We start from the raw sequence: 144,179 nt of genomic DNA, 5'->3' as shown, positions 1-144,179 counted from the left end.
CATGAACCAACTTCTGACGTTAAACTTCCAACTGAGAATCTTGAATACCATTACGATCTCGGAGCGGATATCTTCTTCTCGTCACTGGAACTGCAGAGTAGTTCGAAAAGGAATCCAACAAAGACACCCCATGATCCTAGGGTTTTAACGAGGAAAGCTACAGCTGCTATCATGTCTAGTCATCATGAAGATGACTGGATACCAGAGCAGCATCACAGTGAATCGGAGAAGCTGATGAAGGCTGTATCAGAGATTGGGGATATGAAGAAGGATCTTCCAATTTTCCATCGTGTAGACTTCCCGCAGGAATCTGCAGAATCGAGTTCCGAAGATGAGGATATCGATGACTTCGGAGCTCCTCCGAGGAATCACACAGGGGGAAAGTGGAAGCCTCCTGAACCTGGCATCCCTGCTAGTTCTCCTTGGAGGGCGGACAATCATTGGGATGAGGAATCCCTGGCTGAGAAGTGGAGCAAACTCGACAAGAGTCATGAGGCTGATGATCCAGATGACGATTTCTTCTCCCCTCCTTCAAACCACACGAAAGGAAAATGGGTTCCTGGATCTAAGATCACCAAACTAGACTATAAGAACACTTCGTCAAGCAGCAAATCAGTTGATAAGGTCCCAAAGTGGTGCTACACATGCAACAGGAAACTTGCATCTCAGCAAATGTATGACCGACATCTTAAATCCAATCTTCACAAAAGGAAGTCCCTGCCTGAAATTGAGCTGGGTCAGTCTTTTCTGAACCAACAATCCAGGATGAGTTACTATGCGCAACAGATGCTGGGAAACCCGGTAAAGGAAGAAGAGGAAGCGAAGACAACGAAAAAAGTGAAGAAGGAGAAGAAACTCAAAAGGATTCGGAGGAAGATCTATTCCCGATGCGATGTCTGCAGGATGAAGATGCGCCATCATCTTCTCGGGAAGCATTTGATTTCTCACTATCACTACCGGAGGATGCATTTGCAGCCGCAGAGAAGTCTAACGACGGTTCTGAACAACATCCATAGGATTGTGTTGCAGTCTCCGTTCCAGTGTCAACCGTGTAGGTTCTATGCCAATACTGAGGAGTCATTTATGTCTCACTGGAATACAACTGGTCATCAGGAGAAGGTGTCTGGAGTTTCAAGGCTCTACTGTCACTTTTGTAAGTTCGAGTGTCCGGACAACGCTTCGATGACGCTTCACTTGATCGGTAAGTTTGAGCGGTTTGAGCGGTTTGAGCAAGCTTAGTGAGAACTAGTAGTTCTTAAGTTCTCTTCATCCTTCAGGCGTGGATCATCAAGAAGTCATCTGGGCAATTAATCGTTCAGTTCCCATAATAATCAGGGAGAAGATTGTAATCAAGTGCGATTCCTGCAATCGAGAGTTCCGCTACAACATCGAACTGCGTCGTCACTCAGCTTCCTGCAAACCTCTGAAAAAGGAAAGCAGTGGATCGGATACGTATCAATCGAAGTTCTTCTGTTCAGAGTGTCATATCTTCTTCACGGCCAGAAAGTCTCTTCAGAGGCATGATCGTGACGTCCATTCCAAAAACGTTTACTTCTGTTCTCCTTGCGAGGCGACCTTTGATACAGCCGAAGCAGCTAAGGCTCATAGGACAACTCTTGAGCACAAACTGTGCTCGGCTAAGAAGAGGGACAAGAAAGATCTGAGTAGAACCTGCTCAGTCTGCCAAGAAAAGCTTGAAGACATTCTCAAGCTGAAGGAACACATCTTGAAGGTGCATCCTGAGAAGATGTATAGCTGTTCAGGATGCGGAGAAGGCTTTGTCCTTTCTCAGGAACTATCAAGACACAAAAGGGATAAGAAGTGCATAAAGCTGGAGAAGATTCTGGAGGAAGCAGAGCCGGAAGAGGACTATTTCGAAATGCTCGAACCCGACTTGAAGGACAATGTTAAGGATTTCGTCAAGGAAGAGTACGTCATCCAGGTACTGGAGGCAGATGAGGAAGAACTCGAAGGGTATGGACCAGAAGATGCTTTTGTTTGCAAAATCTGCAACAAGGAATTTAAGACGAGGTTAGTGAACTTATTTTTAGCAAAAATGTCATTTTGACGTTAATTGGTCAAGGCGGCATTTGATATCCAAATAATGTATGTCTCAAATGTAACCAACATATTATCAACGTAATCGAGCTATTTCTTAAAAATATAATGTATGAACACAATGAATGTATATTATCTGAAAATTATGTGCGTTGAATGCCAGTATAATAATTTGACTAAAAAATGTAAAGAAAATATCGGTTATTTTCTATTAATACATGTAATACATTTCGTTTGATAAATTCCAGTTAATATTTTGTTATTTTCCCTTAAAATTACGACCAAACATTTTTAGATCTATAAACAAGTCATAATCTATTTTTGAGTGAAAATGTATAAAACTATGTCAAAAATTTCTAAAGTATATTTATCTTACATATTTATGCTATTATGTTCACATAATGTCGTGAAATTGTATGAACTTCATGTTGTGGTATATTTTAGTTACATTTGCTCCATAAAAGACACAAGTTATATACAACTTGTCTTCTTTTTGTATGATGCTGTCAGATTGTCAATATCTGCTTTGTTTACTAAGCAGAGGTTCATTTCTGAGTAAAAAGTTGTGATAAAAAGTGATGTTTATTATAAATTAAAGTATTGAAGTGTACCAGCGTGTACAGTAAAGTCGAGCACACACATCGAAGAGATCAAATTTGACAAAGTAAGGATTACTGATAGAAAAATAGTGAATTAATATTGTATTTGTGAGAGCTAACATTTTGTTTCTTTAATTGCAATGTAGCGAAAGTACAAGCATTAAAACAAGTTCCTGATCTTCTGTCGTGAAACTAAATTGCAGAAAGAGTGTCCGGAGTGCAGAAAAAGTCTATCAAATGCACAAAATTTCAGTGTTTTGACATTGTTTATTCTGAAGTGATATTATTGATACAAGGAGTCTCTAATGTAAACATATTGTACGACATAATGTAAATATAATCACAAAAATATGTAAAAACGTGTTTTCTTCTATATTTCTTATTTATTCAGGTTATAATATCTTGATTTTATTTTATCGGAATAAAATGAAAATTATGACGTGGAAAATTATAGAAAATTGGCGACACTAAACAAACCCAATTTAATTGAGAAATTGTGCAAAAAATATTTGTGTGTACAAATATTTGTCCACAATTGTGTTTAAAGTGATGTTCTATCAATACACGCAGTAAAAATCTGACATCCATAAGTTTTTTCAATGATACAATGGAAAAAGCAATGAATTTATTCAATTTTCTTTTCTTTAATTTCTTAGCTTTCCCTTGAGAATTTCAGTTCGGGAATGAAATTTTGTTCACTAATATTGTGTCCCTTAACACAAAACAGTCGTTGCATTAAATCTTCACACGCAATAAAAGTGCACGAGTCACAGGAAATCTGACTGAATCGTTGATGATAAATAAATTATTCATTTGAGGAAAATGTTTAAGCAAGTCTTAAATGAAAATGGAAAAGAAATAACAATTCCACGATCAGTAGTTATAAAATTGATATTGTATAGTGATTATATTTTATTTAGTCATAATAGATACATTTTACCGTACAAGATGACGTGATTATATCTAAAATAAATAATTGTTATATTTTGTATGCAAAAATTCCCCATTCACTCAAATATGGACCTCTTTTATGCAGTTATATAGAAGAAATTTGTAAAGTCTTCGCCATCGTTTTCGTATAGATGTCAGACATCTCTACTCATTTATAGCGATAAATGCTCCTTGGGAAAATTCAAATTTTTAAAATTATAACCGTCAACGGCAAAATCAATTATCCATAAATAACAGCAATTTTATCTCTGTTCATTTCATATTTTTGGTTGATTGAACTCAAAAAATGCATGTTCGAAAAATTATAATTAGTTCTTCAAAAAAAATTGTACCCAATGTCATACATTATCTCTGTCAGTGGGATCTCTGGCAGAGATTTAATCAAAAAAAATATGTACATCAATGAATGGTACAGTCACACGAAAAAATTCAATAGCAAAAGTATTGAATTTCAATCTTGCTGAAGAAGTTTTGAAGGGATTATTTACGAGGTAAATTAAAGTGCAATAAAATATTAATTTTTCTGCACGATGTAAACCCTCTGTGAGTGGAATACTCTGCAAGTCTGGAAATTCAAAATTCATTCGCCAGATTCCTCTCCATCATCATCCGTGATTCTCCAAACAGTTTTTGGCCATCAATTTCTCTCGTGCAACTAAATCGAATTGAGATTGGCGTGTTGAAAAACGGCTAAAAGAGTCTTTTTCATATATAATTTCTTCAGTTTTCTGCCACTTTTTTGTTTTCTCTGGCTCCAAACGACGCATCATGCCCTCCCACTGAGACATGCTTTTCAGACAAGACTAATACAATGTAATTAATGAGAATTTATTGACACTCTTCGCGAATAGGTCAGATTTTTGTGGACAAGTCAGACTAATAAGTAGATGTCATCTTCCAGGAGAAGAATGAATAAAGTTTGACTTTTTAAAGGGTGGATTCTGCAATATTTCATCGATTTATTTATCGAGAGAGAATTAAAAGTGTTTTTTCTTCTTCCATCTGCCCAAGATATATCTCAATCTCTCGGTCAGGCTTATTTATCACTCATATTAATTAATTAGAGACACACTCAGGTGGTGGATAAAAATATTCCGAATTTCTGGCTTCTTTCTCGAAAAACACAGCAAGAAGAGAAAATTATGGAATTTCTTTGCTGAAGTTGGATTTTTGGTTTACTTATTGGAATTCCTGAGAGATCCCCCAGATCTTATGATAAGATTAAAGGATTTTTAGAGTTAAGAAATATTGTCAACTCATTTAAAACATAAAATACCATCCAGACCTTTTCCTTTGCATAAGAAAGGTTATGTTTTCTATTTGAGGTTATGCTATAACCTCAATATTTCCCACTGGATGTTAACTCTTTCGTCTCCTTTGGGACCCTGGGTACCCATGGAAACAACAATTTTTTTAGACTATCTAGAATCGATAAAAATCCGATTCTTCTGGATAATTACAAACTATAAGGATGTCCAAATCTAGGATATTTTTTGCAGGATCCCAATTAACTCCTGAGCTAAGATATTTTTGGTCAAAAATCGTGAATTTTCGATTTTCTGCTTACTTGAAGATATTGTGACTTTTTTGATATTTCTAGACCCGAATAAGGAAAAACCTCTCGGGGCCAATAAGTATGATAACTAACAATTACAAATTGCATAAATTCGAAAAACTATTTTTTCTTAAATTTAAAAAAAAACTTGTTCAAACTTTATGGGTACACTCGTCCCCAAAAATCTAAAGGTCAAATATAAGGTTATCCCGCCAATGCCCGCCATTTGCTTTTTGACACCAACCTTGTAAGAAAATTCCAAGCGAGAACGACATTTTTGCCAATATGGCCGATAATTTTGACATTTGACAGCGTGGGAAATTGCTTTCAGGGAAGTTTTTCCTATTCTTCCTGATTTTGGTGAATTCTGATTGTCCAGGAAGTGTCTTTTATGCTTTTGAGAAAGCTTAATGTGGCTACAATAACATCGTGTTGAGAGAAATGTGTTTCAAAGTGTTTTTGTGTGAAATATTATGAGGAATCTATTGGCAAGCAGGAGTTGGGTGTCTTTTTTAGCACTTTCTGGACATCCCACAAGATACTGGTCAATAATTCACCTTGTTTTAGTTATCAACATTGTAAAGGAGTCATTTGACACGCAAAAATAATTCCCAAAATTGATATTATTAGCTTTTGGAAAATTGAAGTTTCTCTCCTTTTCGTTCTTTTGGGGACGAGAGTACCCATGAGTTTTCCAATTTATCAGAGGCGGAGAAAATTCTTTATCTACAAAAGTATCATATTTGGCCACTAAAAGTTACAATAAAGTGAGTTTTACTGAAATTCGTTCGCTGGATATATTGTGGTCCGGAAAGAGTTAATCAGGGTAATTAACTCCCTAGGGCACTCAATAGGTCAAATGGCAGAGCACTCGCTCTATGATGCAAGTGTCCCGGGTTCGAATCCCCTTTAGGTCACCAGGAATTTTTCTGACGGTAAAGCTGTTCGCATTGCATCCAGTGAGCTTCACTGCACTTGATTCCACGGGCATGGGGCTGACAATCTCATTCCGTACAAGAAAAAATAATAATGCATGTCTAGAAATCCCCTTGCGGGAAGGCCTTGTTCCATCATGGAATGTCGTGCCAGCATTATTATTATTATTATTATTATTAACTCCCTCCTTTTACATTAAGTTATTGTCTGCCTGACATAAACTTTTTTTCACAAATTAAACACAAAGAAAAATTTCTTTTGATGGCTAAATCTGCCCCGTTTCCCGTATATATGAGCTGATTAAGAGTAATTTTCTCTGACAAGGGAAGTACTCGAGTCATCAATTCCAGATTCGTCTGGGGCTTTGCTCAACTACGCATAAAAGCATCAAATTAAACGTGGTATATTCAAAAAGTGCGAAATCGGGTTAATTTTTTTTTTTAATCTCTAAAGTTGAAAATGACACCTTACGCAGCACATAATAAAGAAAATTCGTATGGGACTGCATGCAGCGCTGGCTCAGCGGTACAGTACAGGACGTTCAACGGGAGTGCCGCGGGTTCGATCCCTGGCTCCGTCTGTTTTTTTTTTCCTTTTGATATCAATTATAAAAAAATATATAAAATTTCAATAAAAACTTTAAATAATATTTACAACGATCCTCAGATAGCTGATTGTAAGTACATACAGGTTTTTTTCTATTTTTCTACTAGTAAATTGATTATTTGATAAATTATGGGATGCACTTTCATCGCTTTTAAAAATTTGAGGGGATTTTAATTCAGCACTCTAGATAAGCAATTTACACTGCAATAATACTACTTAATAAAGAATAGAATGTTTAATTGAAAAAAAAAGATATTAAAAAGAAAAAAAAGGCAGAAGGAGCCAGGGATCGAACCCGAGGCACTCCCGTTGAACGTCCTGTGCTGTACCGCTGAGCCAGCGCTGCATGCAGTCCCATACGAATTTTCTTTATTATGTGCTGCGTAAGGTGTCATTTTCAACTTTGGGGAATTTAAAAAAAAAAAAAAATTAACCCGATTTCGCACTTTTTGAATATACCACGTTTAATTTGATGCCTTTCTGCGTAGTTGAGCAAAGCCCCAGACGAATCTGGAATTGATGACTCGAGTACTTCCCTTGTGAGAGTGCAAAAATACGTAAATGAGAGAAACAAGATGAAACTTTGACGGTAATACGGGCTTTAGATTTTTTTTTAAATTTTTGCAGCTATTAAAAGGTAGCTCAATGGACAAATCCGGTGATCGTCGGATGGGAGGAGGTTCAGCCCAGAATAAAAATTCTTTTCTTCCCACTATGGGAAGAAAAGAATTTTTATTCTGGGCTGAACCTCCTCCCATCCGACGATCACCGGATTTGTCCATTGATCTAATATCAACGTCGGTTCCCTACATTGTTAAAAGGTAGCCGGACTTTCCGGCTCATTTCATATATTCAATATTCATTTTCGTAGGGAACGGCTGGGGATTCTGAGGTTTATCCCTTAAGTTCAACTACCGTAGAAATCAAATCAAATTTTAAGGATGATCTTTAGAGACCATCTTTAGAGCTCAAACAGACTCAGGCTGCTTCCAGAAAATATTCTCGAGCTTGTAAAATTTGTCAATGAAAATTTATCCTAAACTCTGATACACTAAAGCCTTAGGTTGTTCGATTGGAGGTTCTTTGCATAAAACTCCTTTACCTAATCCTTAGCTTCCTAATTTTACGAGATAAGTATTCTTGAGGATTAGCCTGAGTGTAATTGGGTCCTTAAGTGTCCTCATGGCCTCTGGCTAGACCATCCTTAACCCTTAAAGGACGATTGGGACACCGGTGTCCCATAAAGAAAATAATTTTCCCTGACTACCTAAAGTTTATTTTTTTCTTATGTCTCTACATAATTGCAAAGTAGAAGTTTGAAGAAAACTAGGATATTTTTTGCAAGTCTTCAGCTATTTGTTATATAAATTTTTAAGCTAAAAAAGGACGACTTTTTAAATTCTCATATTGAGAATTGATTTTAATTATTTTTTTTACTTCTAGATTTAAAAAAAAACCGTTTTGGAAAAAGAAACTAAAATACTTAAGTATAATATTTTTCATTGGAGTGAAAATTGTCAGTCATTGGTATCGTCAGAAAAAACACTTAATTTTTTGGGCTATTTTTGTCCGTATCGTTCATAGAGACAAAAAATACACCAAATGAGACTTTGTTTGCTTTTCAAAGGTTAGATGTAAGACGTGTTACAAATTTTGTTTATCGGTTTCATTTTTATTGCTGATTTTCGGTCATCGGAAACTGTCTCGTCGTTAAAGGGTTAAATGCTAGAATTAAAGATAAATTTACGAAAAGCAGAAGTGCTAAGGGATACTCGCATTATAGCAACTGGCTTAATATATATTTTGGAAAATCACTGAAATGTTTAATGTTTGGAAAATCAAAAGCTTCTGGGACTGAACTAACTCTAGTCCAAAGATGGCTTAAGGATTGATGTTTAATGTGATTCTGCCTTTAACCTTTAACCCCTTTGCTCGGGTTGTTTGAAGAAGGTATCGATCAAAGTTATTGATTTGAAAAATCACAAAAATTATCAATAACATGACTCAGTTTCATGGCAGTCACAACAGTTGATGCACTACATGCGCTGTCCGGCAACACTCTCCCATGTGATCATATATCTGGCATGTGCTGCATAGATAATTAAGAGTCTATCAGCGTCACCCCATCAATATCTTCTTTCCTTTGACCTTCTAAAAATTCTTCAGCAACTCTTTCCTAAGGAAAACCCCTTTGAAATTTCCCTCGCAACCCCTTGAAATCTCCGAGAAGTGTATGGAGCAGAGAGAGAGAAAATCGTTGGTGTAAAGTGAATTTAGATGACACCCCACTAAATATTTAAATTGGTCTTTATGTGTGTCACATACATTTTTCTCCAGAGGACACATGGAATGCTCCCGGGGAGCTGGGGGCGAATGTCTGAAGAAGATGAGGTGGAAATTCTTCGACACTTGCGTGTGTGCGATTTTTTTTCCGGGCGCCAATTGGGAGGAGGTTGTTGGGGGAGGTGAAAGACTGTGGGTGGCGGGATAATTTACTGTAGACAGTTGACACTTCGATGTTGGTGGTTTATGGCAGGACGCCTTTCAAGATAGGGGTGATTTGCGTCCGTTTTTTTCTCGCCTCGACATTTGGGGGCTGGATGAATGGACAAAGATGTCCATTGTGCGATTGTGGGTGGATTGGTTAAGGTGCGACTGGGGGACAGTATCTCACTCTCACCAGGAATCATCCTGTTCGATCGGCGTGTGACAATAATTTTTAGTTCATCGGAAAAAAGCCCGCCAAAGAGGCGAAAGCCACCCCCCCCCCCAGTGGAGCTTTTTTTTTCCTTGTGGGAAGGGAAAATGAAGAAAAAGCGAGAAAAGAGAGGAATGATATGAGATTGAGGATGATGTTCGCTTTGGAATTTCATGTTTTGTTGCGCTTTTCTTCAATTCACTCCTGATCGAATTTCTCTTGTAGATTTATGGCATTTGAAATTAATTGTTTGTGAAGAAATTTATTATTTATCGCTTCAACTTTTTTTTCATTTTGTTCCTTCCACAAAAATGCTTCCTTTCCCCAATGATACACACAAAGATTTTCTATCCCATTCTTCAAAACCGAAAAGCTTCGACTTCTTCTGACAAGGAGATATTGTGAATTTTTGCATTGGTAAGCAAAGTAACAAAACAAATGGACAAGAAAGCAAAAGAATTAATGATTGCAGAGGAAAAAAAAAGTATCCCGAGAAAACAGAGAGAGAGAGTTAAATTATAGTGAATCACAGTTCTGTGGGCAAAATTTTCCTCTAGCACGAGGTGTGAGCTTTTCCCATACTTTCATATAACCCAGCAGTTGGAAAATACCAAATAAAACTTATTTATTGCTTGAAAATGTAATTATAGAGGAATTTTTGTTGTTTCAAACCACGAGAAGCGCCCAGACTCTGATTTATTCTTCAATCAGTTCCTGGACGCTCATTCTCTTTCTCTCAATGCCTTTTTTCTCTTTCACCGCCATTTCCGGGACAAAATGGGCTTTTCCTAGCGTTCCTTTCCACTCTGGGGATTGCAGGGAAATTAATCTAAAAAGCCCAACATATTAAAAAATAAGTCTCCCGCCAAAAAAATCAATAAACCTTTTTGAGGTTAGTTCGGAAATTAATAAACATGTTGACTCTTAAAAAGCTTACAAGCAATTTCCAGGAAAATCATTTTAAATTATACTAAAATATTTTATATGAATAAATATTTTATGAAGAAAGAACATTATTTACAAGTAATGAAATATTTAATCTCAAGAAAGAATTCAAAGCTTTCAAAGCTTTATTCAAGCATAGAATGCACAGAATAAACTGTAATACTGCAATTATGTAGCATTGATGAATTTTACTCCGATATCAGTATAATTTGCATAAGAAATAAAATTAATAAGAAAAAAAATGCCATTTAACCATTTTTTATGAGGATATAATAAGGCCTCTAATTGTATTTTTGACAGAATTTTGACGTTACCACGCAGTGCAGATGATTTCCTTCAAAGATGCAATTTTTTACGAGAATTGCTCTAAATATCGCTCCTTGGAAATTACAAGGGGCCAACTCAATCTGAGCCATTTTTCAGGAGACAGCATGAAAGATTCAACTTTGTATAAATAATTATCTCAATTAAGTATGTTAATAAAAATAATTTAATTCTTTTCTATTTGTATGAGCATTATTATAAACATCGAAACATACATATTTTTACCTTTCAAAATATGTTTTTTTTTATGAGTTAGCTCTTTGTCATTCTAAATGATGCGCAAATTTTCATGAAATTAGAATGACACGGGATCAACTTGCTTGAGTTAGTCCCTTGTTTCACAAAAATTTGAACGATAAATCTATTTTGTGCCCCTTGACTTCAAACAAAACCGCACAAGCAATCATAAAGAGTAAAATTTTGAAAAATTTTTGTAATTACGAAATTTATTGACTCATATTATCTGAAATTTTATTAAATTCTCTGTCTGAGTGCATTAAAATCTCAAAATCGCCAAAAAGTGAGTTGGCCCCTTGTAATTTCCAAGGAGCGATATGTACACTGAAAGAAATCCGAAAAAGTTAAAATAACATTCCGGAAATGTTAATTTTACCCTGCAGTATTGATCCAAAATCGGTGTAAATATTACCCTTTTTAGATGTATTAGGGGTTAAAGGCACCCTTCTTCATGTTAATTTTACCCTTCATAAGATGTAAAATTAACATTAAAAAAATGTTGATATATTTTTACACCTAAAAAATGTTACATTTCTGAGGAAAATATGTTAATCGCATCCTCTTTTTTCCTCAGTGTAGAAGCTTTTACCCCTATAATGGCCTCTACGCATTGGGAACAATTCTCGTCAAAAAATACTTTTTTGAAGGAAATACCCAGCAGTATTATAGGCGGAAACGTCAAATGTCTGTCAAAAACGCATTTTTGACGGAAATGGCTTGCAATGTATAGGTATAGATGCTTTAATACATCTAAAAAAGGTCATACTTACACTGATTTAGGATTTTCAGGGTTAAACTAATAATATCGGAATGATAGTAGGGGAAAGCGCGCTACCTTCGGACGATTTATGCTTCGCACAAATCTTTTTTTTTTTCAATATGTTAAGCTGCCTACACACTAGGCAAATTATTGCAATAATAACATTTCAAAGTGACATTGAAATAAAACTTCAATATTGAAGCGAATATTGAAATCAATATTTCAATATTTGCCTGCACACTGAACAAATTAACTTCAATATTACAACGTATTAACCCTTTAACCACGAGACATTTTTTAGACACATTAAGCTGTTGTAGACACATTAAGCTTTCTCAAGAGCCAAAAAAATACTTCCTGGACAATCAGAATTCACCAAAATCAGGAAAAATAGGGAAAACTTCCCTGAAAGCAATCTCCCTCGCTGCCAAATGTCAAAATTATCGGCCATATTGGCAAAAATGTCGCTCCCACTTGGAATTTTGTTACAAGGTTGGCGTCAAAGCAAATGGCGGGCATTGGCGCGATAACCTTACATTTGACCTTTAGATTTTTGGGGACGAGAGTACCCATAAAGTTTGAACAAGTTTTTTGAAAATTTAAGAAAAAAATGTTTTTTCGAATTTATGCAATCTGTAATTGTTAGTTATCATACTTATTGGCCCCGAGAGGTTTTTCCTTATTCTGGTCTAGAAATATCAAAAAAACTCACAATATCTCCAAGGAAGCAGAAAATCGAAAATTCACGATTTTTTACCAAAAATATCTAAGCTCAGGAGTTAATTGGGATCACGCAAAAAATATCCTAGATTTGGACATCCTTATAGTTAGTTTGTAATCATCCACAAGAATCGGATTTTTATCGATTCTAAATAGTCCAAAAAAAAATCTTTTCCCATGGGTACCCAGTGTCCCAAAGGAGACGAAAGAGATAAACTAGAGATTTTTTCGAGGTAATAAAAATTGGGATGCATTTCCGATTTTCCCAGAAAAAAATTCAACAAGTTTGAACTTCATATTTCTGGTCCAACCTAGAGTACTTTCCCCTACACACAGAGGAAATGGTCATAAAGTGTCAAAAGGAGACAAAAGTTAGTTAGCCCTGTTGGAGTTTAATTTGAAGTCAACAAACTTTTTGACAGAGTTCGATTTTACCTCCTTTTTGTCAATTTAACCCTTTTACGACGATCAAACAGATTCTGATTTCATGCATTTTTTACCTCTACGAGCGATAGGGACAAAAATAACCCAAAAATTTTAGTAATTTTTCTAACAATAGCCGTACTCACTATGGCGTTGTTATCTCGTAATCTCCGTAATCTGTTATCTTGTTATAATTTTTCATTTATAAAATACATTACGAGAACATAATGAGATAACGAGATAACGATATTACAAGATAACAGCGCCATAGTGAGTACGGCTAATATCTTAATTTAATTCTTAATTTAATTTTAAAATAATTCTTCAATATGAAAATTTAAAAATTCGTAATTTTTAAGCTTGAATATTTACTATTATAGCAAATAGCTGGAGACTTGCAAAAAATATCCTAGATTCCTTCGACCTTCTATTTTGCAATTACGTACAAACATAATAAAAAAATAACTTTAAGTAGTCAGGATAAATTATTAGGTGAGATTCTTAACAATCTCACCTACTATAATCCTAACAAAATTTCATGTCGTCCGATCGCGCTCAAACTTGGCCAAAATGTGTTTCGCCACTTCCTGATCACGAATATATGGGGGGCTAAGTTACGTTCCCGGCCGGCCGGCCGGCCGTCCGGCCGGCCGTCCGGCCGCTCTTTGGAGCTTAATAGCTCCTAAACTAAAAAAGATATCGACTTGCGGTTTTCGGCAAAGGTTAAATATCGTATGAAAATTGCAACATGGTGCATTGACCCCCCACCCCCCACCCCTCCTTCCGCCATTTTGAAGACCCCCCTTTTTTTGTTTTCTCAATAGCTCCGCCCCTATGGCATCGAGCGGGCTCAAATTTTAGTATGTTATAGCTGGGCCTTAGAGCTTTCCATCAGTACCAAACTTAAGGTCCCCCGACCCCCCTGACCCGAGCTATAAGGGTCCAAAAAAAATTTCTTAAAATGGCCATAACTCCGGTTCTAATTGTCAGAATTTAAAAAATGAGGGCTTTTTGGAAAGCTCTCATGAAATGCCACTTCCCCTTCTAACATCGCAAGTTCATAAAACCACCGCTAGGGGCGCTATTATTAAAAAGAAAATTTTTAAATCTTTAAAGTTAAATAACTCAAAAATTCCTTATGCAATCGGGCTGAAATTTTAGTATGTTGTAGCCGTTGATTATACCTATCAAACAAAAAAAACCTTAAGTCGATCCATAACCCCTGACCCGAGCTATAAGGGGTCAAAGTTCGAACATTGACCGGCCTCTATCTCCGGTTCTAACTAACATAGCGACATAAATTTTACCTTTTTGGTTTCGTCTCGATGAGCACTTTCAGATGGAAGTTCAAAAAGTCACCACAGGTGGCGCTGTGATAGCGTCAAAATTCATCGAAATTCAAAGACATTTTTCTCAAAAACGGCATTGTGCAAGTTAATGAAATTTTAGTATGTTGTAGTCCAGTCTAGGACGTTTCCAAAATGGTGCGTATGCGCGCTGTGGTTAAAACAGAACCGGAGATATGAGGGGTCAAAGTTCACGAAATTCAAAAAATCATATCTCCGGTTTTATGTGACCGATTTTGATGAATGAGGGCTTAAACGAAAGATCTCACCAAATGCTACAACTTTCTAGAATATTTGAACTTCGTGGGACCAACACCAGGGGCGCCACAGTCGAAAAACCAATTTCAATATCACATAACCTCAATTATCTCGACTGTCGCTGAACCGATTTTGATGATTACTTCAACATAATTGTAGAGCACATTTTTCTCTACATTTCGTCCATACATCATTTTCCACTCAGACCACGCTATCACTCCGATTTTGCCGTTTAAGTGTGAAAAAATTGATTTTTCCCATAATAACGCTTTGAAATCACACAGATGCCAATTTGACTGCCTCTACTCCACCAAGACACTTAAAATAGGGTTTTAAATGGAAAGTCCAACAAAATACAACAATTCTTTGATATAGTTGAAGTTCAACAAATGATTACTTGGGGAACTCTGGATGAAAAAACGAGTTAAGAAACAAAAAAACCTCGCTTATCTTGGCTTCTGAGTAATCGATGAGATCATGTTCTATGGGAAAATTATAGAGAACATTCTGGTCTACATTTCACCCATATATCACTTTTCTGTCAGTTCATCCAAATCCTTGATATTTTGGTTTAAATACAAAATTTGTATAATTTCACGAATTTTATTCAAGATAACTGAATGGCGTCTCCCAACTTCAGCTCTAAATCGAATTTGCATGCACTCCGAGTTAGCTCACGTTAAGAATCTCACCTACATAAGCCGGTTAGGATTATCTGTCCCTTTTCTTTATGGGACACCGGTGTTCCAATCGTCCTTAAAGGGTTAAGACAAAAATTTGTGCATAAATTTGTGCAAATGGACATCTTTGATCAAAAGACTCTCAAATGCCAAGATCAATCAACTTTTTGTCGCTTGTCCATTGCGAGTTTTCTGCTTTTGACCATCAAAATTCTTTTGGTATGTGTGGTAATCAATCACATCATGGTAAAGCGTAAGGGCTAATTCCAGGACAATGAATGCCCTAATTCATATGCGCCCCAATTTAAAGATAACCTACTTCCCCCTGCATTTACAAAGTCCGGAAATCCAAAGTGATTTGTCCGATATTTCGCGCTGTCCGGCTTTCCAAGTTTTCCGGCTTTCCTGTCTAACCTTCTAGATTTTATCTACAATTTTCATTTTTCTTTCAATTTTTTATTGTGTAACTGTGTTATCACACTTGCACATTAAAATTTTAATATGATTCACATTAATTGTCGCTGGTGAGACTCCAAATGTGTAATTTGTGTGTTTGAATCATTTTATATTCAAAATTTGATCTATTTGTTGATAAAAAGGTAGACTTGTCCCGCAAAATTTGATATAAATTGATTTATAGCATTAATGCGAAAAATTAATGCGATTTTCTCTTTAATTTTTTAATGTGAAAAATATTTATGATTTAGGTAAATTTAAACTTATTTTTGCAGGCCAAGTCCACTTCTTTACCAATAAATAGAAAAACCCCAAATATTAAGTGACTCAAAGACACAAATAACATATTTGGACGCTCACAAGTGATAATTAATGTGAATTACATTAAAATTTTAATGTGCAAGTGTGATAACGCCGTTAGGCTTCTAAATTTTATCTAGGGGAAAGCGCGCTACCTTCGGACGATTTATGCTTCGCACAAATCATTTCTTTCATGTTTTATAAATGAATTTGGCCCATTGTAATAATATATTTTAATGACCAGTCTAATGCCTCAAATTTTCAGAAAGAACCATGGATGAAATCTATAAGGAATATAAAGAAAAAATTGAATTGTGCGATGCTTGAGTCGTCCGATGGTAGCGCGCTTTCCCCTACAATTTTCATTTTTTTTCAATTTTTTTTATATAAGATTTTCAACGCTGAAAAGCAATGGATGATCTCTCAAATTTCTTTAGGATTACCATATAAATCTAAATTTTCTCGCTCCAATTTTTCTCGTCCACCATCAATCTCCTGGAGGAAGAATTTGAAAATGCAGAGGAAAAGTTGGAAGCTCTCCCTCAGATGCACGTGGCCGTGGACTTTAAAATTTCCGTCACGTAGCATTGTTCCTCCTGTTCCTTGCCTCTCAACTTGACCCACAGAAAATTTAATTAAACATTGTTAAATTAATCAAAATGCACCGTACATCACTGGCCACTTTTCCTCCAGGAAAAGTCTCTCTCTCTCTCTCCCTCATCGTCCAAAAAGTGACACGGGTCAGGCAATTGTCTTACAGATGGGTAAATTCAATTTGAACTCTTCCTGCAGATCCCTGCTGAAGCAGCACCTCCATGTCCATCGCGAGAAGGTGCCCTGCAGACGCTTCATGTGCTCCCAGGAGGGCTGTCAGTTCACAGGACGCAGTGCCGGGGAGGTCAAGAGGCACTTTGGGACGCACAGCACTGAGAAGAAGCATCACTGCAGCAGTTGCAGCTACCAAGGAAAAACATGGGAATCTCTCAAGAGGCACCAGAAGATCCACGCCAAGGAGGCCAGGAAGGAACTGAAATGCCCAAATTGCGAATACACCACGTCCAATTCCTCCCACATGACTCGCCATTCACGCATCCACAGCGGAATCAAACCCTTCAAGTGCCCCCACTGCCCGTACTCCACCTACACCTCCGACAATCTCTCCAAGCATCTCCTCAAGACCAAACTCCATCGCCAGGAAGACAAATAAAAAGCAAAAAAAAGAGGATTTCTGTGTATTCATTTTTTTTTTGTCCAATTAAAAAATCTTTTCAAGTACAGGGGAGAAAATAGAGTGAATCTGATGGATGAGAGTGCGGGAATCACTTGAAGACCACCGTATCCAGCATCGCTCCTAGACACTGGACAATGTTGTTCTGCATGAGGACCTCTACTTTCTCCTCCAGATGCCTCTTGGGATCCTGCTTGCCCACATTCTTAATCGCCAGTTGCTCGGGAGTCATCTTCTCTTCATCCTCCAGCGCCTGGAAAATCAAAGAAAAAATCCCGGTAAGAGATCAAGGATATTTCTTTAAAGGTTTTGGAAAATTTTCGTGAAAATTGAAAACAGTCATCAGCGCCACTTGCGGAGGAATACAGTGCCCTCAGGCGGAGAAAAATATTGCTAATCAACTTTCTGGTAAGAAGTCCAAGACCTTTCTAATGACTCCGAACCCTCCGAACATACTTCAATCGATCAAGAAATACGCTTTTTAAAGGCTTTTTTTTAAATTTCAACATTGAAGATCTTCCGGTAACCTGTAAAGTTCCGGTTTCCAGCCAGTTTAGAGTAATCCAGAAATCCAAGACCTTTCTAATAAACCCAAACTTGGTCAAATCGGTTGAGAAATACCCTTTTTTAGAGGCTTTTTAAACTTTAACCTTGAAGATTTTATGGTAACCGGTTAATTACCGATTCACAGCCGGTTCCAACATATCCCGAATTCCAAGACCTTTCTAATGAACCCAAACTTGATCAAATCGGTTGGAAAATGCGCTCTTTAGATACTTTTTAAACTTTCACCTTGAAGATTTTCTCGTAACCGGTAGATTACCGATTCACAGCCGGTTCAGAGTTATCCTGAATTCCAAGACCTTTCTAATGAACCCAAACTTGATCAAATCGGTTGGGAAATGCGCTCTTTAGATACTTTTCAAACTTTAACTTTGAAGATTTTCTCGTAACCGGTAGATTACCGATTCACAGCCGGTTCAGAGTTATCCTGAATTCCAAGACCTTTCTAATGAACCCAAACTTGATCAAATCGGTTAGAAAAAGTGCTCTCAAGAAGGTTTTTAACCTTTACCGATAAATATTATCTGGTAACCGGAAGATTACCGATTTACAGCCGATTCAGTGTTATCTAGAAATCCAAGATCTTTCTAATTAACCCAAACTTGATCAAATCAATTGGAAAATGCGCTCTTTAGATACTTTTTAAACAACCTTGAAGATTTTCTAGTAACCGGTTAATTACCGATTCACAGCGGGTTCAGAATTATCCTGAATTTCAAGACCTTTCTAAAGAACCCAAACTTGATCAAATCGGTTGGAAAATGCGCTCTTTAGATAACTTTTTAAACTCTAATCTGGAAGATTTTCTAGTAACCGGTTGATTACCGATTCACAGTCAGGCTCAGAGTTATCCTTAATTCCAAGACCTTTCTACTGAACCCAAACTTGATCAAATCGATTGGGAAATGTGCTCTTTAGAGGCTTTTTAAATTTTAACCTTGAAGATTTCCTTGCGAACCGGTAATTTACCGGTTCACAGCTAGTTCGGACTAATCCATAACTAAAGATTATTTCAAAAATATTAATTCTTCTGAAAAATTATTATAATTGAAAGAATAAATTTTCTATTTTATCCAAGACACATTAAATGAGTGATGAAATATATCACCTTGGACACGCACCACTTGGGGTGATTTACAGGGACTCATCAATACGACAGTGGGAATTTTGAAATAAACTTTTTCAATTTAATTATACAACATTAAGATTTAAAACTATCGGAATGTTCCGTATTAATCAGTAATGCCAGAAAAGTTTTTTTAAGAAAAATATGTTTTCTAGCAGTTTTATTACAATAAAAAATAATATTACAAATAAATTCTAGTGAGGACTTTCATTGAGAATAAAAGCATTTTTAGGATCTACATGAAAACAGAAACAAGTTTTTACACATTTCTAGTACATTTAAACCGAAAGAATTTTGCTAGAAACATTGTATAATAAATTTCTAGACTGTGCTAGAATTCTTAGAAAAGATATTACAAATATTAAATTAGTAAACAAAAAACAAAGATTTATAAATTATCTTGGAGAAGAATAGCTATTTTTCCATATTCCATTTTTTATGAACTCAAAATCATTTCATTATTGATGTTTTGTAAAAATAATAAATAATTAAACTACTAGAAAGTCTTTTTTCAAAACATTTTTTAGCAATAATTCTCTGAATTTAAAAAATGAATTTCTTCTCCCAGTTCAGCAATAAAAGCTATTTTTAAGACAAATTATAGTTTATTGAATGAATCTAGCAATAGACGATTAAACTACTAGAAAATTACCTTTTCAAAAATCTACATATACGCAAATTGCAAAAGGAGATTTACTGCGGTTTTCCAGCAATGGAAAGCCGTTTAACGTGATAAAATTTAAGTTGATAATGGTTTTCTAGCAATAGATGATTAAACTACTGGAAAATTAAATTAAAATAAATCTAAATAATACGTAAAGTTCAAAATAAGAAGATCTACTGTAGTTTTCTAGCAATAGAAAACCATTTAACGCGATAAAATTTAATTTGATAATGGTTTTCAGGCAATATACAATTAAACTACTAGAAAATTAACTTTTCAAAAATCTAAATATACGCAAAATGCCAAAGGAGAAGATCCAATGCAGTTTTTCATATATACAAAGCTGTTTAACAGAATAATAATTAGGTATATAACCGTTTTCTAACAATACATAATAAAGCTACTAGAAAAGCTTTTTTTTTTAAAGATCTTGAAAAAAATCGCTGTCTTCAGAAGGAAAACAAATTTACTCCAGTCTTTCAAAAATGTAGAACTTTTTTTGCAGTTTTCTAGCAGTGGATTATTAAGCCACTTTAAAACCTTTCTTAAGAAAAATCTTACAACACGTCAAATTTGAAAGTAAAATAAATCCTATGCAGTAGTTTAACAATTGAACGCTGTATACTGCTATAAAATTTACGCTTGTATTAATTTTCTAGCAAAAATGGATTAAGGTCGTAAGAAACATTCTTTTTAAAAATGTTCTTGCACAAGCTGACTTTTATAAGAGAAAATTTGATGCTGTATTTTGAACATAAAAATCTTTAGTTGACAGAAAGTTTCTGTTTATAGTAGTTTTCTAGCAAAAATAGGCTGAAAATATAGAAAAGTATTATTGCAACAATTAAACGAGGTCAGAGAAAAAGTTCGCAGTATTTCAGAAATAGCACAGCCGCACAGTGAGAAAACTGAAATTATTGTAGTTTGCATTGATAAATATAGAACTGCTAGAAATGCACTTCTTAAACTGTTTTACGACAAATCTTTAAATTTAGAAAAATAAAGATTTTTTTAAATCTTTCAATGAAAACGAAAATTCTTGATTAGAATTTTATTGCAATTTTGCAAAAACTTAAATATTAAATTACGTGTGATTTAATGATAATCTCCTGTAATTTAAGTATAATTATTTTTTATAAATTTATTTGTAACAATTCACCGTATTTGGAAAATGAATTTGTTTTCTCAATAATCCACCAATAAAAATCTTTTATTAAAACCAACTTTTATTAAACTACTAGAAAACTCAGAAAAGTATTTTCAAAAACTTTTCGTCTTTTCAAACACAAAGTTTGAAAAGACGAAATTCACTGCATGTAAAAAATTATTTAATGCGAAAATTTTTAAATGTATTGCAGTTTTCTAGCATTATATGATTAAACTACTAGAAAAGAAGCTTTTCACAGATCTTCTTATAAAAATTCACCAATTTCAGAAAGAAAATAAATGGAATTTATTCCAGTATTACTGCAACAAAAATCTATTTACAGAGAAAAATTGCATGTAATGAACATTTCTAGCAGTTGATAATAAAGCTACTAGAAAGTTTACTTTAAAGAAGTCTTAAAAGACGACAAGTTTAAAAATAAAATCTGTGAGTTGTAGTACTACAGTAATTAAAAGTTGTATACTTCTATTAATAAAGTTTAGTGTAATTTTCTAGCAATAATTGATTAAAGTACTAAAATTTTGTAGTTATTTTATATAATATATATTTTTTAAATATTCTTTCATAATTTAACCTGAAAATGATTTAAGTATTGTACTTTGAAAATAGAACTCTAGCAGTGAGAAATTTTAAATTATTGTAGTTTTCTAGCAAGAGCTGATTCAAGAACTAAAAAAAAACTTTCTAAATTTATCGCAGGCAAGATTTAAATGATTTTCACATATAAAAACATAACATTTTATATATTGTTAATAAGTAAAATAGAATTTATTGCACTTTTCCTCAATAAATCCTCAACTGCTAGTAATTTTTTCCTAGAATTTTATCCTAAGATGAATTATTAAAAAAATCTCGAAGAAAATATTTATTACTGGTTTATATTATAAATTGAATTGAGGGAAATTTTAATTTATTGCAGTTTTCTAGCAATAATTGATTCCAGAACTAGAAGAAACCCTATTTAAATATTTATTGCAAAGACAATGATCTTAGGAAACAAAACATTAAATGATTTTAAAACGCTATTAAGAAAAAAAAGGAATTTATTGTAGTTTGTCGATAAAAAAATCAATTGCTAGAAAAGCGTTTCTTGGATTTTACATTACGCCGAATTATAAAATCTTGAAGAAAAATATCTGTTAGAGGTTTCTAAGCAAAAGATATTAATTTTTGGCTTTTATTGCAGTTTTGCAAAAAAAAAACTGAAGAAATAAATTACGCGTAATTTAATGAAAGTCTCCTGTAATTTAAATATTTCAAAGCCTACTCACTTTGTTGTAGTTCTTGGCGAGTTCCAGCATCTCGGATACTGTACTCTCATTGATGGAGCAGTGATCGTGATAGTTGGCCAGCGTCAAGCCATCCATCCAGGACTTCTTGTGCAGATTCAGGAGCATCTTCTGCTCCAGCTCGTTCTTCCTGTAGTTTATGCTGATGGAGTAGTAGTGGCGATTGAGCCCGTGGATCAGAGCCTGCACCGAAGGCTTCTGCAGGTGGCCCAGATTGCTGGTGGTCTGCCTGGGTTCCTGACCCAGAACCAACATATTCGGATTGATCAGCCTGAAAGCGTCAATGACAACCTTTCCCTTAACCGACTGAATGGGATCCACAACAACGGCCACAGCTCGTTCGCTTAGGGCCTCAAAGGACTGCTGGGTATTGATGTCGACTCCTGAGAGCCAGCATCCGAAGCCAGGATGCGAATGGTACCACCCAACAACCATTTCCGGACGCCCCGTTTGCTTCAGCATATCCAACATTTTGGCCTGAAAGACGGGATCCACAGCCTCCACGGAGACTCCTGTTCCAGTCTGGGGCATTGCGAACACATCAATCACCTGCACAGTGTAGTCATCCACGAATTCGCCTGGCCAGAAGACAAAGAAAATTCCCAATTTCCTGCAACTTCACAGAGAATTTTTTCAACTCACCCAGCATCAGGCCCATCACTTCCATGGGAACTCCGGCTCTTCCGTGCTTGAGCATCTTCAGGAGGGCCAGGGAGGAGATGTACACTTGCTCAGCCGTGTCCACAACAGGAGCATCTGTCGGAGGAGCTGCCTGAGTCAATCCTGGCATTGCACCGCCCAAACGAAGCAAGCGATCCATGATTTTCTGTTCCTTGCAGTCTTATCGAACACTTTCAATTAATTTAATAATATTTCTCAGAGGAAAATCACAGAAAATCAGAGAAAATGCAGAGCTTGATTGTTCTAACCTCGAAAACACTGAGAGTTTGTCAAGTCATGTGTGGAACGTGGCAAAAACAAACAATTTCCACAATCACTTCCCCTCCGGACGCCACTGGAATTCCAGTTTCCACAGGAAGAGGGGTACATCCCAGTGGACATAGCATGCAGAACAGAATATAAATACAAGTAAGGAAATAATATAAAAATAAATATACTTTTATTCGGAAAAAAATTAAATTGCCTAATTTACTAAACATTTTATTAAATAATAAAATTTTTGATTTATAAACATGCTCCTTGAGAGCAGCTTGTTGGACTTATTATCGTCAAATTAAATTGAAAAGACATTAAGAATTTACATATTTCACGAAGTAAATTACGATTTATGTGGTCTTATCGGTCTTATACAGTTTTACAGGTGATCACCTTGAAATCTAGTAAATCCGTTTTAATGAGAAACTAAGAAATTTTCATTTTTTTTTTGATAATTCAGTAAAAATAACCTCAGACTGTGAGGCAAAGGCGGCAAAGACAATTAATTCTACATCTTCCAAAGAGTTTTTGATTTTAACATTTTTTTTAAGATTTAGAGAACACATAAACTGCATTTAACAAATAATGGTCACATTTCTTCTTATAAATATATTATATTTACTTAAATAAATTTTCGCCTCTATTTTTTTCATTTTTTTTTTTTAACATTAAGCAGTGATTTTTATCTATCCAAAGATTTAACAATTCTTTCAATTAATTTATCAATATTTTTAAGTTCTGCATTTATTTTGATATTGCTTTATAATATACTCTGACTTTTCTGACTATTCATTACTTTCTTTTTGTCAAATAATACTGTAGAAAATTCCAAAGGGGTCACGTGTTATAAAAAGAAAACGAACACACATTTTCTTCTACAGATTAGTAACATTTTCTTTGCTAAATCCTCTAATGAATAATCATCTAATAAATGAGCACCACTTGCTCACAGTCCACTCTTATTAATTCGCAAAAGAGAAAAATCTGGAAAGTGAACTAAATGCCTCGATTCAAAGTTTTCCAGAATTTGAGCAGATTTTTTAATGGTACAGAATGAAAATTGCGGAATGCAAGACGAAATTAAGCAAGATTTTTTCGATCAAGTTACAGAAACGTCGTTGGTTATGCAAATATTTTTAGATGCCGATTTTCGAGTACATTTTCGGCATAAGAAATGCTTCCAAATACGGAGAAATGCGTCAAAAACATTTGCATATATTTAGGGTGATTTCAAGGAAGTATTCACAAATTAGATTTATTTCTTAATTCTTTATTGTATTTGACCCATAAAGCCATTTTATACAAATACAATATGTATATTGAGTCCACCCAACATTTAACCCATAAACTAATTGACATCATTGCCCTACTTAGGTCTGACGAGCAGAACTCTTACAAAGTTTTAATTTCAAAATTATGGACTAAAGTAAACGGTTCAAGCTTTTAAGAGAAAAAAGTATTTAATTTAATTCAAGTACTATTACGACTTCAAGAAATGATTTAAATTTAAAAGATAGAAAATGATGAATGTAATTAATTATATAGCTTGAATCTATTAGATTTCAATCCAATGGATAAATTATCGGGGGATTAAGGCTTGTTAAATGATAAATGGGAACAAACAAGAATCTCTCTACCTCATACTCTAAGTCCCGTAGATATCATAAATGAGTATCCTTCCTATCCAGGACCTCAACCTTTTACCCAATAAGTTGCTATATATGCTAATATTTTCGATGTTATGCTGTCTACGTGCTTGTTCAAGATAAGGGCATTGTACTAGGAAATGCACAACAGAGAGCTCGATATTACAATGTTGGCAAATTGGGGGTAGCTCATTTTTCATTAAAATGGAGTGTGAGAAATGGCAGTGTCCTATCCTAAGTTTGGTTAATATGACTTGCCCAGCAATGAAAGTTGCCTGTTTGAACATCGTTCAGCAAACGCGTTCGGAACAGGGTTCGGTCCAATGTAAATCCTTAAACCTGCACGTAAGTTTGAGATGCTGCTCTTCAGGTCATCAGGACAAATTACACGGAAGATCTCAGGGCTTGTGGGTCATATAAACGTAATAAACTAAATATTAAACTCGTTCCGTTTTAAAATTTTCTATCCGTTGCGTCACAAAAGATGGTCAGAAAGAAGGTCGACGATATTTCACTCAAAGTGGCCGGAATATTACCCAAAGTAATGTCCATATTTTTATTAATTTTTCAATATTTTAGTAAGCGATTTAAAGACAACAAAGAAGATAAACTAGTTTTCAAGGTTCCACACAACCTTCCCGAAAAGGAAGTAACAAAAAATATCAATACGAATTAAAAATATTGCATTTCAAACATAGGACTTAGGTGCTTATATGCAACTATGCCGAAATTTGGCAAATTTACCCTACCTGCAACAAAAAATTTTGTATTTATATTACTTCCCTCTAGCTTATTAAAAATTATTTGTCTCGACCTGTTCGTATTCACAAATTAGGGTGGAGTAAGTACTTTTGGCCACTTTAAGGTTTCATGTGCTTGTAATTTTTATAATCTTTATTTAAATAAAATGAAATTTTGTACAGATACCTTAAAACCGTTTCTTCCTAATAATCCAAGAGAATTCTCAAATTTTTTTGGATATTTTAGTGAAAAATGCATTTTATGTAACTATGCATGTTTCAGTACTTTTGGCCTCTTTGTAAGTACTTTTGGCCATTGTGTGTAAGCACTTTTGGCCGCCTGTTTCCAATAGAATTTTAATAAAGTAACAGAATAAATAGCTTTCGAAAACTTTCACAAATACACAGCACAAGTCCTATTCTTATTTAACAGCAATTTTATGTGATTATTAGAGTATTTTAAACGACTTTTTGCACATTTTCTATTTGATGTAAAAATCAGTCAATAGTCACGATTGTTTTTACTGAAATCCGCGAGGTGCGCCACGTGTAAAATGTATGGGAAAATAAATGGCCTAAAGTACTTACACAGCCGAAAAAAGTAAGCTCTTTTAGTCACATCCGATTTTCATTTAATTTATTAGAAAATCTTATTAAGGATGATATCATAATAAAATTTAGTTAATTGAGAAATGGACTTTCATTGAATAACATCAAATATTTTCATCAAAAATATGAAATAATGCAAAACAATTTCTCTTGACATTGACAAGTTTCTCAAGAATCTCATGTTTTTTTAGTGATTATTTACCTTGTCGAGAATTTCTTTCAATAACTTAGAATTAATCAAGTCGATACAAAATCAAATATGGTTTTCTGGTTCGTTAGATTAGAGGTCATGAAATAAGACCCATTTTCCTGTTCTAAATAAACTCATAATTGCCTTACAATGTGATTTTACTTTAAGTGGCTAAAAGTGCTTACATGGACAAAAGGGCTGACTCTACCCTATCAGCGTTTAGCCTAGCTCCCAAAAATTGATATTCAAAATTCAAAATACTGTCAAGGCTAAATTGCTCACAAATAGTACCACTGTTATATGTGGTACGCGTACTAATTAGTAGCGATACGCAAAAGCCTGGAAGGGACTGGAAAGTATTATTGTGCGCATCGCCAGCTGAGCTGGTCCTTTGAAAAAGTATTCTGTCTCTGTTTTCCTCGAATAAATCGCCCAGGAAAATCCTCTTTTTAGTGCGTGACAGTCATCCTGGTGAATTACATCTCATGCAATCCCCTGTGTCTTTGTAAAGTGATTAGTTACGCATTTCCCTCTTTGGTCACCCTGTGTGTCCCCATAAAGTCCATTGAGAAATCCCCTCGATTACTATTCAATTTGTGCTCCAATTGCCAGCATTTAAGTGTGATGCTTGTGACTAGGACAAGCACTAGGCAGCATTTAGTGGTGTGACTTTGTGCGTTTGCCCAGCGAAAAAAAAGATTATCGGATGTTTTTCCTCTGGCCGGTGACCTTAACCTCAATTTCTGTTTTTGCAGTGTTTTTTTTCTTCTGCCAAGAAGAGTTTCTGTGATTTTTGCATCCGGAAGAGAGAATGACCGAGTCTGAGGGATACATTGGGCAGTTGGCGACAGCTGTGGGGGCCACAGAGCCAGCACTGAGACTCCTGCTGTCCATTGTCTTTGGTAATTTGAGGGGAATATTGTGTAAATGAGTGTCACGCGGTGTTATCTAATCTCAGGGGGATTTTGTAGGCTATCCGTTGTCTCTGGTGTACAGGAAGTTCATCTGGGACTTACCTGAGCTCCATCATCATGTCTTTAACATCAGCATGGGCCTGGGGATTTGCTATTTCAACTACGGATTTGACATTTATCACAGTATTTTGGCCATCCTGGCCACTTTCATCCTGATCCGCGTCTTGGGACCTTCCAGGAATCTCAGACTGGCATCATTTGCCTATCACATGGGACACTTGCTCTTTGGCTACGTTCTAACGGGAACAGATACTTACGATATCAAATGGACAATGCCTCATTGTGTCCTGGTTCTGAGACTCATTGGACTGACCTTTGATGTCTGTGACACTTTCGGCAGCCACAAGAAAGGCGATGAACCCAAGGAAATGGACGTCTATGGAATCCATAAGTCTCCAAATCTCCTCCAAATAGCCTCGTACACTTACTTCCCAGGAAGCTTCCTGGTAGGGCCTCAATTCCCCTATCGGCAATATGAGAGATTCCTGGCCAAGGAATTCGACAAATACCAGGGCTACATTGACGCTGGCTTCAAGAGATTCTTCCTCGGTGTCTTCTACCTGGTTGTCTATCAAATTGGCAATATGTTCGCCTCTGACGCCTATCTCCTCTCCCCCGAATACGCCTCATCCGGATACTTTTCCAGACTGATTTTCCTGGGCATTTGGGGCAGACTCACTCTCTACAAATACATGTCCATTTGGCTTCTGTCCGAAGGCGTCTGCACTCGCTTCGGGCTGACCTTCCGCAGCGCCTCGAAGCTGGATCATCCGGATGAGGAAGACTGGTCAGCCGGGGAGAATGTCAAGGTTCAGAGGCTGGAAAAGGCCAGCAAGTTCACGCATTACATTGAGAGCTTCAATGTGGCCACGAATAAATGGGTGGCCAGGCACATTTACAAAAGATTGAAGTTTCTGGGCAGCAGGGAAATCTCTCAGGGGGCTACTCTTCTCTTCCTGGCCATCTGGCATGGATTCCACAGTGGCTATTATGCCAGTTTCTTAATGGAGTTCATTGTCGTCTACATTGAGAGAAGTGTAAGTACTTTTATTGATTTTCAACCCAAGTAGCAAAACCTAGTCACCGGAGTTACCAATTGGCGACTGAGAATTTGAAGGACCTGCAAATTGTGTTTTCACTCATTTTTCCCCATTTTCCTCGTTTTTATCTCAATTAAGGAAGTCAAATCATTTATTAAAAAAAAAAACTTATAAATCAAACAAACTAATTAAAGAGATAATTAACTAATTTAAATTTTTATCACATTCAGTTTTTTCGGCAAAGTAAGTCAATAAAATTTTTATGCTACAATAAAACTTGAAAATAACTAGAGTTTAATTAGTGGATGACGAAGTGAAACGCAATTTTAACTTACTTTTTCTAAGACAATCTACAGAAAGTTATTTTGAATGAATTTTCAGTTGACAAATCACAGGTTGGATCCACGACTGTGCTAACTGCATTTGTTTTATGTCTGCATTCGTTGCAAGCGACGCATAGTTCCGTGGCGTTTGCAACGAATGGAGACATAAAGCAAATGCAGTTAGCGCAGTTGCTGATCCAACTGGCGAAATGTAGAAGCATTACAATCCGCCATATTCAACAAAGGCTCTGCTTTAGCAAAATTTTTTAATTCAACAAAAAGAGCACTAAATAAAGAGCGACCGTTTTACAATAGTGTGGCGAGAAAGAAAAGCAAAAAAAGTAGCAAAAAAAAATGAGTAAAGAAAAAAAGTTTAAATTAAATGAACCAAAAAATTGAAGAAACATAAAATAAGCAAAGTAAACGCAACAAAAATTAGGTGTGATTGTTTCACAATCACACTTACTATAATCACCAAGTTTGGCGACCATCTCCGATCGGCTTCATATTTTCACGGTATATATTTGGACCGTCCCTGATTCCGAAAATAAGCAGCCGAATTTTCAGAAGTCAGCAGTTCCTGAGATATCTTGAAAAATGTGTAAAAGCACGGTTTTTCTGAATTATCTCGAAATCCTATTATGCCTTTTCGCTCCTTTTATGTTCATTTCGTAGATTTTTTTGTGTATATGAATTTAAAAAAGTAAAACATAAATGACAGTAGGGGAAGGTTTTGCAGGTTCGTATTAAAAAAGGAGTTGACGATTTAAGATTTTTTACTGAATGCCACACACACCAAATCAATTATATCACTATCAAAAAAAAAATCTCTTACTTATTGGGTTCATAATTCTGCCTCACAAAATTCCTGGAAGTCCTTGGATTTGTCTCTACAGGAAAATGAAAATGTAGCGGCATTTTTTACGAAGGTGCCCTGGTTAACTCAGCTTCGTACCACTTTTTCCCACCTCTGTAGGCCTCATTTTCCCAGAAAACATTACACCGAACACAAAAATTTGGGCATCACTACTTAGATGGAACTTTCATCTACTTATTTTCACCATTTGTAGGAGGTATCATCCATTAATAGTCAATTTTAAGCTATTTTTCTAACACATGTTTTTTGACACTCGGAAAACCATTTTTTCCTTGCATTCTGACAGTCAGTTAGGTCAGATTAGGTTAGGTGTGATTCTCTCATAATAACACCTATTGTAATCCTCAGATTTTCTCTAAGACTTCCAATGGGTCTTACAGAACATATTTCGGACGTAACTGATTTTAAAAATGATCAACCACCAATTTAAAGTGAAATGTGGGAAGTTCCACTTTAAAACAAGGAAAACTGAATGACAAATACTCAAAATACATCGAACTGGCAATTATAGAATCACATCTACCATAAGCAGTCTAGTTTCATCACTGCACAAATCAGAAAATAGTAATCACACCTATTGTAATCCTTGTTTTTTTTCTGTAACGTCTCGAATCTGTCTTACAGAACATTTTTTGAACATCAGTGATTCTTAGAATTACCGGTGATTAATTTAAAGTAAAATGTGAAAAATTCCGCTTGAAAATAAAGCAAATTGAATGAAAAATTCTCAAAACGCACCGCATGGGCAATGAAAGAATCACACCTACCATAAGCAGATTCAGGGTTAATGTTTAATTTGACAGAAATGAAATAAAAACATCTGATAAAGTCTCATTTTGATGGGGAAGTGCGTGTTTACCTTCGAGATTTTAGTGAAATATCCCAATTTTCTTGTGAATTTATTCAGTGGAATCTCTGATGAGGCAAATATCGCGAGCGGCATGCACAGTGTGACCCAAAACAGTGAGGAATTCTTGAATTCTTAAATTTTCGCGGACCACTGACTTTCTCGCTCATTTTCGACAATCGCGGAGTTTTCGTGAAATTTAGCACACTGTGAAATTTTTCGTGTATTTTCGCGTTGCGGTATCCCTCGTGGCTTGCGGAATTTTTTCCCGGATTTTCGCGGACCACGGAATATTTCGCGGATTTTCGCAGACCTCGGAACTTTTTTGGGATTTTTGCGGACCGCGGAATTTTTCTCAGACTTTCGTGCACCGCGATACTTTCAATTGAAGCATAGCATATCTTAAGCCTAATGTAGGTTCTAAATGGATGTCAAGTTTGAGGTCTCTATGTCTCATAGTTGCTAATGAATCTCAGCTACCATAAGTTTTTCTGGACTTCGAGTTTGCACCCAATCCGAATTTGCAATGAAAGAATCACACCTACCATAAGCCCATGTAGGCTTATCGCTGGCTTTTTAAACGCATCCGATCTAGTCGCCTACAGGATAAGTTTAGGTTGAGACGTTCTAGAGACATTATTATTATTATTTATCGTATCGGGATATATTTTTAACAATGTAATCATGCTGCAAAGTCGTATATCCCGTGTTGGAAGAATGTGCTAAGTCCATTGCAGACCGCCCAGAAGTGTTTTCCCCGCAATGTGGATGCTTTTCCCTTGCCCCTCCCCCCCCCCCCCGGAATTTTTAGACAGAGACTATGCATTTTATTACGTTTTATTACCTGTAAAAACTTTTTTTTTTAATATTCAATTGGCTGCACTGGGCGGGACTCAAACTCACAACTGTGAGAGTCGAGTCAGAGATCTCATTCGCCCAAGAATCAACGGTCTTGCCTATTGCGTCACTGAGATCCCCTTCGAGAGACACGTGGAATTAAGTTGAATATAAGGAATCCGTGTAAAGATAGTTAGTTGAAAACTGGAACCTCGCGATTTCGGCACCATTATATCGTCAATTAAATCAGCATTTGTCGTAACTTCATTTTTGCGATTTTCAGATACATATATACATAATTTAGAATGGGCCTAATTTTGTTTATAAAACGCACTTGAGAAAAAGAATCTTTTATAGGCCCAATAAAAATTATTTTAAACAAAAATTATTGTAAGTGCCCTTAATTAAGAAAAAATTATCAGAATTTGTCGTAACTTCCATTTTTGGGTAAGTTACGTCAAATTTCCATTCAAAATTTTCAGTAATTAGCATTTGCTGTAAGTTTTTTTGCTTACTTGCGTGGCTTGTAATTTGCAGCAAAATTGCAATATTTCTCAATAAAACGTTTATAAACTCTTCCAAATATCGAAAGACAGTGCAAAAAATGCAACATGAAATCTTTTTATTTCAATATTTGTGAGAAAAAAGTAAGAAAAAATCCCTGCCCATCTGTCATTAAACAACAAAACAAGCGATGCGGTGCACAAAATTTATTCAATGAAAGTTACGAAATAAAAGCTTTTAGTGACAGGGATAACAGTTTAATTGACTTTAGTTAGACTTTAGTCATATTTTAGTAACTTCATGACTAAATGTATTTTATTATGAAATTGTTCGAATTAAACCGGAAACATTCTTCTGTGAATATTTTCGGAAGTATATATGAAGTTAATAAAGTGTTATCATATTTTTCAATAAATTTCGCAATGGTCAGAAAATGCTACTTGGGTAGATTTTTCTAAAATCACTTTCCCACGCCCCAAATCGATAATTCTGTGTTAAATTTTTCAGTTTCACACGATTGTTAAGGGCAACGAGCGTTTGAGACGCCTTTTGGATCATCCCCATCTCCAGCCCCTCTACTTCGTCCTCCTCAAGTTTTATGCAATCGTTGGAATGGGCTGGTGCCTCACGCCATTCGCCTTCCTCAGCTTCAGCAAGTACTACGCCATATTCCGGGCAGTTTATTTCCTGGGATACGTCTTTTCCCTTGTCTACATCCCAATCCACTTCCTTCTCAAAGCCATCTTTCCGCGGGAAAGAGCGAAGGCCGAGAAGAGTCAATAGCCATGGAGACAGCCGCAAAGTCTGAGGAGCACCTGGGCTTCTCATCCGAGCCACAGCAACAGCACACAGTACTTATCGCAAGTATAATTCAATAGACAAAGTAATTTAGTGAGTTCATTGTACAATTTTCAAAATGTCAGTCTCTTTCTCTAGCAAAAAACTAGTCGCAAAAAGGAAAAGTACTCAAGAAAAGAAAGTGTTTTGAAAGAAAACGATTAAAATTTGCACAGAGAATTTCTTCTTTCTCAAATATATTTATTTCTTCGTCTCTGATGTTATTTATGAATTGAATAAAAGAGTAATTGGACGTGAAATGTGTTGTATTACTGCGAATGGGGGATTTAGAAGCGCCAAGGTCAATTTGCAGAGATATTCTAATAAATTGATCGAGAGAATAAGACGATGGTGTGATTGTGCGACGATTTTCCACTCGGAGTCTTTTGTGGGAAAAGTGGATAGACTGCAAGGGGTTAAGACCACGGAATAAGACACAGGAGCATTATTCTCAAAATGGGAATTGAATTCTTAAATTTAAGGTAAGTTTATGGCAAGCTCCGCCCAGAAATAATTTTAGACCACGCCCCAAAAGTTCAAAAATTAATGAAAATTAAATTATCCATAACAATAGCTTTTTCATTTAAATTTACAAATTTTTCAACTAGAAAAACTGGTGGCAAAGCTTTGTGATTTGGACGCTATACCTCAATTACCGATTACCGATTCTCAACCGATTTAAATTGATTCATAAATCACTCAAAAGATCCCAAAAATTGTTGTGGGAGTAATAGAATTGATTCTCGAACAAAACTTATTTATCGGTTCATAACCGATTCATTATCGGTTCACAACCGATTTAGAAATCACTCAAAACATTTCCCAAAAAATCCAAAATATACTTAATTTTTAATTGAATTTTGAATAAAATTAGTTATCCGGTAATAACCTGGTTCATTACCGATTCATAACCGATTGGAATCGGTACAGTATTATCGGAAAATCCAAGACCTTTCCAACGATCCCAAATATGATACCCTTGGGTTGAGAAATACGCTTCCTAGTGCCTTTTTAACCTTTGACTTTGAAAAACTATTATGGCTCCGGAACACCTTTTAGATCAGTAAAATTTCATGATATCAAATTTCACGGCCATTTCTTTTTCAAAAGATTTGTATTAGTGTAAAGTCCTTTTCTTCTCACTTAGATCTTTATTTTCCTTCACTTTTCACGTGTCATACAACAATCTTCTTCTTGTGAGAATTTTTTACGAACTTTAGTTCAATGTACAGAGAAATCGTCAATCAGAGCAAGTGACACTCAAATCATCCAGTTTTTTCTCAGTAAAGACAGGAAAAATTCCTGCCTTCACCCAGAATCGAACTGGAGACCTCTCGTTAACTAGACGAGTGCTCTACCAACTGAGCTATTTATATTCTTCACTTTTTCTGTCTCCCTTTCAAATTTCCCTTCCTGTCCTAAAGTGCCCCAATTCCTACATAACCCTACATTTCACACTATAATCAACATGTTCAGTATAATAAGTGTATCCAGTGTATCCCATTTTTTCGGAGACAAATTTGGGCTGAACGGGCTGAACTAAATTTAATTTAGTGTGATTTTTAAAAGAAGAAGAAGAGTACAAAATAGTAGGATTGACTAGATGCAAAACGTGTGAGAAAGAAAAGGATTTCAATTTCGACTTCATGAAATTTTCCTGATCTAAAAGGTTTACCGGAACCAGGAATTATTCAAGGATATTTCCGCATAGGGGCGAAATATCCGTCTGGGTAATATCTAAAACGTGTCTGAAAATGAAAATGAGGGGCATGTTAATGATTCTTGGGTCGACTTATAAAGGCTGGGGGGGAGAGGTCCCTCGAAGGTCCTAAATCGCTTGATCGTTTGATCTCTAGAACTGGCAATAACCGGACGGAAATCGGTTAAAAGGGTGGCGAGATAAGATTTTGTCAGGGATCAGTTCTCCATTTCGAATTACAGATGCATCCAGGCCACAATTGGGTCCCTTATGCTTCCCTATTCTAACTTATGTCCCGATACGGGTAGCCGCTCCATAAAAGAGCTCTGCATACACCCAGTGCCGCTACCGCCGCTACTATATTACAGCGACCTATCTCGGTGTGTGTTTGGATCAGTGAAAGTGAATATTTGTATCAAATGAAGTACCACTTTCATGTCGAAACTCGTTCTCGTACCAGCCTCTATTTCAGGGATGTGCAAGAACCGTTTGAAACCGAATAAAAGTCAAAATAATTTTGTTCAGGTAGCATTTTGACCATTGACGTACAAGTTAAATTTGACATTTGTTCAGTTTCAAACGGTTCTTACACACCTATGCTCTATTGTTTAGTTAGGTGGTTCACTTTTAATTGCTCGAGCTCCGAGACAGAGAGGTTTTTACAATCCATTTTACTAATGTGCACCATTGGCATTACTATTCATTCATTCATTCATGGACGAATTCAAAGCCGATATGGTATGAGAAATATTTTTCTGTTTCTGCTCGGCTTTGAACCCGAGACTTCACAGTCGTTTTTGTTGACACTACTCTATCCACTGATCCACTTGAGGCTCTTCAGATCTCTTTGGGTGTCGAGATAATTGAGGTTATGTGTTATGAAAAATTGGTTTTCGACTATTGCACCCCTAATGATGATCCTACCAAGTTTAAATGATCTAGAAGAATTGTAGTGTTTTGTAGGAACTTTCAGTTGCACCCTTACTCGTCGTATTCAGTCAAATAGAACCGGAGATATGGCGATTTGAATTTCGTAAACTTTGACTGCCCATGCTCATATCGGTTCTATTCCAACCACAAGAAATAACCGCATTCTTTTGATAAACTTTCGTAGACTACAACACTAAAATTTGAACGAATTTCATGATAACGTTTTTGAGAAAAATATGAGTGAATTTTTGCAATAATCAGCATCGGTTAAGTCAGAGTTGAAATAAGTGAGGTTATGTGATATGAAAATCGTTTTTTGTGACTAAAGCGCTACTAGCGTTGGGCGTATGAAGTTTAAATAATATAGTTTTTTGTGAGACTTTTCAGTTTTGCTATTATTCATTAAATTCGGTCGAATAGAACTTCAGATATGGTATTTAAATTTTGTGAACTTTCGCTTCTTCATAAGTTCACTACAATCGATTTTCCGCGTGAGTTCTGTCATAAAAAAAAACTGTCAATATTCCTCATGTAGTTATCTATGACTTTTCCGCGATTTTCCTCGGAGAGAGTTGTATTCAGGGTTGTATTCCCTGGAATTACTTAAAATTTCCATATAATTCCAAGTATAATTTCTGATATTTTTTTCAATTAATGCTCTGCTATGTCTACGGAATTGAGCGCAGAAACTCCAAAGTAGTACGGCAGAGAGTTTTCGCCTTAACACTATAATTCTGGTGAGCAACACATACGATGACAAACGTTGAGTTAGCAATATTCTTAAGCAGTGACCGATACGAAGAAAAAGACCAATCAGTTAATGGTAAAGAGAGCCCTGGAGGACCAAGAAAATATGTGAGCAGGGGCAGGGGTGCTACATTTTATCCTATTTTCAATTTATTATAGATTGAGGTATCCAACATTCAAAATGGTTCTAACCGGGGTTTTCAATCTTTTCCGGAAATTTTGCATTAAATTCCTCCCGGGTAGTTCACGCGAATTTTTAGTGATCGTCTCCGCGGATTTTTCCGAAAATATCGCTGTAAACCCAGTGGAATTTCTGCGACTGTTGGGCATGGGCTTCGGCTATAAAGAATATTTAGACCAGACCTCAAAAATATTTAGCTTCAAAATCTGACAATTGCAATATTATTTATTTATTTATTTTCATGTACCCGTCTCTTTTGGCATTTTGGACAATATTCTGTATCGAAATTATCTATTCGGTTTACTCATGAGCTAAAAGCTCTTACCATTGAAAATTTTGCAATATGACTCTTTTATAATTTTGAATTTCCCTAATTTTATTTAGTGAATTAGGGGAAACTGGGGCACCACCGAACACGGGGTAGCACCAAACACTATTTTTTATTTTTAAACTACCTGGACTATCTCGACCATTTCTTCAATGGACAAGCATTCCTATAGGCCTTGTCCTCAGAAGTAAAATATCTGATTAAAAAATCGCAGTGTTTGGTGGTGCCTCAGTTTCTCCTATATTAAATCATGTATTTTTCACTAAAAATTCCGGATTGAGCTTGAGTTCAGTTTTTATTCCGTTTATTTTTTAATGTTGTGGAATATTCCGTTCGAAGGGAATTTATTCGTTTGCAGTACACGTGCGGTTGCTGTGGATCGATGACCCCTCGGAAAGACTACCTCAAAACGAGGCGACCGAACCCCTGCCCTTTCTCACCATCCCTTGCCTCGTGGATTCCGAGAATTGCGTCATTCACAAAAGAGGGTAGCTCAGCATGGTTGAGCCTCTCGTACGAACGAATGAGCATTCAGCTGCCGAACGAGCCCCTTTTTCTCCCTCAGTATCGATCGGTTTCCTGCTCGTGACCTCACGCGAAGCAGCTGAGAATTCCTTTCTGCGAACACGTTTTTTTGGCAACTTTTCTGCCCAAAATTCAACCTCAACCGTCCATTCTCCCAATTATGCTTCAGTTTATTTAGCTGAACGTGTTTTCACCTACACACTTCTTTGTTTCTGTAGCAAACTTGTCCATCCCGTTTGGCTGGACAAGGCGCAAATTGGGCCAGACGGTGGGCTGAAGATTGCGACAGAGTTTTGGTTGCAAGAAAGAGGGTGGTCGGACAAGTATTCATGGCGGTTCATTGCTATTTGGCAAAAATTAGGCAAATTAGTTTCTCAAGTGGGTCGATTTTATAGGAAATAAAGTGGTACTTAATCTTTTATGAATGTTATTAACCCATTTAAAACAGTGCAGTGTCACCATTCACGGTAAGTTTTCTTAAAAAGGATCATTTATTGCTCAATTTAAAAACAAATTATATTTATTTGCATTAAATTTGACAAATTAATAGGAATAATATCAAAAATTGCAGGTTGAGTCATAATCGCGTTATGATGACATTATTATTCAAATTTGACAATATTATTGGTAGAGATTTGATTAATTAAATAAATTAGTAAACTAATTAAAAATTGCATGGTGTTCCCTCTAAATAAGGATATTTAGCTTGTAAAATTAAGTATTTGTAACAGAATTATACAATGAGCCATAGTTTATATTATAATAATATTTTTTTTAATAAAAATAAGTTAATATATTATCTAGTATTTCTTTTTTAAAAAAAATTGTTTTTCTTAAATTTTGAATTTTTGTTATTTTTTTAAGTTAAAATTAGTAAAGTAAAAGTATGATATTTGGTTATTTTTGGGTTATTATTACTATAACTTATACAATAATTTGCAAAAAAGCGAATACGTGACTATGAAATTGTAAAATATATGTAAGATAGATTAGAATTTAGATTAAAGATCTAAATTCTTGTACAATGATATAAAAATTCTTTCGATAATGCAAAAAAAAAATTAGAATCATAGTTACGTAGAAATTACTAAGATTTGTCAAACTGAAAATTATAAAATAGTTATCTTTTGGTTATTTTTCTGTGCTTTTCGATAAAATTTTCATTAAATATTTCTTACAGGATATTAAGAGATTTCCAATATTATTCAAAATTTTACGTAAATTTCACGTTCTCTTTGACTTATGATTCAGAATGATTAATAATATTTTTTCAATATCTCTAAATTTAACAAAAGTTATTTTTCGTTAAATTTGAGTTTTATTTAATAAAACTCAAGTCTAAAACCTTTTCATATATTCTACATTTTAGCCAAAATTCATTTCTTTTTCGACTTAAAATTATATTAGAATTTTTCAAATTTCCCTAGAAATATTTAAAGCTATTTTTTGGTAATTTTTCAGTTATTCTTCCTAAATATTTTCAAAAAGCTATCTGAGTTTTTTTTGCAACATATTTTATCTTTTTTCAGAAATTCAAAATTGTAACTAAAATTGAATTATTCTTTGTTTTATTAAGGCGCTAGAGTATTTTGAACAATAAAAAAAAAAGGAAAACAAAGTTATTTTTTGGTTATTTTTTTTAATGATCTTTGTTAAATTCTTCAAAAAAGTTGCTTCCTTTCTTTAAAAATGTTTACAAAAATCACCATTTCTTCGACTTATCATATTATACTATTAGAATCTTTAATTCCTATAAAAAAAAACTGTAGTTATTTTTTCGTCATTTTTCAGTTATTCTTGGTAAACTGTTTAATAAAGCTACCTCAGTTTTTTTTTGTAATCGTATATTTTTTTTACAGAGATACTCAATTTTAGCAAAAATTAAATTATTCTTGGGCGTAAAGTAGTGCTAGAGTATTTTGAATTACCTTAAAAATAATTAAAGCTATTTTTTGTTATTTTTCAGTGATTCTTTTATATTTCTTCAAAACATAACTTTATTTATTCAAAATTTTAGCAATAAATCATCTGTTCTTTAACCATCATCTTTAAAATAATCATAGTTATTTTTTGGTTATATTTCAGTTATTCTAGTTAAATTTCTAAAAAAAAGTTTCTCCACTTCAAAATTTTAGCAGAAGCTCACCTTATAATCTCCAACCTATAATCTTAGAATCTCTCGAATTTCATATCAAATAACCATAGTCGTCTTTTGGTCATTTTCCAGTCATTCTTCATAAACTCTTCATTAAGTCTACTTGAGTTCTTTCCAACATATTGTATTTTTTTACATAGTTTCAAGTGTTAAACTAAAATTAAATTATTCTTTGGTTTATAAAGCGATAGAGTATTTTGAATTATTTGAAAAGCCCAAAGTTATTTTCTGGTTATTTTTTAGTGATTCTTGTTAATTTATTCAAAAAATTGGTTCATTCAAATCACCGTTTCTTCGACTTAGAATAATATTAGAATCTTTAATTCATATAAAACAACTGTAGATATTTTTAATAAATTAGAATCTCTCGAATTTCATATCAAATAACCGTAGTCATCTTTTGGTCATTTTCCAGTCACTCTTCATTAAGCCTATTTTAGTTCTTTCCAACATATTGTATCTTTTTTTCATAGAATCAAGATTTTAACTGGAATTAAATTATTCTTTGGTTAAATAGGATGCTAGAGAATTCATGAAATACTTTAAGGAATCCTAAAGTTATTTATTGGTTATATTTCAGTGATTTTTCTTAAATTCTTTAAAAGAAGTCACCTAATTTCTTTAAAATCTTAGGAAAATATTTACATTCCCTCCGTCTTAGAATAATATCAGAATCTCCTGATTTTCCTATCAAAAAACCGTAGTTATTTTTTGGTTATTTTCCAGTTATTCTTGGTAAATTCTTTAATAAAGCTACCTCAATTCTTATCAGAGCATAACAACTTTTCTCATTGAATATTCTAAAGACAATTTTATGAGAATTAGCATATGAAAGAGTGATTAGAAATGCAAATCATGTTGTGAAAATTGAATTTCGTAACAGTACCCTTTATGATGCAAGAGATTCCCTTCATCTTCAGGATGATGCAACCCTCTGACGTCATCGGGTGACCCCACATACCCAGACCACCCAGCCCCATGCTCTGTGCACCAGGCATGCGTCTTAGCGTCCAAATTCGTCTTTTTAACGAAATTCTCAGAACTTTGTGCTCCATGTGAAGCCGTTCAAATACGAGGCTAGGCCTCTAAGGCCCATTGGATTGGAGTTTAGTACAAAAATATCTTTTGGAGGCTCGTCTTTGGGGACAGACGGTGTCTGTTTGGGGCGAAGCGCCAGGGAATTTGGTGTGTAGGATTAAAAATCGATCGGCGCGCCGTTTTACTTTACACCATTCACGTCTGGCTTTCCATACGATAGTGTACTATTACTATCTCATTCGGTGGTGCTTGCCTCTCTTTCTTTCTGGGTTGGAGAGTTCATGTGCCTGGCATTTGGACTCATATCATCAGTTCTTGGTTGACTCTCATCCGTGAATATCAGGCACTGGAAGCTCAGGAGGGAGAGTTTCTGGGTGATTTTGTTAGTAAAGTACATTTAAACGAAAATTGTGATAAGAGTAGAGCCAAATTTCTGGTGTTAATTCTGTGTTTAGAGAGATTTTCTGAGACTTTTTGGTAAGTTAAACATCTAATCAAACACACCAAAAATTTAAAGTAAAGAATGAGAGAAAAAAGCTGTGAAATTTCCTACGATTTGAAGAAGCTCCGAAAACACTGTTGATTTATTATCAGTGATTGTGGAATATTTTTTAGTGATAACCAGAGGAAAAGCCCTCGAAAAAAATTTCAGAATGTTGCGAAGTTGTTTTGTGATAAAAATCACTGAAGAAGACCGATTGGAGTACTTAATTTTTCGCACCTTCTAATAAATAATTTCAAAAATGGCTTAAATTTGTGTCAAGGACCTATCAGAAGCATTACACCAATTTCCATCTAATTGTTGAACATGCAAGAAAATTGCAGTGAAAAACTCCAAGAGAATCTACAAACATTTTTCTAACTTCTCAATCTCCTCTTGACTTTGAGATACAAAAAAAAGCCGAAAATGCGTGTCGATTTAAAAATAAATATTCTCAGCTTTTTTTTCGGGAAACGGGAAACTATCACATGGCTCCGGATGGCATTACAAATACTCACTCAATGTGTAAAAAAAAAATTAAAGCAAGCTCCAAGAGATTGGTTCCAAGGCGAACATGGCCAGTTTTAAATTGAAGCAAAAGGGACCAGAAAAGACTGCCTTATCACAATGCTCTTTACTTGAGACATTTATGGTGCTTTTGTCGTCTGCAAGTGCTGATCTCCCTCGTCATTTGAATTTTTTTTCGACGTAAACCCACAGTGATTGACCTTTCCTGAAGGTTAAACATGCTTTTTGTACACAAATACTCATCGACAAATTATATTTTGCCGCTAAAAAGTGATCTGTCTGTGGAAAAAGCAGGAAATGCTGCGAAATAAGGAATGATTCAGAAAAATATTAAAGTTAAACACAGAGAGAACGAATTCAGCTTACAAAACAGAATCATATATGGAGTACTCACTGTGGCATTTTGCAAATTTGTACAGTAGAGTCTCGCTATAGTCCATATTTGGTTCCAGATTTGACACTTGGGTCGCACTATAGTCCATGTTATTTTTTAAAATTATCAACAACTTTTAGTATTGAAATTGCTCGACGGCTTCCACTTTCTTTGCAATTGTGGTACTTGTCCTCGCTCTCTTCATTATGGATCACAATTATCACAACTACTCAATAAAGTTTGCCAGAAATATTAAAATGACTATGAAAACATTGCACGTCGCGTACTAAAAAAACATAACCTAACTCAAAATCAGTATTTTTAAATCAACGGTCGATAAATTGTGGACTATAGAGCGAAGGCCTATAGCGAGACTCTACTGCATTCTTGTGCAGAATGCTCTTAATCATACACAGTAAATAAATATTTTGTAAAATTATTCGTAAATGTTTGTGAATTCTCACTGGGATATACGAAATGATCGTAAATCGCATAACCCACTAAAAAGTTCGTAAAAGTTTGTATTTTTCACAAACATTTTTCGTAACGTGATCACTTGACGAGCATTTTCTGTCCTTTTACAAACATTTATTTGTAAATGTTTGCAAATGTTCGTAAATACAGAGAAAAATGTTCGTAAAATTTTGTCATTTGTTCGTAAAGTTTTGCTAGATAAACGAAAATGTACGAACAAATGTTTGTAAAAGAACAAAAAATGCACGTCAAGTGATCATGTTACGAACAATGTTTGTGTTGTACAAAAACACAAACTTTTACAAACTTTTTAGTGGATTATACGATTTAAGAGTATTTAAGTTCCCAGTGAGAATTCACAAACATTTACGAACTGATTTACAAAATAGTTTGTATGCTGAGGATTAATTTATCTTCAGTGAAAAATAAAATGGTTGGTATTATCAATAAGATACTCTTAAAACTAAAAAAATTAAAAATAGTGATATAAATAACGTTAAGAACAAACTAAATTATAACAGTAGCAAAGAACTTTAGGTAAAGCCCTACAATCAAATAATAGCGGAAAGTTGGGCACCTTTGAATTGGGGGACCTGTGCTCTACCATGATGCAATTTAGGTTGACAAATCAATTTTAAAACTAATTTACTTTATGATAATCCTCAATTCCTTTTAAAAAGAAGGGAAGAAACTTAATTTCAAAGTCTCCCAATTCAAAGATGCCCCACTTTCCCCTAATTGTTAAATTCTTGAATGAAATAATTTAAAAAATAAGGGATGTTCTATGTACCTATTTCTTCTGCAGAAAGCTAAAAAATCGCATCAATATTAATTATCAAAGAGGATTTAATAAATTGATCCCTAAAAATAGACCACGCCCTCTTTGGAATATACATGTCACTTCAGTGAAACTATTTAATTAAAATAAGTAATTAACAAGAACGAGATTTTGCGAATTTTGTTTATTGAGTAAATTTTCCCACTCTCGTTATTGACATCATTTAAATTGAAGTGGTTATTTTAAGAAATTTACTCTCCAACAATATAGGCTACGCCTCCTTACTTCGGATACAAGCTACAACAATAATTTTTGAATTGATCATAATTACCTAATAAGAAAAATAATATGCTTTACTTTATTTTTTTGGTGAACTGACCCACTCTCATGATTTTCTTAATTTCAATCGCCTGAAACAATTTAAGAACTCCGTTCCTGAAGAAAAAAAGGATACAAAGCCTCAGTGATATGCCAAGCAACTGCAGTAGAATTCTCTATTTTAGATAATTATTTATAATAAGAAAATTACTAAACCCAACCTGCCTTCTTGGGCAAACTAGTTCACTGCTATTCACTGCGTTGATTTTAATAGCTGAGGATGTTTTAAGAAATCCAACCCTTAAAATTAAGCCACAACCCCACATTAACTTAACAATTTTCCGGTTTAAGCTGTGATTCTTATGATTATGAGCAACCTAATTTACGTATTAAAACTTTAAGATAGTGTAATATTACGCTCCTTGTTTCGGAGTTTCTTTGGGGTCTGGGAAGTCAAAACTCTGGAGATCTTCCCCAGATTATCAATGGGAGATCTCTGAAAGATCCGCCTTGATTTGTGCGAGGATGATCTTGTGACAATCCTTTACTCCCGGGCCTTTAAAAGTGTCCCATTCGGCTCCTGGGAAATGAAATCTTCTTTATGAGGTGCCCTATCTGACCCTCAGGAAGTGAATTAAAATGTATTAGCAGAAAGTGGACGGAAAAATATATCTTTCTTGATTTTTTCGCTTTAATTCTTTACGACGTTTCGAGGATGGATATCCTCTTCATCAGGTTTCGAATGTGGAGGACAAATCACGTACAGGCGGGAAAATCCGCTGCTGCACTGCACTTGGACTTTTCTACAATTCTTCACTCTGAAGTTCACCAGCATATGGACTGACACAGAAACCTGATTTTAACCCTGATGAATAGGACAACCACCCTCGAAACATCGTGAAAAATTAAAGAGAAAAAAAATCAAGAAAGGTGTATTTTTTCGTCCATTATCTGCTACAACCTATTAGACCAAAAATTCCTCTAAAATGTAATTAATTAAGTACCGTAGATGAGCGTGACTTCGTTCGTACCTCGAAAGTGACTTTGCACCCTTGCTTTTCGTAAGCTTTTCTTTATTTCTAGAACTTAAGGATGGTATTTACTGAGCGATAAAGATCTACCTTAAGTGCTAGAATTAAAGAAAATTTTACGAAAAGCAGGAGTGCAAAGTCCTCTGTATCTACGGTAAATAAAAGTCTACAAGAGGAATTCTAGTAGTTCTCCTGGGTTTTAAAGTTAGTCAGTTAAGGTTGTTGCATTGGGTGGAAAACTTAAACGCTACCCAAATTGCAAAAAAGTAGGATAATTATGTTTCCTAAACTATAATAAAAATATAAAATCTTACATCAACTTTTCGAAATATGTTAATTTTAAATCCAAATCATAGAAAATGGTTTATCGGTATAATTGAAGACTAAGGTGGATGTAAAATAAACTGAAAAAATTAGTTTATTTATTAAAAATCCTTAGTTAATGTCATTGAATAAACTACAATGTATTTCCAAATATTTCTCAAGGCATCGAACCATTAATGAATCATACACAATAACTTTTAAGAAAGATAGACCACGCCCACTAAAAGTTTTGTGGCAGAATAAAGTTGAAAGCTCTTCGAAATGGTACTGTTTTTGTTTCTTATACTATACAATTTTTTTTAATCATTATATTGTTATGTCTTTGTCTTTATCCTGTGCGTCTGCACTAGGTTACTGCCACAAAATTGTGAAAAAATAAATAAAGTCGACCGGTTCCTCAATTCGACCGGTAGAGTTATTTACTCAATTTATTTATATTTCCATTAATATTTGGCGTATGATCTATCATTAATAGGTCAATTATTCCAAAAATAAATACGAATCAGTGACAATTTTAAAGAAATTGATCATAAAACATTTAAATATTGACCACCGGTCGAGTCGAGGAACCTGTCGACTCGAAGGCACTTTACCTTACGTAAATCCTATTTTATAAAATCAAATTTTTTAAAGACAAAGGGGTAGATAACTGTGCCACTCACGGTTCACATGAGTAACGATCTGCCGATTTTTTGTTAGAATTGTACAGATTTGTTGTTTTCGCACGGATTTGTCGATCTCGTGCCGGTCTGACGATTCGGAAGAATTTCCGCGGCAAATTAAACAAAAAACAAATTTTCATATTTGATTTGCCAAACTGCTGGCATATGGCAAAGTAAGTCTACAATATTAGGGGTTCCAGTACAGTACCTAAAAATTTATCACAGGAAATGTCTGTAGGAAACCTAACGTTCCCAAATATCGTAACTGTGAGAGTAAACGATTGCACTGCTCAAAGCAATTGGTTAAGGTCGTGTAGAATATCGAGCAGAGTATATGGCCTCTAGCTCAGTTGGTTACGAGAGGTTTCCAGTTCGATTCTGGGTGAAGGCAGAAATTTTTCCAATCTCTACTCCGGAGAAAACTGGATGATATGAGTGTCATTTGCTCTGACTGACGATTCTCTGTACTCAAATACTTGAACTAATGTTCGTAAAATTCTTACGGGGTAACTGTAACTTCTAGGGGAAAACGCGCTACCTTTAAACGATTTAAGCTTCGGGGAACTCAATTTTTTTCTATGTTCTTAATGGATTTGACCCATGGCTCTTTTCAGGAAACTGGAGGCACTGGACTAGCTATCAAATTATAATATTATAATGGATCAAATTCAATAAACAAACATATTGAAAAAAATTGTTTTAAGCTTGATTCGTCCGAAAGTTAGCGTGCTTTCTCCTACTTGTTTAATTTTATTACATTTTATGCTCTTTTGAGAAGAATTATTATTTTGATAATTCCTAAAGTGCACCATGATACTATATAAAAGACAGTAGACTAACCATATTAATAAAATATAAAAAAATAAATAAATATTGAATTTAACTTCCAAAAATGGTGGTATATTGAGGTTTGATGCTGGTAATTTTAATCAGGAAATTCGCTTTTAATATTATGCAGAATTTTAAATGGCCCATATAATTTACAAAAATGTTTCATTTATTTAAATTTTTATCTTTTTTATGCAGAACATTTTACTAAAATACGAGATAATTAGAATTGTAGATTTCGCATTTTTTCTTTATTTATAGATTTCAGTAGAAATATTCCAAATTTTAGCTGATGTCATTCAATGTAATAAAATTTTATGCGTAAATCATGAAAATCAATTTATTTTTAGCATTTTATTTCAGTTACTTTCTATTTATTTGGAATTAAAAGTAACAATTTCCGAATTGATACGAATATGATTCAAACTTCGTTCATTGATTATATTTGTAACTGAACTTTGCTATGTTATTTGTTGTTGAATTTAGCGTGGTTATCATAGAAAAAAAACTGTCATGTCGTTGCAGAGTTCACACAACAAAACTGATTCTCAAGAACATGAAATTTTCCATCAATTCTTTCAGATTGTTTGCATTTAAATTTAGCGACTCTCTATCTTTCTCTTCGCGACATTTTCCTCAGGCATTTCAAATTTCACTGACTTTCGTGTTAATGCAAATTCGTGATAAATATTGATTGGGGTATTTTATTGACTTGAGGCAGGTCTTAAAAGAGGGTGACCTCTAGCAAACACACCCCTTTTTTCCCAAAAAGACGACAAACAACTCTATCTTGTTGATACTTATTTAGAATATACAGTACTGAGAATTCCGCCAAATGAGTGACCCATAAATGAAAACAGTACTAAAGTGCGTGTTTTGAATTTTGAATATTAAAATAAACACCGAACGTCACAAGAGCAAATGGGAAATTATCCAATTCAAAACGGACGGAAATTACATTTGTATCATCGCACAATTGTAGCTCTGTAATTGAGACGACTTAGCCAATTAGCTTGGAAGGTCTCTGATTTATCAATGATACTTCTTGGCTCTGAGAAAGAACACCCAAAGAACAATGACTTTCTCCCAATGTGATTCATTATAATATTTGCTTGCATACAAAATCATCTTCCGCAAAGGCTATTGTCCCACCAGGCGCCCCCATCGCACAATGCAAGTCAATAAAACGAATAGGAATGCCACCAAAATGCAAATTATCACCAAAGCAAATTAATTAGAAATTCGAAGCACGATGACCTGTGACCTCTATTATGATTAGTGACTTTCTGAAATTTTTCCTCAGCGCCATAAAATTTAATTATATCGAGTAGATAGGCAAAAACAGCTAAACGCCGCTTTTAGTAGAGATAAATAATGATTCAAACGCAAATCATTGCGTTTATGTGTTCAATTTATCGCAAAAATTATCGTTCGATGAGCACAAAAATAGCACCAATTCTTTGTGGATTTATTGTTGGAGTCACATGGTGAGATTTCTTCGCCGAGAGAAAAAAATAATGCCGCCAAGTTATTTGGGGGTAAAAGAGTGACCAAACAATTAAATATTCGGGCCAAAGGCATGACGTTCGGTGGGTGTGTTGATCTATTTTTGGGACGCTTGATCTCGACCAAATTAAAAGATGAGCAACACCAGTCAAAGACTTAGCAGACTGCTTACGAAGGTGTGATAAGTCAATTTGAAGTTTAAGGTGAAATCACATTTGATTTCGCAATGGGAAGGAAAATGTTATCACACCGCTATGTAGGGGAAAGCGCGCTACCTTCGCACGACTCAAGCGACTCAACACTGAGAGAAATCCGAGAAAGTTAAAACAACATTCCGAAAATGTTAATTTTACCCTGCAGTATTGAACCAAAATCGGTGTAAAATTACCTTTTTTATGTGTATTGGGGGTTAAAGTTACCCTTTTTCAGGTTACTTTTATCCTCAAAAAGGTGTAAAATTAACATTAAAAAATTTTGATATATTTTTACACCTAAAAAGTGTTAAAGTTATGAGGAAAAAACTTAATCGCCCCCTCTTTTTTTCTCAGCGAAGCATCTCAAACTTCGGACAATTCAATTTTTTTCTATGTTCCTAATGAATTTGACTAATGGATCTTGTTCGAAAATTTGAGGCATTCGACTAGGTATCAAAATGTTATAGGGAACAGCGCGCTACTTTTGGACGATTCAAGCTTCGAACAACTCATTTTTTCATTATATTTTTTTTTAAATAAATTTCACACATTATAATGATATATTTTAATAGCTAGTCCAACGCTTCAAATTTTGAGAAAAAAACCATGAAAATATCCATTAAGAACCTATAGAAAAAAATGAACTGTCCGAAGCTTAAGTCATCGGAAGGTAGCCGGCTTTCCCTTATTAAAGATTTTAAAACCTTTATAGAGAGGAGCGTGAGGCAGCTTCATGCTGCTGAATTTTTCTTCAAGACTCATTTGCAGTGAATTCCACGAATATGAATCATATTCAAGATAACTAAAATCGATTAACCTCTCTTATGGCCTCTACACACTAGAGAAATTTATGTCCATATTAAAGAGTTTATCCTACTTAAACGTAGGGTATTTGTTTCAATATGGACACAAATTTCTCTAGTGCGTAAAGGTAATTAAATATTGGCTATTTGAAAATATGCACCACAAAACTACCCCACGCCCTCCTATATCAGAACGTTGTAGTAGTAAAATGCATTTAAAAAAAATATACTAGAAAAGTAGAAATCACTTTATTCTTGATAACGGAATGTAAAGGTACACTCTGTTAAGTAAGAGTGAGACCTGAAAAAATGACTTTTTTATTTTAAAGTGCATAGGGGAGAGCCGGCATGTTTAAGACACTTTTTATATGTTTTGACTTTAACCCATTAACGACGAGACACTTTTTAAGAACTAAACATCAACAATAAAAATTAAACTGGGAAATATAATCAATGATAAGTCTTATATCTAACCTTGGAAAGTCCAACAGAGTCTGATTCGGTGTATTTTGTGCCTCTATGGACGATAGGGACTAAAATAGCCCTAAAATTTAAGTAATTTTTCTGACAATACCAATGAATAATATTTTTCGTTTTAATGAAAAATATTACGTTTGAGTATTGTAGTTTTTATTGCCAAAAGGGTTTTGCTTAAAAAAATTGGAAATATAAAAAATAAATAAAATCAATTCTGAATTTGAGAATTTAAAAATTCCTCATTTTTTAGGTTAAATATTTACTACATAGCAAATAGCTAGAGACTTGCAAAAAATGTTCGAGATTTCTTCAACCTTCTACTTTACAATTATGTACAAACATAGGAAAAAAATAACTTTAGGTAGTCAGAAAATAATATTTTCTTTATGGGACATCGGTGTTCCAATTGTCCTTAAAGGGTTAAAGCAAGATTTCCAATTCGATTAGTGTTTTTGTCGCATTTATTTAAATAATCAAAGACTAATCCACCGCGTCTCAAACATGCAGGCTCTCCCATATGTCGCACTCATTGTGGACCAAGACGCTTTACCATTAACAATTGTATTAAAAAGTACAGTTTTATTCTAAAGATATCCCAATTTTAAGTCTTTTAAAAATCGTTCTCTTCTAACTGACAAGTAGGGGAAAGTACTCTCCTTTCTAACGTTCATGCCTTCTAAAAATGTGAATTTCTTTCAGTTTTTCTAAGAGAATTCACATTTGTATTAAATATTTGTTAGCCTATTATTAATTATTGATAATAACGCGATAATTATGTTTATGTCTCTTAGGAAAAATAAAAGAAATTCACATTATTCGAAGGTATGAACGTTCGAAGGGAGAGTACTTTCCCCTATAAGACTACATCGCCTCTAGTATCGGTTATACGAACTTCATCAATTCTGCAAAATTCTCAGAGCATTTAAATCGGTCTAGTGAAATAGGAGATATGGGTCCTTTAAGCATATAAAAAATGCAAAATTACTTTGCCTAGATTCAGGTGCAACAATCAATAGCAGTCAAATCATAAGAAAACTAACTGGAAAACTTAAATACAGAAAAAGTACAAAATTTGTTATCCCAAAAATAAATTTTATCCTAACACAAATATATAATAATAATATATAGAGTTAGATATTTAATATGATACGAAAATGTGGGACAGTTTCACACAGGACAACATTATTTCAGTATTTTTACTAACCTTTTTGTAGTTTCTTTGGATTTGCATTTTTTATGTTTTGCGTAAGTATTTGGTTCTAAAAAAGAATATAGTTTAGTGATTTATAATGCTTAAAAAATATTTCTTAAAGCCCTGTGTGTATGAAGGTGCCCCGTATTCTCTAACTTTTTATCACAATTAATATTAAGACAGGATAAAATTAAAAAAGGAATATTTTAAGCAGAATTTAAAAAAATAGTGTAAAAAATATAGGAGAGGGTGAGGCTGATTCAAGTCTAGTTGATCTGAGGTTTGGAAAATAAAATATTTTACATACTTTGTTTTGGAGCAGTTAAATATTTATTTGAGAAAAGGGTTTTGTAAAAGAGTTACGCTATGTGAAACTACCTCACGTTTTCCAATTAAATTTGAAAACAAAAAGAAAAGAACGTCTATCCAGAAAATCTGGTAATATGAAGGAATGTTATACACAGAAGTCGAAATATTTTTTTTAATGAAGTTATATGCAATAGAAAGTTCATTTGCTGGCTAAGTCTGTCCTGGTCTTCCCTATTGCTGAATTTTTGCGTACCTCTTGGAATAAAGCAATTAATCCCTAAAAGGCTTAATTCATAAAACTAGAGCATATACGCGTAAAGTTGAAAAAATTCCAGCTGATACAATACTCGGACTTGTTGTCTGCACAGCGCAGAATGCATTGCATACACTGTAATGCGACATTATTTGATGTGATCATATTTCTGGCATCTGTTACACAATTCTTAGATATTGCAAAAAAAAATGTTGATACATTAATCAGTGAGAAATCTTATTAAAAATAGAATAAATAGTTCAATAAAAAACTAAGCGAGCAATTGAATGAATTTCTCACATCATAATTGCTTCTGCCAAAACAACTTCAAGTCATCTTACGTCTTTTGCTCTTTGGCTAATTTTATAGCACAAATCGTCACTGTGAATTTTATCTAATGCATCCCATCTGCGAATGCATCAGTTCCCTTCGGAAAATCAAGCAGAATAGAACAATTTCTTGTGATCTGTCGCGAGTGATCAAGTGAAAAATGTCCTCATCGAAAGCCCTGACCAAAGCCATGGTCCACTTCTGGCAGGTCAGAAGATTTTCTCAGTGGAAATTTCATGGTTTTTCCCCTCTGCAAATAACCCAAAACAAAAGTGCTCGATGGATATACCAATAATAATAATTACTTTTCTATGACTGCAGAATATGAGCCAGAAGGAGGAGGATCCCAGTAGTGCCAATCCAATGCTTTATGATCCCATCCAAGATGGAATTGGAACAACACGCAAACTCATGCAATTTGTGGCAGCTACATTAGGTAATTTATGAATTAAATCGCCACTAGAGATTAATTTATTCAATTTCCATTATGGCAAAAAAAAGAAATCTATGAGATAGCTTTTAGCCAATAAATTGTTTCCTCAAAAGGTGAACCACGTCGGCGCAAAAAGGAAACCTTTGCTACTATTCTAACAGTTAGACTAAATTAAATATTCACTCGCGAAAGAATGTAAAAATCCCGTGTCATTTGCATAGAGATCACTCATTACATAAATCTCAACATCTCATCGCCAATTTCAATATTGAATATGTGGCGACAGTTTGGAGGCTTGTCAAGCGTCTAATAGTTCAAGTTCAAGACATTCTTTCGCTTTTAATTGGCATCGCAACGAATCAGCATGATGCGCGTTCTATGCAACTCAATTGAACAATTGTGATTTCTTCCCACATTTCAGTGGCTCTTGGTGCTGTTAGTGCTGGAACCGTCTTGGCATGGACATCTCCTGTGGTTAATCAACTCAAAGCCAATGATTCATTCGCTCTGACACCTGATCAAGGTAATTTTTCCTCCCATTCTCATATTAATTCAACAGCCCTTTTAACACATTCCCCCGTCTTGCTTACACAACAGAGTTGACAAGAAGAGATTCCCGAATTTATAGATAAAAATAAAGATTGATTTTTTCTAAGTGAAAGGTATAATTAATAAACCGAAGATATAAAAGTCGGGATTAAGATTGGGACTTTAACCGTAATCCTCGTAGCAAAATATCACAAATGTTCGTCTAAAGTTATTTGGCAGTAGTATAACAGTTCTATATCTGTCAAAATGGCATCAACGTCAAAATGCGTATCAGAACCAATAGATATTTTTACGCGCTTGTAAATTAATCAGTCTAAGTTTGCCAATTAGTTTAAGAAAATCCTTGCTAAGCTTGTTGTTAAACTGTTCTTTTGACGTATCAGAACATAATGGGCTATTTTCTGACAGTGAATGATTTTAAATAAGGAATTTCTAATGAAAAAAATAGAACAGAAACTACTGTATAACTAAAATAGGAAAAACAATAGTGGTTAATAATAATAAAGGAAAGAAATAGTAATAAAAATACTTACGGATCATTAGCCGAAATCAATATCCGACTGACAGCTTCCAAACGCTGACGATTGATGGATTCAATTTTTTTTTATTACTAAACATGTAGTTTCTGCAGCGTCAATTGAAGTACTATTGTTGCATAATTGGGATACAAAATCAAATGTAAACCCACCATAAAGAAAAGTCTGTTGTTCTTAAGCAGATAAGGGGAAGTGGGACATCTTTGAATTGGTGTACCTTTGAAATTTCAAAGCCAGATGGAGCCTACCTAAATTAAAATAAAAACTTATGGAGGGTAAATGTGGAACTGAAGCTGCCACCCTTATTTCAACTTCCTGAGAGTGAACTGTTCACGGCAACTGATGCTCACTCACTGAAGTACTGATGTTAATTGGCATAAGTAACAAGAGCGCCATATAACAGCCTTCAGCACCCGCCTTGGGATGGTGGGGATTGGACGTGTCAAAGGGAAAAAGGATTTGGTTTTGTGGAATACAGCCGTCGACAAGGTTTACATGTGTCGTATAGGCCGTACGCTTTTCAAATTGGACCTTTTCTCTTATTTTTTCTTAAGGATTATCACAACGTAATTTATCTTTACAATTGGTTTGTGGGGCTAATTTATATCACGGTAAGGTCCAATTCCATTAAAAAAAACCCATATTTAAAGCTGCTCAATTCAAAAATGCCCCACTTCCCCTAAATTCAAACAGGATTAAATAAAAAAAAACCGTTGACCAGATTCCAATGTCATTTTGACTTACAATCAGCCGAATTTCGAAGATATGAGCGCAAAATTTGTTTGAGGAGTAAATAATTAAACAAAATTTAAAGTCACTAACCGAAATATAAAATTTAGGTCCGTGAAAAAACTTAATCGTAACTAGGAGAAGGCGTCCTACATTCGTCGGACGACTCAAGTTTCGAACAATTATTTCTTTTCATTATGTTTTTATTGAATTTGTACCATTATACATATAATATAATATTTTAATAGCTTGTGAAATGCCTCAAAAAAGACAAATAAATTCCTTAACAGAGCCATAGGTCAAATCCATTAAGAACACAAATAAAATATTGAGTTGTGCGAAGCATTTGATAAATCAAGTGAAATATTAATCTTAACGTATGGACTGATTTACTAAAGCTTTATCAAAGAATTTAAATCTCCAAAAAACAAATCTGAGAGTGTGATGGAACTGAATTATTCTATGGGATTAACTTAATTACATATGGATTAACTGGTAAATTTTACACTTCCAAAACAATATTTACAAACAGAAGATAAGACAAAAAGCCATATCACCAGTAAAAACACATGTTTCCAAAATGATATTAATTGCGTAATTATTGTATCATGTATTATTAAGGATCAAGGTGCGCATGAATAATCAGTATAACAACCCTAAAGTTAAAAGTTTGTTAATTATTCATTATTACCTCAAGTTATTTATTGTAATTATTCATTACTTTTTGGAAACAGTAAAATAAACAAGACGTGAAATTTAACAATGTTCATTAAGGGAAACTGGGGCAGTAGGGGAAAACGCGCTACGATTGTTGTACAATTCATCAATATGTTGTGAGAACTATTATATGGTGTGTGATCTATATACTTTAGGATCTTTTATGCTTTTCAGTGTATGATCCAAAAAGCTTACCAACAGAATTACTATTGTAATTCTCTAGTAACATGCCATTTTGTAAGATATTCACTGCCACGTCTAAATTATAATTACTATATCTTTGGTTGGATCAGCAACTGTGCTAACTGCATTTGCTGATCCAATCGACGAAATTTAACATTTAAAATGGTTAAAATTAATATTGGTATGGTTTTCTTCTTTTCTTTTCTTCTTTGTTATATTTTATCTATTTTTTATTTTTCATTTCAGTATAACAGAGTATAACAGTTTTAGTTTTGAAAAATGACAAATTTTATGTTTGCCATTAATTGTATTAAAAGCAATTCATTTACAATTTATTTTAAGCGACATTGTAAACTTGAGTAATTCAATATTCGGTTGGGTAATCATTAATCCATTATCTATACAGCTGTCAACTCTGTCCCTACCCAAGCCTCTGTATGAGTAAAATATGATAAAAATGCCCTCGAAACTGATGATACTAGGTGTGTTTGTTAGCACATACACCGAAGACTGAGTAGCATAATTATTTATGGCAATTCACGTGGGATGCAAGAAGAAGTGCAACAAATTGCACTATCCCATCCCTTATGGCGTCCCATCTTACTTTAGTTATGAAATTGTTTACTCTGTGGCTTCTATTTGAATTTGCTCGACACTCTAGTCATTTGCGTATTGCGAATCAACAATTTACGTGGTTGAAAATTAATCCATCAACGGGCAAATATGGGCAATTGCTGCTTCATTGCATTAAGAGCTCCATTGAGGTTGAATTTCACATTTTATTGGAATTGATTTCGCTGAAGAATGATGCTGGTTGGATTTTTAGGTAAGAGCTCTATCGGGTGTATAAGTTGTAAATCAGTCAACAGGGCGATAAGATTAAAATGTTGGCTAAGGAGTCAGAGTTCAAGTAGATCTATCGGGAAATTACAAGTTTTGTCACAGATGCTCATCTCAATGCATCTCACAAAATTATTTAATAAGAAAAATTGATAAGATGATCATTGTATAATTAGTTTTATCTTTATAATGTTATTTTCGTCGTTGACAGTGGCGTCTGAGGCTAATCAAAATAAATCAAATCTTATCGATGATCTTCGTGTTCCCATTCTTTAGCTTTCTCACTGTGGGTCAATAAAAAAGCAATAGCTTTTTTGATAAGGTTTTAGCTGTTTTCATTCACTTAATGCGTGATTATTGAGCGTCGAAGGGTTTTATTAAGTGTGATTCCTAATCCTATCTTTAACAGTATTGTCTATCGTTTACCGTCTATATTGGGCATTATATTATTTTATGTCATTCGGTCGAGATGAAACGTTTAGGAATCTACGGCTAAGGTCAATGCCAATCTTGCTAATCCTAATCTTCGTCGTTATAACACAAATTGAAAAGAAACTGCCTAATAAATTAATAAACTCTAACTAAAGTTCATACTACCTTACGGATTACGTAAAGGAAATTTTCGAAATGGACGTAGTATAATCTATAATCCTTGGCCCTCAAAATATAACAGTTTAGAATAAATTTTTACTGCCAAATTTAACAGACTAAATATTCACTAGGATCAGCCTGAGTCTATTTGACGCCCTTTTAGCAAAACTACGGGGATCTCAGTGGCGCAATAGGTAAGATCGTTGGCTCTTGGGCGGATCGATCCCCGGCTTGACTCACAGTTGCTGTGAGTTCGAGTCCCTCCCGGTGCAAAGATCTGAATGTCTGACTTAGACAATTTTAGCATGTAATAATGACGTAATATAATGCACCGTCTAGGGTAAAATGATACAAGTTGGAATTAGTGTTACAAGTTGGACAATTTTCCGGTACAAGTTGGACATGGCTTTTTTCTTAATATACAGTTCAAAATTTGCTTTTAAGCACGAGGAACAAAATTATAAAACTAAAGCTTTAAAAATATACAAATAAAAATGAAGTACTAAATTTATTAAAAAAAAAGCCCTGTGCAACTTGTATTATTGTCCAACTTGTATCACTTTACGACACCGTTTCCCTAATCTAGCCTCAATTTTCTCTGAAGTAACCTAACAACATTTTCCAAGTCGTAGTTCAAACTAGATTAACCCAAGGACGATTGGAACACCAGTGTTCCATAAAGAAAATAATTTTTCCTGACTACCTAAAGTTATTTTTTTCTTATGTCTGTACATTATGGTAAAGTAGAAAGTTGAAGGAATCTAGAATATTTTTTGCAAGTCTCTAGCTCTTTGCTATGTAGTAAATATTTAAGCTAACAAATGGCGAATTTTTGAATTCTCAAATTCATAATTGATTTTATTTATTTTTTATACTTCCAATTGTTTTTAAAACAAAACCCTTTTGGCAATAAAAACTACAATACTCATACGTAATATTTTTCATTAAAACGAAAATTATTATTCATTGGTATTGCCAGAATAATTACTTAAATTTTTGAGCTATTTTTGTCCCTATCGTTCATAGAAGCACAAAATACACCGAATCAGACTCTGTTGGGCTTTACAAGGTTAGATGTAAGACTTATCATTGATTATGTTTCTCAGTTTAATTTTTATTGTTGATTTTCAGTCCGTAGAAAGTGTCTCGTCGTTAAAGGGTTAACTAGTTTAAGGTAGATTGAGGCTTTCCTTAAGACTAAATCTAAGTGGTAGTTCAGGATAATGTAGGTATAGGTTTCCTGTAGACCAGATTAAATTAGGGTTCATGGCCGTAACGCAACTAGTGTCCATTCATTATATTCCTCTTTCGAAGTGGTTCCTATCTTAGCGAACCTTCCGTCTGTATCTAGGTTTCAGTTTATGCAGTTTAGGCGTTTAGGCCTATTATGTATCCTTCCCGTTAATATGCCTAGATTTAGGGATTGTTCGTATCAAGCCAGATAGCCTTCCGGATAATTTCCATCAGGAAAACCGACTGCAATTTTTATAGAGCTCTCCAAATAAGAACTCTTTCCCAGTAGTATACTTATGTAGGCCAGCACTTCGTTTCAGTTCCTTCCGTTCAGATTAGACAATCTTTTCGTTTTTAGGATTTACTTCTCATTTAGGTGGCTGCAACGTGCCTTTAAAGGACCGGGCTTCTCGCACTAACCTCCTCCAGTCCTGGAAACTCTCCGTCAACTCGCTCCGGAAACGTAGCATAGGTCGCTTTCGATAAGTCCGTCCTATCGGAGGCTCCTTGCGAGTTTTCGTAACAATCTTGCTTTTACGGAGAAGGGGTTGTTACTCTCTCAGGTTCGTGACTTCCCATTAGGTTTGGTTATACGTGCTTCAGACTTAAGGCTTAACCATATGGCTTAACTGCTATAATTTCTTATCAATCACGATTTTTCGGAAATACTTATCTTAGGAGGGGATTATTACAGATAAATGACCTCTAAGGTTATAAAAAATAATTAAAATTGCTCGCTATTTAGAATTTTGTGACCTTCGGGAACTGGGCTAAACCTCTAGTCTGAAGACCGCTTTACTCAATCTTGTATAACTCACCTGTCTTTAGGACTGCTAAACAGAGATTTTCATAAAAGATTTTACGAAATACAATAATTTTGTAATAGGTCCAAGTTCGAGCTGCAGACTTAAGACCTATAGCCATATGGCGTAACTTTTCTAAAGACTTATCAGGCTAGATTTTTAGGAAAGTTTCGATCAAGATCGAATATTAAAAGGAAATAATCCATTAGATTCAAGAAAAAAACATTAAAATTGGTTTTTTATTTAAGATTCCAAGACCTTAGACTTGTATTAGGGTTGTCTTACTTACAAAAACCGTTTTTCGTTATATAGCCTCTGCATAACGATCACTCGGATCTCGATGGCACTCAAAATCCCGAAAGCCAAAATTCCCAAAGCCAAAATCCCGAAAGTCAAAATCCCGAAAAGGTCAAAATACCGAAAGCCAAAATCCCGAATGTTTAAAATCCTGAAAGGGATGAAATTATATGGATGAAAATGTTTAAAATAATTTCCCAATCATGGGAGTAGCTATGACACTTTTAAGAATTCGGGATTTTGACTTTCGGGATTTTGGCGTTCGGGATTTTGGATTTCGGGATTTTGGCATTTGGGATTTTGACCGGGACTCCAGGATCTAATTTGAATAATATCTTTCATAACTGTAGCGCGTTAAGTTCATTTAACAATCAATTTAACAACTAGTCAACGGCGGAACCTACCAATCCTAATCTTACTTAGGTGGTTGCAACGTCCCTTTAAGGGACCAGACCTTTTGGACTAACCGTATTCAGTCTTGGCGACTCTCCGCCATATCCTTTCGCCTCAGCATCCCTACCTGTATATTGACACTGTCCACTACTTCTATCCATCGTTTTCTTGGACATTGTCAGAGCCTTTCAGACGAATCCTAATCTTTGGATAAAGGAAACACGGATTTTGACCTGGACTCATCCTCCTTTATTACTACACAAACGACGTTTCGGAACTCTATGGCTCCTTCTTCAGGTATGCAAGTAACTAGTGGGAAAAGGGGGGTCAATAAAGTTCCGAAACGTCGTTTGTGTAGTAATAAAGGAGGATTATTCCAAATCTAAATCCGTGTTTCCTTTGTCCAAAGTTCAACACTTGACCGTTTCTTAAGCACCAATCCTAATCTTATTATTAATATTATTAGTCCTGTAGAAAAAATCTGCTTAAACCTATTATAGGCCATCAGGTAGATCCTCCCGTTTCCTTGATATGTGGAACCTTCTTCCGTGTTTCCGGATTGCACCAGGCGGTACTCAAATTCATAAGAGAGAAAGTCTAGTTAGGAATCTTATCGCCAAAGAGCTGACTGGCGTTCTTACCAACCGTTACATGAGACTCCCTAATCGTAGTAATCCCCTAATCATTATCCCTCATTCCTGATACGCCCAAACTCTCATACTCCTATTAGATGGACCCAATCTGGGCTTATGCATCCTTACACGACTCTTTAAACAAATTAACGGTACAATGTCTATCGAAAATTATGAATTTCTTAAAATATGTATGTAATATATTTTTCAATGTTTAAATTTTAATTCTTGGCTCTTTTCCAAGACAAATTTGTTGAGTATCCTAAATCCTAACGCGGTTTGTTATTTGACCGAAAAACTACCAAAAATATTCGGTAGGTTTAGTGTTAAGAATCCCGCCTACAATAAGTCAATCTACGTTTACCAATGATATTGAGTGTTGGTCACGAGATTCTTACTTACATTTCTCGTCAAACATGAGAATGCTCAATGGGATTGACAAGACAACCCCCTGTTTACTGTAAATGTGCTTTTCACAGCAAATATTTATTTTCAATAGAATCATGGGTGGGATCCCTGTTGGCCATTGGAGCGTTCTTCGGGGCGATTCCTGCTGGTATTCTGGCCGATATGATAGGGAGGAAATACATTAACATGGCTCTCGGAGTACCATTCCTTATCAGCTGGGGTCTCATCATATCAGCCTCGAACGTTGGAATGCTCTACGCTGGACGTATCTTTGCAGGTACTATTTCACCTACTATTGTTTCGATTTATCAGGCTCGTAAACCGATTATCTTGGCAATAACCTACTTTCCTACTAATTGGGGATCATAAAATTTAAGATCTTGATTAATTGACCTGATGTCTTTGACCAGGAATCGCTACTGGTGCAGCATGTGTTGTAGCGCCCATGTTTATCTCCGAAATCGGTGAGACGTCCATTCGTGGGGCATTAGGTTCATTCTTCCAGCTCTTCCTGACCATGGGTATCCTTCTGGTCTATGCTGCGGGGTCCTTTGTTGACTGGAGAACCCTCAGTGGAATATGTGCCATAGCTCCAGCCCTTTTGATTGTTGGGATGTTCTTCATCCCCGAGAGCCCTGTTCATTTGGTGAAGAAGGAGCGTAGGAATGATGCTGTCCAAGCTCTTAAGTGGTTCTGGGGCAAGCAATGCAACTCCCGAGCTGCTATACAACTCATTCAGAATGATGTCGATGCTGCTGCAGGAAAGGCTTCAATGAGGGATTTGTGGAACATTCCCGCTAATCGGGCTGGCCTGATTATCTGCCTCTGCTTGATGCTCTTCCAGCAAATCTCAGGCATCAACGCTGTGATCTTCTACACCGAACCGATATTCCAGAGCGCTGGCAGTTCCTTTGACGCTTCACTGTGTACCATCATCGTTGGAGTTGTCCAGGTGTTCATGACGTTCGGGTCGACGCTGTTGATTGACAAAGCCGGTAGGAGGATCCTTCTGATGCAGAGCAGCATCGTCATGGGTACCTGCCTAACTATGCTGGGTATCTACTTTAACTTGAAAGATGGCGGACACGACGTTTCGGCTATTGGATGGTTGCCTTTGATCTCCCTGGTTCTCTTTATCGTTAGCTTCTCCCTTGGGTAAGAAACCTAACCTGACCTAACCTAACCTGACCTAGGTACCAGAAAACCTAACCTCTGCCTTTCCTTTAAAGATTCGGTCCGATTCCCTGGATGATGATGGGAGAACTATTCGGTCCGGATGTCAAGGGTATGGCTTCATCAATTGCCGTTATGCTCAACTGGACCCTTGTCTTCATCGTGACCAAATGCTTCGGCATGATGAACTTATACTTCGGCAGTGACATAACTTTCTGGATATTTGCGGTTTGCATGGGCGTAGGAACGGCTTTCGTGGCTCTGAAAGTACCCGAGACCAAGGGCAAGAGCGGTGCTGAGATTCAGATGATCCTCGCAGGAAAACAGAACTAACCACAGTTTTAATTTTAAGGCAACTTGTTAGCAATATTTTCATGTTTACGCCTGACCACATTTTTGTTGCTCTGTCCCCAAAAAGTGCATTTATCGTATAAGGTCCTTAATCATCAGTGTGAATGATCATTTAACGAGTGTTTACGTGTGAAGCAGCTCTCTGATTTTCATTTTAAACCTTTAACTTTGAAACAAGTTTGGGAGGATTCTACAAAGGACGAAAACGAATTTAGGAAAAAAATATCCGAAAGGTGCTAAAACTGAATTAAAAAAAAGTAAATAAAAAGAGAAAGAAAGACAAAACGAGGAAGCGACAATAAACAAATCGTTATGCGGGCGTATATTATTAACTTTATAAAAAAAAAACATATCTCTGTTTGGTCTTCCCCCGGTTTACTCTATTTTTTTATGTTTTGTTTTCAAAAGCACAAATTTATGCTCTGTTTTATTTTAGCCCCATGTTCATGTAGATTTCTTAGCAGATAATGAAGTTTCAAAACAGCAAAGACAGATGAAAAAAAATCCATAAAAGAGTCACAGACTGCATTTTAAGTGGTAGGTTATTTTATAAGAAAAGAAGAGTGAGACAGGTAGATGAAGAAAAAAAGATTTTTCAAAAATTGAAAAAGGAATTTTTATCAATTTCATCCATATTTTACTTTATCCGATTTTTTAAAGCATAAGTATCATGAAAAAATATCATTGTAACTGTCTTTGGTAGAACTTTTACTATTGTATGATTTTTAACTTTCATAAAAAAGAAAATTGTTGTCTATAATAACTTTAATTCCCGTGAGAAAGTAACTCTTCAGCTCTGTACAAAATGTTATACGATCAGTCAGTGAAATTAGATGTAAAAATAATAATTATAAATATATTTTATTAGTATCAGTAAAATAAATAAATATTTAGTGATATATTTTTGTTTTATTTATTTGGATATTTCATTAACTAGCTATAAAAATGTCTTGATACAACTTTTGGAGCGTAACTTCATTAATACCTCATGCAAGTACAGTAATGGTAAGTACTGAAATATTTAAATATAATAAAATTTATTGAAAATATATTTTAATTGAACATAATACCTGTTGAAGAACGTATCATTATTTTTTATTACACTTTTTATACGAGTTATCTTGCAATTAGTACATTTAATCTAGTGCAATCACATTATAATAATTTTCAAAGATATAGACTATATTTATGTAATTTAATCCTAGTCGATAATTACAGAATATTTAATTAATAAAATAAAAGAATAAAAAAAATATCATGGAAAATGAAGAGATAGGGATAATAGGGTATTCTATGAAAATATGAATAGAGAATAGAGGGAATAGACTCTTTTTCTATTAATCGGCCTGTGACACCAATGTGATACATTGCTTCGTTACTGAGATAAATAAACTTTCCTTTTTAAATTCCTGAACTCAAAAAGAACACAGAACAACAAGAAGATGTCTTTATTATTTTTCAAAACAGCAAGATGTTTTGAATAATATGATTTCTATTAAAAACAGATAAGAAGATTTTATTGACTGATTTTTCAAATAAAACAGACGAAATTATAATATGGGAAAGTAAAGAGCCTTTGAATTGAGGCACCCTTACAATAGTAGTGCTTTTTCTTCTTAAAGGGAACTGACCCCTATTGTAATGAAATTTTACTTTACTATTTACTTGCGGAGTTCAACTATACCACGGTAAGGTCCAATACCATTTAACAGTAGGACAAAAACCTTATTTTCAATGTGCCCTAATTTAAAGGTACCCTGCTTCCCCCTACATAGGTAAATTGATTTCTATTTTTCAAGCTATCAACCGAATCAATCAATCAATCGGAATACAGAGTTTAGAGAAGATACCAGTTAATTTAAAATCTGGCAGTATTAGATACCGAAATTATTTTTTCTTAAATACAAAAAAATAGTAAGAAAGTTTAATTTAGAAGAAAGTAAAGGCCAGTGCCCATCAAAAAACCCTGATGCAAAAGGCGCTGGAGTCACTATAGGACTGAAGTTGGGTACTGCAAGAACCCCGGTCTCTCAAAAGGACGTTGCAGCTACACGTAAAGTAAGTTTTTTTTTTTTTTAAAATTCTCAAGCATTCCTGATCATAATATGATTCATCCTTCCTGATCATAAGTATAATCCTGAAGAATCTTATTGAGAACCCATTAGTACCCGCCTAATATGAGTTTAACTATTTTACCTTTAAAAGACTCATAATAAGACAACAACGGTGTTGTAAGCCATGAACAATAAATGAAAGAAGTTTATAATTATTCTACAAAATAAATTTTGGATCTTATAACGAAATAATGCGAGTTTCGAACTTGAAGTTGAGCCTAGTTCTAGAAGGTCTAAAAATTCAAAATGACAAGTAATTTTTTTTTTTATTTTTGAAAATCGAATATATCATTTGCCCTTAACATTCAAACCTAAGCCACAAGAGCCACAATTTCCCCAAAAAATATTTCTTGATAAAATTCAAGCAGTTAAGTCATACAGCTCCTTAGGTCCGAGTCCGATTAGGCTTGGCTAAAACCGTTCCTAAAAATTTTCTAAAGCTAAAAGTAAATTTATCTAAATTTGTCTTGCTGAATATTGTAAATATTTGTCTACCTAAGCTTAGTTTGGAAATATCGACCATTCAGAATATAAGTCGAACAACTCGATTTTTTACAAAAATCATTTTATTCGTTTTTTGGATACTTCTTTCTTTATACCCTACTTTCCCTGTGAATAATATACTTGAAAGATACTCTAAATCTAAAATAAAAATAAAATAAATAAAAAATGATTGAATTGAAAAAAAAAATTTAAAAAGAATTACATTTTTCATAAGTAAATAAAACCAGAAGAAAATCGTGTAATTCGAATATTTTTAAAGAATTTTTTAATGCATACTTATTTTCAAACAATATTGAAAAATGAAAATAAATATTTTTCAATACCCATTTAGGTTCATCTAGAAGAGAATTTCATCCTGAAAAAATAAGCCTTTACCCTTTAAGAACGAGAAACTTAATAACCGAAAATCAACAATAAAAATTAAACCGATAAACAATATCAATAAAGCGATTAACATAAATAATCTCGGAAAATTCCTTGGAAAGGGTTAATTCATTTCAATCGGTCCATAAGTCTTTTACTGCAATATTTTCCGTCAATTCGACAATATCGTAAAAATGATAAGTGGAGAAGCACTTTAAAGTTTTCAAAGTTCACCCGAGCACTTTCATATTTATTCGGCATGTGTATCTGGTATTTAATGATGATGAACTGGCGCAATGTACTTTGAGAGGGACTTTCCGGTGTTCGCCAGTGAAAAAAGGGGTCACCCTAAGATGAAAACACTTTTTTCGTCTTGCACAGACCTTTCGGTCCCGATGTGGACCTTCTTCAGTGGTCGACTATTAATTGCGAAAACATTATTTAGTCGACCACTGAAGAAGGTCCACATCGGGACCGAAAGCTCTGGGCAAGACGAAGAAAGTGTTTTCATCTTAGGGTGACCCCTTTTTTCACTGACGAACACCGGAAAGTCCCTCTCAATGTATCTGGTATATTCGAATTGGATTCTGTACCTTTTTCGAATTGGCTTGTGCAATTTTGATGGCTATTCTTAGATAGTTTACGAATTGATTTAAGATATGAAAAATAAATCTATTTTTGACCTTGTAATTCAGGCTATGACTTTAATGGGACAACTGGTAGAGTCGGTAGAGTACTCGCTCTACGATGCAAGTGTCTAAGGTTCAAATCTCCTTTAGATCACCGGAAATTCTTCTGGCATTAAAGGTGTTCGAAATTCATCTGATTAACTTTATTCTACACTTGATTCCATGGGGTATGGGACAGACAATCTCATCTCTGCATGTATTATAGTTTGTGAGAAGGTTTAGGTCTTCTGTGAGATGTTGTAAAGTAGACTCCCGCTAATTCGGTTCTTTTAAGATCGGGCTACTTTTTAATTCGAGCGGTACTCAAATTTGAAAAAAAGTTTGTGGACATTTTTCAAGTTTGAATATGTTTATCAAATGTAGCATATATTCCCAAATTTACCACGGTTTGACATAGTTATTATGTGATTTTGCATTATTAAAAATTTTTATTACAATTCACAATAAATATGAGTATCTTAACTTAATATGAGTATGCAGATGAACAAAAAATCGTTGCATTTCAAATAGTTTGGCGCCCGAATTTCTCTCTTATGGCTACTACACACTAGAGAAAATTATGTCCATATTGAAGCAAATTCCCTACACTTTGTGTATTAAAATTCTTGAATATGGCCATAAATTTCTGTAGTGTGTAGAGGCCATTACTCGGTTGACATTTCGGTCGAAAATGCCCGAATTTGAGAGAGTCCACTGTACAGTAGATTCTCATTCAAACGGCTCTTTTTCAATCGGGCGAAAACTTTTTTTTTTAACAATTTTCGTGTTTAAATATGAAGCAAATTTGCTCAAATTCGCTGAAGTTCCTCTTATTTTATCATGATTATTGATGATTGAGCGTTTTTTCTGGAATTTACAATGACTTTGACGCCCAAATCTATTGATAATTTGGATTACATTTTGCCCCATATGCACTGGTAAAAATAAAAGGATCAAATTGATCCTTTTGCAAAGGATGGATCAAATTAACATGTTCCATTATGAAAAATGTGCATTCAGAGTGTGAAATTTGATCCATCCTTTGCAAAAGTATCAAATTTGGATCAATTTGATCCTTTTATTTTTACCAGTGTGCCCGATTGAGAGAGAGTCTACTGTATTAGCATAATTATTAGGATAACTTAGGCTAGTAATGGGTTCACGATTTAGCTTTAAATAGAGTCAAAATGAAAATGTAAAGCCTAAGAAAATTTCATTTTCAATTTTTTCATAGATTAGTCACAAACTACAAGTCCATGATAAGGAATTAATTTATCTGATTGTGGTATGTTCTTCAATTCTTGGTGCAACTTACTGGATCTTGGGGCATACTAAGTCTAGAACGATATGCAAGATGACACTGAGGCCTCATCAGACCCATGTTTTTTGTATAGTAATTTTTCCATTCTGTTTAATTCAATAAATACAATAAATTCTGTTTTAAATTGTGTGGTGAAGATGAATAAACGAAGCATTACAGGGAAGACAATGACGTATCCAGATGACCTAAATGGAAGTTTCAGAGGATGTGGTTTCTGAATCATTTTTCAGAATTTCTTTGAATTCCCGGAAAAAGAGGAAAACATTGAGGAAATGCCCAGATATTGACATTCTGGCGCGTCACTGGAGTGTCGAAGTTTGTTGCATTGGCTCCACTTGATGAAGAAAATGAGGTGCAGTTTTGGAGTGGAAAAAGCCGCCAAAGAAGTTACGACTAATATCAATTAATTTCACCTGAAGTGGTTCTGAAGAAGACCCCCCTCCCTTATGATAACACTTTAGCAGTGATTTAAGGAAAATTACCTATTGAATGAGCAATGATGACTACAAATCCAAACATATCAAAGCTTTATTTACAAAACAACCAAATAGCTTCATATTTTAATGAGTCCATTTGTTAGACGTTTTTATATGCACAATCGTGTGAATTTTTGTGAGAAAAGAATAATTGTCATTTGATGCACTCTGCTGCTTTTCTGAAGAGTCTTCTCTTGGCTTGTCACCACTTAATTGAGGAAAAACAACAGGAAGTGCAGTCGAGATGAAAAAATAGCAAAAAATGGGCAATTATGGACAATTGGCGGGAAAATTTTCGATCTTGAGATGGTGAATCAAAAGCAGATCGATTGAATGGGATTAGGAAGGTGATTTTGAGGATGGTCCTTGGGTTGGAAGGACCTGGTTTGGATGGAAGAAATTGGAGAAAATTTAAAGAATTTCCTTATGAGGTGGATCGATTGATGCTACAATCAATTGCGTTTTGATAAAATAATTTCAAGTGCAATCAGTGCAAATAGTGTCAATATGTCATGACGATGGGCTGGGAATGTTCTTAGCGATAAGGAACCTTATAAATTGACACTGACCCGATCCTCCAGTGTTATTGTTCTACTAAAAGTTCTCTCAGCATAGTGTTGAAATCACGTCAATTTGTGCCAATCTGGAGTATCCGTTCCTGCAGAGATTTGTTTTTTTTTAACAATATCTTCGCAAGTGATATAGTTTAATTTTTTTTGTGTCTGAAGATTCCCATTGTTGTGGGATGGTGTCCAGTGCTTATGAATTGTCTGTATGAGTGGATTTTTCCTACCAACAATTTTTATAGCGTACACACAGAGATAGCACCAAGATTATACTCCCAAGCAGATTAAGCTCAGGCAGATCCATAGTCAATGAATCCAACTGAACTGAACTATCAGCCAGTCAGTACGTTTGAGTCGTCCGAAAGAGATTTCTCCAAAAACGAGAGATTCAGGATGGAACAGGGCAAAGCTTACCGACAGTTCTTGGCTGGTGTTGTTGGTAAAGAAAAAAAATTATCACATGATACCCTCGTTTAATCTCAAGTGTCTTCCCCCTAAAAATTACACCGAACTCCTAATTGTGTCCTATCTGTGATGATAATGGCCCATTTAGTCTCATTAGTGATTAGAAAATGCGAGCACATAAGATCGCAACTAATTGCCCATCACAACATAATTATCACTGAATTATTTTCTTTTTGCTCGTAATCTCAGCTTCTCTGATACGAACTTTTCCCGGTCATTTCCAGTTAATATCGCGAGTTTGGCTCTGGGAACAACTCTAGGATGGACCTCGCCAGTATTTCCCAAAATCAACTACGATCCCAGTACCACGGATCCCGATACTCCCCTCGATAGGCTCCCAGATGACGAGGAATTGTCATGGATTGGATCTCTGGTGGCTCTTGGAGCCCTCATTGGTGAGTGTTTGCACTTGAAAACGTCCCACTTTGATAAAAAGAAAAATAATTCAATTAAATGATATCATGTGATGCAGCGCCTTTTGTGGCCGGACCACTGGCTGATAAGATCGGCAGGAAGTGGACACTTTTATCCAGTACTGGATTCTTTGCTCTGTCCTGGATACTCCTTGTGACAACTAACAATATTCCACAGATGTATGTGGCTCGTCTTCTACAGGTATTTAGATCTTCTGATTAAAATTTGCAATGTTTCATTTTTCAAAGGAAACAAAAACGTGATAAAAATCTAGATTAAAATAATTTGGACATTTTAAAACCTTAGTATCAAATTCTAGTAGAATTTATTTGACGAAAAATTATTTTTGACTTCTTTTTTTTTCATTCACAAAAATTCTGAAAATTATTTATATAGGGTAACGTGTGGTATTTTTTGACATTTTGTTAGCACCTTCAAGTTTCAAACAGCTCAACGACTTCTCAAATAATTTTTTTCTTTGTTGATGAAAATATTTATTTTCCTTATGCTATCCAAAATAAGATTCTTATCGAAAAATGTTGCAAAAATGCATAATTTTTTATATAAAATAGCAGAATATGTAGAGAAGTAAGAGTGGTATATTTCGGGACAGTTGGGTATTTCGGGACAGACAAAAGTTGTTATTATGCAAATAAATTTCACCGAGCCTGATTATTTACCTTTAAGTAGAAGTTCTGAACTTCAGTCTTTCATAATTTTTTTGTTTAAATTTCACTTTTAAAGTGACTTAAATAAAGGTTTTGTAAAAAGTGGAATGTAAACACTCACAATTCACGCGTATTTCATGCTTTAAATTAAATAAAAATTTTAGAATTTTTATCTTCATCTGATACGTAAAGAGCTTAATATTACATATAGAACTTAAAAATAATTAGAAAACAAATATTTATAGTATTTTTGATGTGTCCCAAAATACCCATATTATGCTCCGAAAAGCACCTTGTCGAGAAATACCACACGTTACCCTATTCCTTTTTAAATTAAATCGAAGTTTATTTTAGATTCTTGAAATTTGAAAGTGACAAAGAAGTTTAGGTTTTGGGTTTTATATAAAGATTTTGACAATTGATAAAAAATAAGGTTATTAGTTTATTGCTCACATTGGGTATAGATAGGGTAAGATGGGGTAATTTGGAACTGAAAGATTTCTTAACAGTTTTAGATGGCAAAGATTCTAAAGTCTTTGCACTTCTTCATGGATTTCTTTTTCTTTTTGACCATCTTAAACAGTGAGAATATCTCAAAATTTTAAAATCTGTCATTCAATGACAATAAATCTTGACCCCATCTTACCCTATGTAATGATTTTTCAATTTTATTATTATTTTTTTAAAATTTTATTAAACGATTTATGAGGGATATATTCTATATTTTTAAAACAAGTATAAAAATATCCCCAAATAAAATTGTCAAATGGAGCATAATGAGGTAATTTGGAACCATCTAGAATTTGAGACATTTGAGATGTTCTCACTGTTTTAGAGATTCGAAGGGAATACATCTATTTCTTTTCTTCTTAATCGTTTTTCTTCTATTTTGCGGTCTTTGTTTTCTCATTGCTCGTCTGAAACATTGAGAAAATCGCAAGTGTCCCAAATTGTAAATGGTTCAAAAGTACCTCATTTTACCCTATTCTTTTCGAAATATGAAAAATTGTTTTTTTCTGATAATGTCAATTTAACGATAAAGAGAACATATTCGACAGGGATATCTCCAGTGGTTACCTGTAAAAAGGTAGTCTCATTCTAAGACAAAAACGCGTTTCTGGTTTTGGATCTTCTTCAGTGGCTGAAAGGGCATTAAGGTTCCTTATTGCCAGAAATTCTTTTGTAACCGATACCGGTGAAATCTGGAAAGCCAAAATCCCGGAATGACTCAAAATCCTAAAGTGCTAATATCCCGAAAAAGCCAAAATCCCCCAAAAAAAAACAAAATCCTGAAACCCAAAATCACGAAAACCAAAATTCCTAATGGTTAAAATCCTGATAAGGACGAAATTAAATTAATTTGGAGGACAAGTGCTGGGATGCAATCGTGGGAGTAGCTAAGAAACTTTGAAGCAATCGAGATTTTGGTTTTCAGGATTTTGGCGTCTGAGATCCGGGATGGATTGTGAGCTATTCCGGGATTTGATTATTTATTGGCTTTCAGAATTTCGGCATTCGGAATTTTTGGCATTTTCAGGATTTTGACCAAGACACTTTGTAACATATTTTAAAGGTAATTTTTCGGATAAATCTAAAGCTTCACATCTAAATCGTGTTTCCAAAATCTAATCTTATAAACCATGTTTTCATATTAAACTAAAAAAGTGTCTTCATCTTAGATTAGATTAGATTAGATTATACCTAAGAGGGGTGGTGACTTAAAAATATGTTTGGTATCGCTTCTCTGTTTGGGCCCATTATGCATCCCCTGACTACCCTCATTAAATGCAGGGTGTGTCAACTCAGCTAATTTTCTATCAAAAAAGCCGGTTTTAATCATGATAACTCATTCTGAGACAGTACTGCTTTGCCAAGCATCATCTTAAGATGACTGGGGTGAAAGGAACACTTATTGACACTTTAAGAACTCGTGTCAGGACCTATTGACACCCTACTCTGTACTATTTCGAATATGAAATTCGAACACTTATCCTTGTCGAAAAACGTAGATTAATGGAGAAAACCACATATTACTTACATTTTATTAGATACATTAAATAAATTTGAACATTTTGACAAAAGTGTCAATAGGGGATCCCTGTCGAAGAGGTGTTCATTCGACCCTACATTTTCACTGACAATCTCTGAATTTTATAGAATTTTATATTCAAGTTAAATTGTTAATTATTAAAATTTAAAATTCTCCAGAAAAGTCCAAAACTTGGATATTCGTTCAAAAATGGACTTGCTTTATTGAACAATGCTACGATGTCAACTGGAAGCCATCATCGAGCCCTACATTTTTCTTTCAAATTCGTAAAACATTAAAAAAAATCCTCTATTTTAAAACATTCGAAATCAAGCATAGAAATTAATAATTTCACATTTAAAGTTCAGGTATTTTAACGTTCTATATTTTTCAAGACTTGCCTGAAATTTTGACTATCCGAAATTTATGTTTTCTGCAGAGTAGTGGACTCAGGGGCGCATCAAGCCTAATAAAAAGTGTAGCTATTTTTCAGTTTTCCTTGTAAAAATTTTGCAGATATTGCACAGCGACTTAAACAAATTTGCTCGTAGTTCTTGTATTATTTCGGCGAACATTATGAAATATGTATTTTTAGATAGCTTTTAGTTCACGATTTCGAAATATATCAGACTGATAAGTAAATTCTCTTTATGAAAAAACTTGCCATTTTAGCCTTCAGTGCCTCTATCCAAAAACGTATGGAAAAATGAATGTTGAGAGGCCCCTGAGTGGACTACTTTACAATTTGAAATAAATAGTGTTTTATTTCCCTTGATAAATAGGAATAAATGCCTATCAAATCTATCTGAGTAAGGATCTGTGGAAGTCTGGTTTACGTTTTATTGTATTTCGTATAATCAAAAAAATTCTTTTACTTTGCTGTTTTTTTTATTTAAAAGAGAAAAGTTACAAAAATTGGAAATTTCTACTAATGGAAAGCCTTCTAAAATACAAATTAAAATAAATTTAAAGTAGCTTAAAATTCCTATATTCTCACAGATAATCTGCGGTTTATTGTGCCTTATCTACGGTTGGTATGATGATAGTTATGGACTAATACCAATTATGGCGATGAGAGTCTGGATATTGTCGGAAAGTGGAAACTATTCAGGGAAACTCATCATTTTTTTCCAGAGATTTCGGCTTTTCTTAAAGCCTCCAATGCCTAATCCATGCAATCCTGGATTTGAACAAATCTTAAGCGGTCTTCAGACTAGAGGTTTGAGCATAGTTCCCAAAAGTCTTAAACTCTAAAAAACAAGATCCAGTTTTGTTCGTTTTTCATATCCACATGAATCACTTTCCCTCAATATCCGATACTAAGTCAAAATTTTACCGAAAACCTTTACCTGATGAAGAATTCTGGTTGAGCCATATGACTAAGCCTTAGGTCTGAATTCTGAATAAGATTTTCTTAATATCAAGGCTTGCCCATTCATGAAGGCTTGGAGACCTTGCCGAAATCTCTTGAAAAAGCTGATGAATTTTCTTTGAGTGGTTTCTGCTTTCCGACGGGTCCCGGTCAAAATCCGAAAACCAAAATCCCGAACGCCAAAATCCTGAAAGCCAAAATCCCAAATTCTTAAAAGTGTTATAGCTGCTCCCACGATTCCACGATTCCACCCGGGCTTTTTGGAGGCAAAGGGAAATTTTCTGTGTCTTGGGAAATTATTCTACACATTATCCTCTAAATAATTTCAACCCTTTCAGGATTTTGGCTTTCGGTATTTTGGCCATTTCGGTATTTTGGCCATTTCGGGATTTTGGCATTCGGGATTTTGGCTTTCGGATTTTCGGCTACCTCCGAAACAATAATGTCTCGAAATATTTTAATCTGTCTGATATTAGTTTAAAATTTCCAAAAAAAAAGTCTTTTTGGTAGTTGAAATTTTGCAAATTCTCTCTCAGCCTTTATTATACAAATTAAGAAAGAATGAAAGAGTATGACCTTATCCTTGAAAAGTTATACACACGCTTGACCATAAATAAAGCATCTTAACTTTGTTAAATGAACAAAAACTCTTGCTCTTTATTACCTTATTTTTGTACTTGGAAGAATTATAAAAAGTTTGAGTCAGATTTAACACTTAAAATTCGGAAATGTAGTTAGTTTTTTGGTAACATATTTCATAAAATTAAAAATAAAATTTGCATATAATTATGTTCAGTGTATAGAATTTTATATTTATATTTCTGAAATTAACTTATAAAGTTTTTATTAAATATATTTATTATTTTAACTTTTTTTTAAAATATTGTTTTGATTGATTTTTTTATAAAAATATTTTTTTATACAAATTTATTTAATATTAGTTTTGTTTTTGTCTAAATTAAACTGTTCTTTAAAAAAACTTTTTAGGGTTTCGGAGTGGGTTTCGTAATGACCGTCCAGACAATGTACATTGGGGAAATCTCATCAGATCAGTACAGAGGAGCTTTGGGATCCTTCATGCAACTGTTTATTGTAACTGGGATCCTTTATGTCTACGCCATTGGTCCCTACGTCACCTACACGGCTCTCCAGTGGATCTGCCTGATCCCTCCACTAGGTTTTGCCGCATCGTTCTTTTTCATGCCCGAAACCCCTTACTACTACACTGGGAAAGGGGACAAGATCAACGCTGTGAAGTCCCTGCAGTTCCTGCGTGGAAAAACCGCCGACGGTGTACAGGAAGAAGCTCTGAAGATCCAAGAAGCTGTGGAGGAAGCCATGAAGAACAAGGGAACTATTAAGGATCTCGTTGGGAACAAGGGAAATCTAAAAGCTCTGATAATCTGTGCTGGTTTGCTGTCCTTCCAGCAACTCTCAGGAATCAACGTTGTCCTTTTCTACAGTCAGATCATCTTCGCCAAGACAGGAAGTTCACTCGACTCAGCCATTGCAACGATCATCGTGGGCTTGGTTCAGGTGATAGCCAGTGGATGTACACCACTTGTAGCAGATCGTCTCGGCAGAAAGATTATCCTTCTGGTGTCTGCAGTAGGAATGGCTATTTGCCATGGTCTTCTTGGACTCTACTTCTTCCTTGACTTCCAAAAATCCGAAGCAGTTCCAAACATTGGATGGCTTCCAGTTGTATCCTTAATTGGCTTTGTCACAGTGTACTGCGTAGGATTCGGACCCCTGCCTTGGGCAGTTCTTGGAGAAATGTTCCCGGCCAATGTTAAATCAATCGCCGCATCAGTCGTAGCTTCTGTCTGCTGGATCCTAGGCTTTATCGTAACCAAATACTTCTCAGCTCTGGATGATGCAGTGGGAAGTCATTGGGCTTTCTGGATCTTTGGACTTTTCTGTTGTGGTGCATTTGTCTTTGTTTTCACGCTCGTTATGGAAACCAAGGGTCTGAGTCTACAGGAAATTCAAAATAGACTGAATGGTCGAAAGGATCCCTGATTTTCTGATTTTATATTCTTAGGTGATAAATAAATTTATGATCATAATCAACGAAAGCTCAATCGTTTTTAATAACAGTTTTTTAAAAAACATACATTAAAAAGACTCTGGAGAGCGCAATTCTTTACAGATTGGGATAAATTTAGACTCATTGGAAAGGTCTTGGAATCCTTGTCAAGTCTAAACTAGTTTTAACAGGTTGTAAATCGGTAACGAATCGGTTATTAACCCATGATAAATTTTAAAAATTAATTGAAAAAATGTATGGCTTCGCCAGGCTCCCCGTGAGATACTTGAAAAGTGTATGGGTTCCCTAGGTTCCCCGTGATTTTTCTGAAAACAAAAATGTATTAGGTCCCTGGGTTCCTTGTGAGTTCTCTGAAAAATACATGGGTGTACCGGGTTTTTCGTGAGTTTCTCGAAAAATATAGGGGTTCCCTAGGCTCCTCGTGAGTTCTCTAAAAAATGTATGGGGTCCCTGAATTCCTCGTGAAAAATGTATAGGGTCCCCGTGAGTTTTATGAAAAATGTATAGGTTCCTAGGGTTCCTCGGGGGTTCTTTGGAAAATGTATGGATTCCTAGTGTTCCTCGGGGGTTCCTCGGAAAATGTACAGGTTCCCAGGGTTCCTCGGGGATTCTTCGGAAAATGTATGGGTTCTCAGGGTTCCTCGGGGGTTCCTAGGAAAATGTATAGGGTTCCCTAGGTCCCTCGTGAATTCCTTGAAAAATACATGAGTTTCGCAGGTTCTTCGTAAGTTTCTTGAAAAACATAGGGATTCCCTAGGCTCCTCGTGAGTTCTCTAAAAAATGTATGGGGTCCCTGAATTCCTCGTGAAAAATATATGGGGTCCCCGTAAGTTCTATGAAAAAATGTATGGGTTCCCAGGGTTCCTCGGAGGATGCTCAGAAAATTTATAGGTTCCCAGGGTTTCTCGGGGGTTCCTAGGAAAATGTATAGGGTTCCCTGGGTCCCTCGTGAATTCCTTGAAAAATACATGAGTTTCCCAGGTTCTTCGTAAGTTTCTTGAAAAACATAGGGATTCCCTAGGCTCCTCGTGAGTTCTCTAAAAAATGTATGGGGTCCCTGAATTCCTCGTGAAAAATACATGGGGTTCCCGTGAGTTCTATGAAAAAATGTATGGGTTCCTAGGGTTCCCCGGAGGTTCTTCGGAAAATGTATGTGTTCCTAGGGATCCTCGGAGGATCCTCGGAAAATTTATAGGTTCCCAGCGTTCTCCAGAGGATGCTCGGAGTATGTATGGGTTCCCAGGGTTCCTCGAGAGTTCCTCGGAAAATGTATAGGTTCCCAGGGTTCCTCGGGGGTTCCTAGGAAAATGTATGGGGTTCCCTGGGTCCCTCGTGAATTCTCTGAAAAACACATAAGTTTCCCGGGTTCTCCGTGAGTTTCTTGAAAAATGTAGGGGTTCCCTAGGCTACCCATGAGTTCTCTAAAAAAAATATACACAAGTTCCCCGGGTCCTCCGTGAGTTATCTGAAAAATGTAAGGCTACCCTAGGTTCCCCGTCAGTTCTTTGAAAAAATGTATGTGTTCCCTGGGTTCCTCTTGAGTTCTATGAAAAAAAAATGGATGGGTGCCCTAAGTTCTTCGTGAGTCCCTTGAAAAATACATGGGTTTCCCAGGGTCCCCGTTTCCTAGAAGAAAAAATAACGGTTCCCTGGGTGAATTAATGAAATACAAGATATATTTTGACTTATATTTTTCGGTTTTACTTTATGTTACATAATGCACAGTTGGATATCAGTCCTTTTGATTCACTTGTACAGAGATTGTTACTTAGTCGCCTCTTACGTCACTTTGCAACAACACAACAAGTTTGAAATTTAACGGTCGAGATATAAATCTCACAGTAGGCTTTAGTTGAGTAAGCGTTGTGCAGATGCCGGTGATGGTTGGATAGGGGAACCAGATCCGTCAGTTGCTTCTGACAGAGGTTGCTCTGGCCGAAGTTCCCGAAGCCGCGACAGTTTTGTGTTGAGCGTGGTGCCGTTCGGAAGTGGGATTGTACGCTTAGCTCATCAATCGCGGAGAGAATGGGAAAAGTTTGAGAGTGATTTTTTGGCATTAAAATAGTCCCTTCCGCGGATCCCATAGTGTTGTAGGTATATGGAAATGTATTGGCGAAATGGCCAGAATATCTAGTTTAGTGTATCATTCAAATTTGAGTGGGAATAGTGTTAAAAATAGTGCACTTCTTTGTTTCCCCAGACATTTGTTTAGGCTTATTGTGAGACAATGTGTTGATGTGCCCAAGTGTATCAGTCAGCATCTAAGTGATTACCATTTGGTCAGTTATGGAAGAGTCATCAGTAACTTACTCCTGTGCATCATATTGCTAAATGTTTTGTTTGTGGATTTTGGCGACGCCCATGGAATTCATCTAACAAGTGAGTGTCAAGGATGAGTAAATCACATTGAGGAATGCCACAGAGTTGGTATGTGGAGTGATATATTGACAGTAAATTAGGAACTGAGCCACAATTTCACTTTACTCTCAATGTCTTTTGGGCTCCAGTGCCTTTTTGGGAAGAGGAAGCCCTGGCAATATAAGCATTATGTACCATCCTTCCAGTCTAGTGACTTTCTTGTATAATTGAAAGGGTACCTTCTTCCTCCCTACATCATGATAAATTGCTCCTTCGTGGCGGGATTTCCTTATTAGAAATTATTTGATTTCTCACTAAAGTTCCCTCCATCCAGCAACTTCTCCCACAACCGATCGATTTAGCTTCTCATACCGATTTTTTTCCTTGCTAGTTAGGAGCTTCCTTTCCTGTGATAATGTACCAGAGATAAGAAGGAAAAATTGTTGCCTTTTATCCAACAATCAGATTGATATTAATGCTTCCCGTGTTTTTGATCCCAAGAGTACAAAGGCATCACAAGAGCAAAAAAGCGTCTGAGGACACACAAGGACATAAAAAATAATTAAGTGAAGGCGCGCATGAGACGGTAGAATACAAACAGCCTGAAGATTGTAATCTCATCCTTGAATATCATGTTGGTTCTATCCAATGGCTTTTTTTTTGGGGAACCCAACCATCCTCTTTTTGCTTATGCTCAGCCCCTGGTTTATCCTCTCTGAATAGTGAGTAATCATGAATTCAAATTGAATTACTAGGTGCGTCTCCAGCATTTTTTTTATGCTGCCTGTTCCCCAAGAGGTTTCTGGGTTTCAGCCTATCTGTTACAGACTCAATTGAAAATCGATACAGACACTTCGCACCACGAAAATTAAGCCCGGAGCGAACATACGTTTGTGCCTTTAAAATGCTGTTTCAGAACAAGAAATCACTACTTTGACGACAATTTGTCCAATTATTTGATTAAGTCTACAAATAACCCTAAATTACGAGTGTTTTTGGTTGTCTGGATGATGGATTTTGTGTTTGAGTCTCGCCAGGATGAGGACGTTAGAAGTAATGGAGGGAATTCTTATAGAAGGCTTTTGTAGCAATAAAAAAATTGATTATGCTACTCAGGGGAAAGCTTTTAGGCTTCGCACATAAATACCCTTGGTTCGAACACTTCATATCTTTCCCATATTATTTTAATGAATCTGACTTATTTTTTCCGGATTGTGATTTAAGACTAGCTATTAAGATATAATGCCCTTATGTCAGAGGTGAAAAATATGAAGTATTCGAAACTAGAATGCGAAGCATGAAAACTTTCCCCTACATGTATATTTTTGGTATTAAATTTCCCATAGTGATCAAACTAATTATCCCCTCAGGATAAATTTGGTTAGGGTGAAAGGAACGTCTATTGACACTTTAAGAACTCGTGTCAGCACCTATTGACACCCTACTCTGTACCATTTGGGATATGAAATTTGAACATCTCTGTTTATAGTAAAAGGTATATTACAGAAAAAACGTTATATTACTTATATTTTAGTAGATGCATTCAATAATTTTCAACATTTCGACAAAAGTGTCAATAGGGGTTCCCTGTCGAACAGACGTTCATCCGACCCTACTTTGGAAAGGTATCGTCGTTATTGACAGGGATTGTATCCGGTGTTCGCCAGTGGGAAAAGTGGTCACCCTAAGAGGAAAACACTTTTTTGATCTTGCCCAGAGGGGAATCAGTGGCGCAATAGGCAAGACCGTTGGCTCTTGGGCGGATCGATTCCCTGGCTCGATTCACTGTTGTGAGTTCGAGTCCCGCCCGGTGCAAAGATCTGAATGTTAAGAAAAAGACATTTTCACTGTGATATAACGTAATAAAAATGCACCGCCTCGCCCAACAACTCCGGGAGCATGGAAGAAGCATTCACCACACTACGGGAAGGCGCTCCTGGGCGGTCTACAATGGACTTCGCAAATTCTTCCAACACGGGATATGACATTGTAAAAATGATTACCTTGTAATAAATATCTCGATACGATTAATAATAATCTTGCCCAGAGCTTTCGGTCCCAATATGGACCTTCTTCAGTATTGGGACCTGATTCTTCCAGTATTGGGAAGTGTTTTCCTTTTAGGGTGACCACTTTTCCCACTGGCGAACACCGGATACACTCCCTCTCAAGAAAATTGCGCCAGTTCCCATTATTAGTTTATATTGTCGTTATCTCCAACTTTTCTGAACATTTCAAGTTCGTAAAATTGCTAAGAGAGGCGTTATCACTCTGAAAGAAAAACTAGCGGCAGGACTAGCGATGCTTCCTAAAAGAATAACATAAGGAACTTTGATTCCTTACATAAAATTACTCGAAATAATTATGAGAAAATGATGATTAACTCCTAACAAAATCGGTCGTAAAAATCATGTAAAAATCTCATTAATTCTCATTCTTGAAATAGGCTACCCTGTCGTCAAAAAGATCCTTGTAAAATATTGTCAAATATTTATTTTTAAACACCAAAAATGCCGATTTACCGGTTGGGAATGGCCTTTAACTTAAGACCTAGCTCCTTGAAGATGTGATCTTTTAACAAAACAAAGCGTTTTATCATAGTTTTATGAGAAGGAATTGAAAGTTTTTAACCAGTCAGCGCATTGCTCGGGTTCTAGAAAAATCTATGGATGATAGGGGAGACTGGGGCAAAATTTGTCAAAACGGAAATTTCAATATTCGCTATTTTCCAAAATAAAGAGATTGAGGCTTGAAATTTTTATTATAGATAGCCTTCATGAACCTTCTTAAACTTACAAAGTTTCAAGGGATTCGAGGAAGGATTATGTAAAATAAAAAATAATGAAATTTTGAGCCCTATTTTTGGAATATTTGGCTTACAGAAAATATTAATACTGATTAGCTCAATTTAAGCACATTTCTCGTTAAGATAGAGAAAAATTATCTTCTACAAAGTTGTAGAGGAATAAATTTCCTATAAAATATGTCTATTTGATATTTTTACCGTTTTGCGAGAGTAAAACGGCACAAATTATCCGAAGACTGACAAAATTTGCCCAAGCAATTTTGAGAATCTCCACAAAATCGACTTTTAGAAAATGATTCGAAAATCACAATTCTTTCGAGATAGAAGAGAATAGTCTTCTGCAATGTTGTAGAGCAGTTAAAAAGGCCAGTACGGCCTATAATTCGTGTACGTAGCAAAACTTCTTGCGTAAATTAGTCAGAAATATGTTAAAAGGTGCACTTGTTATGAAATAATTTTTTATTACACTTTAAAATCAGTTATTAACATTATTTAGTGTTTAAGCTGTATTCTTTTTCCATCCATTGCTTATTAGCTTGCTCATAAAATATTTCACGTTTTTAAACCATAAAATTACCGTTTATTAATGAGGATTTTGAATTACCACAAAAGAGTAATAAAAACTAAATTTGGTCAGTAAAACACTTAATATTTACAAAAATGTGTCTGGAAAGGTGGTTGCAGGTGACACGAAGAGTTCTTTATTTGGCCATTACCAAAATTCAAATGAAAATTTTACTGCTTTGCTTAAATTTTATTTTATTTTTGAACAAATTTATTTATTTTTACTGCTTATACGTGCAAGTCCTTTTGAAAACACTGGTGTATTTAAAAGGGGGGTCACTCAAGATCGTAAACTTATATCTCCAAATGTTTAATCTGTATAGTTTCATGGAAAATAAATTAGGATGAGATACATATGGGAAAGAACTCTCTCTTCGAACGTTCATGCCTTCGAATAATGTGAATTTTCTTTTACCTTTCCTAAAAGACTTACACATTTCTATTAAATATTAGTTAGCTCATTATCAATTTTATTAATATTTATGTGATAATTGTGTATAAGTTTCTTAGGTAAATCAAAGAAAATTCGCATTATTCGAAGGTATGAACGTTCGAAGGGAGAGTACTTTCCCTATAATTAACCCTTTAACGACGAGACACTTTTGAAGGACTGAAAATCAACAATAAAAATTAAACTGAGAAACATAATCAATGATAAGTCTTACATCTAGCCTTGGAAAGTTCAACAGAGTTTGATTCGGTGTATTTTGTGCTTCTATGAACGATAGGGACAAAAATAGCCTAAAAATTTAAGTAATTTTTCTGACAATATCAATGAATAATATTTTTCGTTTTATTGAAAAAGATTACGTATGAGCATAATAGTTTTTATTGCCAAAAAGATTTTGCTTAAAAAAATTGGAAATATAAAAAGTAAATAAAATTAATTATGAATTTGAGTATTTAAAAATTCGCCATTTTTGGGCTTAAATATTTACTACATAGCAAATAGCTAGAGACTTGCAAAAAATATTCTAGATTCCTTCAACCTTCTACTTTACAATTATGTAAAGCCATAAGAAAAAAATAACTTTAGGTAGTCAGGAAAAATTATTTTCTTTATGGGACACCGGTGTACCAATCGTCCTTAAAGGGTTAATCCTTGAATTCGAGGTTTTTAGATGATTCTAATTTCAAAGATATTTTCTATTAATTTATTTTTCCTTGAATAGACGGTGATTTTTCAACCAAAATAAAGTTAATAAAAGCAAAATATATATATCAATTCGTCATCCAAATTACTCATAGAAGGGGAAGATTTTCAGGCTTCGCACGCACTCTGCCTTTGAATACTTTATATTTAGATGGGAAAAATATGAAGTGTTCGAAGCCAAATTCTGTGCGAAACTTAAAACCCTTCTCCTACCATTCCGTTGCGAATTTTAATTTCCAATCCAGACTGGCTTTAAATAATAATTTTTGTGACACTTTTCTATGTTAAATCCTAAATCATCTAAGCTCTCTCCTTTCATTTTAACCTCTTTACGACAGACACACATTTCTTTTACGATCTCCCAGTAATTCTCAGTTTTAATAGTTGCGATAGTAAAAGAAAATCACTTCTGGCAGAGGTCTTCTCTTCATCCAATTCGAGAAGATTTTTTTTTCAGGCACTCCAGCACATAAAAAAATGTCTTCAACATTATCTCAAATTTGTCCCCTAAAAATCTCTAAATATTTGTTTATTTTCAAATGCATTTTGATTTATTTTCATCGTCAATATCCTATTTCCTCCCGGATTTTCAAAATAATAATTTTCTAATGGTACCCTTGAGACATTCTTCTGAGTCAACTGAAAGTAATCGTGATGTTTGAGCATTTTGAACACGTCAATGAGTGGCTGAATTTATGAATTTGTGACCTTCTCAGGTAACCAATACGTGCGTTCTAAGGAAAAATGCGTTTCACTCAAAAGCAAATATGACACATAAATAAAACAAAATTACGTAGAAGAAAAGGCAGTCTGGGCAGGAAGTGAGATTAGAAAGAAGGATGTGCTAAAAGGATTGAGACATCCCCTCCTTTCAAGAAATTCTCCATGTAAATTAAATTTGTATATGGAATGAAATGCTCAGCAATTTGTGTGATATGTCAATTTGTGTCAATTTTCTAATTTATCTAAATAATAACTCAATCCTCTCAGTCGTATTTTGTGATAATATCTACCCCAATAAAGCTCACATTTCTCAAGAGCTTCCGGCCATTTGGAGCCTGATATTTCGATGGTGCGCACTCCAATTTTCCGGAATGATATACAATGGATGGATGTTAATGGTAATGAATTCTCAAGTATCGAATTTCATAAATAAATTCTTAATTAAACGTTCACTATGGCGCATTAAAAATTAACAAAATGTTGACATCAGCTCTTCAGTATTTTTCTTCATTTTATTTAATGCGCCCCACAATTTGATAATAAATAGAAGGGAGAGCCATCAGTGATAAAAGGGTTCACTCGTGATTAAATTGAGTATCAACTTTCCGACTCCCGGATATTTTTGCTACGATGAGTCTTCTAAATTGACTGATAAATTGCATCATAACCCACTTTGGTCAATTGGATTTTGGCTTAAATCTTTTCATGATGAAAAAATATAAACACATCCCAGAGTCATTCAATTTATAGGTCAAATCACGCTCTAGAAGTGCTATTTGAACGTGTCAGATTTGAAGGAGCGATTTCCTCTTATTTTTGTGCATCTCACTTAAGAGAGTGAAAATTTGGAAACCTCTTACACTCACAGAAAAAAATATTTGCACTTAATATGTTAAGGGGAAGAGCATTGAACTCCTATGGTTATACGAATAGAGTTCTGACATTTTAAAAGGTTTTAGGGTAAGTGTGCCAAATTTCGGCCAGCTTGCAATTTCGGCTACCTTTTTTATTTCTAGAATTTCCATGAACTTTTAGTTTTTACATACTCTAGAGATTATGCAATGCAAAAGAATAACAAAAAATGTAGCTTCGACAAACGAGATGACGTGAAAAAGGCATTGGAAAAATTCCTGAAGGGCAAGGAACTATGAGAATGATGGTGGCCGAAATAGGGCACCAAAGCTATGTCTACTAGGTTCTAAGCAACACTCCTTAAGTAAAAAGAATAAAAAAATCAATTTCTATTAAAGATATTACATTTAAAACCTGAGACTTTGGCGCTTGCATGCAATTACACCGAAATTTGACACACTTACCCTAGGTCTTAGTGATAAAATTTTCTTCAAGATCCTTCTCTGTGAGAAAAACGGTTGAAAATTCGTTTCACTGATCGTAAAAGTAAATTATATGTACTATCTTTAGGAAAACATTTTAATATGAAACAACTAGTCCCGGGCAAAATCCCGAAAGCCAAAATCCGGAAATCCAAAATACCAAACGTCAAAATCCCGAATCGGCCTAAATTCCGAATAGGCCGAAAACCTGAAAAGCCGTAACGAAACTTGGCACCTGGAAAAATCATTTGTGAAAATGAAATATTTTACTTTGTTCAGTAAAATATTTTATTTCGGTCAATAAAAAAAACGTAAAATCGGAAAATATCTCAAACTGCTTTGAGGTCTAACATCTAAGTCAATAGTTCGAGCATTTCGCAAAGGATGGGATGCTTTGGCACCCTTTTTGAGGATATTTATTTCTCTATAACCTTATCCAAGACCATTTTTTCTCTATCATAACGAGAAAAATGCTTTTATTAAGGTAATGAGAATTGATAATTTCTTGACTTGACTAACTGCCAAGGTCAAATGTTTAAAGGGCTCTATAAGTAGCATATTTCTTAATCAAATCGAGTCATGTTTGGACTCATTGCAAAGGCCTTAAAATTATTGGTAAATTTGAACTAATTCCAATCAGTTATGAACCAGTAATAAACCAGTAATGAACCGATAAGCAGCATTTATCTGAAAATCAATTATACCACTCCTAAGCTATTTTGAGTGATGTTCAGAATGATTAAATCAGTTGTAAACTTATCTTATATACGGTAAATGATTCCAGAGTAGGGGAGACTGGGGCAAAAATTCAGAAATAGAAAATTTGAAAATTCAATCTCTTCCGAGATAAAAAAATATAGGCGCTTAATTATCTTTCCATAGATAGATTTTCTTCAATATTGTAAGTTTCTTACTGTGTTATCACACTTGCACATTAAAAAATTAATATGATTCACATTAATTGTCGCTGGTGAGAGTCCAAATGTGTAATTTGTGTGTTCAAATCATTTTATATTCAAAATTTGATCTATTTGTTGATAAAAAGGTAAACTTGGCCCGCAAAATTTGATATAAATTGATTTATAGCATTAATGCGAAAAATTAATGCGATTTTCTCTTTAATTTTTTATTGTGGAAAATATTTATGCTTTAGGTAAATTTAAACTTATTTTTGCAGGCCAAGTCCACTTCTTTATCAATAAATAGAAAAACCCCAAATATTAAGTGACTCAAAGACACAAATAACATATTTGGACGCTCACAAGCGACAATTAATGTGAATCACATTAAAATTTTAAGTGCAAGTGTGACGACGCCATTAGAATTCGAACAAGGACTTTAAAAAATTAAAAAAATTGCAATTTTCAGCTTTGTTTTTTAAATATCTTTCTTACAAGAGATAAGGGAAGAGCACCATGTATCGGAATTTCATTTTTAAATATTTACAATAAAGTAATAAAAATATATGTTATTACAACCTTGCACTCTGTACCTCGGATCGTCACGAATTTAATCAAATGTCTCACTGAAAACTGGTTTTATAAATTAAATCTAAGTTAATGCAGTGCATTCTTATGAAAATTGAATAATTTTTAATAATTTAATAATTTTTAAAAATTTATTTTATGTGAAGCAACGACACGGTTAACCTGATGGTCCGAGGAACACTGCCGATCGCTGGTGCTCTTCCCTTATCAATTTTATCGTATGTATTTTCCAAAATTGATGCAATAATGAATATTTCCTAAATGATTTGGATTCTTTGAATATGAAACCGTTATACTTTTTAGAATTTTCTAAAGATTCTCTTCTCCAGAAATCCTCTTATTAAAAATGGCCACTTGGGGTAAAAGTAAAAGAAAGGGTAAGGGGTAAATAGTAACAAAAACCGAAGCAATTTCTGATGTCATTGTGTCGCCGCTTGTGTACACAGTGACGGTAATGAAGATCCAAAACTTTAAATAATACGCACAGCCCAATGCATACTCTTGAGGAAAAAATTCCGTCGAGTTTTGCCGAATCTAAGATATTTAGTTTAAAAAGAACACAAAACACTTCTGTCTATTATTTTTTTGTTTTGTTGCTATTCTGTACTTTAGTGACATCTACTCCGCAACTCTTTGGCAGATTTTGTCAAATTCATCTCGCCTCTCGTCCAATTCGCCATTTTCGCCTCTTCAGAAATCTTCGGAAATTCGGGTTTTGGGTGCATACCGGTGTACTACCGATTAAATAGCCTCATATTTAAGCATTCCGAAATTCAAAACAAATAAAAAAGTACATTCGAGAAAGGTAAATTATTACGGGTGCTTTACCGATTCATTTCTGATTGAATTTGGTTCAATCGGATTAGAAATTTCAAGACCTTTCCAAAAAATCCAAATATAATTAAATCGGTTGAGAAATAAGCTCCCAATAGTGGTTTTACTTTAACTTTCAAAAATTCACAAAGGCGAATTTTCCTGTCAGGCTTCTGCATATGGACAAAATGCTTACATGATGTTACACAACATATCCGAAAGTGAATGAAATCTTTAAGGGATTAAGAAGAATTACAAGAACAAAAGTGAAATGGAATGGGGGTCCCGGGATTATGCACATTTTCAGGACTGACGAAAACCACTCTAATGCAAGAGGTAACTCATTCCCATTTTTTCTGTCAAGGGTTTCTGAAATAGGGTTCCCGGGTTTCGCGATGCAATTCTTAGGTGTCTCGGGTTTCGCGATGCACAGAGTGGGTTCTCGGGTTTCGCGAAGCGTTTCTCGGAAAATTGACGAGGATTTCTCAATATGAGTTACCCCTTGACTCTAATGGCTTTATTTACCTAGAAAATTTGCAAGCACGTAGGAGATTTCTCTCAAATAAGTTACAGAAGCTCCGTAATACATCTGAACGAGTACCAAATGCTAACCGATTTCAATTCAGCTGAAAATAAATGTACTTTCAGCACGCAAGGCAGTGCCATTTCCATATTTGGTTAGCACTTTTCGTTGAAGAATTTCTGAGCAATCAGCATATTTTTGCTCACATAGGGGAAAGTACTCTCCCTTCGAACGTTTATGCCTTCGAATAATGTGAATTTCTGTTACGTTTCCTGGGAGATTTCCACATGATTGTCACATAATTATCAATAATTGATGACAAACTAACTAATAGTTAATAGAAATGTGTAAGTGTCTTAGGAAAAATAAAAGAAAATTCACATTATTCAAAGGCATGAGCGTTCGAAGGGAGAGTACTTTCCTCTACTAAGCTAAAAATATGCTGAAAACGCTGGTTTTTTCAGCTAGCTGTTCGCTGACAGTGACGTTGCGTACATTTAGTAATCTTTTAAAAATTATTTTACAAACTAGCTTCCAAAGGTAAGCAAACACGCATAATCGTGTGTGCACAGTCCCGGGATCCAATGTACTGAATTAGTTGGCGTTTGACAATGTCATGTATAAACATCATATGGTTGATCGAATCTTGAAATAAAGCTTTATGCCCAACGCACAATAACTTTTGTTTATAAACATGCTTTCAAAATTTCCCATAAGAATGAGCGAGATGACTAGACCTAGATCTCACTCACTCTCATTGAAATGTCAAAAACATGTTTACTAAACAAAAGTTATTGTGCGTTGGGCATTATGCAAGTGTAAATATTTTTGCTAACTTTTTTCTTGTACTTTGGTGTATTTTGGTTGGTGTACTGTAGCAAATCTTGTATGGTATCTGCATTACCTTACTCTTACAAGACTTGCTGATGTAGATGATGAGAATGTTACGGCAATTGCTGATCCAAACGACGATTTAACTCTTTTCCTGAGTATGAGTAAATGTTTCAATGAATTGTTGATTGTACTAGGACGTTGAGGGCGATCAATGATGGGAAAATTATGAGCAATGATGATGGAAAATATTACATGAAAATTTCCTCGAGTGCGTGTGGAAAATCCGCAAATTATGAACTCTCATGACCTCTTCCGGGGCACAAACACTAATACTACATACACAAAATAGTGCGTATGGTGAGAAATGTAAGCAAATCTCGTAAATCGATTCCAACTGTTCTTCATCATTGGAGGCTCCATGGGTCAATGCACCCATCCATGCCATTCAATTCTAATTCTCATCTAATACTTTAATTGCTGATGCAAGAGAGGTGTTTGCTGAAAATATTTTTGCAAATTCACCTTCGAGCCTTGCTTGGAGCTTTTCAATAGAGGAAATCACGTTTTTTGAGGTCATCCGCCAAGACTGTTTTTGGAGGTTTAATCATAGCCCATTCGCATTGGATTGATTGGATTGTGAAGTGAATGCTAAATGGCAAAAGAAGCCAGTTTTTTTCTTCAGACTAAACATTCCACAAACGGTTTAAGAATGCTCCAAAGAAAGATTTTAGAGAAGCGCAAAAAGACGGGTGTGCTTGGAGGAAACTGGTTGAACTGTAAATTGTCTTAAGAAAAATTCCTGGGGCAATTCTGAGGTTTAAAAGTCTATCGAGAATCAATTCTCTTGCTTGGTGTTTTGCGGTGTTTTTCTTAAACGCCCACAACTTTTTGAATTATTGCAAATTAGCATTTGCAAGAGTTCTTATGAATTATTTCGCCTCCGATTTTCAGATCAAACTCTAATTGAGGGAGTCATATGGTCACAATAAAATGAAAATTGCTATGAGGGAGGATTTTCCACAAGAATTATTGCATCAATGGCATGGAAATCATGTCAAAATAAATTTTCTGTACAATAATCCCAAGCACAATCGCTAAATCTTGCAAATTGCAAAGTGGAAAAATTAATAAATTATTCGTGTAAATTGATGGCAACCTTGAATACTGCAATAAGTGTGCTTAAAAAAAACTTAAAATAACTTCTCAGGGTAATAATGAAGCTCATACCTGAGAGGCGTTAAAGATGTCTGGTGGACAAAGAGTGTAAATAAGACCAGTTCCCAAACTGGCCAACACATTCACGGTATTTATCATTTAAATGACTCATACATCAATTGATGGTCGTTTCTCGAGATAAATCTCATCACGGTTTCCAATGATTTTCAGATGAATTCACGAAGATGATGGCAAATTTCTCAGAATGTCTTGATTCAGGCGCCGGAGATTGTCTCGATTCCAAAAATATCCCCACCTTTTAGCCCAAGAATCACCATGGAATTCTAAGACGTTGGGATATTTCCTCGCACCAGCTTCACTAATTAGATGAGCTGTTTAAATGACTTTCAAATAACCATTCTTAAGTATTCCGAGACACAATTAAATGGATTTTAATAGTTTAGAGTTTAATTAACCTCTTGGTAGCTCTTGCACTTTGTAGTTAATTTTGTGGAAGAACACGAACTTTAATTCGTATTAGAGTAATTTTTGCGGATTAAGTTTAGCAATTTTCCGAATTACTCAAGCGAACGATTCGTTTTGGTGAATTCACAAGTTCAAGTTGTTTTTTGTTGAATTTCAAAATGTGACTCACACGTTAAGAAACGGTTTGAAAGGAATAATCGAGAGATTTTGCTGACAAAGAAGACTTTTGGAGAATACTTTCTGATCTTCAAGGGGGCTCTTCTAAAATAACAAGATTTTAACGATGAATAACAAGATTCTTAAGATGTGACTAAGGTCTCAAGTAGACTCAGGCTGATCTTCAGGAATATTTGGCCTTTGAAATTTAGTACTAAAGACCTCTAATCGATTATCGTAAGCGGTTATAGTATATGACAATTCGGAATAAATCTTTACCGCCAAATTGTACAGGCTAAATATTCCAGAGAGTCAGCCTAAAGACCCAAATAGACACAGCCTGATCCTCGAGAGTATTTAGCTTTTAAAATTCGATAATAGGGTAAGTGTGTAAAATTCCGGCCAGCTTGCAATTTCGGCCACTTTTTAGATTTTACGTACTCTAGAGATTATACAATGCAAAGAATAACAAAAAAATGTAGATTCGACAAACAAGATGACGTGAAAAAAGTATTGGAAGAATTCCCGAAGGGCAAGGAACTATGAGAATGAAGGTGGCCGAAATAAGGCACCAAAGCTATGTCTATATTTTTATTGATTTTAAAATGTATTAAGAATGATTTTAGAGTAAATAAAGACGGTAAACTTTTTACAAGGTTCCAAGCAACACTCTTCCAGAAGAAAGAATAAAAAAAATCAATTTGTATTTAAAATATTACATTTCATATTTGAGACTTTGACGCTTGCATGCAACTATGCCGAAATTTGGCACACTTAAAGTGTGTCAAAACAAAAGATTACGCAAAATAAATTTATGCAAAGGATCTCTAACTGATGATCCTAAGCCCTAAGTAAATGACAGTTTGGGATAAATCCTTATTGTTAAGTTCTACAGGTTAAATATTCTCGAGGATCAGCCTGAATCTATTTGGGCCCTAACTCTGTTTGGGCCCTAGGAATGAGTCCCTTGTTCCACTCTCCAGCCAGAGGTTAATTTCTCAATTGTTTTTGAAAATCTGATTAAGTAAGTCGCAACGTCTGCCGCCGTCTTTTCAATTTTGCTTCCGATCAATGTGTAACGTAAGGCTTGAATCGGACACAAGCCCTAAAAGAAGAGATCTGCCATATATCAATTTGATTCTTAATTAATACTAGGTCATTTGACTGTCGATAGCATGTCAGTAACTATGGACATCATGGACATACGCTACGAATGACAGTTGATCGACACTTCGCGTCGGAGTCGGTCGGTCGATAAGTACTAAAACGTGTCGATATGGTTAAGCTCTGTACAAATATATTCTTAGCCTTACAGAGGTTGCAGTAAGGTAAAGTTAATAGGGTAGAGCAAGTACTTTTCGCCACCTTAACCTTCTAACGGTGTTTTCTTTAATATGCGAAAAAAGGTTCTAAAACAATGTTTTCTAGGATGATTATGGTCCAATAAAGTCGAAAAAACCATCCATTCTTCATTATCTCTACTAGCTAGGTGAGAAAATATAAAATTTTTTTGAAACTCTTTTTGCTTCTAAAATTCACATTTTTAGTTTTTTCAAATTTTTTAAATAAAATATACAAAGTAGAATGACATATCTTTCAGTAAAAAATAAATTTATTACAGTCAGATAAGTTTAAATCGGTATTTTTATGGAAATTGGAAATAAGTTTTTTTGCACAAATATTTTTTGTTGCTTTTTCTCTTGACCTGTCACGCAAAACTAGGAATAGCAACAAAACGAAGAGTCAAAATGAGTTCAAACTTTCAAGAGATGTTTATAAGACTATTACCGAAGACACTATAGCACTTTTAAATAAATATAAACCTTTATTGTCGCTGTAAATGTTATTTTTGTGAAGACCGCCTGGAGGCGGTCTTACCTGTTAGAGGGTTAAGGTTTGATACTCTTATATTTCTTATAATTTTTTGTCGAGATAAAATGAAATTTCATGTACAGATACTTTGAAGCATTGTGTCTCTATTGAACCAGGAGACTTCTCGAGAATTTTTGGGTATCTGGTTAAAAAATTACATTTTCTGCAACAATGCACGTTTCAGTACTTTTCGCCACTTTGTAAACACTCTTTTGCCATTGTGTAAGTACTTTTTCGCCACATGTTTTTATGTGAATTTTGAGATGTTTCCATAACCTTCAAAAATGCATGGCACAGTACTTTTTCACATTTAACACCGATACCAGACAATTATTAGAGTATTTCAAATGATTTTTTCGCATTTATTATTCGAAAGAAAAGTTAATTGAAAATCACGCCTGTTTCAACTATATTCCGCGAGGTACGTCACTTGTAAAATGCTTGGGAAAAATGAGTGGCGAAAAGTACTTACACAGCCGAAAAGTAAGCCCTATTTCACCGTTATCCGTATATCTTTATTTTTTTGGAAAACATTATTAAAAACTGATATTAGAACAAAGCTTAGTTAATAACAAATTGACTTTCAATGAAAAAATATCAAATTCTGTACAGCAAAAACATAAAATAATGCGAGACAATTTCTATGAGCGTTGACAGATTTCTTAAGAACTCCATACTTTTTTGGTGATTGTTTATTTTGTCGACAATTTTTTTAATTAACTTGCAAATAATCTAGTCGGTGGAGCACCAGATATGGTTTTCTGATTCATTAGGCTATAGGTCACGAAATAGCACTCATTTCGTCGTTTCACGAACTCATAATTCTCTTAAAATGTCATTTTAATTTAGGTGGCGAAAAAGGGCTTACTGGCGAAAAAGTACTGACTCTACCCTACAGGAAGCCCAGCAAAACTTCGATCTGCAATTCTGCACTTTTGAAATTTTAACGTTTCTTGTCATTCAATCGGATACTTCGTGTGGCTTCGGGATAGTCGTGCGACTTCGTGAGCATCGCGAATTTCTTTCGTGTTTTCTAACCATTTCCTTCCCCTTCGTATTTTCTATTATTGCTGATTTAATAATATTGTATTATAACATTATAATAATATTGTAAAAAAAGAGAGTATTCACGTGAAATAGTTGAATAAAAATTGAATTTTAAATAAATTGAAATACATATTTTTATGTAGTTAAAATAATGTTTGGAAACATTAGAAAGGGTAGAAGAAATGTAGAAATCATCAAAATATTGTAAAGAAATTCTGCCGATAATTTTAAAATTTTCTATAGAAATTCTGCAGATAATTCTGCAGAATTTTTATACAACGATCGGAACCACCTTAGAACAAAATTCTGCAGAAATTCTGCTGATTTTTCGGCAGTTAGTAATTTAAATCTGACGAATTTCTGCAAAATTCTGCAGAATTTGCCGGGTGGGAGGTTCCTCAAATATGAACGATGTTTGAATTCAAAATGAAAAATTGAGGTTATGTTTTGAAAATTACGTTTTTTTTTTGAAAATATTGTTCACTAAGGATTCAGAAATTTCATCTGTACCCTGCAAGGCTCACAAACGTTCATATTTGAGGAACTTGACTGTAGTTTGTCGATCGATTTATTGCTAGAATTCATTGATCCATTTCGGTACTACATACTACTCTACCATTCTTCACAGTGTATTGCTTGACGAATTTAGCACATATAACGTATTCTACATTTCGTCTCATCTCTCTCAAGTGTAAAAAGTGTCTAAAATTGAAATTGAAACACGTTATAGATACTCCATGAAATTCAAGATATCTTTTATGGTGTCTCTGCCATAAAAGAAAAGGCACTAAAATTCTGATTAACATCAACTACACGGTGAAAAATCATGGAGGCAAAAACAGCTGTTTGCCTTTACTACATACAAAATATGTCGTGTTTAGACTGTCCACGGCGACCCTAAACAATTGATTCTCTTGGTGATGAGTCACTAACGAAATGGAATGAAAAAGCACGTCTGGAATCACCGTTTTCCGCGAAACACCTCAACTGAAAAAATAAATACTGAGAGATCTTTTATTTATTACATTTTCATTTTCTCTTTCGTATTACAAAAGATTCGCACATGTGTGACTCTCTAGACTCTGTGTAAATAATAATGCTTGGAAAGTTTAATAACAAAGGTTGGCAAGTGTTGTGGCAAATTGTGAAAATGCGTTTTTGGCGGGAAACAAAGGCGAAGGGTATATAAAGCAAAATTAATCAAAATGTTGGTATATGATTATTTATAAAACATTATGAGTGCCTTTGCGACGTGATGGAAAATTAAGTTGTAATTAACAAGGGTGTAAATTAATCGTGTTGTTTATGCTTTGTTAAGACAAAATCACGAATGATAAAAAAAAAGAAGTGTCGTGTTGAAGAAAGGAGAAAAGACATAAGAAGACACATTTCTCTGTTTATTTCTCCAATTCGTTTTCTTATCTTTTCAACATGCGCGACATGATACGTTAAGAAATTGAGGGTAAATATTTACATGGTAGAAGCAGGTTGGGAAAATTGTTATTATATCTTCAATGGAGAAAATATCCTCAAGATACTTCTCACATCGCTGCTTCAATTGACAACATTTTGAGTTATTAAATGAAGAATTCAGTGCATAGTAAGCTCAAGAGACTCTCATTTCATTATTCCCATTCTTAACTCACTTCATTGACTCAGGAAATTGTAATTCAATTAACGTTAATCGGTGCGTGATTCATGTGGCAGAGAATTTATGTAAGTCTCTTATGTTGCACAGAGATAGGCAATAAAATCCAATGATGGACTCCTTGGGAGATTACAAGTGCATGTGTGGGCAAGATCTTGAGGGCAAATTGGGTAATAGTGAAGGGGTCATGGAGTGTCGAGGAACAATGCTAAGAAGGGACCGAAAGCAATAGAATCCAGGAAAAATAGTGTCATTATGAATAAATTTCCCCTATTCTTTTTCTTATATTTACCTTCAATATGGAAATATATTCAAAATGAAACTACTTTAAAAGGGTTCCTCCCTTTTCTTCAGCACACAAAATAATTTCTCCATTGTATGCTCTATACTCGAGACATTCAGGGTCGAATTGGTTTTTTCCCATAAATTACATAAATGACACAATAGCTGACTAGTCTACACCCTCGCTAAGGATTTTTTTCCTCCATAAATTTGTCTGCTAGCCCCCCAAAAAGTCTTCCGAAACCGCCAGGCACACACGCAAACCGAAATTAAAGTGCCAAGTTGAAAGGATTGCCTGAGAAACTTTTCTGGTTGATATTAAAGACAAATTATTTTGCCTTAAAGGTCTGATGAAGGACATTCTTTTGATACCCAATTTAGATTTCAAATAGTCAAATAGTCTTAAAAATTGCTAATTTGTATTTTTTGTAAAGAAAACAATATGATTAAGCCTTCTGAATACAGCATAGATAAAGTTTAAATGATTTCACGATATCTCGAAGAGGTCATAAATTTATCAAGAGAAAAAAAATATTTTTATTGTTGTTTATAATTTCTCCCAAGATTGTATTCTTAACGGCATCTGAAGTGCATATTTTCAGCATAAGACGTTATTGTTGAAACTCAAGATGCAACAAGAGCAATTTGATTCACATAGTTTGGAAGATTTGTAAAGTATTTCTTGCGGAAATTTTACCTCAGATTTGCAAAACTTTTGTTTGAATTAAAATATAACGGAGATTGTGTTTAATAAGATTGAACGTTTAATTGAACAAATGAAGAGCATAATCAAATTTAAAATAATGAGAGTAGTTATCAGATTTTATGTCAAATAAATCAACTATCGGTTTTAAAATTTAAAGTGCTATTATTGAATTTAATATTCAACAAGAGTAATTAACTCTTTCGCGTCTTTAGGGTATCTTACATCCTTCTGTTATGATGTCGTGCACGAACAGATAGATTTCAATTAATGTAAATACCCAAAAAAAACTTTTTTCCCCGAGTCATGACATTACCCTAAAGACGCGAAAGAGTTAAAGTCTGTCTGATGACTGTTCTCAAGTGCTTCTGCTTTACCGACTTTTTCTTTGTGTTGGTTCCTGTATCGACTATTTTCCCCAGTCCTCACCGTGTGCTAAAACCACAAAACAGCTTTGACAAAAACCAACGCAAAAAAGTCGATTATGTAGAAGCACTTCAGTAGAGTAAAGTGCTACAAATTTTTATTTTTCGTTGAAATAACACCATAATTTCATCTAAAAATCAATAAATTGCAAATTTATTTGTGAAATTCCAAAAAAGGGTTATTTAGAATTAATAATTTATTATATAATTTTTTTTAACAAAAATTTAAAATACCGAAGATAGTTGATAGTCATATTGAAATCTAAATAGAAGAGATGGCAAAGCGTCCCAGCTTTGCGGAATTCTCGAACTCACGAGATAGAGCTCACCGTGAATTAGTTTTTTTTTTTGCATGATCTTTATTATTACTGATCTACTAGAGATTAAATTGATTCATAAATCACAAAAGCATTTGAAAATCAAAAAATCGGTACTTAACCGACTCATTACCGATTAAGACCGATGCAGCCGGGTTCGGAATTTCAATACCTTTCCAGAAAATCCAAACTTAACCAAATGGGTTGAAAAATGAGCCTTCCATAGTGCTTGACCTATGACCTTCAATAATTCAAAATGGCAAATTTTCCGGTCATAGGTATGTTTGGGCAAAATGTTCGCCTGGGCTACCTCTAAAACATATCCAAAAATCATTGAAAAAGCTTGGGCCAATTTTGAGAAAAACCGAAAAAACATATTTTTTGGGAATATTAATTGTTGAGGATATAAAATTATTCAAAAATCGGTACTTAACCGGTTTATTACCGATGAAGACCGATGTAGACGAGTTCGAAATTTCAATACCTTTCCAAAAAATTCAAATTTAACCAAATCGGTTGAAAAATGGGCCTTCCAAAGTTCTTAACATTTGACCTTCAATAATTCAAAATGGCGAATTTTCCGGTCATAGGTATGTTTGGGCGAAATGCTCGCCTGGACTAGCTCTAAAACATATCCGAAAATAATTGAAAAATCTTGGGCCAATTTTGAGAATATCCAAAAAATATGGTTTTTGGAGGGGATTGGGGAGAAGAAAAAAAAACGTCGAGAGATATTGTGTTTTTATTAGGGGTCGTCTAAGACTGGAAGTCGATATCTCTTACCGTCTAAGTTCCAGAACAGTGACAAGTTGAAAAAAAAAGACATTTATATAACTGCTCTCTCTTTGAGTTCGAGCAGTAAAATATAACAGGATAATAAAACCAAGATGTATTGCAGTCGCAAACCTAGTTTTTTGTTTAATAATAATGCTTTTTTTAATAAATTAGTTTCAAGTCATCAAAATTTAATTAAATTTTTTTTTGTTAAATTAGCTAATTTTATAATATTTTTTTCTGTTTATTCTTTCTGCAATTGTAAAATATATTTTTTTTTATTTTTATTGCCAAAAAATTGATTTTTATCTGGAAAATGACAAATAATTGTGATACGTTGCAACTGAACTATTTGGGGCAGGCTTTCAGGCTTCGCACAGAAACTGGCTTCGAATACTTCATATTTTTCACATATTCCTTTCCAAATTTCCTGTTTTTCAGCAAATAAGACTAGCTATTAAAGTCATAGATAGGTCAGATTTATTAAAGGAATATGGGGGAAATATAAAGTGTTCGAAGCCTGAATACCTACCTTACCCTACTATTTTTTTTCTCATATTTCTAAAGGGAACTAAACCTTATCGTAATGCAATTTAGCTCTACGAAACAATTGTGGAAATAAATAAAACAATTGTGAGTCACAGATTCCTTTAGAAATATATGAAAAATCGTTTATCGTTAAATAGGAAGATCTAAATACTCCAAACTCCCCCTACTCTGAACATAATTCGATTTTATCATTAAAAGAAATGCGTCTGATTTGGGACGAGGTGCATATAAACACCAATGTCCTAAGTTTTTTGGTATACTCAATTTAGAAGTGTTATTTGAAGCCTTGACAACCTATTCATCGCCTTTAGTTTTTCTCAAATTGATCTTAATACGTTCAAAATTAATCAATATGTGGAAATGAATTGAACTGTAATTCCGGACACCTAGATTGTAATTTTGGACACTTTGCTTGTACTTTTGAACAGCTAATCCGTTTGAATATATTGCCTGTTATTGTTTAATTTAATAACCTAACTTACCGAGTTCTTTTCCTGTTTATGAGAAGAAACAAACTGAAGAATGCCCCAAGTCAATCCTAATTGATATTCACTTTATTCATTTTTAATTCAAATTAAAATCCAAAATTCAACATATTTATCAAATATTGAGAGAAAATGCCGTAATTTTAATCAATTTATTTGTTGTGTCCAACTTTATGCTCAAAGTGTCCGAAACTAAAAGCAGTTTCTCCCTATATTTAAAGTTTTTCAGAATATTTTCATTCTATTCTTAAAATATTTCAAAATTTTAATACAGCCATGCTGGATTAGATGAGTTTGTTTCGGGTTTTACAATTTTAGTGTTGTGCGTCTCGAGGACCTCTACAAGGTTTGAACAAAAAATTATCAAAACACAACGCCTTAAAAGTTAGTTACAAGACATTTCAAAGTTTCAGTTTCACAAGATAGCCATTTTTCTTCATGAGTAATTGCTATCTCATGTTCAGAATGACTTATTAGCACATTTTTATCGCAATTACTGAGAGCCTCCTTTTTTGTAAAAAAAAATTATGTATGAATAAGAATACGATATAAAGAGGGAAGTGATAAAGAATTGACAATAATTTCTCTGTGAAGAGCTGAGTAAAAATAAACATGACCGTCCTTGTGCATGAAGAAGGGCGCCTTTTCATCTTCCATGATGCTCTTTTATGACTGCAAAATTCCTCAAAGTCGATGTGCTGAAGAATTTCAATTAAAGTCTCAATGGATGAAGATTGCCGGAGCAACATGCAAAAATGCTAAAAGAAGAAAGTTCTGATAAGCCTTGGAGCACTTTAGAATGGCTTCTGCGAATTTTCAAGGGCGCGTTCGACCAATTTTCGTCTTACAGAACATTCTGTTGGACTTGGAGAATATTTTGGCGAAACGAAAAAGGGGGCCAAGAAGTCATCGAGCTGAGTGGCGTCAAGTCAATTGGCGCAGAAAATGTCGTCAATTGGACTCCCGGGAGATTGTTGTGGATGAAAAGAGGAAGCTGGAAGTGTGCCTCTGAATAGGAAAATTGCAGAGATAGATATAATGATTATTGTCATATTTCAGTGACTTTGTTTTTTCAACATGACTCACAATTCTCACACATGTTGCAAAACTATTCTCCATTGCATAAATTTGCATTAGGAAATAAATAATAAAAAAAGATTCGTGGATTTCAGTGCATAAGAGCGGAAGTTTGCTCTTGCACTTAATGAATCACACAATAAAATGTGATATTTAGCGCGAGACATTATTATGAGATTCCTATCTCCTACATTTTCTCCATAAGAACAACATGAAGAAGTCACATTAAAACCCAGAAGTCATTTAATTTCTTGTGCCTTCATATTAATCATGCGTGTGTGTGCCTCGCTTTTGATGTGAGGTCAAGAACCCAGCCAAACTTCAACAGTCTTTTCTTTTTATATCCATGCCCCAAAACGTGGAAATGCAACATAAAAAATGCGATAAGAATCCTCCCAAACATTTCTAAGAGTGCATTTGAAGAATGCTTTTCTTCATGAAATTTTCGATGAAACTTAAAGTGAATTCCTGAGCATTAGCAGGCAATAAATAAGCATTTTTGAACGCAATAAATTTGCAATGGATATTTCTAGTGTCATTGATACCAACAAGATTGTGAAAAGCTCTCTCTTGGAGTTCAAGCCGTTAAAGTTGGATATGAAAATACTTAAAACATAAATTTTCAGTAAAATACACATATAATACGCAAGAAACAATTAAAACAAGGAAACAGGCAAGGCTGGAAACTAGGACAATAACAGCAATCATAAAGCAACATAAATTTGCATATGAAAATGGATAATATTATTATTAAGATGATTAAGATACTGGAAAAGCTGAGACTCGAAGCAATAACACAAATTTTTATATTTAGCTATAAAAAAGGGTGGCAATACATTATATCTCAAAAATACTTCTGCATAATTTACCCTATACTGGTTCATACCCTTCATACCCGATCTAAACTGATTCATAAATCACTCAAAAGATCCCCAAAGTAGCTTGAGAGTAACACAATTCATTTTCGTTTAAAAAATTCCTTACCGGTTCAGATTCTGTTCTTTACCGGTTTATAACCGAATAGAACCGTTTCAGAATTATGAGAAATTTCAAGACCTTTCTAAAAATGCCTAACATGAAACTTTTCAGTTGAGAAATACGCTCTCTAGAATCTTTTTAGCCACGAAACATTTTTTTCTCAATATATATAGTCTTATAGAATTCCCGAATCACAGCTTTTAAGAAAGTCTCAAAGAACGATTTGCTTAAATAATGTTTGTAGAATACCTAAAAAAGTCGTTGAGACTTTTGTATATAAAAATGGCGCACCATTAAGAGACTTAAGTGACTCTATAAGCATTACTGTGAAAGGAAACTGAAGAGTTCTATGAGACAATCTTATAAAACATCTGTATATCTTCTGAAAGAATGCTTATACAATACTCTAAATTTAATATTATAAACGGATATGAACCTGTTCTAAGACCATAATCAGAATAATTTAAAAAATAAATTTTTTTCATTTTTATACATAATTCTCTAATTCAATTATTGTAATTATAATTTTTAATGTAATTTGTCATGTTTAGGAATTTAATATTTCACCATTACTGCCATTGCAGAGAACAAAAATGGTCGCTGTAGCTGTGCCGCGAACCCACGAAAATCCATATTGTCCCTGTAAATAATCTGCTGAACGCGTCTTCTTTTTCCTTATTAATATCCAATCGGTGTATGAAGAAATGCCTCCAAACTTCGTCTCGACTGAATTTTACGCTTACTTGTAAATTTTAAAGACTGTTATGAGCATGCTACAAGTCTTCAATGGATCCAGGTCAAATTTAAGGGAAAATGAGGGGAAATCAGGGGAAGTTGTTGACATTTTGCGTGCATTGTGCAATTGTGCTAATGTTTTATGCCCGACGCACAATAACTTTTGTTTTGTAAACATGTTTTTGACATTTCAGTGAGAGTAAGCGAGATCCAAATCTAGTCATCTCGCCCATTCTAATGGGAAATTTTGAAAACATATTTACAAACAAAAGTTATTGTGCGCTGGTCATTAAGGTGAAAATGTGCTGTGGTATAGTGATAACGAGTGCTTATTTATATATGTACCAATATTTTGACGTGAAAAGGATTGTACTGAAAAAAGTCTATAAGAAGAACTTGTAGAACACCTTGAGGTAGAGTTATAAGAAAATAGTTCTGAAGGCTTTTGTTCTTATTAACACATATTTGCAGCTTGATATAAGTTAAACAATATAGAACATATTTACTTGGGAAATCTTAGCTTATAAAAAGGGTTTCATAGAATTATATTACGCTTCTTATGAGACTTATATCTCTATCCTATAATTCCGCTGTCAGCTGTCAGCTGTTTAGAAGATCATTATGAGATCATTTCAAATATTTGGTTCTATAAGGCAGTTAATTTGCTAGTTGGGTAATCTCTGATCTTGAAAAATCGTTAGTTCGAATGAAAAAAATTGAAGGAATTTTTTTCTCTTGAGAAAAAGGACTTTTAGGGGAAACTGGGGCACCACCAAACAAGGGGTAGCACCAAACACTGCGATTGCTTAATCAGATATACGACTTAAGAATACAAGACTTATAGAAATTTATAGGCACTATGGGAATGTTTCTGGACTGAAGAAATGATCGAGATAGTCCAAGTAGTTTTGAAATTAAGGTTAGTGTTTGGTAGTACCCCAGTTTCTCCTATAACATTTATTAATATTCTTGTCGTGAGGCTACATTGACTGCTTCTGCTTCACTCCATAGTGATCTATGTCAAATTAGCTACTTCGTGTCCGTAGATGCGGATGACTTTGGTCTACAGTGGTGACCTAAAACCCCGACCCCAGCTTTTTGTAAGCTTTCCTTTAATTCTAACACTTTAGGATTGTCTTCATTGATCGGAAATAATAGATCGGATCTATGAAGACCATCCTCAAGCTCTAGAATTAACGAATAGCACTGTGGTGGTCACTCCTGGGTGCATATTCTGCTATTCGGGAGTTTCTCCCATGGAGGGGAATTCATTTATGATACGACAATGTCATATGACAAATTTTTGTGGTAAATTCGAAAAAAAGGACAAAATTATAGCCTAGTGAGAATCGAATATCTATTGCAGCTCTATGAAGTTCTTAGTAACTATATAAATCGGAATTTTGTTTAATTCTACCGAATTTACCACACAAAAGAATTCAATTTGTCATGATATGACATTGTCATACAGTTACAGAATTCCTCTATTGGACGGCTAAGTTCTCTGCCTCTACGGTAAATTAATTTTAAACAAAAATGGGTCTGTCTGCTAAGTAAGACCCTAGAAGATAAAACAATTGCAGATTCTAATGACTATAGTACGTGAAATGTTATCATTTGGGATAGAATATCCTGGAATGGAACCCGAGAAGTGAATTCCAGTCACTACAAATTAAAAGATTAGTAGTACCGTCATCAATTACTCTTTTTTTTTAATTAGCCCCACCGTGTTATTGTGATTGATGTTGTACGAGTAGATATATCATTGCTTGAACACTTTGGCTTTGGTTCATCAATTTCAGCCATAACTGAGAAAAGAAGAATATTCCGATTTAAAAGCGAATACAAAATTAAGATTAAATCATAAGGTAAAATTCTTAAACCAATAAAATTAATTGTAAAAGCACTAAATCATAAATGAAACTTTCTCTTTTAATGGACCCTGTAAAAATAAACACAATACAAATGAATATGGCTCTCATTGGCGCTTAACGAATGATAAAGCACTTTAGATTGAAGCGTACGATAAGATTGGTAATTTAAAAAATCATACTTTGTGCTCCAACTATTTATTTATGGTTTCTCACATTAAACCGATACACATGAGGATATTTCTCACTCTGGAGAATCTTCCCTTTATATAGATTGACTATAGTGTTCCGTTTCGCTAGAATATCCCCCATGAATTGGATATATTGGGGTGTGGTTTCCGTCCGATGTCGATGATTATTCTCACCAAATAATGAGTGGTTGTAAGTCATAGAGAGAGGAAATTGAAATTAATTGATGAGTCTCGTCGTCGATGACCAAGAGGTTCTGCGGAGCATAAAAGTTCTCCATAGCAAATATATTGCAAAAATTGCTAATGAAAACAGCAAAGACCTGCATTTGGTCTTGAGGTAGATCCACTTTTCTGTGGCAGAAGAAATTCTTGGTGGTGCTTCTTTTAGCATTGGCTAATAGATTGTGGTGGATTTCGAAGAGATGCAATTTGCAATGCTGCTCCCTGAGCCTCGGCAAATTGCATTGACTTCCTTTTCTGGGTTGACATCGGAGGCATTGTTTGCTCACGCACAAGAAACCTACATAAAGTTTTCTTCTACCTTGAAATTCCATGAATGTCTCTCTGAATACGTGACTCTGTTGGATTCTTACCTCTCTGGTTTTATTTTTTTTTTTGCAAAAAAGTTAAATAAAATCAAGCTGAAATCCATTGGTCAGAGCAAGCAAAAAGAAGCGCTTTACCTCGCAGGTAAACTTTCTACCATCCTTTGACTTCTGCAACTTCTTTTTTTATATACGTCCCTATAAGAAAGGTTTTACGATGTTCCGCGGAGTGTCCGCGATGTTATGCAGAATATTCCGAGTCTCTGTCACGAAAACTCCGCGGAAGGACTAACGAAAAATACAGAGGAACGGACCAGATTCGCATGGAAGTATCAAAGAAATTCCTCAAGAGTTTGCCTTTCAACAGAAAAAAAATATTTTAATCAAATTTGTCTTGGCGATAAGCTGGATTTGATCTTACGATCGCCAGAGAACTCAACGTTCAATGGTTTTTTTTCTCACTATTTTTCACTGAATTTCCGGAGATTTGATCTGTAGAATCACGCGTTGCATTCTGTGGATTTTACAATCAAAGATCTAGTTCAGCTTCCGAGGAGGAATTTATTGCTAAATTTCCCCCTAGAGTTCTATGAACATTTGTGGAATTTTTATTGGACAGTCTCATAGACAATGTCCTAGACGGTCAATGGAATATTCTGTTACATAATTCCACGTCTTTTCCTATAGATCACCGGAATATTCGGTAATTTTGTTACTGAAAATTATAGAAAACTCCTATATTTTTCCACAGAATTCTCCGCAGTATTATCCGTACAGTAATTTAAAGACTTCAATGGGCAAAGTCTACGACAGTCCCTGGAATTTTCTGCTAAATAATTTCACGTCTTTTCCTATAGATCGCCGGAATATTCGGTAATTTTTATATTGAAAAATATAGCAAATTCCTGTATTTTTCCACTGAATTTTCCGCAGAATTATCCGCATAGGAATTTAAAGACTTCAATGCGCTAGTCCCTGGAATTTTCTGCTAAATAATTTCACGTTCCTTCCTATAAGTTATCGGAATATTCGATAATTTTGTCTGTGAAAAATATAGAAAGTTCCTGTATATTTCTATTAAAGCCTCCGCGGAATTGTTCGTACAGGAAGTTCGAAGATTTCAATGCGTAATGTTCATAACAATCCACGGAATTTCCTAGCAAATTATTTCGTTTCTCTTTATAAGGATTATTAAAGGAATATTTGGTAGTTGTACCTTCTAAAAATTGTTCGCGAGATTTTTCATATAGAGACTTCCAAGGCTTTCATGGACAATGTCTTAGACATTCCGTTGAATTTTCTCACAAAAAATTCCATGTCCCTATCTAAAAATTATTAACAAAATATTTGGTAATTGTGTCCTTTAAAATCGTGGATAATTTCTGTATATGTCTACTTAATGCTCCGCGGAATTGTCCGCGTCCGTGCAGGGACTTTGAAGACTTCAATGCGTAATGTCCAGGACAGTCCGTGGAATTTTCTGCCAGATAATTGCAGGTTTTTTATATGTTGTTAGAATATGTGGAAATTTTGTCCCTGTTATTAGAATATGTGGAAAATTCCTGTCTCTTTCCACTAGATTCTCCGAGGAATTTTTCGTATAGTGACGAAATGTCCACGAAAGTCCATGGAATTTTCTGACAAATAACGTGTCATTATAAGGAATTAAGAAAACATTTGGCAATTAAGTGCTGCAAAAATGCGAAAAATTCATGTTTATTTTTACTAAATTGTCCGCAGAATTTTCCGTACAGTGTCTTTCAGACTCTCGTAGGAAATGTTCGCGACGGTCCATGGAATTTTCTGACAAATAGCGTCTCATTCTAAGGAATTAAAAAAACATTTGGCAATTAAGTGCTGCAAAAATGCGAAAAATTCCTTTTATATTTACTAAATTGTTCGTGGAATTTTCCGTAGAGTGATTTCAAACTTGCATATGAAAGTTCCACGACAATCCATGCAATTTTCTACTAAATAATTCCACATAGTAATCCACGGATTATTGGCATTATGGATTATTACTGTTTATTTCCACTGAATTCTCTGTGGAATTTTCCATATGGTTTCTTTCAAGACTTCCATATGAAATGTACGCGATAGTCCGTGGAATTATCTTGCAAATACAGTAGGCTCTTGCTCAATCGGCTCTTTTTCAATCGGGCGCAAAATTTGGTTGACAATTTCCACCTTTGATTTTAAAACAAATTTGTTCAAATTCACTGCAGTTCATCTTGTTTTATCGTGATTCTTTATATTTGAGAGCTTTTTGTGGAGTTTACAATGATTTTGATGCCTAAATCTCTCGATAATTTGGATGACATTTTGCCCCATATGCTGTATGACATATTCAATGTCTGTTCTTGTGAGTTTTTGGCCCTATGGTTTATTTCTCTTCATTTTCATTGAATTTTCCGAACAATTTTCCATACAGTTATTTTCTAGATTTCCAAGAAAGAAGAAAACTCCCCTTTTATTATAAATCGTAGCATGGATCAGGAATTATCGTAACTTATTCGTAACCTAAAGTTACAGTTAGGTTTACAAGCGACGAAATTTTGTGTAAAGTTCCATGGAATTCTCTCGTAGAAATTAGCAGAAAATTCCTTAGAATCTTTAAGAAAATCCATAGACAGCTCCGCAGGAATCCGTACGAAATACAAGCGGTCTTAGCGAATTTCCCTGGAAACTTACATGAAACTCCATGGATTTTTCTTCTAAAGTAGAACACTGCGGCCGTTCCGCTACAGGAATACGACACAGAAATGTCCATTTGATCAACACGAAACACTTTTTACAGGGTGAAGATGTGAGAAACCGTGTGTAATGACCTAAGGGAAAAGAAGCAATTTTCACCGATAATGAGAGAGTGTGTTCAATTAACAGTTTAACGATGTTTTCGGGATTATATGCTTTTATTTAGTCGTTTCGTTAATGCTCTCCCTTAATTTTGAGCCCTGCCGCTGTGCTTGATTGCGATCAATGACCAGGAATTGAAGCAGATGGTGCAAACATCCTCCCAAATACAAACACTATTATCTGGATAAAAATTTCTGAAGCTAAAAAAACTGCCATTTAGTGAAAGAAACGCATGAGAAATTGAACATTCACGCTTTTTCACCCAACTTGATGCAGCTATACATTCATATTTATATCATGTCATTCTGCATCCGTTGGACGAGGCCTTTGTGGTAAGCCAGCCACGTTGAAGATAAAAAAAAAAGAAAATTCAGAATACATAAAACAGAGTTCAACTACTGATTTGGCTTTAATTGAAAAACACACCACGTTTTACTATGGCTCGTTTTTTTTCCTTCCTTTCCCATCTTCAAGAAACTTTGGCTCTTTGGGGTTCTAAAAGCCTCTAATGAACTTCTTCTCAGAACAAAGACCTTTTGTTACTTTCAATGGGACACTAAAGACACAATTCTTCAGTTCCTCTAATCTTTCTTTTTTTTTTGGTTGGGGAAGCACTTGAAGCCATGGGGTCAACAATTTAGACCTTCGCAGACCTCGAGTTCCCAAAAGAAAATTGCGCAGACAATCAACCCATTCCTTTGTTCAACATTCTGGGCACTTTTTCTGCGTGAATCAAGATTCCAGCGACTAATTTGGAAGGAAGTCCCGAGAATTGTTTGAAATTCCTCATTTTATGTTTCCAAAAACAATGAACAGATCCACTGAAGACGTTCACCCTAAAAAAAAGTCGAATCTAATTGCTTTTCTGTTGACATGAAAATGTCTATCTATATCCCTTTTTATTTTGGATCCAAATGAATTCCAGCAAGACGCAGTGAAAAATGTAGAACAAAACTGATAACGATTAGAATTGATAGTGGAAAATTGATTGATGTTCTCCAGCTTGGAGCATAAAACAACTCTGTGAATGTATGGTGTAACACTAAATCGAGGGCAATAATCGATGCAGAAGGTATCTGGCACGAGTAAAAAAGAGTCATGTAGAGTTGGTAAAAAATGGAGAGATAGCAATTTATTTCACGTAAAGTTATTAATAGATGTTCTAAAAATGGGTGTTGAACGATTCGCCAAACAATCTTTAGCACAATGGCAAAAATTTGCATTCGAAATATGCGAGAGATGCTTTATTTACTCAATGATGTCTCAGTAGAAATTTCTGAATGAACAATTTCACATGGTGAAGGAAATGCGTTAAATATTTACTGTACTAAAATAGTATAAACTGTCTGTGTTTGTAGGAAGCCCAAATAATGTCAGAAAATTACTATGTAATCTTTGAATGATGCTTTCAGTTCCATGTGAAGATTACTATAGATGACATACATACGATTCAAATTACTGGTTTTTAGTACATATTGTACTAAAGTATTTTACATCAATCATTATTTAGGAGATGATACTATTACACACCTTTAAAATCTCGCATTTTTTACATAAAATACTAATTTGAGTAGACCAAAGTTGAACTGATTTTAATTAAGAACCAGTATGATTCAAATTATTGGTTTTAGTACATATGATCAAACTTTTAATAATGACAAATTTTATACAATTGCAAATTTATTTGATTCGCATTCAATGCGTCTATTTGAAATTAACAATGAAAATCAGCATGTACTAAAAAAAATGTAAATGTATTGTACTAAAAATAATTGTAGGGAAAAATGCTCTCTCTTCGAACGTTCATGTCTTCGAATAATGTGAATTTCTTTTGCTTTTCCTAAGAGATTTACACTAAATTATCACGGAATTATCAACAACTGATGATAAGCCAACTAATATTTAATAGAAATGTGTAAGTCTCTTAGGAAAACTAAAAGAAACTTTACTTGCGAAGGTATGAACGTTCGAAAGGAGATTACTTTCCCCTAATTGATTTAAAAAGTTATTGTTCTTAAAGATAAATTGAGATATGCTTACATATGCTTACATATTTTATCAGGATTATTTATTTACTTTAAATTACTAATTTTCGCATTACTTCAGAATATGTTGAGTCTGTACTAGAATGATCAATCCTTTGTTTCCTACTTCTCGTTTTATTATCCCACTATATTAATTTTTTTTGTGTTACCTAAAAATTAGATAATGCTCTTACTTGACCGGGATATACAACTTGACTGAGAGCTTTTCCATTATTTTGCTCTGAAGGTTGGTCAACAACGCTAAGACGACGGTGGACGATGAAAGCTACAGTACAGTAAGCGTTTTGACCATTTTGACGATCAAAACGAAATTGTGCTTTTAAGGCATTAGATGAATAAATTTATCTGTCTAATGAAAGTGAGTAGGGACGAAGGAAATACTCATTGGCAATTTGATCATAATATTAAAATTTACGTGATAGAGTAAAGGCTCATAATTTTGGACTGGGTGTTTATAAGCATCAATGTTCCAACTTTGAAGTGCGATATTTTCTATACTACTTGATTTTTTTTATTACTCTCTTTTCAGAAGATGTTTTTTGAAACTTGGCAAACTGTTTATCGTCTTCGTTTTTACTAAACTCAGTCTTAATAGGCTTAAAATGAATAGATATGTAGAAGTGATTTTGAATCAAATTTTGGACAACTTGGTTATTAATTTGGACAACTTGGCTGTAAATTTGGACAGCTAATTCGCTTCAAAAGGAACCCCATTGTTCTCCATTTCAAGAACCTATCTTACCAAGTCCTCTTCCTGTTTATGTAAGGGAACCGTAGAAAGCCCGGAAACTTTCCATATTATTTATTAAAGAGAGTTTACTTCGGTACTCCAAGTACGTGCGGATTCGCGCATTCTCTGGCCTTTCTGGGAGCCTTTCAAGGCTTTTCTCACTACATCTCGTTCGTAGAGATGATGCTCCTTTGTTTCCAAAACTAGGACTTCACGAAATTTCGAGAGAAAAACACCTGTCCAAAATAAGAAGTATCTCCTTACTGGTGAATCTCTTAGAAAACTGCCCATTTTTCATACGAAAAATGTAATTCACAAGGCAAACCTCACTTCTGATCAAATGAACAAATCACCATTAATATGAATCAACACAATATTCAATGAATATTCAATAATATCACTGAAAAAACCGCGAGGAAAAATTGTTAGTACTTCACTACAACTAAATAAGGCTGAAGTAAAGAAGAAGTTCTGTCATATTTCTCGTAAGCAATTGCTCAGACTGAATTTTCAACAAAGCAATTTTAACTGAAATCATATTCAAAATTTAACGTATTTAGTGTTAAAATCTTCCAAAAAGAACAAATATTTAGATAAAATTTGGTAAAATTCATTATTCATGAAATATGGGAATAATAATCCATAATTTTAATCAATTTATTTATACACAAGATTCCCCAGAAAAGCTATGCAAGCCATTGTGAGGAGACCTCGGCCTCGAGGCAGACCTAGGACAAGGTGGCTGAATCAAATTCAGAATCTTGCCTTGGAACGCCTCGGGATCGAACCCGAACATCTTCCTGAAGTGGCGGAGGATCGACAAGCGTGGGCTGCTAATTTGGATGTCATGGGCCCGCGACCCCAATAGGGATAAGCGGTTGAAAATGAATGAATGAATGAATTATTTATACACTGTGAGAGTGAGAGAAATCTGAAAAAGTTAAAGTAACATTCCGGAAATGTTTATTTTACCCTGACGTATCGACCCGAAATCGGTGTAAATATTATGCTTTTTAGGTGTATTAGGGTTTAAAGTTACCATTTTCCATGTTAATTTTACCCTTAAAAAGGTGTAAAATTAACATTAAAATATGTTGATATATTTTTACACATAAAAAGTGTTAAATTTATGAGGAAAAAAAGTTAATCGCACCCCCGTTTCTTTCTCAGTGTAGTGTCCAATTTTACCATCAATGTGTCCAAATTTAGAAACTGTCCAAAATTATGAGCTCTTACCCTATTTTATCTAATAAAATGCAAGTATTATACCGTGTTTTCATTGTTCTACCTCTTTCTATAAAGATTGATGTTCAAATTTCATATTCAAAATGGTATAAAATAGGGTACCAAGAGGTCATGACACGAATTATTAAAGTGCAAATCGGTGTCCCTTTTTGACCCTGATCCGTTGCTTTAAGGAAAACTTTAGAAATAAAAATCACTTTTTGGTACACGGGGTAGTATGGTGATGCCCTAGTTGCCCTTACTAACAATCTTGCAAAGCTTAAAAGCAACGATTGATTCTTTACTGTGTACCAAAATAGCAAATGAGTTGAATAAAGATAGAACTGAAGATTCAGAAAGGAAAACTCATTATAATTTGGAAATTCTAGGAAAATTTTAGTGAATCATTTGTTCAAGTCTGAAACTTGAGGCAAGTTTACATCTAAAATTAAATTGAAATATTGGTCATCAATTGATGCCTCACATTTCTTATTCATTGATTAAAAATTGAAATCCAGAGCATTTCCTCTATGAATTTTTTCATAATTGCTTATCTGTGGAAGTGTTGGCTTGTAATCCGAGGAATAATTTCTAAACTGATTAGAAATTGCGAGTGAAAAACAAAGTTTTATGAGACACAGACCGAGTTTCAGGTGTTTTTTTATACACGTGAGTCAGTGAGTCATTTATCGATTTTGGCGGGAATTTTTAGTACATTGCCTATTGATTTCTTGTGAAGGTAGAAATTGCATTTGAAAGAGGCCACTTGGCATGGCCAGAAAACATCTGCAGCTGAAGCCCTATTCTGTTGGTGAAGATGAAGAAGTTGAGGATGAAACGTGTTAACATGCTGTGGAAATATTATGTGCAAATATTGAGAGCAGTTGGTGGAGTGGTTAAGCTTCGGATGAAGCATTCGTCGCCAGTTGGAGGAGCAATTAACATTTTCCAAGAAGTAGAGCTCCTCAGTGTGTCATCTTTGTGGTTCAAATTGATGATGATTAGTGGATAAATTTCAATATCAAAGCCACAGGCATAAGAAATTGTAACCACTTAGGCACGAAGTCTGAGTTTCTCCAATTGCAACTCATATTCTTTTATTTTTTTTCTAAACATCTCTTCTATTGGTAATTTTTGTGTAAACATTCTAATAATGGAGTCTTGGTTTCTCTTTGGAATTCATGGCTCTTATTTGGGATGGATTGTGTGAGAAAAATGCCATGGAAATTCGTTAACGAGAAAGGCGGGAACTCCACCGAGAGATTGGGTCATAATTGTTATTTATTGCAGTGAGTCTGCAAGCGTTCTGTAATCGGTTAAAAATTAGTCACTGCTTTTGTGACATAAGATTGCAAGGGTTACAAGAACAGCTGTTGACTTGGAGCCTAGATATTTATGGAGACGGAAATAATTACACATTGAGTTCCAGAATTTCTCAACACTCAAATAAGATGTACAGTTAAACATCTGGCAATTTACCTGTCTAAAGAAAATTACCTCAGCCTTGTAAGTCATTGGTGCAACAGGGCAAAAAGAGGCAATGCTTTGAATAAGAAGTTCTCTAGAGAAAAAGAACCTCAAATCTCAATAGGGGAAGGCTTTCACGTTTCGCACACATCCTGTCTTTGAACACTTCAAATGCCAATATATTTTAAAAGTCAGTCTTAAGTCATGTATGTCCTGAAAAATTTTGGTCAAATTCACTAAAGCAGAAGAGTGCAAGAACGGTTTGAAACCGCAAAAAACGTCAAATGAAACTTGTACGACAGTAGTGGTCAAAACGCTACTTGAACAAACTTTTTTTTTACGTTTATTCGGTTTCAAACGATTCTTGCACACCTCTGCATTAAAGGAATATGGTAAAAATATGAAGTTTTTTTATGTCCAAAGCATAAAAGCCTTCCCCTACAATTTTATTTTTCCATTTCAGAACACAACAGAGAAAGATTTTCTAATATCTCTTGGACAAATTACTCCCCATTTTCTTGGAACTTTCTCGCGATAACTTGAACACGAGACTTGATTTTTTTTCATATACAATTTCTCTCTCCAAAACTGATAAAACTTCCTCCAATGTTTTTGCCCCACGAAGGCCACTTCCTCACACGATTTTTCTCAAAATACAATTCCCGTGGCCCCAAAACAAAAAGATGAAAAATTGCTCGGTGAAAGTCTAAAAAAATATGCCAAATTCTTCGATTCCACCCCAAATATATATTGCACATGATATGGAAGTCAATTATTTATGTTCTATCGATTTCACAAAAGAATAGACAAAATATATCCTTCTGCGGCAAACGGAGCAATGGTTTTTTTTTCTTATTCTTTTTGTGAAAATAGGGACACAGAATTTTCCACTTCAATATGCTGAAGAGACTTTTGGATACCCTTTTGGCGCCACACTTTTAGCTTTTGCTTTGGCTCCTGTCCAAATAAATGTGCATTGACCGCTTTATCTCACATTTTGAGGCTGCTTACAGTTCTCTATTTGAAGATTAAGTCGCGGAATTGAGGAAAACTCTGTGAAATTTGTGAGAGAGACAGAGAAAAGTCATTTGAAATGGACCAGGATTATGAACGGCTTTGAGGAATTCAAAATAGGAAACACTGGAAAAAATCTACATGAATAGTTTCTTATTTTGACTTGTACTAAAAATTTTAGTACAACTAGAAATTCCTGTATCTATTCATTGCATCTTATTTTAAAAGCATTGTAGATAAATTAATTGCTTAAACTGGTAATTATTTGATCATTAAAGTGTTACGGAAATTTAGTACACGGAACGTAGGGGGAAGTGGGGCATATTTGAAAGTGGGGCACCTTTGAAATTGATATTTGTCACCTATTTTTAAATAGAATTGAGCCTTATCGCGATATAATTTAGCTGCACAAATAGATTGAGAAGCTAAATCACATTATAATATGGCTCAGTTCCATTTAAACATAGGAGAAAAATCTCAATTTCAAAGGTGTCCTACTTCCCCCTATGACTTCCACATTACTATGACTTTTAATAAACCTATAATAATAATATAAACTTAAAATAAAATTAGTTAATGGTCACTCAAATGAAAAAAAAACTTCAATAGTACCTTATTTTGACTTGTTCTAAAAGTTTTAGTACAATTAAGATTTTCTCTATTTTTTCACTGTATCTTCTTTAAAAACATTTTTAGATAAATTAATTGCATATACCTCTAGCATACCTTTTAGATCAGTAGAATTACTATCAGTAGAATCAATAGAATCACTGTTCCGAACTCAAGATTGTACTGAACTAAATTTAATTTGGTATGACGTTCAAGAGAAGAAAAAAAGTGGAATAGAGTAGGGTAGATATCGTCGGTTGCCTCAGCAACTGTGCTAACTGCATCTGCTTTGTGTCTGTATTCATTGCAAACGCCGCGCAGCGATGCATTGTGTACAACGATTGCTGACACAAAGCAAATGCAGTTAGCACAGTTGCTGAGGCAACCGACGATATACAGGGAGTACCGCTTTGAAAGAATTTTTCGGGACTAAAAAAGAGCCTGCGAGTAACTCCAGTGACACAGTAAATTGCATATCTACAGGAGATAGCTTTGGGATAAGTTATCGAAACGCCGTGATGTATGCAAAATATTTTTGGCACTAATTTTTCAACTTGTTTTTAGCGCCTACACGGTAAAAACTTTTGGGCACTGACCAAAATATTGGTACAAGTTGTCCTTGGAACAAATTTTTTTGGAATCAATTTGTACCCAGAGAAGATATTTGTTCCGAAAAGTTTACGAAATATAGTTACAATTTTATTAGAATTTTCTATTGGAACCGTTTTGATACGGTGGAATGTCTACAAATTTAAGTTGATTTCGTTTTATACAAATTTGTTCCTGAAAGTTGGAATAGAATTTGTTGCATTCGGCTGTTTTGTTCCCACTGTCAGGAACAAATTTGCACATTTTTTTATAACAATATTATTCCTATATCTGTAACATATTTGTTCTAAAAATTTTCGGTGTTCGTGGACGAGATAATTCTTGGAACGAAATTGTTTCTCATATAAGGAATCTTTTTGTTCCCATTGCAGGGAACAAATTCATGTAAAAGATTTCGTCTTACAGTTAAGGCCTATACTTCAGTCGAGATGGATTTCGGTGGCGAAAGTTCATAAGGAATATCAAATAAAAATCAACTTAAGAGTGTTTTATACAGACGCATGCATGACGAAATCATATGCGAGTGCTGACAGTAGGAGAGGAAGGGAATCTAGAATTAAAAAAGTGATACCATGTAGCACGAAAATTGGCACAGATTTGGCGTCCTCCTCGCTTCGTTGGTGACGGGTGACTGAGTGTGAGAGGATGGATACGATTTTATACTAGACGAGCTATTTTTTGGAACAAATTCGTTACTAATATTGGATATCTTTTTGTTTCTCCTAAAGGCGTCTACACATTGGGAGCAATTTTCGTCAAAAATTGCGTTTTTGACAGAAATTTGACGTTTCCCCCTACAACGCTGCAGGGAATTTTCTTCAAAAAGGCAATTTTTGACAAAAATTGATCCCAATGTGTAGAGGCCATAAGGTATAAATTTATTTCAAAAATTTTCGGTGTCCGTGGACAAGCTACGTTATGGAGCAAATTCGATTGTGCTAAAAATTATGGTGTCCGTAGACGAGCTAATTTTTGGAACAAATATTTACCGAAATTTTTTTACCGTGTACAGTTCATAAGAAATATATTTTAGATTTACCGTGTGAAAAATATTTGTATACATTTAGGAGCATTTGAAAAATTATTTTATAAATGAAATCCCAATAATATGCAATTAATATCAAATTCTTTCAGTCCATTTTCTCTCAAGCCGGAACTCCCTGGATACAAAACTTTTAAGAAATTTTCCTGATCTGAAAGTTGTACAGGAGCTACAGTAGCCATTATAAAAGAAATCGATCATATCAATGTGACAGAAATTTAGTACACGGAACATATGTTTTTTTTTTCAACAATATGGCTTTTACAACGATCAGAAGCGTAAGAACTAAAAAGGGTTAAAACTTTTAATCCCGAATTAATTGAGATTATTGTAGTTATACAAACCTAATTAAAATGAATGAAAGGTCAATCGAATAAAACCTAATCATTCTTTTCTCACTTGTACTAAAATCCTAGTAATCTCAAATAAAATCTGATGATTGAAATCAAAAAGTTACAATTAGAACGGGTATTGTTGTGTATTAAGTCAACTGTTTGATATGTAATGCTTTAATAGAACCGTAGCCATGGCCCCCAGGATAGCTAATTATCTATTCCCCGAGGCCCAGAAAACGGGGCTCGATGTTGTGCTTTCCGTGATTCTCCCAAGATTGTCTCTTTCTTCACACAAATGTTCTAGGTTCAATGCCGTTCTAGTGACATTGACTCGCGAATTTCAAATCATGACCGTTGCAATTTTATGGGAGAACTAACTTTTACACGACATGTACTAAAATCATTTTTTTGAATTTAACATATTTCTAGTAGTTATTACTAGAATTTTGCTACATTTTTTAGCAAGTTTTTTTTTTGATTTCTTGCAAAATTCACACTATTAATTGAAATATTGAAATCCTTGAAATAATTGAAGTGTTTTTTATTGTTTAATTTAGTACATGAATGTGCTAAGCATTTATCCAGAAATCTTAAATTTTTGCACTTTTTGAATTCCTTTTCATTTTAATACACAAAAAAAATAATTTTGTTAGTCTGATGAACATTTTACGAACATTTACGAACAAACGACAAAATTTTACGAATATTTTTTGTGTGTTTACGAACATTTACGCACAAATGTTTGCAAAAGTACAAAAAATGCTTGTCAAGTGACCATGTTACGAACAATGTTTGTGGAAAAAGTACAAACTTTAACGAACTTGTTTGTAGGTTATACGATTTACGAGCATTCCGTATCCGTAACTCCCCCATAGGAATTCACAAACATTTACGAACATTTTTATAAAATTTTTTTTTCTGTGTAAGTATTCGTCCATAGGACTTGTATTCCAAAGAATCACAAACGACATGGATCATCCTAAAAGATGTGTTCACATCTGTTCAGAAATGCCAGTATCTTTCCAAAGTTCTCCCATCTTCCATTGATTTCTGTTGAAACCTGACACTCTCTGAACCAAATGCCTCGTGAAAAGGTGTTTCATTGAGCCAGGTTGTATTCTTCAAATTTCTTCTTCCTCCCTAAAAAGTGCCATCATCAGGTAGACACCAAGGGCACAATATCGCTTAAATACACATCAAATCCCAAGTTATGGCATTTTTTCAGTTATTATGACTCTATTTTTAGTCATGACCGTGTCTCAAACTAAAAACATATGCACTCTGGAGAACCCAAGTTTGGCGTTTGGCCTTCCATCTCGAAGACTATTTCAGGATGCGGAATAAAAAGTAACGTAGTAAAACAGGAAGTACGGCAACCAACGAAGCATATTTCATATTGTGAGATGAAAAATCATCACTTGGGAGTGTGTGGTGTAAATATAAAAATTACCAGGGAGACAAAACACACTCCAGATGGTCTCCAAGATCTCTGGAAGACATTGAAACTATGAGGAATGCTTGAGATGAAAAAGTGGTTTAGATGATAACCCTTGTGAGTGTTTAACATTTATGAAATGAGACGATCACATAAATAGCTGGTGGGACAAATGTGAGAGGGCATAAATATGGGAGGAAATAGCTTCTTATGCAAAAGGGTGACATTGAGAAGATGCATCCAGGCAAAGTTGAACTTGGAGTTGGGATTCATGAACGCTTAAGTAATGCTGATCAAGCAGAACTTGTGTTTTCAATTTATACACTCTAAGTCTAAATTGATAATTTTTTACAAGAATTTAGAGAATCTTGTTTTCAGATGAAATGTGATTTAGCGTTTGAACGTCTTATCGCTTGAGCCTTAGAAAGTAAAGGCTAAATTATTAGGTAAGGCAAAGCGCGATACCTTCGGACGACTCAAGCTTCAAACAACATTTTTAATTAATTTGACCAATTATAATAGCTATTCTAAAGTTTCAAATTTCCTGAAAAGCCATGGATCTAAGCCATTAAGAACGTAGGAAAAAAAATGAGTTGTGCGAAGCTTGAGTCGTCCGAACGTAGCGTGCTTTCCCCTTTATCGATTTTGGGCCTTCCGTGATCTCTTCCATTTATGTAAGAATGAGATGACTCTACTTCTTACTATTTCAGAAAAAATCATAAAATTGTTTGTGAATTCATACTAGGTAGGGTAAGTGTACCAAATTCCGACCAGTTTGCAATTTCGGCCACTGTTTTTGTTCCCGAAATTTGCATGAAATTCTAGTTTTTACATGCTCTAGGGATTATACAATACAAAAAAAAAATCAAAAATGCCGCTTAGACGAAGGATATTATGTGAAAAAGACTTTGGAAGAATTCCGGAAGGGCAAAAGGAACTATAAGAACGAAGGTGGCCGAAATAGGCCACCAAACCTATGTCTACATTTTTATTAATTTTAAAATGCATTAAGAATGATTTTAGATAAAATAAAGGCGATAAACTGTCTACAATGTTCCAAGCAACACTCTTATAAAGAAGGGCATTGAATAAATGAGCAGTAAAAAGTTAAAATTGATCAGTAACAAAAAAATTTGAAACAGTGATATTATCGTCCAAATTTTGGCAAAGGGAAAATAAAGGGATTTTCATTCTATGTGGAACAATTTTAAATGTTAAATATGTAAATTAGGCCCATTTATGTAAAGATTTAAGTTTTTTACTGACCATAATTAGATATTTTACTGCTCATTTTTAATATTTTACTGCCCATTTAGAATTTTTTACTGATCGTTTGTTTTTTGCCATAAAGAAGTAATAAAAAAGAAATTGTATTAGAAATATAACATTTTAAACTTAAGACTTTGGTGCTTGCATGCAACTATGCCGAAATTTGGCACACTTACCCTACTTACGAAAACTTCGTAAATCGTATTACTCAAAAACAAGTTCGTTAAAGTTTGTTCTTCATTCACAAACATTGTTCGTAACATGATAACTTGACGAGCATTTTTTGTTGATTTACAAACATTTGTTCGTAAGTATTTGTAAACTCACAGCAAAATATTTGTAAAATGTTGTAATTTTTTTTGTAACTTTTGTAAAGTTTTGCCAGACAAATAAAAATGTACGAACAAATGTTTGTTAAAAAAACAAAACGTTCCCATCAAAACGTTCGTAATCATGTCTCCAACAATATTTGTAAAAAAAAAAATACAAACTGGGTATTTCGGCAGTGAGAATTCACAAACATTTACAAATAATTTTAGTAAATATTTTTTTCTGTGTAATGCCCAACGCACAATAACTTTTGTTTAGTAAACATGTTTTTGATTTTTCAATGAGAGTGAGTGAGATCTAGATCTAGTCATCTCGTTCATTCTCATGGGAAATTTTGAAAACATGTTTACAAACAAAACTTATTGTGCACTGGTCATAAGATTATTCGACACTTTCTTCTATAATTCCTTTATCACTTTTTTTTTACTATTTTAAAATTAAAATTTTCAATAATCTTGTACTACTTCCGACTACATATTACGAGTTTCAGATTTCTTGAATTATTTCATGAAATATAATTTACAAAACAAGTCATTCAAACTAATTGGTAGGTTCCTCTTGAATATAGATTTTTCAAATATAAGGAATACTTTTATTTAATAACAAACAAAAAGAGCTATTTTAATATACAATTTAGTAATATTTTGAATGAATATCTTATACTGCTCTTGTTCCAAGAAAAGTCGTACGATTGGGAAATATTTTGGGATTAAGAAATGATTTCCAAGAATTTTTTTTATTATTGGGGAAAATTTTGAATATGTTCATGAAGCATTTGTAGAATATTAAACATTCCCCATAAAAGATTTCTCATTATCAAGAAATTTATCCGAAAAAAAAACTTTTCCCAAAATAAATTTGTGCTCAACAATAATTTTTTGAAGATAGAGGGAGATTTTTTTTTAAGATAGAGAAATTACTAATTTATACAGCTTCTCTAAGCTTTTTAAGTTAAAAAAAACCTTCTAATCGATGCTTTTTCTCGGTTATTTATTTAATTGTAAAATTTAAAAATTATCAATGTTCTTGAAGACAAATCCTTTCAGTACAATCCTTGAATCGATGTTGTCGTTGATGTTGTTGTTGAATCGATTTGTTGAGAATCTTCTCAATGGAAATGGCCCATAATTTGCAAATAATTAGTATATCTAAGATACAATATGCTATTTTGAGTATCTTATAATAGGGATTAAACTTATGGTTTAAATCCCCATGTAAACAAACAAATCCGTGGATCTAGTTTTAGGAGACCTTCTAGAATAGCCAGAGTCCAAAGCTAACTTCCCAGCTGCATCAATTAATGCAAATATAACGCTATTTATCTTCTAGCCGAGACTCTTTGGAATAATCAAAATCCCTGTGAACACACCAAATATGAAATTTTGAAAATGAATTAGCAATGAACTCATCTTTCGGAGTAATTTTCGGAAATAAGAGCTCTTGAACACTTCAATTTTTTAATTTACTATCCTAAAGGTATTTCAAATGAGATAGTAAACAATTTCAGCTAAATGATTATTTTAACTTCTCGAACTCCAAGAGAGAGCAGTTAAACGGATTTGAACAAATTTGGTCTTTTTTTTAAGTATATAAGTTCCTCATAATATCTAGGGTAAGTGTGCCAAATTCCGGCTAGCTTGCAATTTCGGCCACCTTTTTTCTTCCTCGAATTTCCATGAATTTTTAGATTTTACGTACTCTAGAGATTATATAATGCAAAAGAATAACAAAAAATGTAGCTTCGACAAATGAGATGACGTGAAAAAGGCATTGGAAGAATTCCCGAAGGGCAAGGAACTATGGGAATGAAGGTGGCCGAAATAGGGTACCAAAGCTATATCTATATTTTTATTCATTTTAAAATGTATTAAGAATGATTTTAGAGTAAATAAAAACGGTAAACTCTTTACAAGGTTCCAAGCAACACTCTTTCAGAAGAAAGAATAAAAAAAATCAATTTGTATTTAAAATATTACATTTCAAACTTGAGACTTTGACTCTTGCATGCAACTATGCCGAAATTTGGCACACTTACCCTATTTATTTTCATTAACATTAACATGTTCTAAATAAACTGTTCTACCCAAAATTTCGAATTTCGAATGGAATTTATGTTTAGCGCGTAATACAGGCTTCAGACCTAAGGCTTAGTCATATGGATTAACTTGTCTAATTTCTTATCTATCAAGATTTCTTTGAAAATTATCACTTAAGATTGGACAACATAGGCAAGTGATCCACTAAATTTTGAAAAAGCAATAAAATTGATTAAAATTTTGAATTGCGAGATCATAGGAAACTGGGCTAAACCTTAGGTCTGAAGACGGCCTAAGGCTTAGTCATATGGTTTAACTTCTCTAATTTATTATCAATCAAGATTTATGAAAAATTTGACTCAGGGTTGGACTAATAAGGACAAACGAGCCATTATATTTTCAAAATCTTAAAATACTGGCTGCCATTTAGTACTATGATACCTTCAGGAACTCGGCCAATCCTCTAGTGTGGACTCTGGAGATCGCTTAAGCGAAAGCTATGAGAACTTAGCTTTTATCTTTACCCTTTATCTTTAATCTTTAAGCCTTACATTTTCGAAAATTTACTTCTGAACACAAGGACCACAAAATGATTTAGTAAAACGTTTAAGAATTGGTTTTGTGCTATTGATTTTTAAACTCGTTAAACTTACTAATTTGTGAATTGAGGAAGTACGTCAAGAGTACAAGAGAATAAAGCTGTTGTAGTTCGTGACCTCATCCAACAAATTCAATAAAGAGGACTTAACTCTAATGCTCTCGTCTTTTGGGCCAGGACTCTGGAGCCACTGAAATATTCAAGAAACGTGGCATGACGCCAAATTTTTTTGCACTAGCCCTCACACCTCCCTTTCTCGATTCTCGAGGAACTTCTTTCAACTCTCGTCACGATTTCCATGTGTTGGGTTTTTCCCGGGAAAAACCACCCAGAAAATAATTTTCCTTCAAGACGACCAAAAACGACGACAGAACGTTAATTTCTCTGTGCATGAAAACGCGATCTCTTCGCACACAAATATCTTCGGTATCGTGTTTATTCTATATATCCCTTCGAGAGTCTCCCAAAGCCAACATAAAAAAAAATGACACATAGCAAAAAAAAACCTAGCCCGAAACATAAGTATGATATGTGAAAATATCCACTTGAAATATTTATTTATAGTTGAGAGGAGAGAAATGTCGCCTAGACAGTGAAGAGTTTTTCGAATATCTCATTTCTCGAGCAGTTTTATCGCATCTTTTGGCGCAAATGAGCAAAATAAGATGGAAACAATTTTCAACACAAAGTCTCTTGAGAAAATTTACGGACTTTCCGACCTTGCCACCAGACAATTCAACTCTGCCAATCTATGGGTCATTCATTGGCAATTGATTAATTTCCTTGCCACATGCGAGGGAGTCAAAAACCGCATTAAAATGCAGACACACTTTAAATTTTGAAATTGAAATTAAAAGTTGCAATAATGATGCCTTTTGTCTCAATTTGCAGATGAACGAATCCATCCAGCGGAGCAATTTTCTTCATTCACATTAATTAGACCACGGGTGATTCATGGACGACACAAGAGATCGATTAACACCACACTGGAGGAGGTTTGTGATCCATCTCAATTTTTTTTTGTCTATTTTCAAAACTTTAGACATTTGCGTATTTTTAAAAGCCGCAGAATCACCCAAACAGCAAAATTGTTGAGGAAAGCAATTTTTTTCAACTAGGCACTTCTTTAATACTTACAACCAAAATAGACACTCAACGCGTGGGTGTTCCCAAACAATACTACAGAAATAATTTATGGGTTTCAGAGTTCTTTGAGCATATTTGAAAGTTTCCGAAGTGTATTTTACTCTTGGTAAATTAGAATTTCGAATCCGAAAACCGGGTGAGATTAACAAAATAAATTCCGGTTTATCAAAAGTATCTAAAAGTGTCACGGCTAGGCCGGTAAATGGTTGTCAATTCGAACAAAATGTCGTTGATGTCCGAAAATTCAAATTCAACCTGAATTGAAAGTCAAAATTCATCAAATATCATTCAAAGAGGGTGCAGTTAGTCAAGAACGATAATCATATAGGAAATTATAATATTACCACGAAAATATTAAGTACTAATTCTTTTTTTTATTTTTTGAAATTCGAAATTCGAATTCGAAAGTTCCTTACAAATTTGACAATCAGTAAAGATGTTTTTTCTTTATACGGGATTCAGGCCTAAGGCTTGGCCATATGGCCTAAGTTCTCTAATTTCCTATTAGTTAGGATTTTGTTAAAATTTTAATTTAAGATTAAATTCTTAAAAACAAATCCGAAAAACTAATAAATTGGTTGTTATTGCACTGAGAAAAAACGGGGGTGCGATTAACTTTTTCTCTTATAACTTGAACACTTTTAAGGTGTAAAAATATATCAACATTTTTTAATATTAATTTTACACCTTTTGAGGATAAAATTAACATGAAAAAGGGTAACTTTAACCCCCAATACACCTGAAAAGGGTAATATTTACACCGATTTCGGATTAATACTGCAGGGTAAAATAAACATTTCCGGAATGTTATTTAAACTTTTTCGGATTTATCTCAGTGTGGTTGCGATCAGTAATAACCTTTCGAGGAGACAAAACTACTCCAAGACCAAGCCAAACCTATTTGAATATCTACCGGAATCCTAAAGTGCAGGTTCATGTACTCGTCGCTTTAGGGCTGATTGTTCTGCCATGTCGAATTTCGATATTCTTGACATTTCATTCTTCAACAATGTCAACAACAGTATGTAAACGAAAACGTTTGCTACAGAAAGTGAATTTTTGTGTAGTTTTGTGGAATTCCAGGATATCAGAACGTTTGAATTGCAATTTTATTAAAATAAATGTCGTTTTGATGATCTTCCGCACTTTTGTGTTACTCGTCGATTGAAACGTTCGAACTTGTAACGGGTTTTTAAGGAAGTTCTCTCTGATATACCTTCAAATCGGTACAGAGAAAATCTCATCCGGAAAGAGGTTATTACTGAACGAAAGGATTTGGGATTGCAAAACCTTTTGAAAAAACGGTCTTCAGACCAGACGTTTAGCTCTGTTTCCGAAGGTCTCAAAATCCAAAATAGCAAGCAATTTTATTGGTGTTTCAGAATCCAATAGACATTTGCATGGAATAATTCAATTCTATTCTAAAGACCGCTTTAGGTCTGAAGCCCATATAAACTTCTAGTCTAAAGACTGCTTTGAACTTTGCAATCGGTGTTCGAATGAATTTCCTCTTACAGAGACTTCATTTGGAATAAAGTACAAACCTAATTCCAGAAAAAGATTTTTTGTAACGAAAACAGACAACTGAAAATCAATTCTAAAGATGCATAGGTTACAATTGATCACAAACCGTTATGATTATAAACAAAATAAATATTTCATTTCTGTTCCTTAAATATTAAATTAAGTCCTTATTATTAAGTAAGAACTTTAAAAATCCGAGAAAATCTAAATTTTTTCAATATTTTTTATAGGATCTGCATAATAACAAATTAATAGGAATATTTATTATGTTGAAAAGAAATTAAGAGAAAATATATTGTTTTTTAGTCTTCGTGACACACGTAACCCCTTAAGTGAAGTGAAAGATATAGGGGAAGGCTTTCAGGCTTCGCACATAATCTGACTTGGATTTCTTTAATAAATTTGACTTTCGACTAGCTTAAAATATATTGCCGTATATTGGTCAGATTCATTAGAGAAATATGGGAAAAATGTGAAGTGTTCGTAGCCAGAGTGTGTGCGAAGCTTCAAAGCCTTCCCCTATAAATTTCGAGTCTCATTGAGGAATTAAATCATTTAAATCCAAAATATTCTGAGTGTATATTTCTTCTGTATTATTTGTTTATTGTTTTGTAAAATAGATATTAGTAGCCTTCCTTCCTCTACATTTTCGGGTAAAGCCTATATCATTTTGGTTGTGAAGAATATTTTAGTGTTAATAAACCACTCTATTGTTCACCATATTATTATCCAAAATGGTCATAATTTAATAGGCTGCTTATTTTAAATAGTTTATTATACTGTTAAAGAACCCCAAACAAAAGAAATCACAGAGTTTTATTCACTTCAGTTTATCGTTATTTTTCTAAAAGAGTCTTGGACAGATAATAAAATGTGTGATTCATAGATTTTTGTAAGAAAGACTGGTGCGAATAACACTTCACTGGTTAAGGACTGTTTGGGTAAAATATTTGCAGTAATAATAGTCATAATAATAACTGAAAATGAGATAAATCTAAATGGTATTGGCATTATTGCATTAGCCTCACCTAAAGTGAATTAAAGCACATGAATTTTAGTTTTAGGATGTAACAAACAAATGAATAAATTTGATTTCTTAGATATTGCAAAAGTTTTATAGATAAATTGTTATGTGAGTTTATTGAACCTACAAGTCAAGAGCAAATTATGTGTGTTTTCTGGTTGCAATTGTTTTTGATAAAATAAGAATAATATCCAAGCCAAGAACAGGATTATTGCTAAGATATTTTCAGTATTTTGTATTTTTTTTTATAATAATTAAATTTATCTCATTGCGTTTTTTTTCAAAATTAATCTTTTATTATAATTATTTATATATATTTATATATTTATTAGTTACAATAGCTGCCATATTTTTTAAAAGTATTTAAAACCATTCTTATTGCTATTCTTGGTTTTAAAATACTACTATAAACACCGGTCTGTAGATCGATGGTTTTATTGCGTCCTTAAGTTTTTTTTTTTAATTTTATTTATGAGCAAAACAATTAAGATTTATATTTTGCTTTTTAATGCTACTTTTTAGTAGGGGGTTTCTTATTGATGACCATTAGAGTTTCAGTCAGTTTTCATGATGACAGAAGTAAAATCGTTTGCAAAAATACTTAAACAAATGGTCGAACTTAATCCTATATGTTAGATCTAGGTCCTGGTCTGAATCTCGAAAGCCAAAGTCCTCTAAATCCGGAAAAGACAAAATCCCGAAAAGCCAAAATCCTAAATTCTTAAATGTGTCATTAGCTACTCCCACGATTACACCCGCGCTTGCTGGAGGCAAAGTAAAATTATTCGAATTTTGGGAAATTAATCTACATATTATTCTCCATATAATGTCGTTCTGAGGCTTTTGATCATTCAGGATTTTGGTTTTTCAGAATTTTAACGTTTTGAGATTTTGATTTTTCCGTTTTCCACCCATTCGGGATTTCGACCTAATCGGGATTTTGGTTTTCAGGATTTTAACTTTTCGAGATTTCGGCTTTTCGGGATTAGGAACCATTCAGAATTTTGTCTTTCGAAATTTTGGCTTTTCGGAATTACGGCTTTTTGGGATTTTGACCCATTCAAAATTTTGGTGTTCGCGATTTTGGTTTTTTTTTTTTTTGCATTTTTACTCATTCGGAATTTCGACCTATTCGGGATCTTAACATTTGGAAAAAAGTGGATGCATAAGGAGCCCAATCGAAAGGCTGGATGCATCAGGAAAGTTGGCGTGGGCAAAACGTATTAGAAGGGTCGAGCGGCTAAAGCTGAGGCTGGAGCCAGAAGAAGAGCTGATGATACATTAGGGGAATGGACACCGCTCGCTACTCCCAATTTAAATCTATCTGAGCATTTGGGATTTTGGCGTTCGGGATTTTGACTTTCGGTATTTTTCACCTTTTGGATATTGGTTTTTCGGGATTATAGCTTTCGATATTTTGCATCTATCGGAATCTTGGCTTTCGGAATTTTGGCTCTTTTGGATTTTGGCTTTTAGAATTTTGGTTTTTCGGGATTTCGCCTTTTCGGGATTTGGTCCCATTCAAAATTTTGGCTTTCGTGATTTTTACCATTCGAGGTTTTGGTTTTTCAGGATTTTGGTTTTCAGGATTTTGCTTTTCAGGATTTTAGCTTTCAAAATTTTAGCTTCTCGGGATCATGACCTTCCGGTTGGGCTACTACCGGGTCGATATATAGGGGGCCTTGGTAGTAGGAAATACATAATGAACTCAAATGAACCTGGTCTAGAGTGGTTCCGCAAAAAATAATAAACCAACACAAAGATAAATCCTAATCCTTCTTGATAAAGGGTCATTTAAAAACTCCAAGTCTCTATCTATAACTGTTTGACTTTTAAAATTTTTATCCAAATTAAGATGTGATTTTCTAAGGGAGAGGTGTTTAGATATCTCAAAGTCGAGAAAATGTGGCTTTCTTCTTGAAATTTGGCTTACAAAATCCGATAGAATAATGGAAAATTTCAGAGGTTTAATGCATCATAATCCTTGTATTGTCACTCTTGTTAAGGGGAGTGCCCATCAGAAGGATAGAAGTGAATAGAGATTAAAGGAGACCCTTTTAATTTTCTTATCTCCTCCTTCAAGGATGGCCTCCATGCAACCCACATCACGTTGTCATTTGAGAAGGCGAATGGGGAGGATATTGTGCTGGATTTGCAATTGAATGAGGACCTTCTGCCTCAAGGGCATTTCCTGCACTACCAAGATGGACTTGGTGGGCATCGGATTAGGAATTTTACGAGGCGTGAGGACTCGGATCACTGTCACTATTTGGTGAGTTGAGAGATTCCTTTGAGAGGATAAAGGATTCTGTGGGATTGGGTGACTAAAGACTAACAATTGTAACTTTTGGATAATAGGGCAGGATACGAGGCAACAAACACTCAAGAGCAGCCATCTCAACCTGCAATGGCATTCGAGGTGTGATATTCGATGGCGAGGAGACCTTCTATGTGGAATCCAAGCCAGATAGTCAATTGCATTCCGATCATTTTCTCTACAGGTACATTCCTAGCATCAATTCCATAGCATCAATATCCCAATAACACGCAAAAGACAATATATATATTTTTTTAATAATTTAATTTCAGCCACTCTGACATGGAAGGTGGTGGAAAGTGTGGCTATGAAGGCACAAAAGAAAGCCAGAATGGCACAAATGAACTGAAACACTCTGAATTTAATAGAATTTTAAGGGTGAGTTTATACAACAAGTCCATAAAAACGTCTAAAAAAAGTAAAATTGTAGCGTGACTTCCACGAGAGGACTTTAACCCTGAGACCCAACCACTCCTTCCTCTTTTTCAACTTTTTTTTTTTACTTCTCCCGGTACTTTCCGGTGTGATAAAATCGCAATAAAAAACCTAGAGTTTCCCTATTGATTTTCCCAGCACGTGAAAAATGTTGGAAAATTCTGTACAATTTCACTTGCAACTCTTTTTCTCACCCCCTTCAAGATGATTTTCACTTTTAATTCAATTGATTTTTCACAGCAGAAATTCTTGCAAACATTTACCAAGCGATTTACATGATTCTTTCTGCCCAATTTCGTATGAGATAATGTATTTGGGAGAAAAATTAGCAGTTGAGAAGGAAAACACGATGATTGTTTTTTTTACGTCTTCAGAAAGAAGAGGAGAAAAAAGAATAGAAAGAACAACAAATTCCTAATTCAGCTGAGATAACTGATAATTTAGAAAAGTTTTGACGATAAAATAGCTGGAAGAATCATTATGTGCTAATCTCAATGAATATTCCTGCCTATTCTGCACGATTGTGAATATTTTATCATTTATTGTGCCAGAAATGCAACAGAGTTGAAAATTTTCGCGGATTCTAGATCAACTCTAAATGATAAATTTTAACCATTTTTGAAGTAAACCTCAAATAGTTCAAGATATTCAGTTTCTTGATGAATATTTTTAAATTTCAAAATCTTATTCAAAATTGTTAAACGTCAATTTTCTATGTGAAAATATAACGTTTGAGGTTAATAAAAATGACAGAAGTGAAAATTAATACGGAACATCTTAATCGCATGGCGGACAAAGAAGTCAAAATGAGTTGTACATTAGAATTTCGCTATAGCCCATATTTGATTAAAGATTTGACACTTGGATCGCACTATAGTCCATGTCATTTTTTAAAATTATCAACAACTTTTAGTATTGAAATTGCTCGACCGCTTCCACTTTCTTTGCGATTGTGGTACTTCTCCTCGCTCTCTTCATTATGGATCACAATTATCACAACTACTCAATAAAGTTTACCAAAAATATTAAAATAATTATGACAACATTTCGCGTACTAAAAAACATAACCTAACTTGAAATCAGTGTTTTGAAATCAACAGTCGATAAATTGTGGACTATAGAGCGATGGCCTATAGCGGAACTCTATTGTATGATAGTGGACCACTGGCATGAAAGTTTTCTGAGGGTTGTCAGTTGCTAGTTCCGACAAGTAGCGCCCTCTAACATTAGTCTTTTCTTAATTTTCTTAGTATTTCGTAAAATATAGGAATTCGGAGACTTACGAGTTTTATTTCTTTTTTTGGAATTCTTAATTTGAATTAACTCTTTCCGGACCGTACAGTTCTGTATGAGATAATGAATTGATGAGTTCCGTATGAGATAATTACAGTCTGTAAGGAGTAAAATTTTCAAGGGGTAGATAACTGTGTCGTTCACGGTTCACTTGAGTGTCGTTCTGTCGATCTCGTGGCATTTTGCCGCAAGTAAGTTTACTAGATTAGTGTTTCCAGTACAGTTCATTAAGATTTGCCACTGAAATTGTTTGTACGAAATTTATAATGTTACACGAGCTTAAACGAACACTGTACTTCATAAGAGCAAACTGACACAAAAATCTGCTGATTCCTCGCGAAAATCGTGCCGTTCTGCCGTTTTTTTTGTGAATTATTATTATTTTTATTAATATTATTATTAATCGTACCGGGATATATTTGTTACAATTCAGTCATGTTGTCGTATATCCTATGTTAGATATATCCACTGGCAAACACCAGAAAAGTCCCTGTGAAAGTGTTAAAGATACCACGAAAAAGCCCAAGAAGAAAGTTATAATAAGAAAATTGTGAACAAAGTTTATGAAAAATGTAAAATTGCCCCATTCCTTTTACATATCCTGGAACCATCCTGATCCAATTAATAAACGAACCTCAGAGAATATTTGAAACACTTGACTACTGATGAAGAGACCGAATTGAAAGCTCTGGAAAAAGTTTATGAGTTTTCCTTGTGTAATTTGTGATTTTTCGGCGATTTCCGGATTCCGTATGCAGTAGACTCTAGCTAATTCGACTCTTATAAGATCGGGATACTTTTTAATTCGGGCAGCAGTTGCAGTAGAAAAAAAGTATGTTGTCATTTTTCATGTTTGATTATGATTATTGAAGGAAATATGCTCAAATTTGCCATGGTTTGTCTAAGTTTTGACGCAATTTTCCATTATTATGGGACTTTTATGTAATTTACAATATATTTGAGTACGGAAACTCAATATGTGTACGTAAATGAATAAGAAATTGTTGCATTTCAAAAAGCTTGTCGCCCGAATTTCTCTCTAATGCGGATAACATTTTGAACCCAAGTGCCGGAATTTTTGGAGAGTCTACTCTCTACTGTGTTTTTTTGTTTTCTTCTAGCCAATCTATTTTTTTGTTGATCGATTCGCTTATTTAGGGTAAATTAAACTAATTCAAAACCTGCTCCAAATGGAAATTTTTCGCTACTCCAAATGGAAACGTCACTTTTCATGATAAATACAGTACTAAATTACTATATTTATATATTTTCTATACCACAGTTTTATTACTTAGTTAATTTTGCTCTAAATAATGCGAAAATCCATTCATATTCACAAATTTTAATTTGTTAATTTCTCAGAAAAATTAAAAGTGTACCTTTTCACCATCGAATTTTTCATCGATCGAACTTGCTTTCCAATGAAAAACACAATGAGGTGACTGTTGTTTATTCATTTTGTTTAACATTTATGTCATATTTCTGGCTAATTTTAGTTAAATCAAGTTCTAATCTTTTTTGTTAACGGTACGTGAAGTTTTCAAATGAAATAATTACCTATTTCGTGAGCAAAAAGGGTTTTTCTGAAGTGTCTGCAAATGCTTCAATAGGAAACCCCGGAATTATGATTTTTTGGAGAGATTTTCTTATTGTTTTAGATGCGAAAGGAGAAAAGGCCAGGAATAAGAACAAATCCTGCAGTCAGGAGCAACTCAAGAAGGTTTTGGAAGCCTTTCGTCGTGGTTTCACTTACACTTTTTGTCTCCAATTAGAAACTTTCCCTTGTTTCCATTTGGATTAATATATTTCCAATAGCAGCATTTTACATTCGCGTATTTTTCTTGTATTTAAGAAGTTTTCAAATTATATCTAAAGAATTTTCACTGAACAGTAACATTCTAGAAGAGTCAAGGAGCAAATTTATGTAATTCTCTTCAGAAAAAATATGAACTTAATGCGTTGAATCTTCTATCAAAGTCAAAGAGTCTGGGAATGGTTTTGAATTAGGACATTTACCCTACTGATCAATGATCTTCGCTATTCAAAGCTGTGTATCTCCTAGTAAAAATCCTTACTATTGTGATGAATTTTAAGATTTATAAAGCGACTTTTCGTTCAGATGTCTTTCAGGGTATCGATCATCTAGAAGTGTTTCCTGGTATCCTCATTTATTCTTTGCGGTCCTTGTATTGTTTCTTGCGATCGGCTTTATTTTCCTAACTTCTTAATCCATTACTGAAATTTTCTCTCCACTTTTGTACCTTTTCCTGAAATTTATTTTCCATCCTTACTGTGTTATCACACTTGCACATTAAAATTTTAATATGATTCACATTAATTGTCGCTGGTGAGAGTCCAAATGTGTAGTTTGTGTGTTTGAATCATTTTATATTCAAAATTTGATCTATTTGTTGATAAAAAGGTAGACTTTGCCCGCAAAATTTGATATAAATTGATTTATAGCATTAATGCGAAAAATTAATGCGATTTTCTCTTTAATTTTTTAATGTGAAAAATATTCATGCTTTAGGTAAATTTAAACTTGTTTTTGCAAGCCAAGTCCACTTCTTTATCAATAAATATAAAAACCACAAATATTAAGTGACTCAAAGACACAAATAACATATTTGGACGCTCACAAGCGACAATTAATGTGAATCACATTAAAATTTTAATGTGCAAGTGTGGTAACGCCGTTATCTTTAGTCTAACTTTAAAGGAATGTCTCAGCTCTGATTTGAGAGTGGGATGATGTATTCTTATCTCCCCTTCTTTCTTCGGCAGTATAAGCGGTCTGCGGAGGATAGTGAGACAATTCGTGGTCCCTACAATGCCAATCGCGATTCATCATTCGTTGAATTGCTCCTTGTAGTGGATAACAAGGTGTACAATGCCTTGGGTCAGAACCTCAAGAAGGTTCACAATCACTGCAAGACGATAGCCAACATCATCAATGCTCTCTACATGCCATTGAATATTTTTATTGCCTTAATTGGTGTCGTGGTGTGGACGGATTCAAATGAGGTGGAATTGACAAGTGATGGGGATAAGACACTCAAGAACTTCCTCTACTACCGCAAGAAGGTGCTAGTCCAGAAATATCCCAATGACAATGCTCAGCTTTTGACACGGGAGCAATTTGATGGGGGCGTGGTGGGAAAGGCGCTCAAGGGGCCCATTTGTACTTATGAATTTTCCGGTGGGGTATCCATGGATCACAGTCAGATAATTGGGGTTGTGGCCACGACTGTTGCCCATGAAATGGGCCACAATTTTGGCATGGAGCATGATTCGGCGGACTGTAAGTGCGAGGATGAAAGGTGCATTATGTCTGCATCGAGCTCTTCCGTAGCCCCAAAGCACTGGAGCTCTTGCAGTATCGATCAACTCAATCTGGCCTTCCATCATGGCATGAACCACTGCCTCAAGAATCGCCCTACGCGACTCTTCGACAGTCCCCAGTGCGGGAATGGATTTGTGGAGAAGGGTGAGCAGTGTGACTGCGGATTGCCGGAATATTGTGAAAATTCCTGCTGCGATCCCTTCACCTGCATGCTCCATGCCAATGCCAGCTGCGCCACAGGTGAATGCTGCGACCTCGACACGTGCCGCCCGCGAACCGCAGGCACAGTCTGCAGATCGGCAGATGGCGAGTGCGATCTGCCTGAATTCTGCACCGGGGAATCCGAATACTGCCCTAATGATGTGTTCAAGCGCGACACTGAGGAGTGCGATGGGGGCAAGGCGTATTGCTACCAGGGTTCGTGCAGATCGCGAGCAGATCAGTGCAAGGTGCTCTGGGGTCCCTCAGGTAAGCCATCAACTTAATTAGTCTGATTCCATTTGATTTTAATGGGTTTTTTGAAGCTCCAGTGCAGGTGATGATCATTATCAAATAAATACCGTGATGCATTTTAAGCGTTCGCGCATTCCAAATAATTTTGAGGAGTCATTTAAATTTATTTTTGCTTCTCAAGGGGTTTGGCAAAATGAAGATTTAGATACGCCGCATGTTATGTATTTTTAACAGTAAAAAAATGTGTAAAATTTTACTACTATAATAGTGCAAAATCGACCATTTTAGTTGTTTAATCTAGAAATGTTTAAAAATGCACATTTTGGTAATTTATTGACACGTGATTGAAAATTTTCACTATTCAACAATGTTGTTTAATTTGAAAATGTGTAAAAGTTTAACATTTTAATAGTGTGAAATCGGATAAATTAATTATTTAATTGTGATCTGTGTAAAATTTCTCACTTATAATCATAAAAATTTTTCAACAATGTTTCGTGATTTAAAACTGTTTGACAAATTCTAAAAATTATCACTATTATGGTATGATTACTGTTTTTCACATTATTATAGTGTGAAAAAATAAACAACTTTATGATTTTTTTTGTCACATGATCAAAAATTAACACTATTATAGTTTGATCATAATTGTGTATTTCAACCAAATTTGTTGAATTTTGAGGCAAAAGTTGTTGAACCTTCAAACAAAAGTTGTGTAAAAATTGTTGAATTTCCAATTAAGACTTATCCTTAAGTCGAGATGCTTTTCATTGGGCAAAAGTCATATAGAACATCAAATATTTATATGAATAATAATTATATAGCGAAGATCCGAGCATCAGATGTAATCATTTCGCATTAGGGGGGATCCCGAGTACAGGAAAAACAAATAAAAATATCTAAAAAGGCAAAAAATCAACATCTTCGAAATGAAAAGAAAATTCAGCAATAAACAGAATTCAAAAATTTTTCAATTTACACATAAAAATTCAACTATTTTTAAATTCAACAATTCCAAATTCAACAACTTTAAAAATTTTAAATTAAACACTTTTACCAAATTTAACACTATAATAATGGTATGAAAGATTACACACCATAATAGTGTTATTTTTTTACTGTGTTGTTAAAGGCCTGGAACTTAAACAATAAAAGATATTGACTTTTCATCTTCAATGACCCCACCTCTATAAGTTTTGATATTTTCTAAAGAGTCTTTGATTTTTTTTGCTGACGTTCTGGCTGTGTTTTGAAGGCACAGGGGACATTCCCATCATACACATCTACGACAAAAATTTTCGATATCGAATTTTTGAAAGTCAAAGTTAAACCACCCTGGAGGGCCTATTTCACATCCGATTTGGTTAAATTTGGATTTTTTAGAAAGGTCTTGAAATTTGAAACTCGGCTGAATTATTTCCAATCGGTAATGAATCGGTAAAGCATTCGTATTTTATCTATAATATTTTTCCTAAATATTCTGATTTTATTTGTTCGGAACTGTGTTACCAGGCCAGAGAACGGTGAGAGATATCGACTTCCAATCGTCGATGGCCTACTACAAATCGATATTATCATTAAGAATTTTTTTTTCCTTTTTCTCCTTCCCCAACAGGGTCCTTTTGTCCTCTACAAAACCATTTCTTTTCGGGTTTTTTCTATGAAAGCTTCAACAATTTAATTTTCGGATATGATTCGAAAGTAGTCAATTAAAAAAAAAAGATCTTGCGATTTCACTTATTTTTGGATATGGAACAGTAGGTTTCTGGGAAATGATTTCATCCATATTTTAATGACCACAAATCATTTTTTGCTACCAATTTTTTCAACGTTTGGTTCATATCCGGCTCAAAGGACCAAATTGCTAGGATGCAAGGATACAAATTACCTGGAAGTGTATCCGGTTATAAGAAGGACCTAAAATCCGTGCTCAGTCTTCCAGTCTCCTTGATAATTGCAAGAAAAGTTCATTCAGTTGTCATGTTTTTCACTTTTATTTATTTAGGAATCTAGATAGCATATTTTAATTGAGATTTAGATGGAAGAATTTTCTAAACACATGTGAGCTCATTGGATTTCTGCGCAAGACTGACAACTTGGACTTAAGAGGGATTTGTGGTGAATTTAATAAATCCGCTAGAGGCGCGCGCATCAGTGAAGAGAAAATTGAATTTGAATTGTAAGAAGAAAGTGTTTAACCCTTAAATGTCAAACTTTAATTACGGTAGAGTCTCTCAAATCTGAATCTCTCAAATTCGAATTCGAACGACATTTGATGGATGAATGAAAATCATATTTATTGTAAATTAAGCTAATTCAATTTTGAGAGGATTTTCTGGAAATTTATAAATCAGTTTAAATCGGTAGTACACCGTTTTAGACCGAATCTCATGAGATTACATTTTTGAAATGCTTCGAAGAAACCAAAATTTTTCTTATTTAGAAAAATTCGTTCGCAGTGATCGTAAATCTCTCGCTGACTATCGAGAATCAACAAAATTCTTAGAGATAATTGATACCTTTCTCGATACTACAATTTTTCCTGGTCTTAATGGCTGTTTACATTCGTAAATACCAAGAAAATGTCACAACACTCGTAAATTTTATCTCACAATCTCAAGTTTATTTATTTACAAAATTGATAAGAAATTGCAATGTAAACGTTGCGAACGCTTTCACGCAATATCGCATATCGCAATAAAGATTTATTAGAATACTTAAGGTGTTTGGTAATCTGTAGGTAACTCATCGGACGAGTGCTATAGTAAAAATATTGATGGAACCCGCCATGGAAATTGCGGATTTGAACGATTTTCCAATCAATATATCAACTGCAGTCCTGAAGACATTTACTGCGGAATGCTGCACTGTCGGCACTTGAATGAGAGATTGGAGTTCGGGATGGAGTCTGTGTCTGTCCTGTCGCACAGCTTCATGAATCATGAGAATAGGATCGTTGTCTGCAGGACTGCGATCGTAGATCTTGGTCTGCAGACGATGGATCCAGGATTGGCTCCTGATGGATCCAAATGCGGAGTTGAGAGGATGTGCGTTAAGCAGAAATGTCGTCCGATCGCTAGTTTGCGATTAGAAGGAACAGGAGTTGCCTGTCCCGATGACTGCAACGGGAAAGGGGTTTGCAATAGCCAAGGGCACTGCCACTGTGACAGAGGATTTGCTCCACCCTTCTGCGATGCACCAGGACCCGGAGGATCTGTCGATAGTGGTCCAGCATCGAATCCAAATGGTACGACAGCCTCAAAATCTTTTCATAAAAGATTTGTTAAGTGATCCTCTGGTTTCTTTTGCAGCTGGAGTTGGATTCACCACTGCCATGTACATCTTCTTCCTGGGCATTGTCCCATTCTGCGCTCTGGTGGCCTTCCTGTTCTACTACTTCCGCCAAAATCGCACAATGATCAAGAGAACGCCCCAAGTGTACGTAATAGATCTCAAACCTGCACGATCAGTGAGAGGATTGGAAATTAGACGATCATCCCTAATTTCATGCACTAATCGCGCCTTTCTCTCCAAATGCAATCGCTTATGTGTTAGAGAGAGCCTCAAGTGAACTCTCTGCATTCATTTTAACATTTTTTATTTGAATGAAATTGCTCAATAGATTATTTTAATTTATTTACACTTTAGTGGTGTTGGATTTAATCCTGTGTTTGTCCCTATCAGAACCATGGGCAATCATAATCAGAAATACATTATGAATTGTCTTAGTTGTTTGTCTTTGCTAAAGCATGGTATGTAGATCTTTTAGTTTATTTTTCAATTTTGTTGCATGATCATTAAACAATGATAGAAACTGATCACTTTAATTATTAATGACAAGTCAAAATTTTAACTTCAAATGTCTTCTAAATTTTCTGTCTGGCAACGCTTAAGTATCTAGCTGTTCTTTAGTGATCTAAGTGTGATCTTTAACTCTCATGATCATTAATTGAAGGGTGGATAAGTGAAATTGATGTTGATCTGTTAATCTTGGCCGCAGATCATTTGCTAATATCGTTCGGACAGTCGATCGCTTGCGCGGATCGTTTCTATCATTGATCCTTTGCAAAGATAAGTATTGATCGCCGATCTTTACAAAGATCGTTGTGGTGCCCGACCCTTCGCTAAGATCGTTGTGATCTACAGATCTTCCACATCGGTCTGATTCTTTGTCGAATTTCGATCTTTAGTAAAATTTGATTTGATCAAGAATATTTTGAAGAGATCATTCGAACAACTGACCCTTTCTTAATATCAATGTGATCTGGTGATCCTTCGCATCGATCTAATTCTTCACAAAACTTTTGATCGCAGATCTTTTGTAAAGATCGTTCTGGTTAGCGATCTTTAGCAAAAATTGATCTGATCAAGAATATTTTGAACAGTTCTTTCGGACTACTGATTCTTTCTTAAGATCAATGTGATCTGGCGATCCTTCGCATCGATGTAATTCTTCGCAAAACTTTTAATTGCAGATCTTTTGCAAGGATCGCTCTGATTGTCGATCTTTAGCAAAAAGTGATCTGATGAAGAATATTTTGAAGAGATCATTCGGACAACTGATCCTTTGTTAAGATTGATGTAATCCAGTGATCTTTCGCATCGTTCTGTTTCTTCGCAAAACTTTTCATCGCAGATATTTTGTAAAGATCGTCTTGATCGTCGATCTTTAGCAAAAATTGATCTGATCAAGAATATTTTGAAGAGATTATTCGAACAACTGATCCTTTGTTAAGATCGATGTGATCTGGCGATTCTTCTCATCGATCTAATTATTTTCAAAACGTTTGATCGCAGATCTTTTGTAAGGATCGCTCTGATCGTCGATTTTTAGCAAAAATTTATCTGATCAAAAATACTTTGAAGTTTGAAGAGATCATTCGGACAGCTCTTTGTTAAGATTGATATAATCCAGTGATCTTTCGCATCATTCTGTTTCTTCGCAAAACTTTTGATGGTAGATCTTTTGCAAGGATCGCTGTAATCGTCGATCTTTAGCAAAAATTGATCTGATCAAGAATATTTTGAAGAGATCATTCGGACAACTGATCCTTTCTTAAGATCAATGTGATCTGGCGATCCTTCGCATCGATCTAATTTTTCGCAAAACTTTTCATCGCAGATCTTTTGTAAAGATCGTTCTGGTCAGGGATCTTTAGCAAAAATTGATCTGATCAAGAATATTTTGAAGAGATCATTCGGACAACTAATCCTTTCTTAAGATCAATGTGATCTGGCGATCCTCCGCATCGATCTAATTAATTGCGAAACTTTTGATTGCAGATTTTTTTTTGTAAGGATCGCTCTGATCGTCGATGTTTAGCAAAAATTGAACTGATCAAGAATATTTTGAAAAGATCACTCGGACAACTGATCCTTTGTTAAGATCCATGCGATCTGGCGATTCTTCGCATCGTTCGGTTTCTTCGCAAAATTTTTGATCGCAGATCTTTTGTAAAGATCGTTCTGGTTAGCGATCTTTAGCAAAAATTGATCTGATCAAGAATATTTTGAAGAAGAGGTCATTCAGACAACTGATCCTTTGTTAATATTGATATAATCCAGTGATCTTTCGCATCGTTCTGTTTCTTCGCAAAGCTTTTGATTGCAGATCTTTTGTAAAAAATCGCTCTGGTCGTCGATCTTTAACAAAAATTGATCTGATCAAGAATATTTTGAATAGATCATTCGGACAACTGATCCTTTCTTAAGATCCATGTGATCTGGCGATTCTTCGCATCGATCTAACTATTTTTAAAACTTTTGATCGCAGATCTTTTGTAAGGATAGCTCTGATCGTCGATCTTTAGCAAAAATAGATGTGATCAACGATTTTTTACATAGATCGTTCCGGCCATTAATCCTTCAATAACTCACAAAGCGTTTTCTAATCGTTGGATCCTTTGCTAAGATTGTTCTGATCTGATAATTCTTGTCAAAGATCATCCTAATAATCGATCACTTGGCAAGATTATTCTGATCGGCGATTCTTTGCAAAGATCTTTTAGATGGAGGATCTTATGCAGAAATTATTCTGATCTCTTCTTGCTCTTAGACCTTAGACTATTCTTGCTCTTAGACCTTTATCAAAAATCGTTCTGATCAACGATCTTTTATAAAGATCTTTTTGATCATTATTTCTTTTGCAATCAGTCAACAGGCTCACTTATCCACCTCTTCGCCATCAATCTTTATTGAAGATCATCTCAGAGTTTGACAGATATTTTCCTTTTTGCAGTCCTAAGCAACTTATCAAGCAGAGTCCCTCGAAGAGTTTGTCACCGTCATCCGGTGGGCAGCCAAAGTCCACTCCTAGTAGTCCTGATGATATGAATTCAGCTCTTCTGCGATCGAGTCGACAGGAGCAGGAATCGTCGTTGCTCAATAACAATATGTTTGGGAAATTCAAGGGATTCACACTGAAACCCTTACCAAATGCCACATCTACAAATTTTCAGGCTCCAAATGTGGCCTTTGTGACACCGGTGACGAAGCAAATTGAGGAGGATTCTGGTGTGCCGAATCGTATCGCTCCGCCCGTTCCCAAGGTGCCTAACAATGTAGCTTTAGTAACAAGGAGTCAGACACAGCTGAAGTCTCCGGTGAAGTCACCGACAGTTTCGCGTTCAGCTTCTGTAGATCGTCCAGCACCGGCCTTGCCACCGCCCAATCCGGGCACACATGCCAGACCTCTGATTTCCAGTCCGATTTTGGAGGCTTCAACTTGCACAGCCAAGGAGCTGATGTCACCGCTTAAGAATTCATCGGGATCTGGGAAGTTTCCCGTCAGACCGGCGCCAACAGTACCTCAACCTGTTGCTGACACTGTGGATGGGTATGATGCACCACTCCCTAAAGAGCCAAAGGGTGGGACACTGAAGAGAATCACGTCGTTTCTGAAGAAGGAGGAGAAACCACCGGTTGAAAAGAAACCACATCGGGTGATTGACAGGGAGCGCCTCAAGACAATTGAGATATCCGCACCCATTCCCCTTCCTGAAACCAACAAAACTCTCAACAGGACGCAGAGTATGAGGTCACCGACACGCAAAGCTCCTCAACCTGCTTTTGGGTCGATGCGTGGACCATCACCTCTGAAGAGACCACCGAGTATTGTGGGGAATCGTCCAAAGTCGCCGCCACCCCCAAGACCACCTGCTCCACCCTCACTTCCGCTCACTGGAAATGGATATCAGAAGCCGCCACCGCCGAAAAAGGTCAACTCACCGGAGTATGCAGATTGTCAAGATGGGGAAGCTCCTCTAGCACATATCAGTGAAGAGTCAACCCCGGTTACACCTCCTGACAACATCTACTCTGTCATCGAGGAGTCACCGACACCACCCAAGATGCCCAGTCCTCCCAAAGGTGGCAGTATATCCACCAGTGTGGAGAGTATGGGTCTTCTTGGGGAGATTGTCAATGAGATTGAAAATCGCAACCTAGATTCTATTTATTCTGTGTCTACGCTCAGGAAGAAGAAGTCTCAAGGAGATGATGATCAAACTTACGCTAATACGTCACAAACGCAAGAGTCCGAAGATGAATATATGAATATGAAGTCAAATTCTAGCACAACTTCCAGCGGATACCTCCGACCGACGTCTATCAATACGCCAATTGCGAGGATTGCTCCGACAAAAACTCCTGAGAAACCCGTACAGCCTGCTCCGTTTAGCAGTTTTCGCTCTCCATCGTCCGCAGCGCCAACAGTAACTGCGGCGAGCACTGTAACTTCAACTGCACCGGCAGCGGTTGAAGTGGTTCCTGCGAAGAATGGGAAGAAGAATGATGCAAAGGAAGAAGACAAGAAGCCCAAGTATCAACCTTATCACACTTCCATCAATCGTCCTGGTCCATATGCTGCTTCCTACAGGACAGGCACGAAGAAGGACGAACGGGATCCGAAGCTACCAACAGTCAGAGCGAGAACGCCATCACCAAAGAAGAATCCGGACGTTGTGCCATCAAATCCACCGCCTCCGGTTAAGTCAAAGCCACCGGATGTGGTGAATAATGGCCCAACGAAGCCCCAGACACCGCAGAAACCCAATATCATAGCTAAACCGAGGCAGAACTCGGTGACAGATGCAAAGAAGCCTAATCTGCCAAAATGGCAGAATCCTCGAGAGAATTCTAAAGTTCCCAAAACCCCTACGGACTCCCAACCTCTTCCCAATGGCCAGGCACCTGTGATGGCCTCCTCCAAGAGCCGCATCCTCACGGCAGCAGCCCGTCCCGCCGGAAAAGCGTCCACAGTGGCGGCCCTGCAGCAAAAATTCGAAAACGGGAAAAAGTGATAGTATTGTTATCTGTCTGTAACTTCGTGAAAAACAAAAACCGTGCACAATTGTGTGAATGCAGATGATATTTTTTGGATAAAAACAAAAAGTCTGCCTTTTATAAGTGTTATAAAGAAATTGGACATTTTAATCAATTGATGTTAGGGACACAAAAGTCTTAACTTACACCTAAGAATCACAATTTACTATAACGCCAGTTTTTTGGTGCTTTTATTACTTCTCGAAAGATTAAAAAGAAAAAAAAATGACGACAAACAAATAGATATTGCATGAGTTTTTATTGTGCAGCTTCTGGGGACATCCCATTTTATTTACAAACCCTTCGAACTTTTATATGAGTTTCTTCTCAACCGAAGTTTAAAAGGGTTTACTTTCTTGATGATTATTTTCTTAGACTGATTTGGATTTAGGATAAGATGGTGTCCAGAAGAAAAAAATTATACAAATCAAAATTTATTGAAGTGATGTTTAGCTCATTTTCCTCATCGGATTGCACTTATTTCGCAAGAAACAACTACACTTTACTTTTAAGATTATATATTTTGATGTATATAATAAGCCAAAGATGTTTTTTTTCAGAAATAAAATCATATGAAAAAGTGAATAAATTTTTAGTATATCCTAAAATGGAGATCGGGAACTCTTAAAAGCAATTAAATTGATTTGTTATAGGCCTTTTTAAATAACTTCCTGCTTTAGGACAAGCATTTCTCTAGGATATGGCTCACAATTTTGTTTTCTAGTAGAAAAATTTGCAGACTTAGGATAAGATGGGGTAATTTGGAATCATGTCTAACTTGGAACTTTGAGATTTTCAAACAGTTTTAGATAGCAAGAGGGAAAAACAACGAAGAAATTTCACTTGTTTCTCATTTTTCTTCAGGATCTTTCAGTTAGAGGCTCAAACACAATCCAGTTAGCAGCTACTCCTCTTCTATCGTTCCCCGGAGCCAGGTCTTTACCCTTCGAAGCATACAGAAGGACCTTTGAATCGTACCCAGTCAGTGGACGGGAAGGTATTTAAAATTAACAGAGAGCGCCTTCTTAAACAGTGAAACCACTTTAATTTCACTCAACTTGTCCTTTGGTAAATCTTTTCCACAATTCTGCAGAAATTATCCCCAAATCGTCAAATTCCTTGGAGTAGTTTACGTTTATGGATTGAATACAGGATACGGCAAAAGCCGGTATTTTCTTGCGAATCTTACATTTAAAGATGAAGTCATGGACTTGAGGTACGGGATGATTAAAGCCTGTTCAGTTTTTCAATCGTACACTCAGCTGGTGGATTACCTCTGTGCATTTAATTATTTTGACGATCCGTTCCGGGATTTCTGGATAATCGCTCTCAAGGCCTTACGTTGAGTTAACGGCGAGGTAGAGAGAGCCTTTAGTCAGATGTAAACAGTAAAAGTCCCTTTGAGAAACCAAATGAGCGATCCTGTGTTAGTGAACGATCCCAGTGCAATTGTCGCAGTGAATCTCAGTCCGATCTCCGAACGTAGCAACACAATCTGTAGAGCTTTCACACTGTATTCATTTTTCCTATTATGGCCTCTACACACTAAGGAAATTTATGTCCATATTGAAGCAATTTCCGTACGATTTTGTAGGAAAAAACTATTCAATATGGACATAAATTTCCCTAGTGTGTAGAGACCATTATACACAATGGAAGCTCCAGTTCATTCTTTTCATTCTTGCAAAGGGATTTTTACTATATTCATCTGACTAAAGGCTCTCTCCCGCTCGGCGTTGTCCTAAGGTAGGGTCCTTAGGGTAAATACCGAAAGATCCTGAACCGAATTGTCTCCAGCTGCATCCTTATGGCTTTCAACTTTGCACCAAACTCAATAATATTCTTTGTCTTTTCCCATTCAACAAATGATATCTTTGACCATTGAAAATCAATTTTTGTCGTAATATCTTCTGGCTCCTTGAACACTTTTAGAAGTAGAAGAAATATTAGATTTACTGTTGTCTTCTCGGCGGATCGTGATGAAAGAGGCAGCGACAGAGCGACGAAGGTTTTTCCTGATCAGCTGATACCATCAGTCTTTTCCCCTCCAACTTCTTTCCGCTCTCAGCGCCCTCTTCGCTTCAGCACAGCGTCAATCACAATTTTAATTTTGAATTAAGCAATCGCAACGGCTCAATTTTAAAGGAATTTAACCCATTCAGTCAATGTACCAAAAATACTTGAAATAGATTGTATATATTTTGGAATTCGTTTCATACAGATTAATAGATGATTTTTTTGAAAAGAAAAAAAAATATCCATTACCGGTCACTGAATTTAAATTCTGTACATTAATTAATTACGAACTCTTTTGATTTAGACAGAGTAACTATCTAGGAACACGAATTAGAAATGAGAATTCAAATCAGGAAAGAGGATGGAGGTCAATTTTAAGAAATTCGACGGGATGTCGTATTTTCCATTCGCCATTTTGAGCAAAAATTTTGCATGACTCCGCCAAGCGAGAAAAGAACAACAAAATGTATTTCCATCGCTGACGGACTATTTTTTCAAAGTAATTGAAAGACCAAAGTAACGAAAAATCCATTCTTGACAGAAATTTGGACAGAAAATTGTCTATTTTTTGATTAATATATTAATCGATGGGTACGAATGGCTTAAAATGCAAAAATTGTTACAAAATAGTTGTCTATTTGTTTACTTCACGAATATATCGTCAGATAAATCAGCATTTGTCATGACTTCCTTTTGACAACTTTTCAGGAGACGATATTTTCAGTTCAGCTTCATTTTTCTTAAAAATGAGCCCTGAATGCGATACTTTTGAGTCAAAATAATAAAAGTATAACTAATAAATTGTAAGTCAACTAGAGAAAATCTTTATAAAATGATTTGAAAGCTAAGATATTGAGATATATGTATGATGAAACACATTAAGATTTTATCGTATCTTCCATCGTTTTTAAAGCCGTAACTTCTAATATATGGAGATCTTGGAAGTTACAACAATTTTAAAAAATGAATTATATCAATTTCAATTATTCTAATGATAATAAGCATCTTAATTTGACTAAATTAATCAATTAAACTCTTATCCGTGTCCGTAAAAGCTCTTATTTCACAAATTTTATTTAATAAATTTTGTGCGCCACGCCGCTTGTTTTGTTTTGAATTAATGACAGATGTGTAAGAAATTTTTCTCACCTTTTTCTCACAAATGTTGAATTAAAATGATTTAATGTTGCATTATTCGCACTGTCTTTGGATATTTGACAGATTTTTTGAACGTTATAATAAGAAATATTACTTTTTTGCTGCAAATTACAAGTTACGTAAATGAGCAAAAGAAGTTACGGCAAAGGCTGATTAGAGAAAATTTTTAATGAAAATTTGTCGTAACTTCCCCAAAAATGGAAGTTACGACAAATTATGATAAATTTTTATTAACTAAGGGCACTTACGATAATTTTTGTTGAAAATAATTTTTATTGGGCTTATGAAAGTTTGTTTTTCTCAAGTGCGTTTAAAGAACAAAATTACGCCGATTCTAAATCAAAACCGACGAAGTTACGTCAAATGCTGATTTAACTGACGATATTTTGAAAGGATGTTGGTAAAGAGGTAAGGAGGAGAGAGGTAAGGACCTTCCCTAACTCATCTTCGTTAGAACATTATTCTTTATTGTTTAATATTTCCCTGATAAGGTTGTTAATTTTTTATTTTTTGTGAATGGGCAGCTTTTTATCATATATGTTGTTAAGATTCACTTTTGATGAAAAAATGTTTAAATAGAGATATTACGGTAGTAAAGCACTTCTTCAATATCTGTGCACAATTTCCGGTCACAACTTTTAGCCCCTTGGACAAAAAAGTTTTATAAAAATAGTATTGTGGTTTAATGGGTTAATAACGGTTATGCTCTCCGTAAGATTCAAAATTAACCCTTCACAGAATGCGGCTCCATCTCTGGGAATGCTCCCGCATCATTTAACAATCAGCTGATTATTCTTGTGTATTCCCCGGTGTTTAGTTTTAATTTTCGTGCAAAATTAAGTGAACAGAAGGTTCCTGGACCACAGATCTCAGTGAAAATGATCTTGAGAAAATTCTCATCCATTCCCGCCAAGCCCTTCTTCGTGACAACACCTATTTTCTACGTAAATGCAGGTAAAAGAACCCTTTTCAAAACTAACCTCAAAATTTTGGAATATTTTGTTTGACCATTCAAGACCGGAAAGAACGTTTTTGTTTTTATTTTATTGTCTGATTTGATTTATTACTAAATTAAAAGGAAACTGTACTTCGAAAGCATTGTTTATGAATAAATTTATTTATCTTTATTTATAAATTAATATAATATGGAAGTGGACGATGGTCCTTTCCATGCTGAGGTGACAAAAGGTAGCTAAGACGTGAAAAACGTTTCAGCACTTTGAGCTAAAGATATCAATCCACTGCTAGTCCTGCTAGCTAAGCACCTGAGTAATTAACCCATTAGAAGCCAGAATGCAAGGGAGTATCCCCTGTACTCTGACCACCCAGAGTATCCCCAGTCTGACCACCTTCATGTGCACATCGTCCAGTAAAGTAAAAGTGATAGTGAAAGAATTCCCTAACACCCTTTTCCCACCAATTTTCATACCTGAGGAAGAAGTCATCCAGCTCCGAAACGTTGGCTAGAGAATAAAGAAGGAGAAGAACCAGATCGAAATTCCGTGTTTTCTGTATTTGTATCCCCTGCATTTCCTGCAAACTTCCTTTTCAGCTTTTAGGCAAGATTATCTTAATTATCAATACAGCTGATTCCTTCTGGATCTTCCAGCTCCTCACATTGGGCATCTCTACTCAGCTGTGATTGCTGATGCAATCTTCCGCTTTGAGAATCTCCTGAGGCCCAATCCTGCCAATATCTTCACAACAGGAACGGATGAGCATGGAACCAAGATTCAGCAGGCTGCTGCTCAGAAATCCGTTCCTGTTGAGGAATATTGCAGGACAGTCTCAGAGGGATACAGGAGTCTGTTTGCAGACATGGGAGTAAAGCACACAGACTTCATAAGGACGTCAGAAGTCAGGCATTTTTCGGTCGTTGAGAGATTCTGGTCAGAGCTCAAGAAGCGAGACTTGCTCTACACTGAGAATTACTCAGGATGGTACTGCATCTCAGATGAGACCTTCCTGACAGAGAGTCAGCTTAAGGAGGACGGTAAGGGAGGGAAAATTTCTCTGGAGTCTGGGCATCCTGCCGAGTGGACAGAGGAGTTGAACTATATGTTCA

At 34.8% G+C, this 144,179-nt stretch overlaps 7 protein-coding genes across 8 annotated transcripts in view; 6 read left to right on the top strand and 1 right to left on the bottom strand.

The window, feature by feature from the left end:
- Positions 1-17,077, top strand: part of LOC129798470 (zinc finger protein with KRAB and SCAN domains 7-like) — a 41,695-nt gene extending 24,618 nt beyond the window's left edge. The window contains exons 2-4 of the mRNA XM_055841623.1: positions 1-1,201; positions 1,278-2,031; positions 16,645-17,077. The exon at positions 1-1,201 is cut by the window's left edge and continues 252 nt beyond it. Of these exons, the coding sequence (XP_055697598.1) occupies positions 1-1,201; positions 1,278-2,031; positions 16,645-17,059 (2,370 nt within the window). The 3' untranslated portion in view covers positions 17,060-17,077. The remainder of the gene's footprint in view (positions 1,202-1,277; positions 2,032-16,644) is intronic.
- On the bottom strand, positions 17,078-22,868 carry LOC129798471 (26S proteasome non-ATPase regulatory subunit 14). Its single transcript, XM_055841624.1, has 3 exons — positions 22,534-22,868; positions 21,874-22,469; positions 17,078-17,333 (listed from the first exon to the last, which is right to left on the bottom strand). Exons 1-3 carry the CDS (start codon positions 22,709-22,711, stop codon positions 17,172-17,174), a joined length of 936 nt encoding a protein of 311 aa, XP_055697599.1. The 5' UTR covers positions 22,712-22,868; the 3' UTR covers positions 17,078-17,171.
- A 3,483-nt stretch (positions 22,869-26,351) lies between these two features.
- LOC129798469 (lysophospholipid acyltransferase 5) lies at positions 26,352-32,511 on the top strand. Of its 2 annotated transcripts, XM_055841620.1 has the most exons (4): positions 26,352-26,685; positions 26,768-26,914; positions 26,984-28,023; positions 31,922-32,511. In XM_055841620.1, the coding sequence occupies exons 2-4, from the start codon at positions 26,824-26,826 to the stop codon at positions 32,195-32,197; spliced, it is 1,407 nt and encodes a 468-aa protein (XP_055697595.1). In that variant the 5' UTR covers positions 26,352-26,685; positions 26,768-26,823; the 3' UTR covers positions 32,198-32,511. The 2 variants fall into 2 exon arrangements, with proteins under 2 accessions (XP_055697595.1, XP_055697597.1); XM_055841622.1 differs by having other exon boundaries at positions 26,352-26,914.
- An 18,125-nt stretch (positions 32,512-50,636) lies between these two features.
- Positions 50,637-61,482, top strand: LOC129798468 (facilitated trehalose transporter Tret1). The gene is made up of 6 exons (XM_055841619.1): positions 50,637-50,923; positions 51,037-51,151; positions 51,570-51,671; positions 59,151-59,336; positions 59,470-60,214; positions 60,289-61,482. Exons 1-6 carry the CDS (start codon positions 50,876-50,878, stop codon positions 60,563-60,565), a joined length of 1,473 nt encoding a protein of 490 aa, XP_055697594.1. The 5' UTR covers positions 50,637-50,875; the 3' UTR covers positions 60,566-61,482.
- A 4,602-nt stretch (positions 61,483-66,084) lies between these two features.
- LOC129804399 (facilitated trehalose transporter Tret1) lies at positions 66,085-73,621 on the top strand. Its single transcript, XM_055851654.1, has 4 exons — positions 66,085-67,034; positions 67,285-67,455; positions 67,533-67,675; positions 72,531-73,621. Exons 1-4 carry the CDS (start codon positions 66,905-66,907, stop codon positions 73,563-73,565), a joined length of 1,479 nt encoding a protein of 492 aa, XP_055707629.1. The 5' UTR covers positions 66,085-66,904; the 3' UTR covers positions 73,566-73,621.
- Positions 73,622-75,541: 1,920 nt separating this feature from the next.
- LOC129798742 (disintegrin and metalloproteinase domain-containing protein 12) lies at positions 75,542-139,529 on the top strand. Its single transcript, XM_055842055.1, has 9 exons — positions 75,542-75,972; positions 119,975-120,078; positions 124,861-125,049; positions 125,136-125,278; positions 125,367-125,472; positions 129,607-130,633; positions 133,359-133,865; positions 133,930-134,056; positions 136,857-139,529. Exons 1-9 carry the CDS (start codon positions 75,711-75,713, stop codon positions 138,916-138,918), a joined length of 4,527 nt encoding a protein of 1,508 aa, XP_055698030.1. The 5' UTR covers positions 75,542-75,710; the 3' UTR covers positions 138,919-139,529.
- Positions 139,530-142,872: 3,343 nt separating this feature from the next.
- Positions 142,873-144,179, top strand: part of LOC129798744 (methionine--tRNA ligase, mitochondrial) — a 2,483-nt gene continuing 1,176 nt past the window's right edge. The window contains exons 1-2 of the mRNA XM_055842056.1: positions 142,873-143,068; positions 143,724-144,179. The exon at positions 143,724-144,179 is cut by the window's right edge and continues 501 nt beyond it. Coding sequence (XP_055698031.1) covers positions 142,993-143,068; positions 143,724-144,179 — 532 coding nt within the window. The 5' untranslated portion in view covers positions 142,873-142,992. The remainder of the gene's footprint in view (positions 143,069-143,723) is intronic.

This window comes from Phlebotomus papatasi, chromosome 1, assembly GCF_024763615.1.
Source record: "Phlebotomus papatasi isolate M1 chromosome 1, Ppap_2.1, whole genome shotgun sequence".
NCBI classification, from domain to species: domain Eukaryota; kingdom Metazoa; phylum Arthropoda; class Insecta; order Diptera; family Psychodidae; genus Phlebotomus; species Phlebotomus papatasi.
The sequence above is the reverse complement of the archived record's forward strand: the minus strand, read 5'-3'. Positions and strand labels throughout refer to the sequence as shown.

Bases quoted from the DNA above. Each gene is read 5' to 3' on its own strand.
- LOC129804399 (XM_055851654.1), top strand. From the start codon at position 66,905: ATGAATCCAACTGAACTGAACTATCAGCCAGTCAGTACGTTTGAGTCG. The intron at 67,456-67,532 runs GTGAGTGTTTGC...CATGTGATGCAG, and splicing joins GGCTCTTGGAGCCCTCATTG to CGCCTTTTGTGGCCGGACCA. The intron at 67,676-72,530 runs GTATTTAGATCT...AAAACTTTTTAG, and splicing joins ATGTGGCTCGTCTTCTACAG to GGTTTCGGAGTGGGTTTCGT.
- LOC129798469 (XM_055841620.1), top strand. From the start codon at position 26,824: ATGACCGAGTCTGAGGGATACATTGGGCAGTTGGCGACAGCTGTGGGG. The intron at 26,915-26,983 runs GTAATTTGAGGG...GGGATTTTGTAG, and splicing joins CCTGCTGTCCATTGTCTTTG to GCTATCCGTTGTCTCTGGTG. The intron at 28,024-31,921 runs GTAAGTACTTTT...TAAATTTTTCAG, and splicing joins TCGTCTACATTGAGAGAAGT to TTTCACACGATTGTTAAGGG.
- LOC129798468 (XM_055841619.1), top strand. From the start codon at position 50,876: ATGTCCTCATCGAAAGCCCTGACCAAAGCCATGGTCCACTTCTGGCAG. The intron at 51,672-59,150 runs GTAATTTTTCCT...TATTTTCAATAG, and splicing joins CGCTCTGACACCTGATCAAG to AATCATGGGTGGGATCCCTG. The intron at 59,337-59,469 runs GTACTATTTCAC...GTCTTTGACCAG, and splicing joins CGCTGGACGTATCTTTGCAG to GAATCGCTACTGGTGCAGCA.
- LOC129798471 (XM_055841624.1), bottom strand. From the start codon at position 22,711: ATGGATCGCTTGCTTCGTTTGGGCGGTGCAATGCCAGGATTGACTCAG. The intron at 22,470-22,533 runs GTGAGTTGAAAA...TCTTCTGGCCAG, and splicing joins AGTGATGGGCCTGATGCTGG to GCGAATTCGTGGATGACTAC. The intron at 17,334-21,873 runs GTGAGTAGGCTT...TTGATTTTCCAG, and splicing joins TCGCCAAGAACTACAACAAA to GCGCTGGAGGATGAAGAGAA.
- LOC129798742 (XM_055842055.1), top strand. From the start codon at position 75,711: ATGGCCAGAATATCTAGTTTAGTGTATCATTCAAATTTGAGTGGGAAT. The intron at 125,279-125,366 runs GTACATTCCTAG...ATTTAATTTCAG, and splicing joins TCCGATCATTTTCTCTACAG to CCACTCTGACATGGAAGGTG. The intron at 133,866-133,929 runs GTACGACAGCCT...TTTCTTTTGCAG, and splicing joins TCCAGCATCGAATCCAAATG to CTGGAGTTGGATTCACCACT.